The 117,989-nt window shown below is 44.5% G+C and overlaps 1 protein-coding gene and 1 pseudogene across 3 annotated transcripts; both read left to right on the forward strand.

Annotated features, from left to right (window-relative positions):
* The first annotated feature begins 23,623 nt into the window (after positions 1 to 23,623).
* Positions 23,624 to 25,143, forward strand: LOC120991102 (annotated as a pseudogene).
* A 21,150-nt stretch (positions 25,144 to 46,293) lies between these two features.
* Positions 46,294 to 115,707, forward strand: LOC120990540 (PC-esterase domain-containing protein 1A-like). 3 transcript variants are annotated; one of them, XM_040419417.1, is made up of 11 exons: positions 46,295 to 46,376; positions 62,667 to 62,748; positions 95,707 to 95,802; positions 95,895 to 95,974; positions 103,018 to 103,250; positions 103,320 to 103,461; positions 103,859 to 104,099; positions 110,665 to 110,724; positions 112,370 to 112,420; positions 113,492 to 113,566; positions 114,983 to 115,707. In XM_040419417.1, exons 2-11 carry the CDS (start codon positions 62,679 to 62,681, stop codon positions 115,066 to 115,068), a joined length of 1,134 nt encoding a protein of 377 aa, XP_040275351.1. In that variant the 5' UTR covers positions 46,295 to 46,376; positions 62,667 to 62,678; the 3' UTR covers positions 115,069 to 115,707. The 3 variants fall into 3 exon arrangements, 2 of the variants coding, with proteins under 2 accessions (XP_040275351.1, XP_040275352.1); XR_005776435.1 differs by lacking the exon at positions 114,983 to 115,707 and having other exon boundaries at positions 46,294 to 46,376; positions 110,665 to 110,801; positions 112,367 to 112,420; positions 113,492 to 113,559; XM_040419418.1 differs by lacking the exon at positions 62,667 to 62,748 and having other exon boundaries at positions 46,359 to 46,376.
* The last annotated feature ends 2,282 nt before the right edge of the window (positions 115,708 to 117,989 follow it).

Here is a 117,989-nt window from a genome sequence, read left to right on the forward strand (position 1 = left end):
GGTACATATGATTTTTAATTGCTCTACATTACGTTTTTTGTGAGGCAAGGTGACCAAAAAATTCGTTGTTTTAGGCCTCTTTCACACTTGCGTTGTCCGGATCCGTCGTGTACTCCATTTGCCGGAGGTGCCCGCCGGATCCGGAAAAACGCAAGTGTACTGAAAGCATTTGAAGACGGAACCGTCTTCCAAATGCTTTCAGTGTTACTATGGCAGCCAGGACGCTATTAAAGTCCTGGTTGCCATAGTAGGAGCGGGGAGCGGGGGAGCGGTATACTTACAGTCCGTGCGGCTCCCGGGGCGCTCCAGAATGACGTCAGAGCGCCCCATGCGCATGGATGACGTGATCCATGTGATCACGTGATCCATGCGCTTGGGGCGCCCTGACGTCACTCTGGAGCACCTGGGGAGCCGCACAGACGGTAAGTATGCTGCTCCCCCGCTTCCCGCTACACGTTACCATGGCAAACAGGACTTTAGCGTCCCGGCAGCCATGGTAACCATTCAGAAAAAGCTAAATGTCGGCTCCGGCAATGCGCCGAAACGACGTTTAGCTTAATGCTGGATCCGGATCAATGCCTTTCAGTGGGCATTAATTCCGGATCCGGCCTTGCGGCAAGTGTTCCGGATTTTTGGCCGGAGCAAAAAGCGCAGCATGCTGCGGTATTTTCTCCGGCCAAAAAACGTTCCGTTCCGGAACTGAAGACATCCTGATGCATCCTGAACGGATTTCTCTCCATTCAGAATGCATTAGGATAAAACTGATCAGGATTCTTCCGGCATAGAGCCCCGACGACGGAACTCTATGCCGGAAGACAATAACGCAAGTGTGAAAGAGCCCTTAATATGCTATGGCTTCATTGTGCAAATGTAGTAAAATGTAAAAAAAAATAAAATTTAGTATCACTGTAATCATAAAACCTGGAGAATAAAGTGATCACTTATTATTTATACCGCATGGTGAGCGCTGTAAAAACAATGGCGGAGCAGCTGGGGATCTAACAGGTGAGTATCTTCCAGATTCACTGCTGATAGAAGAAACTCCCAGAGAACCCGTTTAAATAGCAACAAGGTAAATGCCGAAAATCTGACCAAAGATTTGAAGGGTGTTAGTGGAGGTCTCAAAATTTTTAAATTATTTTAAAGAATAGAGAAAAGGCAGGGACAATAGTCTGGAGAGGACAGAAAAGTGTGGAGGGGACAGAGGGGTCCGGAGGAGGACTGAGGAATCTGCATTGGATTCAATAGTCTGGTGAAAGACAGGAGTATATGAAGGGAACAGAGTGGTCATAAGGAGGACAGAGGAGTCTGGAGGGGACAAAGGTTTCTCAAACAAACACTGGGGTCTGGAGATGACAGAGGGGTCTTGGGAGGACAGAGGATTCTTGAGGGGACACAGGAGGCGTGTAGGGGACAGAAGTGTTGGAGGTGACATGAAGGGGGACACAGGTGTCTGTAAGGGGAAAGAGGAGCATGGTGATGGACAGATGAGTCTGTAAGGGACAAAGGAGTCATGAGGAGGACGAGCGAGACATTTTATACAAATACATGCACGTCAGGTTAAAACATTCAAAGCCTTTGCAATAGAGAGGGTTTTTGCACCTAGGAGGGGGGGGGGGATCATTGTAAAAAACCTCGCCTACGAGAAGCCTTCTGGATTGTCAGACTCAACACCAGAGTTCCCAATGGCTTGAATCTGAAAAGAGAACTAATGTATGTATATCAGTAATTATGTTAGATGCCAGAACCAGAATGACCAATGCTGCGAATGCAGTAATTTTCTGCTATCTAATATATGCCATCCCCTTATATATGGGGAGCGATGTGACCATCCTGGTTTTGCCATCTAGTAGTTTCCTCACTTAATATATATCATTTCATTTACATGCATGCTTCCAGTGCTGATGCGTAGTGCCTCATTCACACTGTGCCGTTACTCAGTCTGTTTTGCATATGCCTGGGAAGCCGGGAGCGCGGTTCCCAAGGACTTAATGTTGATGGAGTTCCCGCAGTGTGTATAACATATCAGGTATGCATTCAACCAACACACATCTACCAACCACGCAAAATTAAATTACCCAGACAAATCATTTTCATTTGTATTTTTATTTCATTTTATTTTATTTTGTTTTCTTGCGTAACAAACTGTGCATGTATGTAATCTTCAGGATCGCACTCCACGGCAGGGCATAGTGCCATATTGGTTTTGTTCATTCGTATGTTTTTACAAGTTGTTATATGGAGTATGCTGTTCACACTGTGCAGTTTTTTTGTCCTTTCCCTGTATGGGTTTGGAAGATGGGATTTGGTTCCAAAAGGGTTAACTCAGAAGGAACACTCCCGCACAGTGTGTAACCCATCTTATATGTGATTAGCAGGTTGTAAGAAAGGTGTGACACATAGTGGGACAACCAATGGAGCGGGTGCCTTGTCTCTCAGAATTTTGGAGGGTTGGACATCATGCTCCTTTAAATTGTGGGGTCACACTATGAAGCACCGTTACGACTAAGGGTCTAGCACCCGAAACGCGTCAACGTTTGTATTCCGTGTACCCAGTGGTCATGTCTGCTCTTTTGTATGTGCAATAAAAGAAGAAGCTTTTAAGAGGATTTTCAATGCTTCCGAGACCTTTCCTTCCAAATTACTTGCAGAGGACAGAAGAGTCTGAAAAGGACAGGGAAGTCTGGAGAATGACAGAAGGGGGACAGAGTCTGCAGAGAACAAAGTTTTTTTTAAAATAGAAACAGAGGGTTCTTGAGGGGGCAGAGGGGTCTGGAGAGGACAAATGTGTCTAGAGGGGACATTTTTTCAAAGAAACAGAAGGGTCAGAAAAGGCCAGATGTGTCTGAAGGGGACAGAGAAGTCTGGAGAGCACAGGGGAGTTTGTAGGAGACAGAGAAGTTTGGAATGTACTGAGGAGTTTGGAGGGGCGATGCAGTATCCCAGGGGGTCAGTAGCCGCTTTGGGTATGCGGGGAGTCGTAGTGCAGGGCAACCCACTAACCTGGGATTCACTGTCGTCTTCAATCAGGGCGATACTGGAACAGGCAGTTGATAAATGTCGTGACGCCAGTGCCAATTGAACGGTGACACACCGTGTAGTGATAGGAGGAATAATGGAGCAATCCGGATATTCATATAACAGGTTAACTTTACTGGATGAAGTTATAGTAGGATGAACCGCCAGTGAATACAGTTCCAGAGTTATTCCACACTTCACCATACAGTTAACAGCAGTGGTTCAGGCTTTTACTTACAAAAAGACTAACTTCAAGACAGGCCTCCTAGGTTCAGGGATTCCCTCTTATGCTACTTGCAGCAATACCCTCAAGGTCCAGACACCTAAATCCTGGTGATAACCCTTGAGCAAGGACTTGGTAGAGGTCTTCTTCCCTCCTGATGGCAGGCTCTATCTTTGGAGTACCTCCGGTATAATTAACCTGGAGAACTGGGTGGGAATGACCCTCCACACCAGTAGTGCAATCTCTGCACTCTTGACGGAGCCCTGAATCTCTCAGAACTGACTCTAGAAGCTTCTAACTAACTTCCTAGGCTAGGCCCTAGCCTATTTATACTGAACTGGGGGCTCCCTCTGCTGGCTGGAATAAGGATTGCCTGCAACAGGCCTAACTCTCTTAAAGGGAGATACACGTTATGATATAGCAGTGTCGGGTAACCTACCCGTATGCTGCACACCCCCAGACTTTAACGTGAGTAAGGCCTCGTACTCACACACACGCCTTCCTGAACCGGCATAAAAGGGTACATAATGTAAGCATTACATTATAAATACGATAAACAATTATTTCACACAGAAGATATAACATTTGTAACTCACTGAACAAATGACACAAGGGAAAGGGGCGTCTTCTTGCTTCTTAGACACGGCCGCTGACCTGGCACAGCGGACTTAAGGTGAACCAGGTTAGTCCATTTTTCTTGGTTGCAGGATAATACCAGAACTACCCAGGGGTCTCCTGTGGGTGTATCACAGGCAAGGGCTCACGTGGAGGAGTCCATTCTTGCGCATAAACGTCAAGCAAGCTATTTCCAGTAGCAACTGCTCGGGAGGAGACACCACCAGCATAGTCAAAGTCCCCTAAACGGACTGGCGGACGTCACCTGTTCATCCGGGTGGACCTTCTCAACACAGGGGTCTCCTCTTCCCTTAGCATCGAGGTAGAAGAGAGAGGAGCAAAAGGATGGTCTCCATCAGTGAGACCCTGGTCAGGAACAACAGGCACAACAGGAACAACTAGATCCCCTAGAAGGGGGACTGGATCCGGGGCATCTGGAACCGGCTCTTCTGGAGATGAAGATACATTAGGCGCCGGAGCGGGCACCAACAAGTTCAACCATGGTGTCAGAAGCCAATGCATGGGATCAGCGTCATACCTTAGATTACTGACAGCCTGCATAGGATCCTCGGGCGGTATTGATGACTCTGACACAGGGGATTCAGATCTAGAACTCTCGGCACTAGGTTTTGGTGTCAGGCAGAGCTTTAACCGGTTCCTGTGCACAATTTGGGATCACCTGCCTTCCCGGGTGATCTCATAAGTGTGGGTCCCAACATTTGGGATTGCAGTGACAACATAGGGATTTTGCTCCCATTAACTGTCCAGTTTACTGGTACGGCGGTTATTTTTCAACCATACCACAGCCCCTATTGTCAAGGATTCTGCATGGGCTGCTTGATCATAGTCTCTCTGCTGTCGGTCTCTAGCATAATCCATACGTTCCTGAACAATGGCTTTGGCTGTATTCAATCGCCTTTGATGCTCAGCAACCCAGTCGGTGTTAGGTAATGGGTTGATGCAATCAGGTACGTGTATGTCCAAGGAGTGATCAGCAGGCAATGTCCCTTGGCGCCCAAACATCAAGTAAAAAGGGGTATACCCAGTGGAACAATGTATGGTATGATTGTACGTGAACATGAGCTGTGGCAACAGACTGGGCCAATCTCCTCTGGTTTCAGGAGGTACGGCCCTCAGCATCTCTATCAAGGTCTGATTCATTTTTTCACATAATCCATTACCTTGAGGATGGTAGGCCGTTGTCCGGATCTTCTTACAGTTGTGTAAGCGGCACAGTTCATGGAACAGATGGGACTCAAAAGCAGGTCCTTGATCGGTGAGGATCTTTTCTGGACATCCGTAGGGCAGGAGGAAATGCTTCCAGAACATTTTGGCTGTAGTCTTGGCCGTCTGGTCTCTCACAGGCACTGCTACAACAAACTTAGTGAAGTGGTCAATAATAGTCATGGCATAAGCATACCCTGAGCGACTAGGCTCCAGCTTCACATGGTCGATGGCGACAAGTTCAAGAGGACGGGTACTTACAATGGGTCTCAGTGGTGCCCTCTGGTCGTGGTGCTCACTTCGTTTCAAGGCACAGGCTACACACTCTCGACACCACTTCTCCATGTCTTCTCTCATGCCCACCCAGTAAAACCGCTGGCGGATAGTAGCTCCAGTCTTTTGGACCCCAAAGTGACCGGATTGATTGTGGTACATCTCCAACACCATACCTGCATCTCGTCGGGGTATGAGAATCTGGTGCACTCTCTCGTTGGACACTGGGTCTAGGCTTCTCCGTAGCAATAGGCCCTTTTGTATGAAGAGTTGATGGCGCTGTCTCCACAGTTTGATGAGCTCAGGATCTGCACTCTTACGCCGAATCCTCTCAGGGGCTCTGCCACTAGTAATGAAGTCCAACAACTCCCCCAGCACTCTACTTTCAGACTGTAATTTCACCCACCTTTCCTCTTTAGGTTCAGGCCTACTGGAGGGTGAAGGAACTGCAGCTCTGTCATGGGTAGCTCGAGCCTGATCCTGTTGAGCAAATTTGTTATAGAAGGCCGGCATCTCTACATCTTCCCAAGCATCTCGCACATCATCAGGAGCTGTCTCTGTGGGAAGCCTGGATAAAGCATCAGCATTGTCATTAGTACGCCCAGCACGGTATTTTACAGAGAAATCATAGTTGGCAAGGCGAGAGGCCCATCTCTGCTCCAAGGCCCCCAATTTAGCTGTATTTAGATGCGCCAGAGGGTTATTGTCAGTGAATGCAATGAACGTGGTGGCGGCTAGATAATCTTTGAATTTCTCCGTCACTGCCCACACTAATGCCAGGAACTCTAGTTTGAAGGAACTATAATTCTGGTCATTTTTGCTCAGCTCCTTTCAGGGAGCGGCTTGCATATGCTATCACTCTCTCTTTTCCCTCTTGGATTTGGGCTAACACAGCTCCCAGGCCTCGCTTGCTAGCATCAGTATAGAGATGGAAGGGCTCGCTATAATCTGGATAACCTAACACTGGAGGCTCGGTCAGTTTCTTTTTTAACAATTGGAACGCTATCTCTCTTTCCTCATTCCACTCAATGGGCACAGGAGTTCTAGGACTTTTCTTGGGTTGCCCCCTCAAGAGCTCCTGGATAGGATCAGCTATTTGAGCAAAATGGGGGATAAAACGTCTATAGTAGCCGGCAAAACCAAGGAAACCCCTCACTTCCTTGACGGTAGTAGGAACCGGCCAATTACGGACAGCTGCTAACTTATCAGGGTCAGGTTGCACGCCCTCTCCGCTTACCACATGCCCCAGGTATCTTACTGCAGGTTTGAGCAAGTGACACTTGGATGGCTTTACCTTCAAGCCATATTTGATAAGGATTTCAAATACTTCTGCTAAATGTTTCAGATGGTCCTCATAGGTTTTTGAGTACACAATGACATCATCTAGATACAGCAGCACTGTTTCAAAGTTTTTGTGACCCAAACACCGCTCCATTAGTCTCTGGAAAGTCCCTGGGGCATTACATAGCCCGAACGGCATACAATTGAATTCGAACAGGCCCATGGGAGTGGTGAAAGCAGTCTTTTCCCTATCTGCAGGGGCCATGGGTACTTGCCAGTAGCCACTGGTCAAGTCCAATGTGGAGAAATAGGCAGAGGAGCCCAGAGCAGTTAGTGACTCCTCAATGCGGGGCAGTGGGTATGCATCTTTGTGGGTTATTTGGTTAATTTTCCTATAATCCACACAGAAACGGATACCACCATCCTTCTTCTTTACAAGGACCAGGGGGGCAGCCCACGGGCTACGGCTGTCCCGGATTACATTAGAGTCTTTCATCTCTTGGATCATTTCTTTTACAGTCTGATATGAAGTAGGCGGTAAAGGTCTGTATCTCTTCTTGATAGGAGGATGAGAGCCAGTAGGTATGGTGTGTTGTATGGCACTCACCTCTCCATAATCAGTAGCATGCTTACTGAAGGCCTGGTGGTGCTACTTGACAAGCTGTAGGATCCCTTCTTGTTGATGTTGGGGGGTAGTCTCGTCCCCGACATGGAGCTCTTCCCACCAGGGCACTTGTGGCTGGGTCACCGGCGGACATCCGCTGTCTGCAGCTGGCGGCTTTTCTGTCACTGGAAGACGAATGACGTCTTGGAAGGACACCTGGGAAAGCTGGGCAACACGGCAATGCTTAGTAAGCGCAACAGGATGATCACTCAGGTTAATCAGACGGACAGGTACTTTACCTTGGGAGACGTTCACCAGGCACTTGGCAGCTCTCACATAAGGGTAGTTCTCCATCTGGATTGGTTCCACCAGGGCTGGATAATCTTGGCCTTGGACTCCCAGGACAGCACGACACCATAAGAGAGTTTGAGAATTAGGAGGCAAAGTCACAGGCTTAATATCACTAATCCTGGCAGTACAAATTTCTCCTTTCCCATTAGCAAACCTCTGCTGGGCACTTAACACAGTAATAGTCTTTTGAATCACCCTCCTGGATGCAGAGGAAGCAGTGGGCAAAGTCTGGTGTAATACGGCAAGTATTTCTGAATAACAGTTTTTGAAGACATTGGTGCCTAGAATGACAGGATGTCCTCCTCTGTCGCCGGTTTGGACTACTATCACCCCCTGTTGGGGCAAGGTTACTTCTCCCACCTGCAGGGTGGGTTCCCAGTATCCATGAATCTTTACCGGTTTGCCATTGCTGGCGATAATCTCCACCCAGGATTCAGGCGGCTGGGTTAACTGGTTGGTGTCCCAGAACTTTTCAAATGTGGGCAGCTGAATGGTAGTGACCTGGGACCCAGTATCCAATAGGGCTTCAAAGGGGACCCCGTTGATCTCTACATTGATTTTAGGATGGGATCCTATATACCGGGGCATCCAACTTGGATCTTTTGGACCTCATGTTCTACCTCTCATGGATTCTGTGTGTCCCACCTTTTTACAGTATTTACACACGGGCCGTTTGCGGTCCTTGGAACGGTCTCTATTACGCCTCCCAGGATCCCTGGGGTGAGTCTCTTGGTATGGAAGTGAGAATGGCTTAGGAGGTGACAGGAACTCTTCCTCTGACATTATGGGTTTTTCCCATTCCTCTATCTTTCTGCACACTCTCTCTAGACTTTTAGTGAGGTGATTTACTTGCTCTGTCAGCATGGCGATAGTATCGGTAGCTGACACTTGAACGGCTTGACCGGCCTCAGCTTGGTTAGTGATAAGCGGTTTTGGCCTGCAGGCTGATGACTCAGGTGGGGTGCTCAACTCAGTAGATACTGCTGACCCCAGAATTCTTATAGCCAGCTCCTTAAAGTCCAGAAAGGTACTGTTAGGGTGCTGGGCGGACAGCATCTTTAGTTGGCTTCGGCAGCATTCCGCAATATCAAAAATACTTTAATCGTACCTGCAGACACAGATGGCAACGAACGTTTCGACTGTGCAACAGTCTTTGTCAAGCCTAGTGACACAAAATCTGATAGGCATATATATACCCCCCTCATATAAAATACACACCCCGTTACATCATTAGTGCAGATCACTACACAATAAGATACACATGTTCATACTTTAACTCACAGCTAACGACATGTCCAACGAACTCGTGTAGTTCTCCTCGGCGTTCCCTTATCCGTAATGCGCAGTCGCGTCTCAACCCATCTAAAACCCGGAAGTATCATACGTCGCCATGGCACCCGGAGGCGCACGTGTCTCTAGCCAATGAGCTGCCAGAGGGCCTCACTGACGTCACAGACTGCGCGTCAACCCCGTAACACTCACCCAAGAGCGCACATCCGTGCGTCGATGGCGTGGGTCACATGAGGTACGCAGCCAGTAACAACATCGCGCAGGTACCGGCGCCATGACAACGATGACGCCACGATCAACGCTGCTTACTGTGAAGTAAATATGTGCTATCCGTATCCAAAATGAACTGGTCTGTGCACCATATAGACAACACAGATAATAGCCTGATTACAGAGGGACATCAAACCGGACTGTACATATTCATGATCATGACAGGTATAGAGCAAAAACATATCATAGCAAGTATAGATAGCAATACAAACAGTGTATCCCATGTATACATCACATATGGATCATCATCATTGCACTTTGACATATAAATTTGGGGACCAATCCCCCGGGGATGCGCTACATATAGGTTAAAATCATAATGTCCCTATACTAAGAGGACAAAACAATGACACACATCAATCGATGGATGAGACATTGAACTCTAGATTCAAACCAAATGGTTGAAGGGACCTAAGGGTATGGATCCATTTAAGTTCCTTTTTCCTCAGGATTCCCTTTCGGATTTCACAGGGCATTTTTTACAGAATTTGATTTCAAACTCCTTACCACACATTTGGGCCCATAGAATGCCAGGGCAGTATAACTACCCCACAAGTGACCCCATTTTGGAAAGAAGAGACCCCAAGGTATTCGCTGATGGGCATAGTGAGTTCATGGAAGTTTTTATTTTTTGTCACAAGTTAGTGGAATATGAGACTTTGTAAGAAAAAAAAATCAAAAAAAAAATCATCATTTTCCACTAACTTGTGACAAAAAATATAAAATTCTATGAACTCGCTATGCCCAACAGCGAATACCTTGGGGTGTCTTCTTTCCAAAATGGGGTCACTTGTGGGGTAGTTATACTGCCCTGGCATTCTAGGGGCCCAAATGTGTGGTAAGTAGGTAAATGACCTGTGAAATCCGAAAGGTGCTCTTTGGAATGTGGGCCCCTTTGCCCACCTAGGCTGCAAAAAAGTGTCACACATGTGGTATCGCCGTATTCAGGAGAAGTTGGGGAATGTGTTTTGGGGTGTCATTTTACATATACCCATGCTGGGTGAGAGAAATATCTTGGCAAAAGACAACTTTTCCCTTTTTTTTATACAAAGTTGGCATTTGACCAAGATATTTATCTCACCCAGCATGGGTATATGTAAAATGACAGCCCAAAACACATTCCCCAACTTCTCCTGAATACGGAGATACCACATGTGTGACACTTTTTTGCAGCCTAGGTGGGCAAAGGGGCCCAAATTCCTTTTAGGAGGGCATTTTTAGACATTTGGATACCAGACTTCTTCTCACGCTTTGGGGCCCCTAAAATGCCAGGGCAGTATAAATACCCCACATGTGACCCCCATTTTGGAAAGAAGACACCCCAAGGTATTCAATGAGGGGCATGGCGAGTTCATAGGAAAAAAAAAAATTTTGGCACAAGTTAGCGGAAATTGATTTTTTTTGATTTTTTTCTCACAAAGTCTCCCTTTCCGCTAACTTGGGACAAAAATTTCAATCTTTCATGGACTCAATAAGCCCCTCAGCGAATACCTTGGGGTGTCTTCTTTCCAAAATGGGGTCATTTGTGGGGTGTTTGCACTGCCCTGGCATTTGAGGGTCTCCGCAATCATTACATGTATGGCCAGCATTAGGAGTTTCTGCTATTCTCCTTATATTGAGCATACGGGTAATGAGATTTTTTTTTCCGTTCAGCCTCTGGGCTGAAAGAAAAAAATGAACGGCACAGATTTCTTCATTCGCATTGATCAATGTGGATGAAAAAATCTCTGCCAAAAAAAGAAAAAGGAGGGGAAAGGCGTCTGCCAGGACATAGGAGCTCCGCCCAACATCCATACCCACTTAGCTCGTATGCCCTGGCAAACCCGATTTCTCCATTCACATCAATCGAGGTGGATAAATAAATCATTGCCGGGATTTTTTTTTTTATATATACAAAGTGTTTGCCAAAGTATATGAACACCGCCACCTCCTCAGCTCATATGCCTCGGCAAACGTATCTTTTACTGCAGAGGAGAAATCTCGTCTTGCAGCGCCGCATACACCGACTTGCGTGTAATCTGACAGCAGCGCAATGCTTCTGTCCGAATGCACATCAGTGCTGCAGCTAGTCGATCGGTTGGTCCACCTGGAAGGTAAAAAAAACAAAACAAAAAAGAAAAAACCAGGCCGCAACGCAATAAATTTATTAACTTTTGAACAGAACATATAAACTTTTTTTAACTTTTTTAACTGAACGTTAACTTTTTTACTTACCGGTATTTTTTTTTTTGTTTCGTTTTTTTTACCTTTATAGAACAAACCTCTCCTTCCCCATGGGTCAATGTGCAAAGCGCAAATCAAAGATGTGGCGAAGTACGTTATGCACTTTATCCCAGGTGAAAGGAGAGGTTTGCAGCAGCTGTGAGTAAAAGGGCCCTAATAGCCCTGGGTTCCTGTCCTGTGAGATGCAATCCCTATACTAGGTGTACCTGTGTGTGGTACTTCCGGAAACACTCTCCTAAGCATAGGGCAGGGTGGTCAGGACAGTCAGGACAGAAATAGCGGGTGTCACGCCTTATTCCACTCCTGCTACAGACACGACATCTTTTTCGGGGTGACGGTTGGGTTGAGGTACCAGGAACGACACTGGGGAAATGTCGCTCGTGTAGACGGCTAACTACACTGGTGGATGGGGCCACGGAACCTCCTGGATACAGGAGGTTCTCGATGATCTCTTCCTGGAATTTGAGGAAGGATCCCGTTCTCCCAGCCTTACTGTAGAGAACAAAACTATTATATGCAGCCAATTGAATCAAATATACAGACACCTTCTTATACCAGCGTCTGGTTCTGCGGGAAACTAAATACGGAGACAACATCTGGTCATTGAAGTCCACCCCTCCCATGAGCGCATTATAGTCGTGGACACGGGTTGCTCGCTCAATTTGTATTGTCGTGTCTGCGTGAATGGAGGAGAGCATGTAAACGTCACGCTTGTCTCTCCATTTCACCGCGAGCAGTTCTTCGTTACACAAGGCAGCCCTCTCCCCCCTTGCAAGACGGGTGGTTACAAGCCGTTGGGGGAAGCCCACGCGACTAGTTCGCGTGGTGCCACAGGCGCAAATCCGTTCTAGAAACAAATGCCTAAAGAGGGCCACACTTGTGTAGAAATTGTCCACATAAAGATGGTACCCCTTGCCGAATAAGGGTGACACTAAGTCCCAGACTGTCTTCCCACTGCTCCCCAGGTAGTCAGGGCAACCGACCGTCTCCAGGGTCTGATTTTTTCCCTCATAGATCCGAAATTTGTGGGTATAGCCTGTGGCCCTTTCACAGAGCTTATACAATTTGACCCCATACCGGGCACGCTTGCTTGGGATGTATTGTTTGAAGCCAAGGCGCCCGGTAAAATGTATTAGGGACTCGTCTACGCAGATGTTTTGCTCGGGGGTATACAAATCTGCAAATTTCTGGTTGAAGTGGTCTATGAGGGGCCGAATTTTGTGGAGCCGGTCAAAAGCTGGGTGGCCTCTGGGACGGGAGGTGGTGTTGTCGCTAAAATGCAGGAAACGGAGGATGGCCTCAAATCGTGCCCTGGACATAGCAGCAGAGAACATGGGCATGTGATGAATCGGGTTCGTGGACCAATATGACCGCAATTCATGCTTTTTAGTTAGACCCATGTTGAGGAGAAGGCCCAAAAAAAATTTAATTTCGGAAACTTGGACTGGTTTCCACCGGAAAGGCTGGGCATAAAAGCTTCCCGGGTTGGCGAATATAAATTGTGTGGCATACCGGTTTGTCTCTGCCACGACTAAGTCCAAGAGCTCCGCAGTCAAGAACAGCTCAAAAAATCCCAGGGCCGAACCGATCTGAGCTGTCTCAACCCGAACTCCAGACTGGGCGGTGAAAGGGGGAACTACAGGTGCGGCTGAAGTTGGTGACTGCCAATCGGGGTTTGCCAGCACCTCAGGGATTCTAGGGGCTCTACGGGCCTGTCTGTGCGGTGGCTGCGACGGGGTAACTACTGCACGTGCCACCGTACCAGCTTCAACTGCCCTTCTGGTGCTCGCCACGTCACCATGTTGTACGGCAGTGCTGGTACTAGGTCCAGGAAGGGCTGCGCTGCTGGTGTATGCCTCACCACGTAATCCGACATCGCCAGCCCTACTCTGCTGCTCTTGAAGCGGATCCTGCGCAACCTGTGGTCTAGCGACACGGGGCCGGGTACGCCTGGTGCTATCAGGGACCTCCACCTCCTCGTCCGAACTTTGGGTCAGAGAGCCACTGCTTTCTACAGGTTCATATTCTACCCGCTAGATTCGTCAGATGAGGGTTCCCACTCCTCATCCGACTGGGTCAGAATCCTGTAGGCCTCTTCAGAAGAATGCCCCCTGTTTGACATTTTGGACTAATAAATTTAGGGGTGTTCCCTGAGACTACCCAAGAAAAAAAGCAAGCCTGTCTTACAAAGGGGAGGCTAGCGAAGTACCGGAGGCCGCTGCGGTTGATAAAAAATATCAAAACTGATTTTTTTATCGCCGCAGAGCGTGTAAAGTGAATGTGCAGTGATCAAAAAATATTTTTTTTTTGTCACTGCGGTGGGCGGGCGTGGGTGAACGCACGTGTGGGCGACCGATCAGGCCTGATCGGGCAAACACTGCGTTTTGGGTGGAGGGCGAGCTAAGGTGACACTAATACTATTATAGATCTGACCGTGATCAGTTTTGATCACTTACAGATACTATAAAAGTACAAATGCTGATTAGCGATACGCTAAACAGCGAATAAGTGACTGCGGTGCGGTGGGCTGGGCGCTAACTGACGCTAACTACCTAACCAAGGGGCCTAAACTATCCCTAAAACCTAACAGTCAATACCAGTGAAAACAAAAAAGTGACAGTTTACACTGATTACTTTTTTTCCTTTCACTAGTGATTGACAGGGGCGATCAAAGGGGTGATCAAAGGGTTAATTGGGGTGCAGGGGGGTGATCTGGGGCTAAGGTGTAGTGTTGGTGCTACTCACAGTTCAGTCTGCTCCTGTGCTGGATCCAACCGACGAAAAGGACCAGCAGAGGAGCAGAGAAGCCATATAACAGATCATATTTACTAATATGATCTGTTATATGACTTGTGATTGGATTTTTTGAAAATCGCCAGCCTGCCAGCCAATGATCGTTGCTGGCAGGCTGGTGACGAACTTGTTCTTTAACTTTTGCCGGCACGCGATGCGCGGGCCGGCTTTGAGTGAAATCTCGCGTCTCGCGAGATGACGCGTATATGCGTGACTGTGCGCAGCGCTGCCACCTCCGGAACGCGAATCTGCGTTAGGCGGTCCGGAGGTGGTTAAATAGGCAGCTGGGCTCAGAAGCCATGTATCTGTGTTGGGATCTGGGAGCCTTGTGTCTGGATGAAGACTTGCTACCTGTTTGGCGTGAAAACAAGTTGGTGCTGCTATGGTCAAGGACTATTTGAGGCAGAATTGCCGCATGGTGTGAATTACCACCAACACCGCAAGGTGACTTTTTGCTTGATTATGACGCTTGTTTTGTCACTTGCCTAAAGTGTGAATAAAACACTGAACTGTTTGATCCAAAGAACCTGTTGTTGCCTCTATACTGCGTCCGCTAATCCTGTCTACCAGAGCGAAACCCCACACAACCTATGCAGGGCTTCTGGCTCACAGGTAATGTCTGAGCTGTATGCACTACACAGGCTATAGCACAAAAGAGCAACATCCAGGTGGAGAGCCTGACGAAACGATGGGACTTAAGCTGGTGGTCCGTAGTCACTGTACGTAGTACAGATACTTCAGGTCGGACTTCTTCATCGGCATCTAGGTCTACCAATTCGAACATGTCGGATCTGATACTGCAAGACGTCGAACGATACAGGAATGCAGGACCCATAAACCATGTAGTGTCTTTAAAGTGGCTTGCTGCGATGGATCTAGTCGCATGGTCCGCAGGATTATGCTGTGTGGGTACGTATTGCCACTGTTTAGGACAAGTGGAGCTCCTGATCCTTAGCACCCGATTGCAGACGTAGACGTAAAAACGCCTGGTTTTGTTGTACTGTAAATGTATCCTTGGACTACCTTGCTGTCCATATAAAACTCGACTTCTTTGATTTCTAGGTTCATTCCTGATGTTATAAGTTCAGCCAACTCCACTGCATGCACAGCAGAGCTCCAGTCTGGGAATCGTGTGTTCGCGGAGTGGCGCCAGTTTGGTCTGGCTCATGACGAATCCTATATGGTATTGTTATTTGACAGCAATGGTCTTTAGGTATGCTACGGCAGCAATTGCCTTGACTGAAGCCTCACAGAAGATATACAGTCTTTGCATCTTGACTTCAGTTGATGGCACGGAAGCATATGGTCATGCCACATGAAGGCTGGTCAAAGCTTCAAGAGACTTCTTCCAACCTGTCCACAGGTCCTTTTTCTCCGTGGGAAGCGGATCATTCCAATCAGATGTCTCTGTAGTGAAGTGCCTTAGCATCATTTTGCCTTGGATGGTAACAGGCGCTACGAATCCCAGAGGATCATATAAGCTGTTTATGGTGGACAAAACTCCTCTGCGTGTGAAGGGCTTATCTTCCTTGCTGATTTGGAAGGTGAATGTGTCTGCCTTTAAGTTCCACATCAAACTGAGGCTCCGCTGCATGGGAAGGGAGTCGGTGCTGAAGTCTTTAGATCACTTGAATGGTCTTGGGGTGAGAAGGCCTCCATTAACGCATGGCTGTTGGAGGTGATTTTGTGCAACTTCAGATTAGATAGAGAGAGCATCTCTTGAGCCCTTTTTAGGAGACTGATTGCGGTCTCGTTTGTGGGTGTGGATTTCAAACATTCGTCCACGTAGAAATCTTTTTCCACAAAAGATCTGACATCTGACCCATACTTTGCTTCACCCTCTCGGGCTGAATGCCTGAGACCATAGATAGCGACTGCAGGGGAAGGACTGTTTCCCAATGTCTTCATTGGGGTCATTGTTGCGATACCAGAAGAACTTCAAGTAGTTTCTGTGTTCTTCCTTAACAAGGAAGCAGTGGAACATCTGTTGTATGTCGGCCATAAATGCTACAGAATCTCTGCGGAAGCGGAGAAGTTTTTTTAGGATGATACACTCCGAATATGGGTAAGTACCAACACTCCTCTGAGTCTTGGAGCGTGGGTGCCATTTCTGCATGGTTGTTCTGAGATATTCTTTCCATGAAGGTAAAGAAATGTTCTTTCATCTCTGGTGTCCTCTGAAGTTTGTGTTTGAGGGAGATAAATCGACTGTAGACAAGTTCTTTGTTGTTAGGTAAGCGTCCTCTCCGGGGTTTAAACGGTAAAGGTGCGACCCAACTTTTTGACTTGTCTTTTACTATTCCTTGATCCATGATATCCAAGAACAGCCTGTCTTCTATGGAGATTGCGACCCTATTGTCTTCTCTGGTCCTGTGGAAAACTGTGCACCCTAAGTGATCTTGCTCACCATCGCAGGCGTGGTCTTCACAGGAGGGATCCAAGAAAGGACAAGGCACAGGAGCTCTATGTGGCAATTCTTTTATCAGGAAACTGTTGATGGCTGGAATAGGGAAGGACATTGCTGGAATAGGGAAGGACGTCCATTTTCCAGTGTGTTGGTGAGTGAGGAAGGGTTGAGACGTATGCATATATATCCATGCATGCCTGCAAACACGTGCGGGCATGTATGGTATATATATGCATACATTAACCACCGCATCATGGGGTGATGTGCGCAGATGTGCCAAGCATCTGCGCACGTCTGCCCGTGGTGATCCCCAGGGGCTCATGGTGGCCCCTGTGGGAAATATGTGGTCCCTGGAAGCTGTGCCCCCTTATAATCCCCCTTATATTAGTATATATGTGCCCCCTTATATGTGTCCCCTTATAGTTAGTATATATTTCCTGTATGGCAAGTGGGGACATATGTATGTTCCCTGTATGTGATGCCCCAGATATATGCGAGGGTGTGTGTATATATAGATATGTGTGTATGTATTTGCACACGTGTCTATGTATATACACTTATGTCAGCATGACAGTATGTATGTGGGGTTATTGCTGCCCATTCATACCCCCGGTTCAATTCCAACTGTTATCAACAGAGTTGTTTAGAGAAAAACTTGTGCTGATAGCCTGTAGGATAACAGCTGATTAGCATCTAGTCCCCTTTTGTTCAGGCCCAAAGCAATCAGACTCTTTGGCACCATTTGTGAGGGGACCTTCTAACCAGAGACATCAAAAACCACACTATGATGTCACATGCCTGAGGAAGGAGGAGAGGGCTGTTTTGGGGCTATAATAACCCAAACCGAACAGAGGTGGGCCCTCTTGCAACCAGACTAGATCAGAGACGCATGGGAGAGAGGAGCTCCATGATGACCACCTGGATAAGGCCTAAGTATCACCCCTGGTCCTGTAACCCCTATATTTCCCTGATGTGCACCTTGGGCCCTGATTCAACCCCTATCCCACCAACGATTAACCCTTTCCCTGCCAGGCATTCACCCTGGCTACCCTTGCCCCTGAAACCCCTGATATACCCTTTCCCTACCCTGATTAACCCCTGGTGGTAACCCCTGCTTAAACCCTGCCACACACCCCTCCCCTCACTGTACACTTGCAGGGTATTTAGCCCCTGCATTGCTGTACAGTTCTGATATTATCCCCATTGTTAACCCTTTGTGTTTGTGGTCGGCTTACACCCCTGTAAGGCCACCGTTAACCCTCGGCGTACCCCATAGGGATAGTATAGAACTAGATGGGTGGGCTGTTAATATTGTATGTGTGAATTGTCTAGTTAGTTTATGGGTGGAATTGGGAATGTGTAGTGTAGTTTAGGATTGTATATTGTAGTGCTGTATTGTTAGTATTGCGTGCGTAGTGTATTGTTAGTAATAAATACTGTTACTTATGACTATCTGTGTGGCGTGTGGTTATTGGCGATAGTTAGTTTAGTAAGGCGCATGCAGCTAGCATTAGCGATCAGTGTAGAGCATAGCGAAAGTATTGTTATTATATAAAGGCATAAATAGGCGGAGTTATCAATAGACGGCTCCTCCCATTTATGAATATTAATTATTGATATTTGCATAAATATTGGTGATTAATATTCCCCCTTTACAGTGAGCATACTGTTGACTAAGGTCGGCTTGTGTGCTCCTCCTAGACAGACGTCTCCTATGATGACCCATCCTATGTCAAGTCTCTGGGCGTATGGAGCGTTTTGGGGACCATCAGTCCTCTAACCTTATGAACTCGCAGTATGTCTCTTCCCAAGAGTAAGACTATCTGGGCTTCTGGATCCAGTTCTGGTATCAGGTGAGCTATATGCTTCAGGTGGGGGTGTTATGCTGCTGCCTCTGGTGTAGGTATCTCAGACCAGTTGTCAGGAATGTGGTTGCACTCCAGTATGGTTGGCAGTGACAAGCACGTATGACCATCTATGGACTCTACCTTGTATCCAGCTGCCTTCCTCCCTGCCGTCTCAACGGTACCTGCAAATGTTCTTAAAAAGTAGGGAGAACTGGGCCCTATGCTGTTAAAGGTGTCGAAGAAGGTGGATTTAGCTAAAGACCTATTGCTTTGATCATCCAAGATTGCATATATTTTGATCGCCTTATCTCGGTGACTGACCAGGTAAACTCTGACAAGGCAGATTTTTGAGCAGGACTTCCCTCCTGCGAGTCTTTTACAGATCTCCGTACACCGAGAAGTGACTACCTGGGTATCTATGTCAGTGTCTATCGGCTTTCTGTCATGTTCCTCTGCTTGGGATGATACCTGATAGGGTGGTCCAGGGTGTAAAGCTGTGTTGTGTTCTGTGCTACCGCATTCTGTGCATGTCACACTGACCTTACAGTTCCTAGAGAAGTGCGATGTTGTAGTGCAGCATCTGAAGCAGACGTTGTTTTCTTTGAGGAACTCTTTGTGATCCTCTAAAGACTTCTCCCTAAAGGCTCTGCATTTTAGTAGAGAATGTGGTTTCTTGTGCAGAGGGCGCTCTTTGGTAAGATCTTTGTGTTTGTTTTCGTTGAGAAGACATAAACGGCCTGTAAGGGGAACCTGTGGAGGCAACGTTAGTTTTGTGGACTGCCACTGGTGTTTTATGAGGTTTGATACCAAGGGTAGTGGGACATGACAATGTAAAGTCAAAACTGGGATCATTTCTGATCCTTGCCTGTTGAGTAACAAAGTCTACAAACACCACGAAAGGGGTAAATGGTACATTATGAACCTGTTTATAATGAGAACCATGCATGGATCCACCTCTCCTGTAGGTTATAAGGGAGTTTTTGGACAATCAGATTGACACCTCTGGCAGTGTCCAGGAATGCTAGCCCTGGTAGATCTCCTTCTGCCTGAGCAACCTGTACCTCTATTAACAAGTCGCTGAGTTCCCTGAGCTTCTGGTGACCCCTACCCACTATTCTGGGAATGTGACGGACCGCCAGTACTCGTGAAGTTTATGTCCACCTCTGTATTCTTCCTTACTCAGGAGATATTGCAAACCTCTGATCTGTAGCTCCCAGTTTCCCCAGTCACTGGTCGAGACTCATTGTAGGTGAAACAAAAAACTGCTTTATTGAACAACTGCACAAACTTATATACGGAAATTGTGATCAGATAAAACTAAAATCCCATCACATCCCCCTTCCCCTCCCCAGACATTCTGTCTGCACCACACCACAGTTGTCCACCTGCTACTAGCTCCAGACAGCTCTAGCAAGAGCCTGGCAAGAATGGCATTGTTCTAAGCTCCTCCAGAGTACAATGGGGGATAACGAGAGGGAGGGGGAGAAAGAGGGGTGCTGACAGTCTTTTCATAACCAGGTCACACAACATAACATAATTAGACCCAACACCAATACACATATAACTCTTCTCCATGTCGTCACAGGGAAAATTATCAATTCTCTTAAACAAAGCATTTTCTATCGCTTCTATTGACCCATAACACTCACTGAGTCTTTTCCACACCATCTTTAGGCCTTTGCCCGGATAGTTTATGTTAATGTCTGATTCTTTTGGCGTGTTCAGCAGACTCGCTTCCAAGCCACTTTACCAAGAGATCTAACTCCTCACTACAGGAAAGATCTAAGTCTCTTATGGCATTCTGGAAGGAGGCTCGCTATGCCCTGTAGTTCTCGGGGCGATCGGTGAACTTTGTAAGTCCTTTAGTAACCAGCTCCCATTTAGCAAAGAAGTTAGCGAAGTCCATGGCGGCCTGGTTAGGGCCAGTACTACCCGGTGTGTTGTTGTTATGCTGCGTGTGTGGTGTATCACCATACCTTTTAGGGGTTTCTGGCTTAGGGCAGTCTGTATAATACCGCTCTGACTGGAAAGGTGTCCCTTTAAGTCGAAGTGAAGGTTGCAGCTTTTGTTCTGCAGGGCGGTAGTTGTGGTCAGCATCGTTTTGTTGCATACCGTCCTGCTTGAGGTACTGTGGTTCAAAGTAGGATCTTTGGCACACTGTATAAGCTCCCCAAAAAAGAAAAGTATCCTCCAACCCATGGTATAAAAGTAAACTTTATTTAAATATATCAATATCCAAGAATAATCACGGAAAATCATACAATGAGCAGCAGCAGATAGATACCCCAAAGAGAGGATGTAGAGGGCGCTGCAGAGTCAGCCACAACAGTTAATGCCTTCAATATTAGTGTCAGTAACATAAAGAGGCTGAAAGCCCCAGTATTAACAAGTAAATAACAAAGGACCATGCCAGCAAAGAATAAGTACTAACATGAGTGACAGACCGGCCCTGCAACGTCCTCCTCCCAACGCCGTTTCGCCACACCTGGCTGATATACTGGATCATAGTCGTCATCTGTCTTGGGATGCTGATGGACGTATTCTGAGACGCGCTGTGCTGGATTTTGTTGATCTAGGTCTGGCCCAAGTACTTGGCTGTGTCTCTCCTATTCTAGTAACGCTCTCTCTCTTTCCTTTGACGCTTGCAGGCGTGCTGTCTCTTCTTCCAGTGACGCTTGCAGGCGTGCTGTCTCTTCTTCCAGTGACGCTTGCAGGCGTGCTGTCTCTTCTTCCAGTGACGCTTGCAGGCGTGCTGTCTCTTCTTCCAGTGATGCTTGCAGGCGTGCTGTCTTTTCTTCCAGTGACGCTTGCAGGTGTGCTCTTTCTGTTTCTTGATCTGCTTGTCTTAGGTTTAGTTACATCTCTTGTGCGGCAAAGGAAGACCTTACTTTTGCAGCTTCAGCTTCTGCGCCGGCGAGAGCAGCCTTTTCTCTTATTGAGGACTTGCTAGAGCAGCTTGCTCGTGACCTGGTCCTGTATGATGATGCCTGGCTAGCGGACATTGTGTGCCTGTTTGCTGGCTGCTTAATGTCTCTGTGCGGACTCAGTCTAAGTAGAAACGGACTTCAGCCTGGTCTGGATCGTGCTGTGCTTGCTGGGGGCTGCACGCTCACTTCTTGTGACTGGATGGCAGCCGCTGCAATCGTGTACAGAGGACCGCGTGTGTGATGGCGGCTCCGTGTAGTCAGATCCACTATCGCTGGTGACTAGCATCTGTTTTACTGTTCTGTCTTCATACACGTTCACATAGTGTGCCGTCTGACATTCAGCCTAAACCATTTCTGTCTTCCAAATAAGAGGACTGTTTTCTGTAGTCTAACTTGTTTATTGGTCAACAGGATTGTGAATTTGTAAAACTACAAGAATACAAATGACATGTATAAGTATAAGGCATATAAGATAGCATGTACAGCATAAAGTATAGAACAACATGTACTACACCATTACATTAACTCTGAGCATATGTCCCAAAATGGCAGCCTGTACATAGGATTGCATATCTAATATCTAACAGCTACAACATGTTCCCAGAGTAATACTACAGCTAACTAAACATTACTGCATAACATAATATCCCTGAGACAAGGTAGATCTCACTAACCAGATATACTTGCACAAAGATGCTATATACTGTAATGTTGGTATATATTACTATACTCTATGTACTGCTATATACTGTTATATACTGCTATATACTGTAATGTTGGTATATAATACTATACACTATGTACTGCTATACACTGCTATACACTGTTATATACTGCTATATACTGTTATGTTGGTATATATTGTGGCACACTGAGCATGAGTGCTTGACCTGTGTTCTGGGGACTCGGAGCGCCCCTTTATCCAAACAAATAACTGTCCCTTCACTGACTCGGAGCTCCCCTTTATCCAAACAAATAACTGTCCCTTCTCTCCCTCTCCATCTTCCCCCACATCCAATACCAGACCACCGCCATAAACTTCTTAGTCCCTGACCCAGAGGTGACGACGATCACTGGCCTCCACGACACTTTATATAAACATGCCTGTATAGTGGACAGCTTCAGAGCGGTTTATTACTTTATGATAGGGGCACGCTTCCGGAGGGTGGGGGCAGCTGCTCTCCATGCCTCGCTGTCAGTGGGAAAACCCAAAAATCTTACTCCGGTCATAACTCAAAAATACAACTCAATAGCGATTATTGAGGTACGCCATTTTAACGGTCAGGAGGTGACGGTGCCACACATACCAAAATCCAACCACTTATGTTAAATCCTGGATCAGGAAATCAGTTCTTCTGATTGGGGTCACGTGGACACCCCGTGTTTGGTACCCCTGTGACCCCAATACTAAGGGCTGAAAAATGAGCCCACAATTATCGGGCGGGCATTCTCCTGTGTAGAGGTATGGGCAGAAATCCATTTTAGAGCAGATTTCAGCATGAAAGTCACCGCCAACCCATATGTCACGCCCTAAAGGTGGGTTTACAGACGGCCTGGACCAACTCTTATAAATTGGACAGAGCAGATCGTACAGTGTCCCCCATTTTGAGGCCAATCTGATTGAATGAGGGTCTGTGTCTTCCTGTCTTGCCTCAGGACCTGATAGCTGCAAGTCTCTGTGTGAGGAAAGTAGGCCTCAGTTTTATTTCATCCTTTTTATTTTAATAACTGTTCGGTGTATATTTCTATGCTTCTGTTTTTACATCTTTAAATTTTTATTAAAACCAATTATTTAACCTAGCACGGGCAATATTTTTTAAGGCAATTAGAGTTCCTAATTTTCAGCTCCCTGTTTGCTTTAAAATGCGAATCTCAGAAGTTTATTAGTTAGAAGGGACCGGCAACAATTTGATCTCCCGTGGAATCTGGTAGATTGTAGGAAGCGGAGTGATCGATAGTGTGTGTAGTGTCAGTACTTGTCCCGATTGACCGCTGATACCGGATCCCGGTCTGATCAGGGACTGCGACCTGAGGAATCGGGCAAGATCCTGGCAGATTGGTGGCAGCAGGTGGGATTTAATTTAAAGCATTAGTACTGGGTTTAAGCAATTAAACCTTCCACTAACAGCTGGCAGTACGGTGCCAGGGTACAGGTGAGCTGACCGCGCTGAGGTTATTTTTTGGGGGTTTTGAAGCAGAACATATACATACAGGACAGTTTCCCCTACCCCCTCTTGTTTTTCTTTTCTATCTTTTATTTGGGAGAAGTGCAGCATCATGTCCACTTCATACCAGAGGATGACGAAGGAAGCGCTAGTCAATCTCTGTCAGCTCAGAGGGATTGATGGAGCGGACTGGACAAAGGACTTCCTTGTACGTGCGCTCAAGGGAGGACAGGCATGACAACCAGATAGCAGCCCTCCCCAGCTGGTCTGTGAGATAAACCCAAGGCCTGCCTCTCCTGCCGGTGAGAACTCTGAGCAGAGTACCACCTCAGAAGGACTGCCCTCATCCATACAGGCTGCGCTCGCCTGCCTAGGTGACTCGGACGCCGAACTTCGTTTGCAACTCATCCTAGAGTACCAGAAAGCCGCCGAGCGCCAAGCTGAGAGGGCAGCCGCAGAGCGCCAAGCTGAGAGGGCAGCCGCAGAGCGCCAAGCTGAACGCCAACTGATGCTGGAGTTAGCGCGGCTTGACCGGGGCATTGCATCATCAGCCCCCACAGAAACCAGAGAGGTACGTCAGCCAATGCCATCTTTTGACAAGTTCCCTGTGATGGATGAGAGGTCAGGGGTTGATGGTTTCTTCGGGAGCTTCGAAAAGGTGTGCCGCCAGTATCAGCTCCCCGACACCCAGTGGGCAAAATATCTCACTCCAGGCCTGAGAGGGAAGGCACTGGATGTTTTGCTGACCTGCCTATGGACTGTGATGGGGACTATGCTAAAATCAAAGCGGCCATAATCAAAAGCTACAACCTCACCCCTGACATGCACCGGAAACGGTTCAGGACTCTGCAGCTTGGCCCCACTGACAGCTACACTGATGTCCTGGCTGGCCTGAGATCCGCCTTTAACCAGTGAGTCAAGGGCCTGGACATTACCACCTTTGAGGGTCTTGCTGACCTCACCATCCAGGACCAGCTACTTCACATCTGCCCCCCTGAGGTCAAGCAATTTGTCCTAACGCGACAGCCCAAAACAGCAGAGGAAACCGCCGAGCTTGCTGACCTGTATGTGACAAGCAGGGTGCCCGACCACCGCAAGCCGAGTCCTAGTTGGAAGAGCCCCAAGTCCAGCTTTCCTCCCCTGCCTGCCACCAACAGAATGCCCGCTGGGGCAAACACCCACCCCTCTGGCGGGAAACCCGCAACCACAGATGTCCGGCACTGCTATGTGTGCAACAAGACCGGCCATATCAGCCTCACCTGCCCGGACAAGAAGAAATCCGGGCCGCTGGGGAAACCCTCCAGTTCACCCCCTGCCGTGTATTGTGTGGCCACCCAGCCAAATCCCCATGCTGATAACCTGCAACCTGTTAAAATCGGAAAAAAGGTTACAGTGGGGCTGCGGGATACCGGTGCACAGCTGACCCTTGTGCGTCCCGAACTGGTGGACCCCCAAGACATCCTTCCCGGAAAGACTATGATGGTCACAGGGATTGGGGGAGTCAGCCCTACTGTCCCCATGGCTTGTGTGTACCTAGACTGGGGTGCAGGGTGCGGCCTGAGAGAAGTGGGGTTGTCAGACTCCATCCCTGCTAACGTGCTGCTGGGCACTGACTTGAGCCGCATGACTTAAACATAGAAACATAGAATGTGTCGGCAGATAAGAACCATTTGGCCCATCTAGTCTGCCCAATATACTGAATACTATGGATAGCCCCTGGCCCTATCTTATATAAAGGATGGCCTTATGCCTATCCCATGCATGCTTAAACCCCTTCACTGTATTTGCAGCTACCACTTCTGCAGGAAGGCTATTCCATGCATCCACTACTCTCTCAGTAAAGTAATACTTCCTTATATTACTTTTAAACCTTTGCCCCTCTAATTTAAAACTGTGTCCTCTTGTGGTAGTTTTTCTTCTTTTAAATATGCTCTCTTCCTTTACCGAGTTGATTCCCTTTATGTATTTAAAAGTTTCTATCATATCCCCTCTGTCTCTTCTTTCTTCCAAGCTATACATATTAAGGTCCTTTAACCTTTCCTGGTAAGTTTTATCCTGCAATCCATGTACTAGTTTAGTAGCTCTTCTCTGAACTCTCTCTAGAGTATCTATATCCTTCTGGAGATATGGCCTCCAGTACTGCGCACAATACTCCAAGTGAGGTCTCACCAGTGTTCTGTACAGCGGCATAAGCACTTCACTCTTTCTACTGCTTATACCTCTCCCTATACATCCAAGCATTCTGCTGGCATTTCGTGCTGCTCTATTACATTGTCTTCCCACCTTTAAGTCTTCTGAAATAATTACTCCTAAATCCCTTTCCTCAGATACTGAGGTCAGGACTGTGTCAAATATTCTATATTCTGCCCTTGGGTTTTTACGCCCCAGGTGCATTATCTTGCACTTATCCACATTAAATTTCAGTTTCCAGAGTTCTGACCATTCTTCTAGTTTTCCTAAATCCTTTTCCATTTGGCGTTTCCCTCCAGGAACATCAACCCTGTTACATATCTTTGTGTCATCAGCAAAAAGACAAACCTTACCAGCGAGGCCTTTTGCAATATCACTTATGAAGATATTAAACAAAATCGGTCCCAGTACAGATCCCTGTGGAACCCCACTGGTAACATTACCTTGTTTTGAATGTTCTCCATTGACTACAACCCTCTGTTGTCTGTCACTCAGCCACTGCCTAATCCACTCAACAATATGGGAGTCCATGCTCAATGACTGCAGTTTATTGATAAGTCTTCTATGTGGGACAGTGTCAAAAGCCTTACAGAAATCTAGATATGCGATGTCTACTGCACCTCCACCGTCTATTATTTTATTCACCCAGTCAAAAAAATCTATAAGATTTGTTTGACATGATCTCCCTGAAGTAAACCCATGTTGTTTTTCATCTTGCAATCCATGGGATTTTAGATGTTCCACAATCCTATCCTTTAATAGGGTTTCCATTAATTTGCCTACTATTGATGTCAGACTCACTGGTCTATAGTTGCTCGATTCCTCCCTACTACCTTTCTTGTGAATGGGCACGACATTTGCCAATTTCCAATCTTCCGGGACGACTCCTGTTACTAATGATTGGTTAAATAAATCTGTTAACGGTTTTGCCAGCTCACCACTAAGCTCTTTTAATAATTTTGGGTGTATCTCATCAGGCCCCTGTGACTTATCTGTCTTCACCTTAGACAGCAAACTTAGAACATCTTCCTCTGTAAAGATACATGCATCAAACGATTTAATAGTCATTCTTTCTAGTGGAGGTCCTTCTCCTTTTTCTTTTGTAAAAACTGAACAGAAGTATTCATTAAGGCAGTCGGCTAGCCCTTTATTCTCTTCTACATACCTTCCGTCCTTTGTTTTTAATTTAGTTATTCCTTGTTTTAATTTCCTTTTTTCATTTATATATCTGAAGAATGTCTTATCCCCTTTTTTCATAGACTGAGCTAGTTTTTCTTCTGCCTGCGCTTTAGAAGTTCTTATAACTTGCTTGGCCTCTCTCTGCCTAATCTTGTAGATTTCCTTATCTTCATTGCTCTGGTTTTTTTTATAATTACAAAATGCTAGCTTTTTATTTTTAATGATTTGGGCCACTTCTGCTGAGTACCACATTGGTCTCCTCCTTTTTTTGCTTTTACTGACGAGTCTAATGCAATTTTCTGTTGCCTTCAATAATGCACCTTTTAAGTAGTCCCATTTCTCCTGGACTCCATGTAATCCGTTCCAGTCTGATAAGGACTCATTTATGACTAATTTCATTTTTGAAAAGTCTGTTTTTCTAAAATCTAAAACTTTTGTTTTTGTGTGGTGGGACTCTTTCACAGTTCTTATATTAAACCACACTGACTGGTGATCACTAGATCCCAAGGTTTCGCCTACAATGACATCATATACCGAATCCCTGTTTGTGAATACCAAATCCAAAATGGCCTCCCTCCGGGTTGGCTCCTCAACCACTTGTTGTAGAGATAACCCCAGTAGGGAATTTAAAATATCTGTACTCCTGGTAGAACTTGCTATTTTGGTTTTCCAGTTTATATCTGGAAGATTGAAATCTCCCATAATGATAACTTCTCCTTTCATTGTCATTTTAGCTATTTCTTCAACTAGTAGATCATCTAGTTCTTTAACTTGACCAGGTGGTCTATATATCACACCTACACGAGTTACTGCATGGTTAGCAAACTGCAACGTAACCCAAACTGACTCTATGTTGGCCTCACCAACTTGTATTAGGTTAGATTTAATGCTATCTTTCACATACAGGGCCACTCCTCCTCCTTTCTTGCCTTCTCTGTCTCTTCTGTATAAAGAGTACCCTGGTATGGTTATGTCCCAGTCATTTCTTTCATTAAACCATGTCTCCGTAACAGCCACTAAATCTACATTCTCAGATGCCATTATTGACCCAAGTTCATTGATTTTTTTACCTAAACTGCGAGCATTTGTAGACAGGACTCTGAGCTTATCATTTCTTAACCTCTGTGCTTCTGACCTGTTCTGGCATTGTTTCGGGGGGCAATTGGACTCTTTTATTTTCACTCTTTTGCCCCCCACTTCCCAGTATGAACCTGCTTCTACCCCCACCGACCCTGCCTCACCCCCTCTGCCAGTGGACCAGGGACCCTTTGAAGAGGACTTTGGGCAAGGATTGGGGGTGAACCATTGTGTTTTGCCTAACCATGTTTTTTCCACAGAGGGGAACGCCGGACAGACACCTGTCTGTCCCCCAATGGCTTCCCAGATGAATGATGATGGTGATATACTTGAGTTAAAAGGTACCATTGACCGGGGCACCCCTGTACCCTCCATAGCAGTTGTGACTCGACAGAAGAGTGCCCAGAATGCTGCTGAGGAGGATACGGGGAACTTGATTGCCCAGGTGGAGTATCTGGGGGATACCGCTCCCCCATCTCCTCTCCCTGAAATTACCTGGGCGGTGTAGCAGGCACCCACCACAAACTTGGAGTTCGAGGAGGCCCTGGCTACAGATGCCACTTTGGAAGATCTAAGGGCCTCTGCCGCCAGGCCCCCTGGAGAGTCTGACAAGGTAAAATTTTACTGGGAACAGGGGAAACTATATAGAGAGCCGGTTTTCCCTGACCCCAGCCAATCATAGGTTGCTGAGAGGGTGTTCATTGTACCCCAAAGGTACCGGGCTCAGCTACTCAGAGTAGCTCATGAAGTCCCCTGGTCTGGGCATTTGGGGGTACGGAAAACTAAAGCCAGGCTGTCCTGCCGGTTCTATTGGCCTAACATGGGAACGGACATTGCCAACTATTGTCGTTCCTGTGTTACTTGCCAACGAGTCGGAAAATATGGGGATGTAAGTAAGGCTCCGCTGATCCCTCTGCCCATCATTGATGAGCCCTTCCAGAGGGTGGCAGTGGATATCATCAGACCCTTGGCCATTCCCAGCTCGTCTGGCAAAAGGTTTATACTCACTGTGGTAGACTATGCCACCCGATACCCAGAGTCTGTTGCTTTGTCTTCCATCCGCACAGACAAAGTGGCAGATGCTCTGTTAGGTATATTTTCTCGCGTAGGGTTCCCACAGGAGATACTCACTGATCATGGGGGACAATTCATGTCTAACTTGATGCAGTGCTTGTGCAAGAAAATGCAGGTGGAGCATATAGTTGCCAGCCCCTACCATCCGCAAACAAACGGTCTCTGTGAACGCTTTAACGGAACCCTAAAGCAGGTGCTTAAGATGTTTGTTGAGACCCAAGGCCGGGACTGGGAAAGCTATCTCCCTTACCTGTTGTTTGCATACTGGGAGGTACCCCAGGCATCCACAGGCTTCTCCCTCTTTGAGCTTCTGTATGGGAGACGGGTCCGTGGACCCCTGGATCTCATTCGTGAGGCCTGGGAGGGAGAGACTGCGGGTGCCGGGACATCCGTGGTGGACTACGTGTTAACCCTCCGTGAGAAAATGGAGACTCTGGTTGGTCAGGTCCGGGAGAATCTTACCAAGGCCCAGGCCAACCAGAAAAGATGGTATGACCGGCATGCCCAAGAACGAGCTTATGAAATTGGGCAGAAGGTGTGGGCCCTGATTCCCATGATCCAGAATAAACTCCAGGCAGCCTGGGAAGGGCCATATACTGTTACAAAACGGGTGAATGAAGTGACCCTGAATGACGGGGGAAAGGACCTTCCATGTGAATATGCTTAAAGCCCACCAGGACAGGGCTACATGGGCCCTGCCAGTGTGTAGCCTACCCGAGAATGGAGAAGAGGATCTCCTGATTGATCTGCTGGCAGCCAGCAAGGGCTGCGGATCTATGCAAGCTTGACAAATCAACCCTCAGCTTACTGGAGAGCAACAAAGTGAACTTGCAGCAGTCCTTTCTGTGCAGCAGGATCTTTTTACGGGGAAACCAGGTAGGACACACTGGGCAGAGCACCATGTAGATACCGGCAGTCACCGCCCGATTCGGCAGTTGGCCTACCGGATTACCTGGAAAGTCCTAGAGAATATGAAGCGAGAGGTAGGGGAGATGTTAGGCTTAAACATTATTCAAAAATCCCACAGTGCCTGGGCTGCTCCTGTCGTCCTTGTCCCAAAAAAGCACCGGACAACCCGGTTCTGTGTAGATTACCGGAAGTTAAATACTGTGACGGTCTTTGATGCCTATCCAATGCCCAGGATTGATGAACTGTTAGACAAACTGGCAGCAGCCCAGTTTATAACAGTCATGGATATGAGCCCAGGGTACTGGCAGATACCCCTAACCCCGGAAGCTCGTGAAAGGTCGGCCTTCATCACCCCCTTTGGGCTTTTTGAGTTTCTGGTGATGCCCTTTGGCATGAAAAATGCCCCAGCCACCTTTCAGCGAGTGGTGAATGACTTGTTGGGGGGGTTGGAACATTGTGCGGTGGCTTATCTCGATGACATCGCTGTCTTCAGCAACACGTGTGAGGAGCATCTCACCCACCTGACCCAGGTCCTCGAGAAAATCTGCTTTGCCAGGCTGACTATCAAACCCGAAAAGTGCCAGTTGGGCATGACTGAAGTCTGCTACCTGGGACACCTGGTAGGCGGAGGCACCATTAAACCTGAGACTGGCAAGGTGGAAGCTATTACTACCTGGCCCACGCCGCAGACCAAAAAACAAGTCATGTCTTATCTGGGTACGTGCGGATATTATCGGAAATTTGTGCCCAATTACAGTGCCTTGGCAAAGCCCCTGACAGACCTCAGTAAGAAAAAACTCCCCAAGCTGGTGACTTGGACCCCTGACTGCGAGACGTCTTTCAATGCCTTGAAATACGCTCTAGCCCACTCCCCCGTTCTTCAGGCCCCTGATTTCACCCACAGGTTTGTGGTACAAACGGGTGCCTCTACCTATGGCCTAGGAGCTGTCCTCAGCCAGGTGGACCTGGCTGGGGAGGAGCACCCGGTTCTGTACCTCAGCCGGAAGTTGCTGCCCCGGGAAAATGGCATATGCCACCATTGAGAAGGAGTGTCTTGCCATAGTTTGGTCTCTTAAGAAATTAGAGCCATACTTCTATGGGCGCAACTTTACGGTGATCACTGACCATAACCCCTTGAGCTGGCTGACCCGTGTAGCCGGTGACAACTGAAAACTGCTGCGATGGAGTTTGGCTCTGCAGCAGTACGATTTCACCATCCAGCACAAGAAGGGGAGCGACCATGAGAATGCGGATGGGCTGTCTAGGGCTGCTGAACCCACAGTGACAGGTGGCATGGAGAATGACCTGTGAGTCATCCTCCCCAGGCACCTTCTAAAAGGGGGAGGTGTGGCACCCCGAGCATCGGTGCTTGACCTGTGTTCTGGGGACTCGGAGCTCCCCTTTATCCAAACAAATAACTGTCCCTTCTCTGACTCGGAGCTCCCCCTTATTCAAACAAATAACTGTCCCTTCTCTCCCTCTCCATCTTCCCCCACATCCAATACCAGACCACCGCCATAAACTTCTTAGACCCTTACCCAGAGGTGACGACGATCACTGGCCTCCACGACACTTTATATAAACATGCCTGTATAGTGGACAGCTTCAGAGGGGTTTATTACTTTATGATAGGGGCACGCTTCCGGAGGGTGGGGGCAGCTGCTCTCCAGGCCTCGCTGTCAGTGGGAAAACCCAAAAATCTTACTCCGGTCATAACTCAAAAATACAACTCAATAGAGATTATTGAGGTACGCCATTTTAACGGTCAGGAGGTGACGGTGCCACACATACCAAAATCCAACCACTTATGTTAAATCCTGGATCAGGAAATCAGTTCTTCTGATCGGGGTCACGTGGACACCCCGTGTTTGGTACCCCTGTGACCCCAATACTGAGGGCTGAAAAATGAGCCCACAATTATCGGGCGGGCATTCTCCTGTGTAGAGGTATGGGCAGAAATCCATTTTAGAGCAGATTTCAGCATGAAAGTCACCGCCAACCCATATGTCACGCCCTAAAGGTGGGTTTACAGACGGCCTGGACCAACTCTTATAAATTGGACAGAGCAGATCGTACAGTGCCCCCCATTTTGAGGCCAATCTGATTGAATGAGGGTCTGTGTCTTCCTGTCTTGCCTCAGGACCTGAAAGCTGCAGGTCTCTGTGTGAGGAAAGTAGGCCTCAGTTTTATTTCATCCTTTTTATTTTAATAACTGTTCGGTGTATATTTCTATGCTTCTGTTTTTACATCTTTCAATTTTTATTAAAACCAATTATTTAACCTAGCACGGGCAATATTATTTAAGGCAATTAGAGTTCCTAATTTTCAGCTCCCTGTTTGCTTTAAAATGCGAATCTCAGAAGTTTATTAGTTAGAAGGGACCGGCAACAATTTGATCTCCCGTGGAATCTGGTAGATTGTAGGAAGCGGAGTGATCGATAGTGTGTGTAGTGTCAGTACTTGTCCCGATTGACCGCTGATACCGGATCCCGGTCTGATCAGGGACTGCGACCTGAGGAATCGGGCAAGATCCTGGCAGATATTACTATAGACTATATACTGTCATATACTACTGTTAGAGCAGTTTAATTGTCAGGCAGAGAGTAATTAATTAAATAAATTAATCGGCCGATAACAAGGACACAGACAACGCTTGCTGTGTCAGAAATATTGGGCAGAAAGGAATTAATCTTCTAAAGGCCTATACATCTTGCTGTACAGATTAGTATATATATATTAGAGGTGGGACGAACCCAATTTTTTTCGAATCCGAATAGGTTCTTGAATATATTGAATCTTTCGAATCTCGAATCCTACGAATCCTGTACATAATTGTGTGAACGGTGTAAGAAACAAAGTCAGACCGCGTCAGTTTGTCTGACCCTCCACCTCCCAGTCACGGTCGCACCCTATATGACCGCGATGACCCCTGCTATGATCCCTGCTCCTATCACTACAGAACATACAGGGTAATACAGCGCCTCATACCTCTTACATCCAGAGACGTCTCCTTTGATGTAGATGTTCTCTTTCCTCATCTTCTCCTTTCAGACCTTCAGACCAGACACCAGTTTTCAGCCATTTTTCGTCTCTGCAGTTTGACAAAAAAATAATAATCTTAGTTTACTACTTTTCCATCATCCTCGCATCTTCTGGACAAATCATCCTAACACCCCCAATACTGTTCCGCTGTGCTCCCCAATACTATACTGCAGAAACAGATAATACCCCTGATAATACTAGTACCACACAGAGCCCCCCATATAAAATACCCCTTCTTTGTGGCCTCAGTAGATGCCCCCATAGTGCCCCCCAATAATGTGCCAATAAGAAGTGGCCCCACAGTGCCACCCAATAATGTGCCAGTAAGTGTCCCCATAGATGCCCCCCTAATCATGTGCCAGTATCAAGTGCGGAGTGCCTCTCTCCTCCCCCCCCAATGTGCCAGTATCATAGTGCCTCTCACCTCTCCCCCTGGCATCCACAGATCCCCCATCCTATAACGGTGCCATCCACAGACCCCCCCACCCCATAACAGTGCCATCCACAGACCCCCCCACCCCATAACAGTGCCATCCACAGACCCCCCCCCACCCCATAACAGTGCCATCCACAGACCCCCCCCCATCCTATAACAGTGCCATCCACAGACCCCCCCCCACCCCATAACAGTGCCATCCACAGACCCCCCCACCCCATAACAGTGCCACCCACAGACCCCCCCACCCCATAACAGTGCCATCCACAGACCCCCCCACCCCATAACAGTGCCACCCACAGACCCCCCCACCCCATAACAGTGCTATCCACAGACCCCCCACCCCATAACAGTGCAATCCACAGACCCCCCCACCCCATAACAGTGCCACCCACAGACCCCCCCCCCCATCCTATAACAGTGCCATCCACAGACCCCCCCCACCCCCTAACAGTGCCATCCACAGACCCCCCATCCTATAACAGTGCCATCCACAGACCCCCCCATCCTATAACAGTGCCATCCACAGACCCCCCACCCCATAACAGTGCCATCCACAGACCCCCCACCCCATAACAGTGCCATCCACAGACCCCCCACCCCATAACAGTGACATCCACAGACCCCCCCATCCTATAACAGTGCCATCCACAGACCCCCCAGCCCATAACAGTGCCATCCACAGACCCCCCCAGCCCATAACAGTGCCATCCACAGACCCCCCCAGCCCATAACAGTGCCATCCACAGACCCCCCCACCCCATAACAGTGCCACCCAAAGACCCCCCCCCACCCCATAACGGTGCCATCCACAGACCCCCCTCCACCCCATAACAGTGCCATCCACAGACCCCCCCACCCCATAACGGTGCCATCCACAGACCCCCCTCCACCCCATAACAGTGCCATCCACAGACCCCCCCCACCCTATAACAGTGCCATTCACAGACCCCCCCACCCTATAACAGTGCCATCCACAGACCCCCCCACCCTATAACAGTGCCATCCACAGACCCCCCCATCCTATAACAGTGCCATCCACAGACCCCCCCCACCCCCTAACAGTGCCATCCACAGACCCCCCCATCCTATAACAGTGCCATCCACAGACCCCCCCACCCCATAACAGTGCCATCCACAGACCCCCCACCCCATAACAGTGCCATCCACAGACCCCCCACCCCATAACAGTGCCATCCACAGACCCGCCCCCCCACCCCATAACAGTGCTATCCACAGACCCCCCCACCCCATAACAGTGCCATCCACAGACCCCCCCCACCCCATAACAGTGCCATCCACAGACCCCCCCCCCACCCTATAACAGTGCCATCCACAGACCCCCCCACCCTATAACAGTGCCATCCACAGACCCCCCCACCCTATAACAGTGCCATCCACAGACCCCCCCATCCTATAACAGTGCCATCCACAGACCCCCCCCCACCCCTTAACAGTGTCATTCACAGACCCCCCATTGCCGCTCCAGTAGTTATAAAATGTGTAATTCTGATTAATAATCATGCTGCCCCTCTGTCTGTAGTATAACATTCAATGAATCTTACTCACAGGGCTACTGCTATCGTAATGCAGGCCGGCCGGGCAGACGAGCGGCAGCGTCACTGACTGACGTCACCTGCCTGAGCCGCCTGCTTTATGAATGAAGCAGGCGGCGCAGGCAGGTGACGTCAGTCAGTCACTCTGCTGCTCGTCTGCCCGGCCGGCCTGCATTACGATAGCAGTAGCCCTGTGAGTAAGATTCATTGAATGTTATACTACAGACAGAGGGGGCAGCATGATTATTAATCAGAATTACACATTTTATAACTGTACTGGAGCGGAGGGGCCGGAGCACAGTGAACGTACCGGCCCCCAGCTCCGCCTCCCAGTCCCTCCCACCGGGATTCGTATCATGTAAATTACGTCGAGATTCGAGTCCACGAATCCCACGAGTCCAGCAAGATTTGAGGGATTCGTGGATTCGACGAATCCCCGGTCCCATCTCTAATATATATATATATATATAAAATGTTTCATGGTAGCCATTTTGTCTGCCTGCTAGAAGGTCAATGTGAGTTTATTCTTTTTGGACAAAGACTTACAGAGAAGAGTCAATAATATCAACATAAACATTCTCATGTCATAAATTGTGGGGGGTCTCAGACTGGTACCATAAAGATCCTTCAGGCCTCTACAAAAGACAATGGACAAAAGACGGAGTGTTCTAAAGATTTTTTTTTTCTTATCTCAATGAATAGAAAAAGGGCTTATTTAAGGGTTACCTGATGTAACTTTACTATTCATAGCAGTGATAAGATCAGCGATAATGTTATTATACACTGCTCAAAAAAATAAAGGGAACACAAAAATAACACATCCTAGATCTGAGTTAATTAAATATTCTTCTGAAATACTTTGTTCTTTACATAGTTGAATGTGCTGACAACAAAATCACACAAAAATTAAAAAATAGAAATCAAATTTTTCAACCCTTGGAGGTCTGAAATTAAAGTGGAAAAACACACTACAGGCGGATTCAACTTTGATGTAATGTCCTTAAAACAAGTCAAAATGAGGCTCAGTAGTGTGTGTGGCCTCCACGTGCCTGTATGACCTCCCTACAACGCCTGTGCATGCTCCTGATGAGGTGGCGGACGGTCTCCTGAGGGATCTCCTCCCAGACCTGGACTAAAGCATCTGCAACTCCTGGACAGTCTGTGGTGCAACGGGACGTTGGTGGATAGAGCGAGACATGATGTCCCAGATGTGCTCAATTGGATTCAGGTCTGGGGAACGGGCCGGCCAGTCCATAGCATCAATGCCTTCGTCTTGCAGGAACTGCTGACACACTCCAGCCACATGAGGTCTAGCATTGTCTTGCATTAGGAGGAACCCAGGGCCAACCGCACCAGCATATGGTCTCACAAGGGGTCTGAGGATCTCATCTCGGTACCTAATGGCAGTCAGGCTACCTCTGGCGAGCACATGGAGGGCTGTGCGGCCCTCCAAAGAAATGCCACCCCACACCATTACTGACCCAATGCCAAACCAGTCATGCTTAGAAGATGTTGCAGGCAGCAGAACGTTCTCCACGGCGTCTCCAGACTCTGTCACGTCTGTCACATGTGCTCAGTGTGAACCTGCTTTCATCTGTGAAGAGCACAGGGCGCCAGTGGCGAATTTGCCAATCTTGGTGTTCTCTGGCAAATGCCAAACGTCCTGCACGGTGTTGGGCTGTAAGCACAACCCCCACCTGTGGACGTCGTCCCCTCATATCACCCTCATGGAGTCTGTTTCTGACCGTTTGAGCAGACACATGCACATTTGTGGCCTGCTGGAGGTCATTTTGCAGGGCTCTGGCCGTGCTCCTCCTGTTCCTCCTTGCACAAAGGCGGAGGTAGCGGTCCTGCTGCTGGGTTGTTGCCCTCCTACGGCCTCCTCCACGTCTCCTGATGTACTGGCCTGTCTCCTGGTAGCTCCTCCATGCTCTGGACACTACGCTGCCAGACACAGCAAACCTTCTTGCCACAGCTCGCATTGATGTGCCATCCTGGATAAGCTGCACTACCTGAGCCACTTGTGTGGGTTGTAGACTCCGTCTCATGCTACCACTAGAGTGAAAGCACCGCCAGCATTCAAAAGTGACCAAAACATCAGCAAGGAAGCATAGGAACCGTGAAGTGGTCTGTGGTCACCACCTGCAGAACCACTCCTTTATTGGGGGTGTCTTGCTAATTGCCTATAATTTCCACCTGTTGTCTATCCCATTTGCACAACAGCATGTGAAATTGATTGTCACTCAGTGTTGCTTCCTAAGTGGACAGTTTGATTTCACAGAAGTGTGATTGACTTGGAGTTACATTGTGTTGTTTAAGTGTTCCCTTTATTTTTTTGAGTAGTGTATTATATTATAGGCAACATCTATATGCTTATTTTATTGACTAATTGGGAGTAAAATATAAACCTGTACTTTGATCATATCCAAACTATATTCATTATATATTGTTTAAGTGTATCCATGGAAATGTATTATTATGTCTTTTTACCTGGAGGTTTTATATTTTTGAAATACATAGAATTAGGTGGTATATACAATGAATATTTTGTTAAGTGTAAAAAGCTAGTGTGTGAACTAATTACCTCACTTTCAAAGTATGTGGAGAAAAAATATTAAGTGATTTGGTAAATTATCTTAAAGTAGTTAATCTATAAGCAGACTATATGTCTGACAGTTGATATCCATTAATGTCAGTTTTCCCCATATTTAGGGCTTTGTCCAGAGCTAAGGTCAAAGGTAAACTTTCTACCAGATTTTTAGATAATATTAGAATTAAGTGTAATTACACAAAGTGTTACATAGAACACTAGTTTCCACTTGTGGTGGTGGTGAGTGAGTGATACGTAGTAAATTAATGCACTATGAAGTCATTAGTCACGTGAAAGACCAAACCAAGCCCAGCTTCCAGGGGGAGATAAAAGTTAGCAGGAGCCAGCAAGGGGGATCAATCCATCAAAGAGGAGGCAGGAAGAAGATTGAACTAAAGAGAACTTGACCATCCCTTGTTTCTGGACTGTGACTTTTTTTCAAACAACTACATTTTACATTTCTGGTAACGTATAAATATCTATCTTTATATTAGGCAATTGATTAGCCATATATATATTAGGAGGGACCATATTGTTCTTAGGATCTAGATTGATTTGAGATAATTTTAACTGCAGTATAAATTATATCATTCAATCTTGGGAGATAAATATATACATTTGATATAAACATTTGTATAATCTCCATAAAACTGATCTTAGTTTTAGTTAATGGTCTGATATATACAGTATATATATATATATATTCAAAGAATGAAGAGGCAGCACTTCCAGTTGTTTGGTGATAGGGTGACGACCCCAAACTTTATTCCAGCTACGTTTCTGCCTTCTCAATGAGGCCTTTGTCAAGCTACAACAGTGCTACACTGTGGGGTTTATATACCCACAATCCAATACAAATTGGTGCAATTAGTGAAACCACATGCTGACAATAAAATCACATGATCATCAAAACGTCACATTATCACATGACTATTTGTGTAAACATATTCTACATGTCAAAAATCTTTATACAAAAGTTCTAACATCATTCAACAGTGAAGAACCTACATAATAGGTTTTATATATCTTATACATAGTGTTCCAATGTGCTGTATCGATATCCCTCGTGTCCAGCTTCTAATTACACATATGTAAACATAAAAGTGCTCCATCCATTAAGGGTTAAAATCAAATTCTCGATGCAGCTGCATCATATTAAACTTTAAAAACTTTTTGGGACTAACCGTCATTGATCAGCCAGGCGCGCCAGCATCAGCGTCCCTCCGTCCGCCAGGCGCATGCGCCGCATCATGCGTCATCAGTCCACCTCCCCACGTCGCCGCGTCATCACGCACGCACCCTGGAACGCAACTTTGCCCAGTGGAGCGCACAGTGAGCATAGCGGCGGCGGGGGGAGGGAAAGAAAAGACACATGACCCGACACACAGCCGGGGCGTCGAGGGGGCGTGTTTGTGGCCATGGTAACACAGTGGAAATCAATACAAAACAAGAAGAGAGGAACATCGAGGCAGTCACAAGCGCACAAATACCTAGCCAACCTGCATCTTGAAGTGCAAATGGACCCAGGAGTGGCGGCCACTACAGCATCAGTATAGTGACCTGACGCAGTGCGCCCCCTAGGTTAATATGCACATCCAGAGTGAAAAATCTGTGCAGTTACAATGGGAGGGATCCATCCCATCTCCATGCACTAAAACTTGGTATACATACAGCCAACTTCTAGCTTATAGATTCCCGGTCAAAGCTGGCATCTAATACCATTTTGTAAAGATTGATGCAGGTCGGATTATCCTAACGTGCTATGCGTGACTTGTCATCGACGCCCCTCTTCAGCTTAAGCCACTGGTCACCATTATGTCAGCGCGCCGGGGTGGTCCATGCCCGGAGTCGTCCAATCATAAGACAAAGGTTCATTAAATTCTTCAAAACTTCCATCTGTAAATAAACCAAAGGTATATGAGTGTATTTATCATACAATAGATTACAAATAGCACTGTTGTATACCCTCCCCACTCGACTTAACGAATAATATCTCCTCCACGTCTGATGAGCAAGTGACACATTACCTATCCACATAACTCCCATCTGCATTCAGCATTAAGACCATCAGGTCTAAGTGTACGCAATTTGTGTATCCACATGATCTCACGTTGTTTCAACTTTTTCTCCCTGTTACCTCCCCTTTTAAGTGGGGGAATATAATCTATCACCCTGAACTTGAGATCCTTTTCCCTGTGTCCAGCTTCTACAAAGTGTTTGGACACCGGGAGGTCTCTCCGTTTCTGACGGATGGAGTACCTGTGATAGTTCATTCGCGTCTTCACGTCACAAGTCGTCTCCCCAACATATAGGAGACTACAGGGGCATGTCAGCAAATAGATAACGAATGAACTATCACAGGTCAAGAAATGTCTGATCTCAAACACTCTTTTGGTCACTGGGTGTGTAAATGTTTCTCCCTTCAACATATAGTTGCAGTTTACACAGTTCAAACATGGATAGCTCCCAAGTTTTTTCCGACCCATATATGTCTGAACTGCGGTTTTATCACCTGCCACCTCTGCTCTAACCAATTTGTCCCTCAGACTGTCAGTTCTCCTGTAAGACATCAAGGGGGGTGTAGTGAATTCTTTCACATGGCCAAAATTGCTACTCAGTATAGGCCAGTGTTTCCTAACAACCTTTGCTACCTGATCACTGCCTTCAGTATAGGTGGAAATGAATGGTATTCTAGCTTGTTCGGTCACTCTCTTGGGGCTCCTAGGTTTCAGATCATCCAGATGTTTCTGTATTAGTCTCTTGGGGTACCCTCTGTTTAGGAATTTATCGGCCATCTCAGATAGTCTTTTATTTTTTAAATTAGGATCTTTTACAATGCGCTGGATACGGAGGAACTGGCTCCGTGGTAAAGACTTGACCATAGGCCGCGGGTGGCAGCTCTCAAATCTCAAGAGCTTATTGCAATCCGTCGGTTTAATGTACAAGTCAGTTACCAACCTCTTGTCTTGTTTCCTCACCATAGTATCCAGAAACTGTACCTGCTCGGTGGAGTACGTCAGAGTGAACCGGATTTCAGGATCCATGTTGTTCAAAAATTCATGGAACTGGGTCAATTCACCCTCAGTGCCCTCCCAGATGACAAACACGTCATCTATGTATCTCCACCACCCCAGCACATGGCTGAAGTGGTGGGACACATAGACGTGCCCAGCCTCCAGGTCTGACATGAAAATGTTGGCATAAGTTGGCGCCATATTTGACCCCATTGCGGTTCCGCGTAATTGGAGGTAGTGGCCATTCTGAAAAGCAAAATAATTGTATCTGAGCACTACACCGAGCAGGTCAGTTATGAACTCCTTGCATTCATCAGTATAATGTGTTGAGACCAGACATTTCCTGACAGCCTCTACACCCCTATCATGATTGATAGAGGTGTAGAGGCTGACCACATCAAAAGATGCTAGTATGGTCATAGGTGTCACTTCAACTCCAGCTATTCTGTCTAGGAAATCACCTGTGTCCTGTATGTACGATCTAGCTGAACTGGCAAACCGCCGAAGAATCTTGTCCAGAAAGATCGCCAAATTCGAGAACACAGACTCCCTCCCGGAAACTATGGGTCTCCCCGGGGGGTTACACATGCTCTTATGAATCTTTGGTAGCACGTACATTAATGGTGTCTTGGGGTGTGTAACCAATAAAAAAATTGTACAAAGACTCATCAATCAGACCTCCTAGTTTGGCTCCATCAAGAACCCTGGTGATGATTTTAATCACCTCAAACTTGGGGTCATGATTCAGCCGTTTGTAAACCAGAACATCACCCAGTTGTCTCTGTATCTCAGAGATATACCATGCGGTGTCCATTACAACAACGGCTCCCCCCTTATCAGCGGGTTTCACTGTGAGGTAGCCGTTGTTGCACAGCTCACCCAGGGCCCGTATCTCAGCAGATGTCATGTTCGGGTGTTTGAGACCACTGGTTTGTAAAGAATCTTTTAACCCTTCTATCTCAACCTTTACTGCATTAATGTACGTGTCTATAGCTGGACTTCTAATCTGTGGCGTGAAGTCGCTCTTCACGTGTAATCCAACACTGTGAAGGGAGAGTTCACAACCTCGTGCATCAGTATTTAAAATTGACTGCTTCTCAGAAAACCAGACCTTCAACTTAATATTCCTAAAAAACTTTTGTAAGTCGACCTCAAGCTGAAACCAGTCAATACCAACTGAAGGACAGTATGATAGGCCCTTGGCCAAAAGTTCAGTCTGTGCAACTGTTAAGACTTGGGAAGATATATTTACCACCACTGATGATTTCTCTTCCTCGTGGGCCGATTCTTTGCTGTGCGCTGATCTTTTTCTCCATCTGTATTGTCTTTGTCCCCCACGTCTGGTCCTTTTGGATTTGGAGTAGGGCCTAAAAAACGATCATCACGCCGCTGTTCCATTTGCATGGATCCCACTTCTGTAGCTGCTTTCATTCTCTGGGTAGGATTACTGCTGTTGTCCGGGAGGGAGTCTGTGTTCTCGAATTTGGCGATCTTTCTGGACAAGATTCTTCGGCGGTTTGCCAGTTCAGCTAGATCGTACATACAGGACACAGGTGATTTCCTAGACAGAATAGCTGGAGTTGAAGTGACACCTATGACCATACTAGCATCTTTTGATGTGGTCAGCCTCTACACCTCTATCAATCATGATAGGGGTGTCGAGGCTGTCAGGAAATGTCTGGTCTCAACACATTATACTGATGAATGCAAGGAGTTCATAACTGACCTGCTCGGTGTAGTGCTCAGATACAATTATTTTGCTTTTCAGAATGGCCACTACCTCCAATTACGCGGAACCGCAATGGGGTCAAATATGGCGCCAACTTATGCCAACATTTTCATGTCAGACCTGGAGGCTGGGCACGTCTATGTGTCCCACCACTTCAGCCATGTGCTGGGGTGGTGGAGATACATAGATGACGTGTTTGTCATCTGGGAGGGCACTGAGGGTGAATTGACCCAGTTCCATGAATTTTTGAACAACATGGATCCTGAAATCCGGTTCACTCTGACGTACTCCACCGAGCAGGTCCAGTTTCTGGATACTATGGTGAGGAAACAAGACAAGAGGTTGGTAACTGACTTGTACATTAAACCGACGGATTGCAATAAGCTCTTGAGATTTGAGAGCTGCCACACCGCGGCCTATGGTCAAGTCTTTACCACGGAGCCAGTTCCTCCGTATCCAGACCATTGTAAAAGATCCTAATTTAAAAAATAAAAGACTATCTGAGATGGCCGATAAATTCCTAAACAGAGGGTACCCCAAGAGACTAATACAACAACATCTGGATGATCTGAAACCTAGGAGCCCCAAGAGAGTGACCGAACAAGCTAGAATACCATTCATTTCCACCTACACTGAAGGCAGTGATCAGGTAGCAAAGGTTGTTAGGAAACACTGGCCTATACTGAGTAGCAATTTTGGCCATGTGAAAGAATTCACTACACCCCCCTTGATGTCTTACAGGAGAACTGACAGTCTGAGGGACAAATTGGTTAGAGCAGAGGTGGCAGGTGATAAAACCGCAGTTCAGACATATATGGGTCGGAAAAAACTTGGGAGCTATCCATGTTTGAACTGTGTAAACTGCAACTATATGTTGAAGGGAGAAACATTTACACACCCAGTGACCAAAAGAGTGTTTGAGATCAGACATTTCTTGACCTGTGATAGTTCATTCGTTATCTATTTGCTGACATGCCCCTGTAGTCTCCTATATGTTGGGGAGACGACTTGTGACGTGAAGACGCGAATGAACTATCACAGGTACTCCATCCGTCAGAAACGGAGAGACCTCCCGGTGTCCAAACACTTTGTAGAAGCTGGACACAGGGAAAAGGATCTCAAGTTCAGGGTGATAGATTATATTCCCCCACTTAAAAGGGGAGGCAACAGGGAGAAAAAGTTGAAACAACGTGAGATCATGTGGATACACAAATTGCGTACACTTAGACCTGATGGTCTTAATGCTGAATGCAGATGGGAGTTATGTGGATAGGTAATGTGTCACTTGCTCATCAGACGTGGAGGAGATATTATTCGTTAAGTCGAGTGGGGAGGGTATACAACAGTGCTATTTGTAATCTATTGTATGATAAATACACTCATATACCTTTGGTTTATTTACAGATGGAAGTTTTGAAGAATTTAATGACCCTTTGTCTTATGATTGGACGACTCCGGGCATGGACCACCCCGGCGCGCTGACATAATGGTGACCAGTGGCTTAAGCTGAAGAGGGGCGTCGATGACAAGTCACGCATAGCACGTTAGGATAATCCGACCTGCATCAATCTTTACAAAATGGTATTAGATGCCAACTTTGACCGGGAATCTATAAGCTAGAAGTTGGCTGTATGTATACCAAGTTTTAGTGCATGGAGATGGGATGGATCCCTCCCATTGTAACTGCACAGATTTTTCACTCTGGATGTGCATATTAACCTAGGGGGCGCACTGCGTCAGGTCACTATACTGATGCTGTAGTGGCCGCCACTCCTGGGTCCATTTGCACTTCAAGATGCAGGTTGGCTAGGTATTTGTGCGCTTGTGACTGCCTCGATGTTCCTCTCTTCTTGTTTTGAATTGATTTCCACTGTGTTACCATGGTTACAGGCACGCCCCCTCGACGCCCCGGCTGTGTGTCCGGTCATGTGTCTTTTCTTTCCCTCCCCCCGCCGCCGCTATGCTCACTGTGCGCTCCACTGGGCAAAGTTGCGTTCCAGGGTGCGTGCGTGATGACGCGGCGACGTGGGGAGGTGGACTGATGACGCATGACGCGGCGCATGCGCCTGGCGGACGGAGGGACGCTGATGCTGGCGCGCCTGGCTGATCAATGACGGTTAGTCCCAAAAAGTTTTTAAAGTTTAATATGATGCAGCTGCATCGAGAATTTGATTTTAACCCTTAATGGATGGAGCACTTTTATGTTCACATATGTGTAATTAGAAGCTGGACACGAGGGATATCGATACAGCACATTGGAACACTATGTATAAGATATATAAAACCTATTATGTAGGTTCTTCACTGTTGAATGATGTTAGAACTTTTGTATAAAGATTTTTGACATGTAGAATATGTTTACACAAATAGTCATGTGATAATGTGACGTTTTGATGATCATGTGATTTTATTGTCAGCATGTGGTTTCACTAATTGCACCAATTTGTATTGGATTGTGGGTATATAAACCCCACAGTGTAGCACTGTTGTAGCTTGACAAAGGCCTCATTGAGAAGGCAGAAACGTAGCTGGAATAAAGTTTGGGGTCGTAACCCTATCACCAAACAACTGGAAGTGCTGCCTCTTCATTCTTTGAATATATATCCTGGAGGATAAGCCAGCCTCTGTGAGGATTCCTTGCACCCAGAGCTCCACATCCGACTGTGCTGCTGCAATATTTGTGGTACAGTATATATATATATATATTGATTGAGATTGATGGAAGTTTATCTTTGATTTGAATAATATCTGTTGGCTGGGAGAAGTCACCTGTCAATTCTGAGCCTTTGTTTCCTTAGGCTACTTTCACACTAGCGTTTTTTGCAGATCCGTCATGTATCTGCAAAAACGCTTCCGTTACAATAATACAGCTGCCTGCATCCGTCATCAACGGATCCGGTTGTGTTATGTCTTTTATAGCCATGACGGATCCGTCTTGAACGCCATTGAAAGTCAATAGAGGACGGATCTGTTTTCTATTGTGTCAGAGAAAACGTATCTGTCCCCATTGACTTACATTGTGTGCCAGGCAGCGTTTTGATGTCCGCCTCCAGAGCGGAATGGAGATGGAACGGAGGCAAACTGATGCATTCTGAGCGGATCCTTTTCCATTCAGAATGCATTAGGGACAAACTGATCCGTTTTGGACCGCTGAGCCCTGAACGGATCTCACAAACGGAAACCAAAACGCCAGTGTGAGAGTAGCCTTAGTCTGTGGACCACTGATAAGCTGCCCATTGTATTTGAAAAGATATTTTATTGGTTGCATTTCTATCTTACCAGTTACATATTTTTACTATTGATTGAACCTAATTGATCATTATTCTTTGTTTGTCACCAATTTTATATTTTATTATTTTGCACTGAATTTGTTTATAAGTAAAGATATATATTTTGTATACAATTGTTTCCCTCTGGTCTTCAACTCAGCGCAAATAACAAACTCATGATCATTTCTGATCTGTGGGAATAAGTTGGGAATCTCCTTCATTACCGATCCTTGCTTGTTTTCAGAGATAGAGAACTGCTTCTCGGAGCAGTATAAGCTGTATCTGAGGAGGTCTGGAAGACCCGGCCCAAATACCTTTATTAATATGCCTTCTGATAGTGGGAGTAACTGGGAGTTTCTGAGGTGGGTACAATACATAAAATTAGACGTGGCAGATTACATACCGGTAATTAATTACACGTGATAGCATAATAACAATATCTTTGACACATATGGCGACATCTTGTACTTTGGAAATCTGTCACTGGACCTGAATTGGACGGGGTGCCAACCATCTGGATCCTTTCTTCCCTGAAAGACAGTAAATATTTCCTGAAACCCCAGAAACATTGGTTCACGTCCATCTTCCCAATCTTCACTATTGTGTTCTGGATGAAGTCCTCCCCCGTCCCTGGCCTACAGGCCTTTATTTCCTAACACAATTAGAGATGACGTTCGGAATGTATTCTGGGGCCAGAATGTTGTGAAACAGCGGAACAGACGAGACGTCCGCAGAAAGAAGAACCAGACAAAATGGAGATTCATCTGTACTGACGCTTAGATAAACTATAGTCCTGTAGGGTTAGCATTGACCATTACTGTCACACTGCTATACACTGTTATATACTGCTATATACTGCTATACACTGCTATACACTGTTATACACTGTTATATACTGCTATACACTGTTATATACTGTTATATACTGCTATACACTGCTATACACTGCTATATACTGCTATATACTGTTATACACTGCTATATACTGTTATATACTGCTATATACTGCTATACACTGCTATATACTGTTATACACTGTTATATACTGCTATACACTGCTATACACTGCTATATACTGCTATATACTGTTATACACTGCTATATACTGTTATATACTGCTATATACTGCTATACACTGCTATATACTGTTATACACTGTTATATACTGCTATATACTGTTATATACTGCTATATACTGCTATACACTGTTATGTACTGCTATATACTGCTATATACTGTTATACACTGTTATATACTGTTATATACTGCTATACACTGTTATACACTGCTATATACTGCTATACACTGTTATGTACTGCTATATACTGCTATATACTGTTATACACTGTTATATACTGTTATATACTGCTATACACTGATATATACTGCTATACACTGTTATATACTGTTATATACTGCTATACACTGCTATACACTGTTATACACTGTTATATACTGCTATACACTGTTATATACTGTTATATACTGCTATATACTGTTATATACTGCTATATACTGCTATACACTGTTATGTACTGCTATATACTGCTATATACTGTTATACACTGTTATATACTGTTATATACTGCTATACACTGTTATACACTGCTATATACTGCTATACACTGATATATACTGCTATACACTGTTATATACTGCTATATACTGCTATACACTGCTATACACTGTTATACACTGTTATATACTGCTATACACTGTTATATACTGTTATATACTGCTATACACTGCTATACACTGCTATATACTGCTATATACTGTTATACACTGCTATATACTGTTATATACTGCTATATACTGCTATACACTGCTATATACTGTTATACACTGTTATATACTGCTATACACTGCTATACACTGCTATATACTGCTATATACTGTTATACACTGCTATATACTGTTATATACTGCTATATACTGCTATACACTGCTATATACTGTTATACACTGTTATATACTGCTATATACTGTTATATACTGCTATATACTGCTATACACTGTTATGTACTGCTATATACTGCTATATACTGTTATACACTGTTATATACTGTTATATACTGCTATACACTGTTATACACTGCTATATACTGCTATACACTGATATATACTGCTATACACTGTTATATACTGTTATACACTGCTATACACTGATATATACTGCTATACACTGTTATATACTGTTATACACTGTTATACACTGTTATATACTGTTATATACTGTTATATACTGTTATACACTGCTATATACTGCTATACACTGATATATACTGCTATACACTGTTATATACTGTTATACACTGTTATATACTGTTATATACTGTTATATACTGCTATATACTGCTATACACTGTTATACACTGTTATATACTGCTATACACTGTTATATACTGCTATATACTGTTATATACTGCTATATACTGCTATACACTGTTATATACTGCTATACACTGTTATACACTGTTATATACTGCTATACACTGTTATACACTGTTATATACTGCTATACACTGTTATACACTGTTATATACTGCTATACACTGTTATATACTGCTATATACTGTTATACACTGCTATATACTGCTATACACTGCTATATACTGCTATACACTGTTATATACTGCTATACACTGTTATGTACTGCTATATACTGTTATATACTGTTATACACTGTTATACACTGTTATATACTGTTATACACTGTTATATACTGCTATATACTGTTATATACTGTTATATACTGTTATACACTGCTATATACTGTTATACACTGTTATATACTGCTATATACTGTTATACACTGTTATATACTGTTATACACTGCTATATACTGTTATACACTGTTATATACTGCTATATACTGTTATATACTGTTATATACGGCTATATACTGTTATACACTGTTATACACTGCTATATACTGCTATACACTGTTATATACTGCTATACACTGATATGTAATACTATACACTGATATGTACTGTTATATACTGTTATACACTGTTATATACTGCTATATACTGTTATATACTGTTATATACGGCTATATACTGTTATACACTGTTATATACTGTTTACACTGCTATACACTGTTATACACTGTTATATACTGTTATATACTGCTATACACTGTTATATACTGCTATATACTGTTATATACCGCTATACACTGTTATATACTGTTATACACTGTTATATACTGTTATACACTGTTATATACTGTTATATACTGCTATACACTGTTATATACTGCTATATACTGTTATATACTGTTATACACTGCTATATACTGTTATACACTGCTATATACTGTTATATACTGCTATACACTGTTATATACTACTATACACTGTTATATACTGCTATACACTGTTATATACTGTTATATACTACTATACACTGTTATATACTACTATACACTGTTATATACTGTTATATACTACTATACACTGTTATATACTGCTATACACTGTTATATACTGTTATATACTGCTATACACTGTTATATACTACTATACACTGTTATATACTGCTATACACTGTTATATACTGTTATACACTGTTATATACTGTTATACACTGTTATATACTGTTATATACTGCTATACACTGTTATATACTGTTATATACTGTTATACACTGTTATATACTGTTATATACTACTATACACTGTTATACACTGTTATGTACTGTTATACACTGTTATATACTGTTATACACTACTATACACTGCTATATACTGTTATATACTGTTATATACTACTATACACTGTTATATACTACTATACACTGTTATATACTGCTATACACTACTATACACTGTTATATACTGTTATATACTACTATACACTGTTATACACTGTTATGTACTGTTATACACTGTTATATACTACTATACACTGTTATATACTGTTATATACTGTTATACACTGTTATATACTGTTATATACTGCTATACACTGTTATATACTACTATACACTGTTATATACTGCTATACACTACTATACACTGTTATATACTGTTATATACTACTATACACTGTTATACACTGTTATGTACTGTTATACACTGTTATATACTGCTATACACTGTTATATACTACTATACACTGTTATATACTGTTATATACTGTTATACACTGTTTTCCCATTTCGTCCTACGGCAGCACAGAATGGGTTAACTTTGTTCTCATCCGATCCTAGGACCGCCCACCTAGATAATAGGTACAGATTAAAACAATTAACTCATTAGTAGTGACCTATAAAGGCTGCTCCCTCCAGAACCTCCTTGTGTTTTTTTATTGTCCTCATCAGAGGATGAAGCCCACCTATGGATCCACCTTGGAGATGGCCGTTGTACCTTGTTTTTCCAGGTCCAGGCCGGAGAGTGGTTACAGCCATGTATGGTTCCCTGGCTCCACTCTCGTCCCGCTTACCTCCCACCTGCGTCCCTTCAGCGTCCGGCCATTGGTTTGGCTGTTAAGCGCTGTGCCGCTCGGTTATTGCCGGCTATCTTCTACTTCCGGTTTCGCAGGTGGAACGCATCGTGGAACGCAGACGCGACGGCGTCTGACGTCATAGGCGCACGCCCATTCTTTTGGGCGCCAAATTCAAATCTCAGGTATAAAAAGCGGGACTATGCAGAGCTCAGATGCCCTGGTGCCTAGGCAGCTGAGCTCTAGCGATTTGAAGGTATTTGCCTGTCCTATTGTCAGGCAGTTAACCCCTCATTGCCCTGCTGTTATTTTGAATGATTTATACCTTCATTTTTTATTGCAGATGTCCTCCACATCCAGCAAGAGGGCTCGCAAAAGCAGACACAGATTGTGTCAGGGTTGTGACCAACCCCTTCCTGATGATTTCCTGCAGGATCTCTGCCTCAGGTGTTTCCAGGACGCACAGGGAACTGCACCTGCTAAAAAGAAACAGAGAGCTGAACCTGCACTCTGCATCTCCTGTCTGCAGCCCTTACTGGAAGACCATACCTCTAACATCTGTGAGCAGTGCTCCCATACAGATGAAACATCAGATGACGACACCACCAAGATGATGTCTCTGTTCAGGGCTTTCCTCAAATAAACTAAATCTAAAAAGTCATCAAAAAAGAGGAGACGTCGGTCTCCATCTTCCTCTTCTGTGGATTCACGGTCAGAAGGCGAAGTCTCCTCTAGTTCGGAGTCGCAGGTTCTAGAAGATAACTTTCTTTTTAATAAATCTGATACGAATCATCTTATTAAAGAGGTAAAGAGTATCATGGAGACCAGTAAGGAAAAGGCCTGTAGCCATGACGAGGATAATCTCTTCTACTTTCCGAAGAAGAAGGCGTCGGTGTTTCCAGGTCACCCTGTTCTTGATGCAGTTTTGCGTAAAGAGTGGGAACATCCAGTGGCAAGGCTGAACTTAGGCTCCAGATTTAGAGCAGTTTATAAAACAGATCCAGCGGAATCCTCGAGCTGGGAAGGCCCTGCTAGGGTAGACCCAGCAGTGACGAGATTAGCCAGAAAATCATTCTTTCCATCAGATGACTCGGCTTTATTGAAGGACCCTATGGAGAGGAAGGCGGATGGCCTCCTTAAGAGGTCTCACACCTATCTAGCGTCTCTTAATAAAGCGGCCATGGCGTCAGTCCCAGTGGCGCGGGCTCTTAGAGTATGGTTAAGCCATCTTGGCAGGGACATTGAAGACGGTGTCCCCAGAGAAGACCTCCTGAAGCAAATACCTAACCTGAAGCTGGCGACGGAATTCCTCTGTGATTTCCCAGTAGACACGATAAGGTTTACGGCGAAGAACATGGTTCTCACGAACTCCATACGAAGATCACTCTGGTTGAAGCTCTGGTCTGGGGATCCATCTTCTAAGAACAATTTATGTTCCCTCCCTTTTGAGCCAGGAGAATTGTTCGGGTCTCACCTGGATAAACTCTTGAAGGCGAATATGGAGGATAAAGTACTAAGTTTTCCTCAAGCCAAGCGGAAGGAGAAACCCAGGAGTTTTTCGTTCCTACAGACAGGATCCCAGAAGATCAGGCTATAGAGGTCTCTCAAGCCGAGGAAGAACTGACCGTAGAACTTGGGGTTCGTCGGAGAAACCTAAAAGGAAAACGGAAGAGAATAGGCCTCAGAAGCAGGAATTCTGACGCCATAATTGTAAGGGTAGGAGGTCGATTATCCCTTTTTCACCGGAGCTGGCTTCAAATTACATCAGACAGCTGGGCTCTGGACATCATACAAAATGGCTACAATCTGGAGTTCAGTTGCGCACCGAAAGACAGGTTTACTGTGAACAAACCAAGAGATCCACAGATCTTTCTTTTGTTAAGGGAGTTCATAGAAAAGGGAGCTTTGGAACCAGTTCCAAACGATTCAAAAACTCCGGAATCTACTCCAGAATTTTCTGCGTACCCAAAGGGAATGGGAAGAGTCGGCTGATCATAGACCTGCGCTACTTAAACCATCATCTAAAGAAAATCCATTTCAAAATGGAGACGATGAGATCCATTGCTGCTGTCCTTAGGAAGAACCTGTTCATGGCTTCTTTAGATCTCAAAGACGCCTATCTGCATGTTCCTATAAATCCACAGTCAAGAAGATTCCTGAGAGTTGCCATCAAAAGAGGAAGAGAAGTTTTGCATTACCAGTTCAGAGCTCTTCCCTTCGGGTTATGTTCAGCCCCGAGGATCTTCACAAAGAATCGTCGAACTACAAAGAGCTGAAGGCGGTTCTGTTGGCTCTTCGCCACTTCAAGTCCGATATAGTAGGGAGATCCGTTCTGATCCATTTGGACAACTTTACTACCGTATTCTACCTGAACAAACAGGGAGGTACGAGGAGCGGACCTCTTCTGGAGCTGTGCAAAACTATTTTCAGCTGGGCGGAATCACACCTGCTGGAACTAAAAGCAGCGCATATCAGGGGCTGCTGCAATACGCAAGCGGATCATCTGAGCAGGAAGACTGTGAACCAAGCCGAATGGGAGCTCAATCAGTCCGTTTTTCACCAAATTACAGAGAAGTGGGGCTCTCCTGCATGGGATCTGATGGCGACAGCAGAGAACAGAAAACTGAGCAGGTTTTGTTCGCTGAACAGCTTCGACAGTCCAACAGTGGTGGACGCCTTCTCCATGAGCTGGGAACGCCTATTCGTCTATATATTTCCCCCAGTACCTCTCATCCCGAGAGTTCTTCGGAAGATAGCAGAGGAGAAGCCTCAGGCCATTATGATCACGCCATTTTGGCCGAGAAGGTCATGGTTTCCCCTTCTTCTTCACTTGTCCAAGGGGAACTTCTGGAAACTCCCCCTGTAGCCAGATCTCCTGTTGCAGAACAACCTGTATCATCAAAATCTACAACGTCTACACCTTACGGCCTGGAGGCTGAGAGAAGTAGACTAGAGAGAATGGGCTTGTCACAATCGGTAATCAACACCCTGCTGGCATCTAGGAAAGACTCTACCAACAGAAAATATGCTAAAGTCTGGAGAAAATTTCTATCCTGGATGTCACAGACCAGCCATGAAACCATCAATATTTCTGACATCCTGCAGTTCCTCCAAGATGGGTTCCAGAAAGGGCTCAAGCCAAATACGCTAAGATCCCACATGACGGCAATAAACTCTGTAACAGAGAATGAATTCCTTCATCATCCTTTGATATTCCGGTTTTTCAAGGCAATCAAGAGGCTCAAACCTGTTCATAGAGACCCAGTACCCATCTGGGATCTTTCTCTGGTACTAAAAAGGCTTGCAGCTCCCCCGTTTGAGCCATTACAAGAAGTGGACTACAAATGGCTCTCCTGCAAGACTCTATTCCTCACAGCAATTACGTCTGCCAAAAGACTGGGGGAACTTCAGGCATTGTCTTCAAAATTCCCATACTTACGTTTCCTGCCAGATGGGGTTCTACTTCGTACTATGCCAGCCTTTTTGCCTAAAGTCCCTTCAACAGCAAACAAAAATAGAGAGTCGTTCCTCCCAGTATTTTTTCCTGAGCCTATGGACGAGAACCAGATACTCTTACATACATTGGATGTTAAAAGAGCTCTACTTATCTATTTACAAAGAACAAGAGAATTCAGAGCAGTAGAAAATCTTTTTGTCCTCTTCTCTGGGCCAAGAAAGGGTTCTTCTCCTTCTAAAGATACTTTGGCAAGATGGATCAAAGCCACAATAATGGAAGCCTATTCTCTGGAAAAGATATCACCTCCATTTCCAGTAAGAGCACATTCCACCAGGGCCACGGCTACTTCTTGGGCAGAGGTCGCACAGGTCTCGATTGAAGAAATCTGCAATGCAGCATCCTGGTCTTCCTCCCTGACCTTCGTCAAGCATTATAGTTTGGATGTTAACGCTAGGAGCTCAGCCTTTGGTACCGGGGTTCTGTCTGCAGCTCTGAGTGAGGATACCCCCCCTTGTGATCTATGAAAATCCCATTCTGTGCTGCCGTAGGACGAAATGGGAAAGGAAAAATTCTTACCTGGGATTTTACTTTCCTTGAGTCCGTAGGCAGCACAAGTATACCCTCCCTAATAAATTTCTTATATTGTTTTTTGGCATAATTCTTGGTCTGAGTCTATTTGTATTAACACAAGGAGGTTCTGGCTGGAGCAGCCTTTATAGGTCACTACTAATGAGTTAATTGTTTTAATCTGTACCTATTATCTAGGTGGGCGGTCCAAGGATCGGATGAGAACAAAGTTAACCCATTCTGTGCTGCCTACGGACTCAAGGAAAGTAAAATCCCAGGTAAGAATTTTTCCTATACACTGCTATATACTGTTATATACTGTTATACACTGATATATACTGTTATATACTGCTATACACTGCTATATACTGTTATACACTGCTATATACTGTTATATACTGTTATACACTGTTATATACTGTTATATACTGTTATACACTGTTATGTACTGTTATATACTACTATACACTGTTATGTACTGTTATATACTGTTATACACTGCTATATACTGTTATACACTGCTATACACTGCTATACACTGTTATGTACTGCTATACACTGTTATACACTGCTATATACTGTTATATACTGTTATACACTGATATATACTGTTATATACTGCTATACACTGATATATACTGTTATATACTGTTATACACTGATATATACTGTTATATACTGCTATACACTGATATATACTGTTATATACTGTTATACACTGCTATATACTGTTATACACTGCTATATACTGTTATACACTGTTATACACTGCTATATACTGTTATATACTGTTATACACTGATATATACTGCTATACACTGTTATACACTGCTATATACTGTTATATACTGTTATACACTGCTATATACTGTTATACACTGCTATACACTGTTATATACGGCTATATACTGTTATATACTGTTATACACTGCTATATACTGTTATACACTGCTATACACTGTTATACACTGCTATATACTGTTATATACTGTTATACACTGATATATACTGTTATACACTGCTATACACTGTTATATACTGCTATACACTGTTATACACTGCTATATACTGTTATATACTGCTATACACTGTTATATACGGCTATATACTGTTATATACTGTTATACACTGCTATATACTGTTATACACTGCTATACACTGTTATATACGGCTATATACTGTTATATACTGTTATACACTGCTATATACTGTTATACACTGCTATACACTGTTATACACTGCTATATACTGTTATATACTGTTATACACTGATATATACTGTTATACACTGCTATACACTGTTATATACTGCTATACACTGTTATACACTGCTATATACTGTTATATACTGTTATATACTGTTATATACTGTTATACACTGCTATATACTGTTATACACTGCTATATACTGCTATATACTGTTATACACTGTTATATACTGCTATACACTGCTATACACTGTTATACACTGCTATATACTGTTATAACTGTTATACACTGCTATATACTGTTATATACTGTTATACACTGCTATATACTGTTATACACTGTTATACACTGCTATATACTAATATATACTGCTATATACTGTTATATACTACTATACACTGTTATACACTGCTATATACTGTTATATACTGTTATACACTTTTATATACTGTTATACACTGCTATATACTGCTATACACTGTTATATACTGCTATATACTGCTATACACTGTTATATACTGCTATACACTGTTATATACTGTTATACACTGCTATATACTACTATACACTGTTATATACTGCTATATACTGTTATATACTGTTATACACTGTTATATACTGTTATACACTGCTATATACTGCTATACACTGTTATATACTGCTATATACTGTTATATACTGTTATACACTGTTATATACTGTTATACACTGCTATATACTGCTATACACTGTTATATAGTGCTATACACTGTTATATACTGTTATACACTGTTATACACTGATATATACTGTTATACACTGCTATACACTGTTATATACTGCTATACACTGTTATACACTGCTATATACTGTTATATACTGTTATACACTGTTATATACTGTTATACACTGCTATATACTGCTATACACTGTTATATAGTGCTATACACTGTTATATACTGTTATACACTGTTATACACTGATATATACTGTTATACACTGCTATACACTGTTATATACTGCTATACACTGTTATACACTGCTATATACTGTTATATACTGTTATATACTGTTATATACTGTTATACACTGCTATATACTGTTATACACTGCTATATACTGCTATATACTGTTATACACTGTTATATACTGCTATACACTGCTATAAACTGCTATATACTGTTATAACTGTTATACACTGCTATATACTGTTATATACTGTTATACACTGCTATATACTGTTATACACTGTTATACACTGCTATATACTAATATATACTGCTATATACTGTTATATACTACTATACACTGTTATACACTGCTATATACTGTTATATACTGTTATACACTTTTATATACTGTTATACACTGCTATATACTGCTATACACTGTTATATACTGCTATATACTGCTATACACTGTTATATACTGCTATACACTGTTATATACTGTTATACACTGCTATATACTACTATACACTGTTATATACTGCTATATACTGTTATATACTGTTATACACTGTTATATACTGTTATACACTGCTATATACTGCTATACACTGTTATATACTGCTATATACTGCTATACACTGTTATATACTGCTATACACTGTTATATACTGTTATACACTGCTATATACTACTATATACTGTTATACACTGCTATATACTGTTATATACTGTTATACACTGCTATATACTGTTATCTACTGTTATACACTGCTATATACTGTTATACACTGTTATACACTGTTATATACTGTTATACACTGCTATATACTGTTATACACTGCTATACACTGCTATGTACTGCTATACACTGCTATACACTGTTATACACTGCTATATACTGTTATAACTGTTATACACTGCTATATACTGTTATATACTGTTATACACTGCTATATACTGTTATACACTGCTATATACTGTTATCTACTGTTATACACTGCTATATACTGTTATACACTGTTATACACTGTTATATACTGTTATACACTGCTATATACTGTTATACACTGCTATACACTGCTATGTACTGCTATACACTGCTATACACTGTTATACACTGCTATATACTGTTATAACTGTTATACACTGCTATATACTGTTATATACTGTTATACACTGCTATATACTGTTATACACTGTTATACACTGCTATATACTAATATATACTGCTATATACTGTTATATACTGTTTTCCCTTATCGTCCTCGGCAGCACAGAATGGGTTAACGTTGACCTCTTTAGTTTCATAGGACCGCCCACCTAGATTTAAACAATCAAACAATTAGTCAATCACATAATTAGTACACCTATAAGGTCTGGTGAATTGCAACTGCCCCTTGTATTTTTTTTATGTCTTCATTTCTGAGGAATCTGCCCACCTGTCTGGTGTGGTGAAGATCGGCCACCTATGCCGTGGGGTGTGTCCCAGGCTCCAGGCTAAGTGTCCAGCAGTGCCACGGGTGTGTCCTTGGCGCTGGCACTATGCCGCATCCACGATGTGCGCACCGGCAGGAGGGATCCATTGCGGTCTGATAGCCGCTGCCCTGCCGATGGTTCGCGCAGTGTGCGCCCGACGCTCCCGGCATTTGACATCCCCAGCATGCCTCTCCTAGGATCGGAGGCCGCCGCACTTCCGGGTTCGGGCAGCGTCTGACGTCATCAGTCAGCGCGCCCTTTGGGGCCAATGGGAAGCCGCAGGAGCGGCTGACGTCACCAGGCGGCGTCCAGGGCGCCAAATTCAAATATTTAAAGGTGGATGCAGGCTGGAGCAAGCTGCCATAAGTGCCTGGCAGCCGAGCTCCTGTGAATTTAAGGTATTGTGTCAGCTGGGGCCCTTCTGACAGAGATCCTTGCTGGTTTTGCTCATTGTATGTCTTTTTTCTCTGTTCCAGATGTCTGGGCTTCCTGGTTCTGTGAGAAAGAGGTCTAAGAAGCACAGACACAGATATTGCCTGTCATGTGAGCAGCCCCTACCTGATGAACAGCGAGAGGACTACTGTGACAACTGTATGGCAGCGGATTCTGTCCATTCTCATAGATCTTCTGCTGGTTCAAAAAAGTCTAGGAAGAAGCAATCCCGCTGCATCTCCTGTATTCAGCCCTTACCGGAGGATTCACACTCCAATATCTGCGCTTCCTGTACTCAGCCTGAAGATGAGTCTGACGCAGAGTCCAGAAAACTGATGAGCCTCTTTAAGTCCTTTCTGACAAAGCAGAAACAGAAAGCCAAAAAGAGAAAGCGCGATCCTATCTCCTCATCCTCTGACGAGTCTCTGACGTCTGAGAGCGAAGACTCAGGCTCGGATTGGGAAGTCTCTAATATGGAGGAGAATTTCCTTTTTGATAGGAAAAATGCGAATCGCTTAATCAAGGACGTAAAGGGAATAATGGAGACTAAGGAAGACCCTGTTGCCGCACAGGACAAGGAGAGTCTCTTCTATTTCCCAAAGAAAAAAGCTTCAGTCCTTCCAAGCCATCCAGTTCTGGACTCCATATTCCAGAAGGAATGTAAATGTCCCCTGAGGAAAATAGATCCGGGCTCAAGATTCCGTTCCATTTATAAGATTGACTCCGCTGAGTCCTCAAGCTAGGAAGTCCCCGCTAGAGTTGATCCTGCGGTAACAAGGCTGGCTAAAAGGTCCTTCTTTCCCGCAGATGACTCCGCGCTGCTGAGGGACCCGATGGACAGAAAGGCAGATAACTTGCTAAAGAGACTGCATTCTTACTTGGCCACGTTAAGTAAGGCAGCCATGGCAGCAGTACCAGTGGCTCGAGCCCTCAGAATCTGGCTAAGTCACCTAGGAAGGGACATCGAGGACGGAGTCTCCAGAGAAGACCTGCTCCTTCAACTGCCGTCCCTTAAAATGGCCGCTGAGTTTTTGTGCGACTTTCCAGTGGATTCGCTGAGATTCCTGGCTAAAGATATGGCCCTCTCAAATTCAATAAGAAGGACCTTGTGGCTCAAGCTATGGGCAGGAGATGTTGCCTCAAAGACCAACCTCTGCGCTCTACCCTTTGAGCCTGGGAGACTGTTCGGCTCTCAGCTAGACAAGCTGTTAGAAGCCAATTCGGATGAAAAATCTCTGAAGTTCCCTCAGTTTAAAACCAAGAACCGTCCCAGGAATTTTCGTCCCTTTGGTAGGCAGCCTTACCGCAGAACAGGCTATCGTGGGCGATCTAGCAGAGGCCGGTCAGACAGAAGAGTCCTTCCCAGTTCTGCTGAAAAAGCAAGAGGAAAGGAAGACATCAGTAAAAACTCCAAGGCTGATTTCTGACGTCGAAAGCCAGTCTGTAGGAGGTCGCTTATCCCACTTCTACAACAACTGGGAGAGAATCACTACAGACAAATGGGTTCTGGATCTAATAAGGGACGGATACTCGCTAGAGTTTCTTCATCAGCCAAGAAGCAGATTTCTGTTTCAAAGAGAAGACCCTCGTATAGATCACCTGGTGGACCAATTTCTAAAGAAAGGAGCTTTAGAACGGGTACCAAGAGGTCAAGAAAAAAAGGGAGTCTACTTCAGGTTGTTTTTAGTCCCAAAAGCAAGCGGGGATTGGCGTCTCGTTATAGACCTCAGATACTTAAATCATTTTCTGAGAAAAATCCATTTCAAGATGGAAACATTAAGATCGGTGGTGTCCACTCTTCAGCGAGATCAGTTCATGGCCTCCCTGGACTTGGAGGACGCCTACCTGCATGTGCCCATAAGATCTTCCTCAAGGAAGTTCCTAAGAGTGGCCGTCAGAAGAGCAGGGAGAATCCTGCACTTTCAATTCAGAGCGTTGCCCTTCGGGCTGACGTCCGCACCCAGGATTTTTACCAAAATATCAGTGGTGGCAGCAGTGCATCTACGCTTACAGGCCATTCAAGTCTACCCTTACCTCGACGACTGGCTAGTGGCAGCAGCAACGGAGGAACAGTTACAACTTCATCTCCGTACAGTCATCTCGCTTCTCCAGTCCCTCGGTTTCATAATGAGTTGGAAGAAATCTCAGCTCTCCCCAACGACGTCGAAAAGATTCTTGGGGATGGTGATAGACACCCGCTGCATGAAAGTGTTCCTTCCTTCAGACAAGGGTCAGAAGATCAGAGAGGAAGTGAGAACCTTGAGATCCATTCACAAGCCATCCGTACGCAGAGTGATGAAGACCTTGGGTCATCTGACTTCTACCATAGATGCGGTCCCCTGGGCGAAGATCCATATGCGAGACCTTCAATGGAATATGATACAGGCAAGACGCACCAGTCATTGCGATTTGGAAAGAAGAATCAGCCTGAGGCCTTCCGTTATTCAGAGTCTGAACTGGTGGTTACAGACAGAGAAGCTCACAGTAGGGAAATCATTTCAGTATCTGTCACCGATAATAATGACCACGGATGCCTCAGCCAGAGGCTGGGGAGCTCACGTGCAGAACAGATGGATCCAAGGGAAATGGTCTCCCCAGGATATGCGACAGTCCTCGAACTTCAAGGAAATGAAGGCTGTTCTGGAATCACTAGTCCATTTTCAAACCCTCCTGGAAGGAAAATCGGTGGTGGTTCGCTCAGACAACCTCTCCACGGTGTTCTATCTGAACAAACAAGGAGGAACGAGGAGCCCGTCCTTGATGAAATTATGCAAACGGATTTTCACCTGGGCAGAATCACATCTTTCGCAATTAAGAGCGATTCATATAAGAGGCTGTTACAATATACAAGCAGATCGTCTGAGTCGGATGACAGTCAGTCCGAGCGAGTGGGGTTTGAATCCGATTTACTTCAAGCAAATCATAGCCAGATGGGGTTGTCCAACCTGGGATCTGATGGCCTCCAGACAAAATCGGAAACTCCAGAAGTTCTGTTCCCTGAGCAAACACGACGGGCCAACAGTGGTAGATGCCTTCTCGATGTCTTGGAGTCGCCTATTTGTCTACCTATTTCCACCAGTACCCCTCATACCGAGGGTTCTACAGAAGATTGCGGTAGAAAGACCCAAAGTAATACTAATAGCACCATTTTGGCCCCGGAGGTCATGGTTTCCTCTTCTTCTCCAACTGTCCGAAGGGAACTATTGGAAGCTTCCATGTGCCCCCGACCTTCTCCTCCAGCAGGGTCTATTCCATCAGAACCTAGACAGGTTGCACCTCACGGCCTGGATGTTGAGAGAAGCAGATTAGAGGAAGAGGGCCTACCAGCTTCGGTCATTGACACATTAATGAATTCCCGCAAGCGTTCTACCAATGTGGAATATGCCAAAGTATTAGGAAAATTCCGGTCTTGGTTGTCGGGAAAGGGATATACGGAAATAAACATCTCCAGTATTCTTCAGTTCCTTCAAGAAGGATTTGATATGGGCTTGAAGCCGAATACCTTAAAATCCCAGATGACTGCCATTAATATCTTGACAGAGAATAAATATCTGTTCCATCCTCTGATAGTCAGATTCTTCAAGGCCTTGAAGAGGCTAAGACCGGTGATTCACGAACCCTTTCCTGTGTGGGACTTATCCCTAGTACTAAGGGGACTCACAAGACCACCCTTTGAACCGCTGGAACAAGTGGACATCAGATATCTCTCCTGCAAAGTTCTGTTTCTTGTAGCCATTACTTCGGCGAAAAGATTGGGGGAACTACGAGCATTATCTTCCAGACATCCATATATACGAATCCTTCCTGATGGGATATTGATTAGAACCATACCTTCCTTTCAACCAAAGGTTCCTTCCACTATGAATATTAATAGGGAAACCTTCTTGCCTACATTCTTCCCAAATCCGGCGGATGAAGAACAGGAGCAATTACATATGCTGGATGTGAAAAGAGCAGTAGAAACATATTTGCGAAGAACGGAAGAGTTCCGTTTAGACGAAAGTCTTTTTTTTGCTTTATTCTGGACCTAGAAGAGGGCGAACGCCATCCAAGGATTCACTCGCCCGGTGGATAAAGAACACCATCACAGAAACCTACTTGTTAGAGGGGGAAACTCCACCACTTTCCATCAAGGCTCATTCCACGAGGTCGACAGCAGCCTCTTGGGCGGAATATGGGCAGGTGTCTATACAAGAAATCTGCAGCGCAGCCTCCTGGTCCACTCCTTCCACCTTCGCAAAGCATTATCGCCTTGACATCGAGTCCAGGAGCTCAGCCTTTGGCACAGGCATTCTAAGTTCAGCTTCAGTATAATCCCCCCCTTTGGAATCTATAAAAATCCCATTCTGTGCTGCCGAGGACGATAAGGGAAAGTAGAAAATTGGTACCTGGAATTTTACTTTCCTTGAGTCCGAAGGCAGCACAGGCTTACCCTCCCTAAATAAATTATATTTTTTGTTCTGCAACTGTGTGGATCTATTTTTTAATACAAGGGGCAGTTGCAATTCACCAGACCTTATAGGCGTATTGATTATGTGATTAACTAATTGTTTGATTGTTTAAATCTAGGTGGGCGGTCCTATGAAACTAAAGAGGTCAACGTTAACCCCATTCTGTGCTGCCTTCGGACTCAAGGAAAGTAAAATTCCAGGTACCAATTTTCTACTATACACTGTTATATACTGTTATACACTGCTATATACTACTATACACTGTTATATACTACTATACACTGTTATACACTCTTATACACTGTTATATACTGTTATACACTGTTAGGCCTCATGCACACAAACGTATTTTTTTGCGGTCCGCAAAAACGGGTCCCGTTTTTCCGTGATTCGTGACCGTTTTTTCGTCCGTGGGTCTTCCTTGATTTTTGGAGGATCCACGGACATGAAAAAAAAGTCGTTTTGGTGTCCGCCTGGCCGTGCGGAGCCAAACGGATCCGTCCTGAATTACAATGCAAGTCAATGGGGACGGATCCGTTTGACGTTGACACAATATGGTGCCATTTCAAACGGATCCTTCCCCATTGACTTTCAATGTAAAGTCTGGAGTCCCTTTTATACCATCGGATCGGAGTTTTCTCCAATCCGATGGTATATTTTAACTTGAAGCGTCCCCATCACCATGGGAACGCCTCTATATTAGAATATACTGTCGGATATGAGTTAGATCGTGAAACCTCATTTCCGACAGTATATTCTAACACAGAAGCGTTCCCATGGTGATGAGGACGCTTCTAGTTAGAATACACTACAAACTGTGTACATGACTGCCCCCTGCTGCCTGGCAGCACCTGATCTCTTACAGGGGGCCGTGATCAGCACAATTAACCCCTTAGGTGCCGCACCTGAAGGGGTTAATTGTACTATCATATCCCCCTGTAAGAGATCAGGGCTGCCAGGCAGCAGGGGGCAGACCCCCCCCTCCCAGTTTGAATATCATTGGTGGCCAGTGCGGCCCCCCCCCCCCTTTCTCCCTCTATTGTAATAAATCGTTGGTGGCACAGTGTGCGGCCCCCCCCCCCCTTTCTCCCTCTATTGTAATAATTCATTGGTGGCACAGTGTGCGCCCCCCCCCTTCCTCCCTCTATTGTAATAAATCGTTGGTGGTACAGTGTGCGGCCTCCCATCTCCCCCCCCCCCCCCCCGATCATTGGTGGCAGCGGGTTACTAGCAATAGTACAATAGTAAAAGATTCATACTTACCTGGGAGCTGCGATGTCTGCTTCCGGCCGGGAGCTCCTCCTACTGGTAAGTGACAGTTCATTTAGCAATGCGCCGCACAGACCTGTCACTTACCAGTAGGTGGAGCTCCCGGCCGGACACGAACATCGCAGCAGCCGGTAAGTATGAATCTTCTACTATTGTACTATTGCTAGTAACCCGCTGCCACCAATGATCGGGGGGGGGGGGGGGGGATGGGATGCTAAGTAACTATGGCAACCAGGACTGTAGTAGCGTCCTGGTTGCCATGGTTACCGATCGGAGCCCCAGCGATTAAACTGGGACTCCGATCGGAACTCCGCTGCCACCAATGATGGGGGGGGGGGGAGATGGGAGGCCGCACACTGGCCACCAATGTTGTTAATGCTATAGAGGGAGGGGGGGGGGCCGATGGGGGGCGCACACTGTGCCACCAACGAATTATTACAATAGAGGGAGGGGGGGGGCGCACACTGTGCCACCAACGAATTATTACAATAGAGGGGGGGAGGAGGCCGCACTGGCCACCAATGATATTCAAACTGGGGAGGGGGGAGGGTCTGCCCCCTGCTGCCTGGCAGCCCTGATCTCTTACAGGGGGCCGTGATCAGCACAATTAACCCCTTCAGGTGCCGCACCTGAAGGGGTTAATTGTGCTGATCACGGCCCCCTGTAAGAGATCGGGTGCTGCCAGGCAGCAGGGGGCAGTCTTGTACACAGTTTGTAGTGTATTCTAACTAGAAGCGTCCCCATCACCATGGGAACGCTTCTGTGTTAGAATATACTGTCGGTTCTGAGTTTTCACGAAGTGAAAACTCAGCTTTGAAAAAGCTTTTATGCAGATGGATCTTCGGATCCGTCTGTATAAAAACTAACCTACGGCCACGGATCACGGACACGGATGCCAATCTTGTGTGCATCCGTGTTCTTTCACGGACCCATTGACTTGAATGGGTCCGTGAACCGTTGGCCGTGAAAAAAATAGGACAGGTCATATTTTTTTCACGGCCAGGAAACACGGATCACGGATGCGGCTGCAAAACGGTGCATTTTCCGATTTTTCCACGGACCCATTGAAAGTCAATGGGTCCGCGAAAAAAAATGGAAAACGGCACATCGGCCACGGGTGCACACAACGGTCGTGTGCATGAGGCCTTATATACTACTATACACTGTTATATACTACTATACACTGTTATACACTGATATATACTGTTATACACTCTTATATACTGCTATACACTGATATATACTGCTATACACTGATATATACTACTATACACTGTTATATACTGCTATACACTGTTATATACTGCTATATACTACTATACACTGTTATATACTACTATACACTGTTATATACCACTATACACTGTTATATGCTGTTATACACTGTTATATACTACTATACACTGTTATATACTACTATACACTGTTATACACTGCTATACACTGTTATATACTACTATACACTGTTATATACTGCTATACACTGTTATATACTGCTATACACTGTTATATACTGCTATACACTGTTATATACTGTTATATACTACTATACACTGTTATACACTCTTATACACTGTTATATACTGTTATACACTCTTATACACTGTTATATACTACTATACACTGTTATATACTACTATACACTGTTATATACTGTTATATACTACTATACACTGTTATATACTGCTATACACTGTTATATACTGTTATATACTACTATACACTGTTATATACTGCTATACACTGTTATATACTGCTATATACTACTACACACTGTTATATACCGCTATACACTGTTATATACTACTATACACTGTTATATACTACTATACACTGTTATATACTGTTATACACTGTTATATACTGTTATACACTGCTATATACTGTTATATACTGTTATATACTACTATACACTGATATATACTGTTATACACTGTTATATACTGTTATATACTGTTATACACTGTTATATACTGTTATATACTGTTATATACTGCTATACACTGCTATATACTGTTATATACTACTATACACTGTTATATACTGTTATACACTGTTATATACTACTATACACTGTTATATACTGTTATACACTGTTATATACTACTATACACTGTTATATACTACTATACACTGTTATATACTGTTATACACTGTTATATACTGTTATACACTGCTATATACTGTTATATACTGTTATATACTACTATACACTGATATATACTGTTATACACTGCTATATACTGTTATATACTACTATACACTGTTATACACTGTTATACACTGTTATATACTGCTATACACTGCTATATACTGTTATATACTGCTATACACTGTTATATACTACTATACACTGCTATATACTGTTATACGCTATACACTGTTATATACTGCTATACACTGATATATACTGCTATACACTGTTATATACTACTATACACTGTTATACACTGTTATACACTGTTATATACTGTTATACACTGTTATATACTACTATACACTGCTATATACTGTTATATACTGTTATATACTACTATACACTGCTATATACTGCTATACACTGTTATAGATTGTGTGTCGGCAGATAAGAACCATGTGGCCCATCTAGTCTGCCCAATATACTAAATACTATGGATAGCCCCTGGCCCTATCTTATATGAAGGATGGCCTTATGCCTATCCCATGCATGCTTAAACCCCTTCACTGTATTTGCAGCTACCACTTCTGCAGGAAGGCTATTCCATGCATCCACTACTCTCTCAGTAAAGTAATACTTCCTGATATTACTCTTAACCCTTTGCCCCTCTAATTTAACACTATGTCCTCTTGTAGCAGTTTTTCTTCTTGTAAATCTTCTCTCCTCTTTTACCTTGTTCATTCCCTTTATGTATTTAGCAGTTTCTCTCATCTCTCCTCTTTCTCGTCTTTCTTCCAAGCTCTACATGTTAAGGTCCTTTAATCTTTCCTGGTAAGTTTTATCCTGAAATCCATGGACTAGTTTAGTAGCTCTTCTCTGAACTCTCTCCAAAGTATCAGTATCCTTCTGGAGATATGGCCTCCAGTACTGAGCACAATACTCCAGATGAGGTCTCACTAGTGCTCTGTAGAGCGGCATGAGCGCCCCCCTCTGTCTACTGGTAATGCCTCTCCCTATAAACCCAAGCATTCTGCTAGCATCTCCTGCTGCTCTATGACATGGTCTGCCTACCTTTAAGTCTTCTGAAATAATGACCCCTAAATCCCTTTCCTCAGATACTGAGGTTAGGACTGTATCACTGATTGTATATTCTGCTCTTGGGTTTTTACGGCCCAGGTGCATTATCTTGCACTTATCAACATTAAATTTTAGTTGCCAGATTTTTGACCATTCCTCTAGTTTTCCTAAGTCCTTTTCCATTTGGTGTATTCCTCCAGGAACATCAACCCTGTTACAAATCTTTGTGTCATCAGCAAAAAGACACACCTTACCATCGAGGACTTCTGCAATTTCGCTGATAAAGATATTAAACAATATGGGTCCCAGAACAGATCCCTGAGGTACCCCACTGGTAACAAGACCTTGGTCTGAATATACTCCATTGACTACAACCCTCTGTTGCCTGTCCCTCAGCCACTGCCTAATCCATTCAACAATATGGGAGTCCAAGCCCAAAGACTGCAATTTATTGATAAGCCTTCTATGTGGGACAGTATCAAAAGCCTTACTAAAGTCCAGATAAGCGATGTCTACTGCACCTCTGCCATCTATTATTTTAGTCACCCAATCAAAAAAAATCAATAAGATTAGTTTGACATGATCTCCCTGAAGTAAACCCATGCTGTTTTTCATCTTTCAATCCATGGGATTTTAGATGTTCCCCAATCCTCTCCTTAAGTATGGTTTCCATTAATTTCCCCACTATTGATGTCAGGCTAACTGGCCTATAGTTGCCCGATTCCTCCCTACTACCTTTCTTGTTAATGGGCACAACATTTGCTAATTTCCAATCTTCTGGGATGACTCCTGTTGCCAGTGATTGGTTAAATAAATCTGTTAATGGTTTTGCTAGTTCACCGCTGAGCTCTTTTAATAGCTTTGGGTGTATCCCATCAGGCCCCTGTGACTTATTTGTATTAATTTAAGACAGTTGACTTAGAACCTCTTCCTCTGTAAAGACACATGCATCAAAAGATTCATTAGTCTTCTTTCCTAACTGAGGTCCTTTTCCTTCATTTTCCTTTGTAAAAACTGAACAGAAGTATTCATTGAGGCCGTCAGCTAGTTCTTTATCTTCTTCCATATATCTTCCTTCTTTAGTTTTTATTTTGGTAATTCCTTGTTTTAGTTTCCTTTTTTCATTTATGTATCTGAAGAATGCCTTATCGCCTTTTTTTCCTGACTGAGCTAATTTCTCTTCTGCCTGTGCTTTGGAAGCTCTTATAACTTGTTTGGACTCTCTCTGCCTAATCTTATAAATTTGTCTGTCATCCTCGTTTTTTTTTTTTTTTATAATTCCTAAATGCTATCTTTTTGTTTTTAATGATTTTGGCCACTTCTGCTGAGTACCACAGTGGTCTCTTCCTTTTTTTGCTTTTACTGACAAGCCTAATGCAATTTTCTGTTGCCTTCAATAGTGCCACTTTTAAGTAGTTCCATTTCTCCTGGACTCCAATGAAACTGTTCCAATTTGATAGGGACTCGTATACCACTAATCTAATTTTAGAAAAGTCAGTTTTTCTAAAATCTAAAACTTTTGTTTTTGTGTGGTGTGACTCAGTCACTGTACTTATAGTAAACCACACTGACTGGTGATCACTAGATCCCAAGCTTTCCCTTACAGTAATATCAGATACCAAATTCCCATTTGTGAATACTAAATCTAAAATGGCCTCCTTCCGGGTTGGCTCCTCAACTACTTGCTGTAGAGATAATCCCAGTAGGGAATTTAGAATATCTGTACTCCTGGCAGAACTAGCTATTTTGGTTTTCCAGTTTACATCTGGAAGATTGAAGTCTCCCATAATGATAACTTCCCCCTTCAATGTCATTTTAGCTATTTCCTCAAATAGTAGATCATCTAATTCTTTGACTTGGCTAGGTGGTCTATATATCACACCTACACGAGTTACCTTATGATTATCAAGCTGCAAGGTAACCCAAACTGACTCTAAATTGTTCTCGCTAACTTGTATCAAATTAGATTTTATGCTGTCTTTCACATACAGGGCCACCCCTCCCCCTTCTTGCCTTCTCTGTCTTTCCTGTATAGAGAGAACCCTGGTATTGATATATCCCAGTTATTACTCCCCTTGAACCACGTCTCAGTAACAGCCACTACATCTATATTCTCAGATGCCATTATAGCCTCAAGTTCATTGATCTTATTCCCTAAACTGCGAGCATTTGTAGATAAGAATCTTACATAGTTACATAGTTACATAGTACATAAGGCCGAAAAAAGACATTTGTCCATCCAGTTCAGCCTGTTATCCTGCAAGTTGATCCAGAGGAAGGCAAAAAAAACCTGTGAGGTAGAAGCCAATTTTCCTCACTTTAGGGGAATAAAAAATTCCTTCCCGACTCCAATCAGGCAATCAGAATAACTCCCTGGATCAACGACCCCTCTTTAGTAGCTATATCCTGTAATATTATTACACTCCAGAAATACATCCAGGCCCCTCTTGAATTCCTTACCGTAAAGAGCAGTGAGACTATGGAACTCTCTGCCTGAGGAGGTGGTGATGGTGAGTACAATAAAGGAATTCAAGAGGGGCCTGAGCTTGTCATTTCTTAACCTTTGTGCTACTGGCCTCTTCTGGCAGTGTTCCGGGGGGCAGTCGGACTGCTAGATTATCACTCTTTTGCCCCCCTTTCCTAGTTTAAATGCTCCTTAGCAAATACTTGGAACTGTTCACCGAGGACATTCGTTCCTTTGAGAGAAAGATGCAAACCATCTTTCTTGTACAGTTCTTTTCCATTCCAACAAGAGCTAACATGAGACACGAAGCCAAACCCTTGGTTCCGACACCATTCACCAAGCCATACATTGAATTCCTTAATGCGCATTGTGGCGAAACCAACCTCGCCACTGGGTTTTGGAGAGGCCTGTTTACCAGCCTCTTGCCCTACGACTATGGCCCCGGGACATATTACCCTTCAAGAACAGTGTAACAGAACTATGCCGCATGTCTGGACTGTTAATAGGACCGAAAGCGGTCAGCGGTATATACTAAAGATTCTGTGGAACTAAAATCGGATGCGCAAATACACGAATACCGCTGACCCTTACCTTCTTCCATACGGAACTTTCAGCTCCAGAGACTAAGTCCCGTTCGAAGATGGGACTTAGTCGTTTTTCTGCATGAAATTGACCGACCGCACAGCCCAAATCTATGGAACTGTTTTGGGCAGGAAATTGTGCTTGCGGTCGGTCATAAAGGACTTCCACTTAACTTTTGATCCGCTGGAGGGATTTGTGTGATTTTTGGAAGTGGTTATATTTGATGTATGCTGAGTTTAAATATGTAATTTTTATGGAGATGGAATGTATGGTTTTAAAGTTATAGAGTATGTTTAAAAACTGTATTTTTACTGTCTGTGATAGTTATGTTAATCCATAATTATATCACAGACAGAAGGGAGGATTTTGTGTGTTTGGGTGGGGATTCCTGTCCTGTTGTTCCACATGTGTATTGGCGATTTCCCTTTGTCCGGAGAGATAATTGGATTACTCCCCGGTTGTCTCCAGGACAGAGAGGAGGAAACCATGATGCATTGTGGGGATGTGTTGTAATATATTGATTGGTTGTATTTCAAAACCCTGTGGGCAGTACTATGTTTTTTGTTTGTGAATAAAAGAGGCTGTACGTGAAGTACAGTCAGTTCCTGTTTTATACCTTCATGAAGTCTTGGCTCATGTTTGGCTCATGGGATAACTACACTCTTGGGGATTGCTATATCATAATACTCCCCTGAGTATAAGCTCTTGTAAGAGCTTGCTCCTGGTTCCTGTCTCTGGATTTAGGAGAGGTTCACCCACTGGAGCCTGGAGCCTTGTCGTAGGTCCAGGGTGGGTAGGAGACGGCGAGACCTCCACCAAGCTTCGGCGGTTCGTGGGGTCTGCAGTGCTGACGGTGTCGAGTGGAGTGCTTGGAGTCCTCTGGAAGCACTAGGAGCACCTATCGACGGAGGTACCCGGTCGGGGTGCTAGGCGTTCCGTTACACGCATCTTCCTGTCATGCTGAAGGTTATGCACAGGCAAAACTGCAGAGAATGAAACAGTTGATGCAACCTCCCGTATATCCTTTCCAAGTGTGTGAAAAGCTTCTTTCACCTTTGAAACCTCATTGCAAGCCAGATCGTTTGTCCCCAGATGGACAATAACATCCACTTCCCTTATACTGCTACACACTGTGTAGGAGAGTCCCCGGGATAATAATGGACGGACGATACGTTCCACCAGAGGTCCTGGCCTCGGTGGAGTAAGAACCGAATCATTGCGGTAACAGCGGCGAATGCTGCTGGTGCAGCGTGTCCGGGCCGGTTCTTACTGGGAACAGGTAAAGAGCCGGGTGGGTGCCTGTTCCCCACAGCCAGCCTAGGTTTTTGGTGGAGCTGGGCCTTTAAAGAACCCAGCCTGCTGAAGATGGGGGTGGGGTGTGTCTTGCTGTGCTGGAGATTTCCACAGACAGAGTCAGTGCTGGTGAAGGAGAGTCTGTGCGCAGCACACATTGAAGGATAGCCCTGGGACTAGCTGAAGGGACTCTGGCCTGAGGGAAACAAAGGTAGGTAGTCTAGAAGCCTGCAGGACCACTGTGGTCTGTCCAAAAACAAGGTGACTCAAACCTGCTGTTCATTTTCTATGGAAGGACTTTTGTTCTATGCACTATGTGGATATGCACCTGTGTGGTCTGCACATTGCCTGTTATGCCTTTGGTGTGAATAAAGTCACGGTGTATCACAAAGACTGTCTGTGATTGCCTCAATACTGCCCCTGCTACTGTAGCCTACCACGAGCACATCCCCACAATTGGTGGAGGATGCGGGCATTCCTGCAGTGAGGCAGGTTTGAGGCAAAAGTTGTGTTGGACTGCATGTCATATATCAGACCTGCAAGTTTTATGGTTCCTGACAAGATGGAGGAGGCCATTAAGCACCTGATTCAGAGTAATTTACAGCAGCAACAGGCTTTGCAGGCTCAGAGGGAAAGTAATGAGCTACAGCAAAAAAGACATGAGGAGGCTATTTGTGCACAGCAGCAGACGAACAATCTCCTAATGCAGCAGCTGGTAGCCATGCAAGAGTCGGTGCGAACATCCCTGCAAGAAGTTTCAACTGCGACAACCCCGACTGTGTCTACCGCCAGGGACAAAGTCCGATCCGCCCTGAGGAAAATGGGTCCGGAAGATGATATAGAGGCATTCCTGATGGTGTTCAAAAGAACTGCGGAGCAAGAGAGGCTGCCATTGGAGCAGTGGGCTGAGGTGGTGGCGCCTTTTCTGGTGGGGGACGCACAAAAGGCATATTTTGACCTCAGCCGCGATGAGGCCAAGGACTATGAGAGGCTAAAAGGTGAGGTGTTGGCCAAGTTGGGGGTAAACACCTATGTGCGACCCGCCCGGTCACAAGCCTATGACTTACTTCACCTAGTAAAAAAATGGCTTCAGCCTGAAATATTGAGCCCTTCTCAGATGGTTGAAAGGGTCGTGGTCGACAGGTTCGTGGGTACCCTCCCGAGAGCCATACAGCGCTGGGAGGGACAAGGCGATCCAGGCAACCTGGAACAACTGGTTAGCCTGGTGGAGAGGTATATGGCCACTCTGGATTTGGTGCAGGACTCAGCGGTACTACCGAAGTCACGTCAGCCCCCGTTGCCGACCCGGGATCCTGAAAAAGGGATCCTACCTCATAAGGGGGAAAGTGGATCTCCAGTCCGTCCGAGGAATACCCTGGGGAGGAGGGAGGCTGCGGGGATCAGATGTTGGCATTGTCAGGACTGGGGACATGTGGCAGCCAACTGCCCTAGGGCATCCGAACCCATGGACTGCGGGTTCGCTCGCCGGTCCTCTTTTTATGCCCAACCGGTGTATACAGGGAGTGCAGAATTATTAGGCAAGTTGTATTTTTGAGGATTAATTTTATTATTGAACAACAACCATGTTCTCAATGAACCCCAAAAACTCATTAATATCAAAGCTGAATATTTTTGGAAGTAGTTTTTAGTTTGTTTTTAGTTTTAGCTATTTTAGGGGGATATCTGTGTGTGCAGGTGACTATTACTGTGCATAATTATTAGGCAACTTAACAAAAAACAAATATATACCCATTTCAATTATTTATTTTTACCAGTGAAACCAATATAACATCTCAACATTCACAAATATACATTTCTGACATTCAAAAACAAAACAAAAACAAATCAGTGACCAATATAGCCACCTTTCTTTGCAAGGACACTCAAAAGCCTGCCATCCATGGATTCTGTCAGTGTTTTGATCTGTTCACCATCAACATTGCGTGCAGCAGCAACCACAGCCTCCCAGACACTGTTCAGAGAGGTGTACTGTTTTCCCTCCTTGTAAATCTCACATTTGATGATGGACCACAGGTTCTCAATGGGGTTCAGATCAGGTGAACAAGGAGGCCATGTCATTAGATTTTCTTCTTTTATACCCTTTCTTGCCAGCCACGCTGTGGAGTACTTGGACGCGTGTGATGGAGCATTGTCCTGCATGAAAATCATGTTTTTCTTGAAGGATGCAGACTTCTTCCTGTACCACTGCTTGAAGAAGGTGTCTTCCAGAAACTGGCAGTAGGACTGGGAGTTGAGCTTGACTCCATCCTCAACCCGAAAAGGCCCCACAAGCTCATCTTTGATGATACCAGCCCAAACCAGTACTCCACCTCCACCTTGCTGGCGTCTGAGTCGGACTAGAGCTCTCTGCCCTTTACTAATCCAGCCACGGGCACATCCATTTGGCCCATCAAGACTCACTCTCATTTCATCAGTCCATAAAACCTTAGAAAAATCAGTCTTGACGTTTCAGCTTGTGTGTCTTGTTCAGTGGTGGTCGTCTTTCAGCCTTTCTTACCTTGGCCATGTCTCTGAGTATTGCACACCTTGTGCTTTTGGGCACTCCAGTGATGTTGCAGCTCTGAAATATGGCCAAACTGGTGGCAAGTGGCATCTTGGCAGCTGCACACTTGACTTTTCTCAGTTCATGGGCAGTTATTTTGCGCCTTGGTTTTTCCACACGCTTTTTGCGACCCTGTTGACTATTTTGAATGAAGCGCTTGATTGTTCGATGATCACGCTTCAGAAGCTTTGCAATTTTAAGAGTGCTGCATCCCTCTGCAAGATATCTCACTATTTTTTTGACTTTTCTGAGCCTGTCAAGTCCTTCTTTTGACCCATTTTGCCAAAGGAAAGGAAGTTGCCTAATAATTATGCACACCTAATATAGGGTGTTGATGTCATTAGACCACACCCCTTCTCATTACAGAGATGCACATCACCTAATATGCTTAATTGGTAGTAGGCTTTCGAGCCTATACAGCTTGGAGTAAGACAACATGCATAAAGAGGATGATGTGGTCAAAATACTCATTTGCCTAATAATTCTGCACGCAGTGTATAGCTGACCCCCTGCTGGCCGGGGACACCTCTCCGATGTGTGATGTCATTGTTAATGGACACTCCGTGCAGGCCCTGCTGGACTCTGGGAGCCTGGTAACTCTGGTCCATGAGTCGCTGGTAACGGAAAAACTCCCAGAAAGGCGCACCCTTAGCATTGTCTGTATACATGGGGATCGCCGGGAGTATCCCACCACTAAGGTTACCCTGGCGGTGTGTGGGAAGGAGGTACCACATGTCGTCGGAGTGGGGAGACGGCTCCCTTATGCCGCAATATTGGGGAGGGACTTTCCCCTGTTCTGGACTTTGTGGAGGAACGGGTTGCCTACCTGTGGGGAAGAAAAATGTCCGGGTCCCGAGCCCGAGGACCCAGAGGCAGGGGCCCCAGCTGTAGGGGTCACCGTAGGGGAGGTAGAGTGTAAGCCTGACCGTTTTCCCCTAGAAGTATTGGCGGGTGAGAAAGTAGAAAGTTCGTCCATCCTGGATCTGGAGGTACCCCGAGAAACCTTCGGGACTGCACAGCTCCAGGATTCAACGTTATTGCGGGCTAGAGAAGGTGTGTCAGTGATTAATGGCGTTGCCCAGCGTCGATACCGTATTTCCTCACCTGGTCTATAACCAGGACCTGTTATACAGGGTAGACAAGGTGAGGCAGGAGGTGGTGGAACAACTGGTAGTGCCCCAGCCTTACCGGCAAATGGTCTTGGATTTAGCGCATGCGCATGTGTTGGGTGGTCATCTGGGGGTTAAGAAAACGCTGGAGCGAATTCTACAACGGTTCTATTGGCCTGGGATATAAGAGGAAGCTCGCTATTTGGGGTATGTGATTGGACGCGGAGTCATTAGGCCCTAAGTGAATAAAGTTGAAGCAATCCGGAATTGGCCCAGGCCTCGTACGTCCAAGCAAGTACGGTCATTTTTGGGCCTGTTTGGGTACTACATGAGGTTCATTCCCCATTTTGCCACCTTTGCAGCCCCATTAACCGGACTCTTGAAGGGTAGAAAGTCGGTGATGGTTCGCTGGGGGGAGCAGGAGGAGGAGGCGTTCTCCCGTTTGAAGTTCAAACAGATGCTTTGGGAGTAGGACTAGGGGCTGTGCTTTCCCAGGAGCTCAATGGGGAAGAGCACCCCGTGGTTTTTCTAAGCCGCAAGCTTACCCCAGCAGAAACCCGCTATAGCATTGTGGAGAGAGAGTGCCTCGCGATCAAGTGGGCACTCGAGTCTCTCAGATATTACCTTTTAGAGAGAAGGTTCTGTCTGGTGACCGACCACTCCCCTCTCCAGTGGATGATTCGGGCTAAGGAGGGGAGCGCTCGGGTTACCAGGTGGTTCTTGTCCCTCCAGAACTTTAAGTTCACTGTTGAGCACAGGGCCGGCCGCTTACAGGGGAACGCAGATGCCCTGTCCCGGGTACACTGCTGAGCATGTGTTCACCCCCTCAGGCTTGAACAGTATGTTCAAACCCTCAGGGGTGAACAAAGGGGGGGGGGATATGTAGGAAAGTCCCCGGGATAATAATGGACAGACGATACGTGCCACCAGAGGTCCTGGCCTCGGTGGAGTAAGAATCGGATCATTGCGGTTACAACGGCAAATGCTGCTGGCGCAGCGTGTCCGGGCCGGTTCTTACTGGGAACAGGTAAAGAGCCGGGTGGGTGCCTGTTACCCACAGCCAGCCCAGGTTTTTGGTGGAGCTGGGCCTTTAAAGAACCCAGCCTGCTGAAGATGGGTGTGGGGTGTGTCTTGCTGTGTTGGAGATTGCAGCAGACAGAGTCAGTGCTGGTGAAAGAGAGTCTGGGCGCAGCACACATTGAAGGATAGCCCTGGGACTAGCCGAAGGGGCTCTGGCCTGAGGGAGACAAAGGCAGGTAGCTTACAAGCCTGCAGGACCGCTGTGGTCTGTCCAAAAACAAGGTGACTCAAACCTGCTGTTTATTTTCTATGGAAGGACTTTTGTTCTATGCACTATGTGGATATGCACCTGTGTGGTCTGCACATTGCCTGTTATGCCTTTGGTGTGAATAAAGTCACGGCGTATGACTGTCTGTGATTGCCTCAATACTGCTTCCGCTACTGTAGTTTACCACGAGCACATCCCCACAACTGTTATATACTGCTATATACTGTTATATACAGTTATATACTACTATGCACCGTTATATACTGCTATACACTGATATGTACTGTTATACACTGTTATATACTGCTATACACTGTTATGTACTGTTATACACTCTTATATACTGCTATACACTGCTATATACTGCTATACACTGATATGTACTGTTATATACTGCTATACACTGCTATATACTGCTATACACTGATATGTACTGTTATATAATGCTATACACTGTTATATACTGCTAATCACTGTTATACACTGTTATATACTGCTAATGACTGTTATACACTGTTATACACTGCTATACACTGTTATACACTGTTATACACTGCTATACACTGTTATGTACTGCTATACACTGTTATATACTGTTATACACTCTTATATACTGCTATACACTGTTATATACCGCTATACACTGTTATATACCGCTATACACTGTTATATACCGCTATACACTGTTATGTACCGCTATACACTGTTATGTACCGCTATACACTGTTATATACCGCTATACACTGTTATGTACTACTATACACTGTTATATACCGCTATACACTGTTATGTACTGCTATACACTGTTATATACTACTATACACTGTTATATACTGCTATACACTGATATGTACTGTTATACACTGTTATATACTGCTATACACTGTTATATACCGCTATACACTGTTATATACTGTTATACACTCTTATATACTGTTATACACTCTTATATACTGTTATACACTCTTATATACTGCTATACACTGTTATATACCGCTATACATTGTTATATACCGCTATACACTGTTATATACCGCTATACACTGTTATGTACCGCTATACACTGTTATGTACCGCTATACACTGTTATATACCGCTATACACTGTTATGTACCGCTATACACTGTTATGTACCGCAATACACTGTTATATACCGCTATACACTGTTATGTACTGCTATACACTGTTATATACTGCTATACACTGTTATGTACTGCTATACACTGTTATATACTACTATACACTGTTATATACTACTATACACTGTTATATACTACTATACACTGTTATATACTGCTATACACTGTTATGTACTGCTATACACTGTTATATACTACTATACACTGTTATATACTACTATACACTGTTATGTACTGCTATACACTGTTATATACTACTATACACTGTTATATACTGCTATACACTGATATGTACTGTTATACACTGTTATATACTGCTATACACTGTTATATACCGCTATACACTGTTATATACTGTTATACACTCTTATATACTGTTATACACTCTTATATACCGCTATACACTGTTATGTACCGCTATACACTGTTATGTACCGCTATACACTGTTATATACCGCTATACACTGTTATGTACCGCTATACACTGTTATGTACCGCTATACACTGTTATGTACCGCTATACACTGTTATGTACTGCTATACACTGTTATGTACCGCTATACACTGTTATATACTACTAATCACTGTTATACACTGTTATATACTGCTATATACTGTTATATACTGCTATACACTGTTATACACTGCTATACACTGTTATATACTGTTATACACTCTTATATACTGCTATACACTGTTATATACCGCTATACACTGTTATATACCGCTATACACTGTTATATACCGCTATACACTGTTATGTACCGCTATACACTGTTATGTACCGCTATACACTGTTATATACCGCTATACACTGTTATGTACCGCTATACACTGTTATGTACCGCTATACACTGTTATATACCGCTATACACTGTTATGTACTGCTATACACTGTTATATACCGCTATACACTGTTATGTACTGCTATACACTGTTATGTACCGCTATACACTGTTATGTACCGCTATACACTGTTATATACCGCTATACACTGTTATGTACCGTTATACACTCTTATATACTGTTATACACTCTTATATACCGCTATACACTGTTATATACCGCTATACACTGTTATGTACCGCTATACACTGTTATGTACCGCTATACACTGTTATGTACCGCAATACACTGTTATATACCGCTATACACTGTTATGTACTGCTATACACTGTTATGTACTGCTATACACTATTATATACCGCTATACACTGTTATGTACTGCTATACACTGTTATATACTGCTATACACTGTTATGTACCGCTATACACTGTTATGTACCGCTATACACTGTTATGTACCGCTATACACTGTTATATACCGCTATACACTGTTATATACCGCTATACACTGTTATATACTGTTATACACTCTTATATACTGTTATACACTCTTATATACCGCTATACACTGTTATATACCGCTATACACTGTTATGTACCGCTATACACTGTTATGTACCGCTATACACTGTTATGTACCGCTATACACTGTTATATACCGCTATACACTGTTATGTACCGCTATACACTGTTATGTACCGCAATACACTGTTATATACCGCTATACACTGTTATGTACTGCTATACACTGTTATGTACTGCTATACACTGTTATATACCGCTATACACTGTTATGTACTGCTATACACTGTTATATACTGCTATACACTGATATGTACTGTTATACACTGTTATATACTGCTATACACTGTTATATACCGCTATACACTGTTATATACTGTTATACACTCTTATATACCGTTATACACTCTTATATACCGCTATACACTGTTATATACCGCTATACACTGTTATGTACCGCTATACACTGTTATGTACCGCTATACACTGTTATGTACCGCTATACACTGTTATATACCGCTATACACTGTTATGTACCGCTATACACTGTTATGTACCGCTATACACTGTTATGTACCGCTATACACTGTTATGTACTGCTATACACTGTTATGTACTGCTATACACTGTTATGTACTGCTATACACTGTTATATACTGTTATACACTGCTATACACTGTTATATACCGCTATACACTGTTATATACTGTTATACACTCTTATATACTGTTATACACTCTTATATACTGCTATACACTGTTATATACCGCTATACACTGTTATATACCGCTATACACTGTTATATACCGCTATACACTGTTATGTACCGCTATACACTGTTATGTACCGCTATACACTGTTATATACCGCTATACACTGTTATGTACTGCTATACACTGTTATATACCGCTATACACTGTTATGTACTGCTATACACTGTTATGTACCGCTATACACTGTTATGTACCGCTATACACTGTTATGTACCGCTATACACTGTTATATACCGCTATACACTGTTATGTACCGCTAAACACTGTTATGTACCGCTATACACTGTTATATACTGCTATACACTGTTATGTACCGCTATACACTGTTATGTACCGCTATACACTGTTATGTACCGCTATACACTGTTATGTACCGCTATACACTGTTATGTACCGCTATACACTGTTATGTACCGCTATACACTGTTATGTACTGCTATACACTGTTATGTACTGCTATACACTGTTATATACTGTTATACACTGCTATACACTGTTATATACCGCTATACACTGTTATATACTGTTATACACTCTTATATACTGTTATACACTCTTATATACTGCTATACACTGTTATATACCGCTATACACTGTTATATACCGCTATACACTGTTATGTACCGCTATACACTGTTATGTACTGCTATACACTGTTATATACCGCTATACACTGTTATGTACTGCTATACACTGTTATATACTACTATACACTGTTATATACTGCTATACACTGATATGTACTGTTATACACTGTTATATACTGTTATACCGCTATACACTGTTATATACTGTTATACACTCTTATATACTGTTATACACTCTTATATACTGCTATACACTGTTATATACCGCTATACACTGTTATATACCGCTATACACTGTTATATACCGCTATACACTGTTATATACCGCTATACACTGTTATGTACCGCTATACACTGTTATGTACCGCTATACACTGTTATATACCGCTATACACTGTTATGTACCGCTATACACTGTTATGTACCGCAATACACTGTTATATACCGCTATACACTGTTATGTACCGCTATACACTGTTATGTACTGCTATACACTGTTATATACCGCTATACACTGTTATGTACTGCTATACACTGTTATATACTACTATACACTGTTATATACTGCTATACACTGATATGTACTGTTATACACTGTTATATACCGCTATACACTGTTATATACCGCTATACACTGTTATATACTGTTATACACTCTTATATACTGTTATACACTCTTATATACCGCTATACACTGTTATATACCGCTATACACTGTTATGTACCGCTATACACTGTTATGTACCGCTATACACTGTTATGTACCGCTATACACTGTTATGTACCGCTATACACTGTTATGTACCGCTATACACTGTTATGTACCGCTATACACTGTTATGTACCGCTATACACTGTTATGTACCGCTATACACTGTTATGTACAGCTATACACTGTTATATACTACTAATCACTGTTATACACTGCTATACACTGTTATACACTGCTATACACTGTTATATACTGTTATACACTCTTATATACTGCTATACACTGGTATATACCGCTATACACTGTTATATACCGCTATACACTGTTATATACCGCTATACACTGTTATATACCGCTATACACTGTTATGTACCGCTATACACTGTTATGTACCGCTATACACTGTTATGTACCGCTATACACTGTTATATACCGCTATACACTGTTATGTACTGCTATACACTGTTATGTACCGCTATACACTGTTATGTACCGCTATACACTGTTATGTACCGCTATACACTGTTATGTACCGCTATACACTGTTATATACCGCTATACACTGTTATGTACCGCTATACACTGTTATATACCGTTATACACTCTTATATACTGTTATACAGTCTTATATACCGCTATACACTGTTATATACCGCTATACACTGTTATGTACCGCTATACACTGTTATGTACTGTTATACACTGTTATATACCGCTATACACTGTTATGTACCGCTATGTACTGCTATACACTGTTATGTACCGCTATACACTGTTATGTACTGCTATACACTGTTATGTACTGCTATACACTGTTATATACTGCTATATACTGTTATGTACTGCTTTACACTGTTATACACTGCTATACACTGTTATATACCGCTATACACTGTTATGTACCGCTATACACTGTTATATACCGCTATACACTGTTATGTACCGCTATACACTGTTATGTACCGCTATACACTGTTATATACCGCTATACACTGTTATGTACCGCTATACACTGTTATGTACCGCTATACACTGTTATATACCGCTATACACTGTTATGTACTGCTATACACTGTTATGTACCGCTATACACTGTTATGTACCGCTATACACTGTTATGTACCGCTATACACTGTTATGTACCGCTATACACTGTTATGTACCGCTATACACTGTTATATACCGTTATACACTCTTATATACTGTTATACAGTCTTATATACCGCTATACACTGTTATATACCGCTATACACTGTTATGTACCGCTATACACTGTTATGTACTGCTATACACTGTTATATACCGCTATACACTGTTATGTACCGCTATGTACTGCTATACACTGTTATGTACCGCTATACACTGTTATGTACTGCTATACACTGTTATGTACTGCTATACACTGTTATATACTGCTATATACTGTTATGTACTGCTTTACACTGTTATACACTGCTATACACTGTTATATACCGCTATACACTGTTATGTACCGCTATACACTGTTATATACCGCTATACACTGTTATGTACCGCTATACACTGTTATGTACCGCTATACACTGTTATATACCGCTATACACTGTTATGTACCGCTATACACTGTTATGTACTGCTATACACTGTTATGTACTGCTATACACTTATATACTGCTATACACTGTTATGTACCGCTATACACTGTTATGTACCGCTATACACTGTTATACACTGTTATATACCGCTATACACTGTTATGTACCGCTATACACTGTTATATACCGCTATACACTGTTATGTACCGCTATACACTGTTATGTACCGCTATACACTGTTATGTACTGCTATACACTGTTATGTACTGCTATACACTGTTATATACTGCTATATACTGTTATGTACTGCTTTACACTGTTATACACTGTTATGTACTGCTATACACAGTTATATACTGCTGTATATACTATTAGGAGGCACATAGCCTTCATGCTGCCTAAAAATTTAGACGACGACGCCCCCCCCCATCCCCCCTTCCCCCACCACCATACCAAATTCTTGACCTAACCCCTTCCCTCCAGCCAGTGGTGTAACTTGACCTGCTTGCACTTTCTAAATTACCGGTGTCTTCTTATGTAGCACAGGGGTCTTTGGGCCCCTCAGGTTCCTGGGCACGGTAGCGACTGCTACCTCTGCACCCCCTATAGCTAGGCCCCTGCATGGGATATTTATACCCTATTGTACTCCATTTAGCATCTGCCTGTCAGGTGCCACCTCCCGGTGGTGAGTCCTAGTGGCCTCTGGAAGTGTTAATGAGATGTGTCCTACTCTCAAGCCCCTAGAGATCCCATTATGTATCATTTCTGATGTCTGTACGATCGGTATGATGGAACATGAATTATGAAAACATCGGTCCCTGCCCTTCCTTTGGTACTTCATATCTGGCAGCTGGTTGGGGAGGGGTGGTGAACATGAGTAATGAGGGGACTTTGGGCTGGGCCAGAATGGAGGGAGTCATCCCCTCGGCACACCCCTATTACTGAGGGGGCATAATAATGTGTGACCAGTGTAAGGAAAATTTACTCTCTTCCCTAACGGTGTGTCCCTGACACATGATTTCAGTGGCCAGCTTGAATTAAGTCTTACCGGTACCGGGAGAATGAAGAAGATAGACCACATGAACACATGTCTATTTCCAATCCATTCTGGTTTATTCACAGCTGGCAAACAGTTTTAATAGAGGGGGTTGAGCTTCCTTTACATCCAATCATATGTTAGCATTAGTATTTGACCAATAGTATGGTCACACATAAGCTCTGCATTAACATCATAGCTGACTCCTAGTAACAGCATTTGACCAATCAGGTATATACACATAGGCTAGCATACACTTGAACGAGATGTCCTTTTATGGCTAGAAGGCTGTTCATACTTTCAACATGTATGGATTTCCTGAAACAGTTTAAGGAAGTGTCTCACATTCCATAGGGGGAAGGGAGGTTTTGTAGTGCACTAACCAAATGTAATACACGTGGCTAAATGAGACAAAATGGAGTCACATATATCCCATCAAATCCCCTCTTAGAACCTTATATATATACCTTATACTATATGGTTCTTTCTCTGCTCTTCCTTGGTTTGCTTATAAGCCTTTAGGTATTCCATATACCCTTCAGCAGTATAATCCTCAGGCTTTGTTGAGGTTGGGTTTACCTCTTCTACCTCTACCGGAGTATAGAGGAATGTTGAGTGTACCCCTCTTTCGGCCACATTTTTGACATATGGCTAGAAGGGAGGGCACACACTACAGACAACAGCAGAGACCCACTATTGCAGCGACCACGGCGAGTGCCACTCCTAAAACATATCTTATTTGACCAAAGTCAGGTATTCAGCCAAAAAGCCAGTCCCACCAACCTTGGTCAACATCCTGTTTTATATGTTTTCTCATCTCCTCTAATTGGCCTATTTTATCTTTTATTCCACGGGAGTGATCTAATAAATTGAAACAACACATCCCTGCGAACGCTGAGCATCCTGTACCATGTTGGAGCAATAAATAGTCAATAGTTGCCCTATTCTGCAGGATAGCCTTTTCATACGATTGTATATCAGCAGCATATCTTGCAGAACTGCACTAGTGACATTTATCTGTTTTATCATAAAACAGGCAAGTTTTGATATTGTCCTGTGGTTATATATGGCCAACCCTGGTACTCCTATCAAAGATACCCCTAAACTCATATATTCTGCTCTAGAGAGGAGATTCACATTATAATCACAATTTTCCGGTAACTGTAGAGAAGTGTCTCTCGTGTGTCGTGTCTGCATTGCTGGAAATAGTGGTATCATTGCTAATGTCAGCCTGGCTATTGTACAGGGTCCCTCTGTTATATTGGCCGGTATGTATGTGTAACTAGTATTCCCACAGGCCAATACCCATCCTGCTGGTAGAGGTACATGTTTGTCTAGGGATGGTACTGTTTTTGTAATATTACATTGCATATTCTTTCCTGATATTATCTTTTTACAACTACCTAAATCTCTATCACAAATATTTGGCTTAATCTTATTCTGCATTTTTGCTTGTATGCAGGGAGGCAATAGTGTCTCATCACAGGTGAAGTTATAACATATTTCTGCTGCTGTGACAAGACCTGTAATTACTTCTATCATATTACTCTGCAGATTCTCATATGTAGGACAGTCATAACAAGCATGATAAGGATCTACATATCCATATTTAACATCATGATCCTCCAAGTCTGTGTCGTTCCATTGGGAACGTAGGAGCTCCGTCCATACGTCTAGTGGGGTGGGGACTGCTACCAGACATGTCTCCAAAATGTTAGATGCCGATAAAGTGGTTTGGAGACAAAAGTCAGTTAAGTTCAGAGTTTTGGCCAGGTACAGCCATAAGTTCTCCTTTGTCTTGCATAGACTGTCTTCCCCTCTGCATTCTGTTTCCAGGTATATCTGTCTGTTCCACAGCCATGGGACAGTAAGTAGGAGACACAAAATTACAATTATTAAGGCACTACATCTCAGCCATCTCGAGGAATTTCCCGACTGCGTCATCTTGTTGGGGGTCAAGGCTGTCTGCCTCCGTTAGTACCCCTTCTGTATCTTCTTCGAGGTCAAGGCTGTCTGCCTCCGTTAGTACCTCTGGGCCTCGTTGGAGGTCAGGGCTGTCTGCCCCCGTTAGTACCTCTCTTTTCTTCACCAACTTAATCCTTGTGGCGTGGATCCACGTGAGCGATTGTTCAGTGAGGACCGCTGTTCTGGTGATCGCGACTACCTCGGTGGGTTGTCCGTAGGTGAAACTTCCTGGTTCCTTTCCCTTCTTTAAGATCTTGATCATCACCTGGTTGCCTATCCGGAATGGACGGGTTGATTCCTGTGAAAGAGAAGGAGACTTACAAGCCACTTTTTCTTCAGTTTTACTGAGGACTTTGATCAGATTAGTACTTCTCTCTGATCAGGTCCAAGTCCCCTTCCTGCACCACCAGGGGGCGTCTTGCCCATGGTGTGGGGAAAGGCCTACCCATGAGTATCTCAATGCTGTTTATGTCCTACTCTGTGGAATGTCCTACTCTGTGGAAATGTGCTACTTAAGATGGAAGCACTGTGTTGGGGAATGCATAACTTCCCCTCTTCGCAGACTAATCCTATCTCAGGATTTTTCTGCAATACTGGATAACACCAGTCCTGCTGTTCCTGTTCAGTGACATACCACTGAAGATCAGTAAGTATTTGCAGCATCTCAGGGGTTGGAGATGCCAAACATGGCATCTCCTAATGGTTATACAAACCTGTGAGGTTGCTTTTGGCAACTCATTTCGCCATCTTAACTGCCAGCGCATTGCCCTGTGAGACATGATCCTTACCATCTGCTGCCGTGAATCCTCTCCTCTGCCAGATCATACCATGGTCCCCCACTACCCCATGTGTGTACCTACTCTCAGTATGAATGGTGACAGGTCTATCAGCATGTAGAATACATGTCCTAGTGAGTGCAATAAGCTCAGCTGCCTGCTGTGTTGAGTGCGGATGTCCTTGAGTAGGCCTACAACATCATGAGTGGTGTGCAAAATGGTGTAATGTCACATTGTGAAAGAATTTGCCGACTCTACCATCATAGCACAGGCTGCAAGAGAACGCAGACATGCCGGCATCCCCTGGACAGAGGTGGGCATTACCTTTGAGAAAAACACACAAGGACGCAACTTGCCTCCGTTTTCTTGTGTCAGTACACCCGCCATGGTTTTACAATTTTGGCGTGCAAACATGTGGAAGGGCATATTATAGTCAGGGAGGCCCAGCCCTGGACTCGACATGAGCGAACATTTCAGATAATCAAATGCATTGTACATTTCAGAAGACCATTTAATCAAATCTGGATTTCCATCCAGAGTGGCTTGCCTCAAAACATTGTCAATAGTAAAAGCAATCAAGAATCCATTGTCTACAGTAATTTATCATACCAAGGAAAGATAACATTTCTTTCTTGGTGTGCGGGGCGACCAAACCCGCAATAGACTGGACTCTTTCTGTGCTGATTCTCCGTTCACCTTTTGTGAGGACAAAGCCCAAGTATTCAACCTGCATTTTACACCATTGCATTTGCTTAAGTGTCACTTTGTGACCACATCCTGACAACCATTATAACAGTGATAAACCATCCTGAATGCTGGCCTCCGCTGACATGCTACACAGTAATAAATCATCGACATATTGCAGCAGCACAGAACCTTGGGGGGATGTACCATGACTCTAACATCGCTCGGAGGACTATGCTGTACACTACAGGTGAATCAGCATATCCCTGGGGCATCTCTGCACCAGGTCAGTTGGCGTCTGTCAAAGGAAAAAGCAAAAAGTAGTCTGGTTATCTTATCAACTGGGATAGAAAAGAAAGCATTTTTCAGATCTATCACACTGAACCAAACAGCGTCTGCTGGAATGGCAGATAATAATTAAGTGACATCAGGTACAACAGGGGCTATAGGCACAATGATGTTGTTGATGGCCCTTAAATCCTGTACAAAGCGGGCAGCACCATCTGCCTTTGTCACTGGATTCACGGGCGTGCTGTAGGGTGAAATCACCTCTTCCAGGATTCCCTTTTGTAGGAATTCTTCTATCATTGGCCTAAGCCCATCAAGTTTCTCTTTTAACAGCAGGTATTGTTTCTGGAACACTGAGATGACACCTGGTTTCACAGTAGCTGTGTAATGTGTGCAATCTATGAATCCTGTGTCATATTCATTTGAGGACCATAATGCAGGGTTAATGTTATTCTGGGTGGTCCTGTATGTTTGCAAGAATCAGTGGCACTGGTGTAGAGACTGGAATGAGACCTGAGTGTACTCTTATGTCCTGATTCTTTGCTGATACCTGCAAGTTAAGCCTAATGAACAAATCTCTCCCTAATAGGCTGACTGGGCAATCTAGTATAATGCTAAATACATGACATGATGTATTCCCTGTCCATGGTTTCTACTGGTAAGGAATCTGTTCTGTATGTCCTTGTCAGTACCCCATTTATTCCCATAGAGGGCTCACATTTCCTTCCTGACACTCTGAGTCACCTAAGTCCGCCCCTTTTGGTGGACGCTTTGGTCTGTCTTCTGTTCTGCCATTAGTATCTTAGCTGTCCATACGAGCAGAGCTCTGATGTTAAGCACAACACTGAACATGTAACATGTAACTGCAAACATTGAAACAAACAGATCTGACAATACAGACATGAACACACAAAGGGCCCATAAAAACTTTTCATTGAAATAAAAATGTACAGCTTGATCAATGCTGTTGGTACCAATAAAAAACCCAAAAACTTCCAATAAAATAAAATAAAATTCTTAATGCGCATATTTAAAAACAAATACCGTATTCCATACGCATTCATATACATTTTCATGTACTCATCTTCACAAACCAGCTCATAACCACGCCCTTATACATAAAATATGAATTGCACACACACAGCTCTGCTACGTACATACAACTCAGAGCCACACCCATTCACATTCCACTGAATCATGTATCTTTCACCCAATCACACAATCTCTTTGTTACATCCCAAAACTTGCAGCACAGACAAACACAGCAATTGCTGATGGTCTGTCACTGTAAAACAATATACATGTTAATCATACAGTCATTTTGTTAAAATTAACAAATCATCTTATATGCCATGTCGTTTTTTTGGTTTAGTGTTACACACATCGTTACTTATTCTATATAACTAACACTTCCCCCATTTCCTCTGCCTTGCGTCTCTTATTTCAGGAGTGTTCAAACAGGGGAAGTAAAGCAATACATGAAGACGTTCAGCTGTACCACATGTTCCTCAAACTTTTATTCACATCTGAATAAGAACTTATTGGGTGCAACCTTAGATTGATACGAGTGGACACTTCTAATTAGCATCATCACTGCAGGCACATTTTAAACCATCGGAACATGCAATTTGGAAAGATACAATTAATACTGGAGCCCTGTCTGGAATATCTTATAGATAACACAGGTTAGTATCTTCACATTGCTGCTTATGCATTACCAATTAGCAGCCCCCCTCCCCCCTCAACCCCCATATGAAATTCCTGAGCAGAGAAGGGGGGTGAGATGGGAGGGGGCTCTCTCTGAAAACACATCTCAGACAGAACAGGAAGACATTTTTTTTTTTTTTTTTTTTTGTGGGACTACAAGTGACATTTTGGAATGTGGTGGGGGGGAGGGATGCCTCATGGCAACCTTTGTTCTCTATAGGATTCAAAATCCTCCATCTTGAAATAAGAAATGCTGCTCATTTCATTTCTCTAACTTCAAGTTCTCTCAGTCACTTCCATATACACTTTTTCACCATTACTCAGCTTGCACCAGGCTATTATTATCCTTCAACAACTTCTCTCTTCAACTATCAATACACTTATGCATTAACTGTCCATCTTTTAGTGCTGTAATCTCTAATTCCAGGAACTATAAATCGTCACTATTTAAACACACACAGATCATTAGGGCAACAAAACTTAACCAGTTCATTTCTGAACGTTTAACACAAGCCCTTTCTAATTGCAAACACTGAGACACTTTTTCCCTTGCCATGAATTAACTTCCTGACTCTGCTGTGTCTTGTCACTCACTATAGCCCCCCTTCACAATCACAGGAGCTCTGATGTACACTGTCTGTAAGCTTCTAACAGATTTTTTGCAGCCTTTCATCCCTGCCAGCCTGGCATAACATTCTGTTTCACATTTTAACTGTCAATTCTCACATCTTGCCCAATTGTCTACTCATGTGTTAACTAGAAAATAATTTGTGGGACTAGACCGTGCAACAAAGTTTACATGTTGACAGTGATAGAAACAGAATGATTTCAAAGCGGGATGCGACCGTAAACTTACCACCCGGCCAACATCTCACACAGACAGATAATCTTAATACTTCTAAAATACTTATACTATATATACATAAGAGTTAATTCAAGCTTGTATCCTTCTGTTCCCGGAACAGATATCCTTATATAGTGCACTATCTCTTAACGATACGGACTCAAATGAGCCTCTTACAATCAACATTTTATAACGATATGGACTCAATGATATGAGCCGCTTACAATCAACATTTTATAACGATATGGACTCAATGATATGAGCCGCTTAAAATCAACAAGCTCCCTGAGCTTTTGCGCGTGTCCCAGACATCGCAATTCACCGAAATCATAAATAGATGGTTCGACTTACTTGGATGAGATTTTGGTCATTGCTCCCAGGTCCAAGGCGAACAAAAATTGATGTCTTTCACGGTAGACCTGAAGAGTTGACCCTCCCAATCCCGGAAACTGAGCCCCCAAATCTGTAAGGAAAATTTACTCTCTTCCCTAACGGTGTGTCCCTGACACATGATTTCAGTGGCCAGCTTGAATTAAGTCTTACCGGTACCGGGAGAATGAAGAAGATAGACCACATGAACACATGTCTATTTCCAATCCATTCTGGTTTATTCACAGCTGGCAAACAGTTTTAATAGAGGGGGTTGAGCTTCCTTTACATCCAATCATATGTTAGCATTAGTATTTGACCAATAGTATGGTCACACATAAGCTCTGCATTAACATCATTGCTGACTCATAGTAACAGCATTTGACCAATCAGGTATATACACATAGGCTAGCATACAGTTGAGCCAGATGTCCTTTTATGGCTAGAAGGCTGTTCATACTTTCAACATGTATGGATTTCATGAAACAGTTTAAGGAAGTGTCTCACATTCCATAGGGGGAAGGGAGGTTTTGTAGTGCACTAACCAAATGTAATACACGTGGCTAAATGAGACAAAATGGAGTCACATATATCCCATCAACCAGGAATATTCTAGTTGACACATTGGGGACCCAATTCACAACAGACATCTTCTCCCCGTCTCCGTGAACAGCAAAAGACTTTTACAAAGCCACTCGCTAAGTATCAGACTTTCTGTATTTCTTCTTTTTATTTTCATCACAGTTTTAGCCATGTTTCATATCACTGCTTCCGTATGCCTCAAAGCTACTTGAACAACATGTCCATTCAGAACTGTCCTCTCACCTCTCCTCCTGCTCCCTCTCTGACCGGCTCCAATCTGGCTTCCGACCCCACCACTCGACTGAGGCTGCCCTTACCAAAGTCACCAATTACCTACTAACAGCCAAAACCAAGAAACAATACTCCTTCTTCTCCTTGACCTGTCCTCTGCCTTCGACACTGTCGACCACTCCCTTCTGTTACAAACTCTCTCATCTCTTGGCATCACTGACCTGGCCCTCTCCTGGATCACATCATACCTCACAGACCGGACGTTTAGCGTCTCCCACTCTCACACCACCTTCTTGTCTCATTCCCTCTCTGTTGGTGTCCCGCAAGGCTCTGTCCTAGGACCCCTGCTCTTCTCTATCTACACCTTCGGCCTGAGACATCTCATAGAGTCCCATGGCTTTCAGTATCACTCTTATGCTGATGACACACAAATCTACCTCTCTGGTCCAGACACCACCACCTTTATTATCCAGAATCCCACAATCTTCAATATCCTCCTTCTTCTACTCTCGCTTTCTAAAACTTAACATGGATAAAACAGAATTCATCATCTTTCCCCCATCTTGCTCACCCCCTCCATCAGACCTTTCTATCACCATCAATGGCTGCACACTATCCCCGGTCAACCAAGTCCGCTGTCATGGAGTGACCTTGGATTCTGCAATCTCCTTCCGACCGCACATCCAAGCCCTTTCCACCACCGACCACCTCCAACTCAGAAACATCTCTGCTTATACCTACCCTCATCATCTCCCGCCTAGACTACTGCAACATTCTCCTCTGTGGCCTTCCATCTAGCATTCTCGCGCCCCTCCAATCTATTCTCAACTCTGCTGCCCGACTGTGACAAACTCCCTTCTTTTGAGGTTGCCACGGGTGCTAGGAGAGGACTACTTGCCAGCCTCTTACCCTGTGATTACGGTCCCATGTTGTATGCACCGGTTTTATGCAATAGCTGCATAGTTATATAAGTTCATGTATTTTGCTGTCTTTTGCTACCATGTGGCTAATGGAGCCTCTGTCCTTGGGAGATAAGTGGATCACTTCTCAATTGTCTCCAGGACAAAAGACTGTGTAGAACCGGTTTTGGACAGAAAACCCCTGAGTACATCCAGGCTAAAGAGACTTTTACTAACTTTTGAACTCCTGGTCTAATTCGTGCCATTTTGGGATGTGTTACATGTCTATGTGTATTGTAAAGGGTGGGACATTGTATACGTTGAGTAGTGAGGTCTGTTCCATTGTCTCTCTGTGTGTATTGGCGATTGCCCTCTGTCCTGATAGATAATTGAATTACACCTCGGTTGTCTCCAGGACAGAGGACAATGTGTATTCTCCTGCCTGGGTTGATTATGTTAACCATGGTGTACCATGATTATATCACAGGCAGAGGGGAGGAGTCTATGTGGGTTGTCACCTTTGTGTTATGGGTTAATGTATGTTTGTTGTGGGTGTCTCCCTTGCATGGGAGCAGGGGATAAAAGCAATTGTATTTTTTGAATGTGAGGCCTTCCAGTAAAGTATTTCTAGCATTCAGCTTTGGCTCATGTATAGACTTATTTGGCGATACTGGCGATACCAGCGATACTAGCGATAATAGCGATCTATTTCTCTGTGGATTATTTGGCGGTGCTATTTCATGGGAAGAAGGGAATACTAGACGGTGACACGGATGATACTGTCACACCGACTAATCCACCTCTCACCCTGTTACTCCTTTGGCTCTCCCCTCAGCCCATACCTTCACTGCCTTCCCATTGCCCAGCGAATTCAGTTCAAAATACTAACAAATACATACAAGGCTGTCCACAACCTGTCCCCTTCCTACATCTCTGAGCTACTTTCCCTATACACCCCCACACGCAATCTCCGATCCTCACAAGACCTCCTTCTCTCCTCTTATCACCTCTTCCCACAATCGACTCCAAGATTTCTCCCGTGCATCCCCCACAGTCTGGAACTCGCTACCCCAACATATCAGACTCTCACCGACAGTGGAAGAAACCTAGAAACCCACCTCTTCAGACAAGCCTCCTTCTCCCATACCATGTAGATTGTAAGCCTCGCAGGCAGGGCCCTCTCTCCTTCTGTACCAGTCTGTAACTCGTCTTGTTCATGCTTAGTGCAATTGTCTGTATTATGTATGTGCACCGCTTATCATATGTACAGCGCTATGGAATGAATGGTGCTTTAATAATAATAATAATAATAATGTTTCTACATCTGTTCATGTCTCTATTTTTGTAACAAAATTCTGAGCCTTTTTGCACATTACAGTCTAAAACTGTAACTGCATTATACAGGAGACACTGTCCTGGATCCTGCAGGAGGTTGTACTGTGCGATACTCCATTATACTGGATCCTGCAGGAGGTTGTACTGTGTGATACTCCATTATACTGGATCCTGCAGGAGGTTGTACTGTGCGATACTCCATTATACTGGATCCTGCAGGAGGTTGTACTGTGCGATACTCCATTATACTGGATCCTGCAGGAGGTTGTACTGTGTGATACTCCATTATACTGGATCCTGCAGGAGGTTGTACTGTGCGATACTCCATTATACTGGATCCTGCAGGAGGTTGTACTGTGCGATACGCCATTATACTGGATCCTGCAGGAGGTTGTACTGTGTGATATTCCATTATACTGGATTCTGCAGGAGGTTGTACTGTGTGATACTACATTATACTGGATCCTGCAGGAGGTTGTACTGTGTGATACTCTTTTATACTGGATCCTGCAGAGGTTGTACTGTGCGATACGCCATTATACTGGATCCTGCAGGAGGTTGTACTGTGTGATACTCTTTTATACTGGATCCTGCAGGAGGTTGTACTGTGTGATACTCCATTATACTGGATCCTGCAGGAGGTTGTACTGTGCGATACGCCATTATACTGGATCCTGCAGGAGGTTGTACTGTGTGATATTCCATTATACTGGATTCTGCAGGAGGTTGTACTGTGTGATACTACATTATACTGGATCCTGCAGGAGGTTGTACTGTGTGATACTCTTTTATACTGGATCCTGCAGAGGTTGTACTGTGCGATACGCCATTATACTGGATCCTGCAGGAGGTTGTACTGTGTGATATTCCATTATACTGGATTCTGCAGGAGGTTGTACTGTGTGATACTACATTATACTGGATCCTGCAGGAGGTTGTACTGTGTGATACTCTTTTATACTGGATCCTGCAGAGGTTGTACTGTGCGATACGCCATTATACTGGATCCTGCAGGAGGTTGTACTGTGTGATACTCCATTATACTGGATCCTGCAGGAGGTTGTACTGTGCGATACGCCATTATACTGGATCCTGCAGGAGGTTGTACTGTGTGATACTCCATTATACTGGATCCTGCAGGAGGTTGTACTGTGTGATACTCCATTATACTGGATCCTGCAGGAGGTTGTACTGTGCGATACGCCATTATACTGGATCCTGCAGGAGGTTGTACTGTGTGATATTCCATTATACTGGATTCTGCAGGAGGTTGTACTGTGTGATACTACATTATACTGGATCCTGCAGGAGGTTGTACTGTGTGATACTCTTTTATACTGGATCCTGCAGAGGTTGTACTGTGCGATACGCCATTATACTGGATCCTGCAGGAGGTTGTACTGTGTGATACTCCATTATACTGGATCCTGCAGGAGGTTGTACTGTGCGATACGCCATTATACTGGATCCTGCAGGAGGTTGTACTGTGTGATACTCCATTATACTGGATCCTGCAGGAGGTTGTACTGTGTGATACTCCATTATACTGGATCCTGCAGGAGGTTGTACTGTGCGATACGCCATTATACTGGATCCTGCAGGAGGTTGTACTGTGTGATACTCTTTTATACTGGATCCTGCAGATGTTGTACTGTGCGATACTCCATTATACTGGATCCTGCACGAGGTTGTACTGTGCGATACTCCATTATACTGGATCCTGTAGGAGGTTGTACTGTGCGATACTCCATTATACTGGATCCTGCAGGAGGTTGTACTGTGTAATACTCCTTTATACTGGATCCTGCAGGAGGTTGTACTGTGTGATACTCCATTATACTGGATCCTGCAGGAGGTTGTACTGTGCGATACTCCATTATACTGGATCCTGCAGGAGGTTGTACTGTGCGATACTACATTATACTGGATCCTGCAGGAGGTTGTACTGTGTGATACTCTTTTATACTGGATCCTGCAGAGGTTGTACTGTGCGATACTCCATTATACTGGATCCTGCAGGAGGTTGTACTGTGCAATACTCCATTATACTGGATCCTGCAGGAGGTTGTACTGTGCGATACTCCATTATACTGGATCCTGCAGGAGGTTGTACTGTGCGATACTCAATTATACTGGATCCTGCAGGAGGTTGTACTGTGCGATACTCCATTATACTGGATCCTGCAGGAGGTTGTACTGTGCGATACTCCATTATACTGGATCCTGCAGGAGGTTGTACTGTGCGATACTCCATTATACTGCATATTGCAGGAGGTTGTACTGTGCGATACTCCATTATACTGCATATTGCAGGAGGTTGTACTGTGCGATACTCCATTATACTGCATATTGCAGGAGGTTGTACTGTGCGATACTCCATTATACTGGATCCTGCAGGAGGTTGTACTGTGCGATACTCCATTATACTGGATCCTGCAGGAGGTTGCACTGTGCGATGCTGTAGATGTGCACTGTCAGTGACGGCCATGTCTCTGTGTCTATTGCAGGTCCTGGATATTGGGGTCCGGTCATGGAGTGGTTCGGCTCAGCAGATGTGCGCCAGTTACTGCACAACAAGTTTGTCGCTGTCCTTGGAGACTCCAGTAAGTGACCACGTCCAGTAGGTACTGTGTACGGTCCTGTACCCCTCCTCTCCCAGTATCAGGGCTGATGGCTCCGGGCTCGTGTCTTTCAGTTCAGAGATCCGTCTACAAAGACCTGGTGAAGATGCTGCAGGACGACGCGTTTCTCTCTGAAGCCCAGCTGAAACGCAAGGTAAGCTTTGTGGAGATAAGAGTGGTAAATAGTCAAAGCAGAGGTGAACCATTGAAAGGATCTTCAAATCCAATAGAGTATATAGAACATATCTACCACTTCTGTGGCTCTCTTGTTTTCATTGTCACTGCTCCATGGTCTTCATGAAGGTCCTATGCTTTGTGATGCCACTCCTTTACTTTTGTGGTGTTGTGGCCATTCCATACTTGAGGAACAGTATGACCCAAGTCGGCCGACCGAGAAAGTCTCTCGATTTCCCTGGACAACTTGTCTTGCTTTGGTTGCATTATCATGCCTGAGACTTCCCTCTTCCCCTCATAATCCTAATCTTTCTGGGCATGTGTTTTGACACAGCTGAGATAGGATGTCTCTCCCTCCAACAGCGTATCTGATCTCTACAGGGTCAGTCAAATATTAAACCGTCACAGCATGAAGATGTTAGTTCTAATTGTCTCCTTCATGGAGGCAATTCCCTTGCCAAGTTCTTTATGCTGCCCTTTTTGCTCCAGACCCGCTATTCTAACTTGGTGGAACAAATCCATTGCGTCTTAGAGACGTTATGCTGGGTGCCTCGGACACCATCGAGGTGTCACCACGTGTTGCTGCTCTCTGGAAGGGATGGTAAGGCGTGGTGCACCCTAATGGGAAATAAGTCCAGAGAGTCAGGGTCTGCAGTAACCAGGGGGCTTCTTTACTGGAGGGATTCAGGTGCAAAACAGAAGAAGGGTTTGATGCTGAGGAAAGGCTTGATCTAGCTGTCCCTTTCTCTCTCAGAAGGCTGGTACCCTGTTCAAAGGCTGGTGGCCCACGGTATGTGGCTCAGTAATCCGAGTGGCTTCTTGGTCACAGGGCTGGTTCACTTCATATACAAGCTGGGGTGTCGCTGTAGATGCCACTGGCTGTCTGGATCCATGATGACTTGCTCTGCTGGCGCTGGAACATCTACTGTTTGTGACGGCAAATTGCAGTGGCCAGGTTTGAGGTGGCCCCAACGCTATGCTTGGTCCCCTGGACACCGCCGATGTGTCACCATGTACATATTGCTGCTCTCCGGAAGGGATGCTAATTCATGGTGCACCCCAATGGGAAATAAGTCCAGAGAGTCAGGATCTGCAGTAAACCAGTGTGCTTCTTTACTGGAGAAACTCAAGTGCAAAACAATACAGACGAGGCATAGTGCTTCTCCAGTCTCCTCCCTGGCCGAAGAAGGGTTTGATGCTGAAGAAAGGCCTGAGCTAGCTGTCCCTCTCTCATAAGGCTGGTACCCTGGTCAAAGTCTGGAGGCCCGCGGTCTGTGGCTTGGTAGTCCGGGTGGCTCCTTGGTCACAAGGCTAGTGACCCCATGGTCTATGGCTCAGTGTCCTCAATGTCTTTTTCTGGCCACTCATGCAGACTGGTAAAGTCTCCTCTTTTAAGCACTGGTCCCTAACTGCAGAACCCTAAGGGCTCTGTCTGCTTTGCTTATATACAGCTTCTAGATAGACTAGAACCTTCTAGTGGGAGGAGTGGAGTGGAGAAGCTCAGCACAAACAGATACAATGTTACACTTTCCGTCTCTCATAGACTTGCATTAGAGCTTCAATGATATTCAATGGCAATGACACAGCAGTGTATATATATTTATCTAGACACATACATGATGTTTTAGACTAAGAAGGCTAATTAACTGTCCATTTAATATTTTGTTAAAATCAGCAATTGATATGATACATACTGAGTATATGTTTTTAAGGATAAGTAGGAAGCCGTCTGTAACCACAGGTGGTGTTCAAGGCCATTAAAAGAAAGACTCGTTACTTTTAATAAGATAGGAGTTTCTCGTTATTTCTTGATGTGAAATTCTACAGAAGTGCCTTAACCCTAATCATGTAAGAAAAAACCTATATAAGCGATGTATTCAGACTGCGCTTCAGACAACTCTTGAGCAACTACTGCTATAATGACTTGTCTCCTTGTACAAGAAAATAAACAGCCTATGACTCCGACGAAAACTGCGCCTCAATTGAGAATTCTGTTAAAGGAGTTTTTCGGGTTGAGAACTGACCCTGGACATATCCCCATCTTCCCCCACTCAGCCCCTCTGACATGAGCATCGGAGCATTTCACTCTCCGATGCTCACCCTTGCCCTTTGCTGAATCGCACAGGGCAAGGGCTTTTTCTGGAGATCCAGCGATGCACCCCGCTCTAATGGATGGACTTTAGCGCTGCCCTAGCCAGTAAAATGCCTAGGGCAATGCTAAATCCCTCCCATCACTGCCGGTGACGTCACTGAGAACACTGCTAGGTGAGAAATGTAAACAAAAAATCCCTTGCCCTGCGCGATACAGCTGAATCCGGACAACCCCTTTAACAAGGTGGTTTGTAATGACAGTGGACACAGGTCTCAGCTGGAGGCATAAGGTCCTTTCAGGAGTCCAACCTCAGTGTGTTGTCACTGCAGGCATTACTTCTGTCCCTTCAACAGTAGACCTACTTCCCAGTTGGTCACCGGGTCAAAGTTTAGTTGTACAATGCCACAGCAATTACCCACGTAAACCAGCTAGGCTGAACCTGTGGCTTTGCAGCCGTGTGCAATGGGCACCTCCCCCTAAGGCCCTATATATAACGCATCCCAGTTGTAGGAAATGCAGCCTAAATGTCTCTATGTGTGTCACGGTGCTCCTACCTGGATCCCGCTGGACCCCAGGCTTTGGCTCCGAAACAATAAATAGCAAGAATAATTCAGGGATAAAAGAATAACTTCAGTCCAGACCTTGAGATGAAGTTCAATGGCAGCTTTACTTGAGTAAACGTTTTTCCAAAACAGATTTCAGGCTTTGTCTTGGTTCCAGCAGGCTTTAGCATTAAAATGGCAGGCAAACTCCACTGTGCCATATCTTTTTCTCTCTGACTCTGCTGTACTGACAGGCTGGCTGTATAACTCAGCTTCTTCTGTATGCTGCACTTCACTTTGTATGGTTATGCCAGGGAACTTTCCTCCTGGCTCCTGAGGCTTCAAGCTTTGGCCTCCATGGCCAGCAGAGCTTAAGGTGCTCTGGCTGGTGTGGGCACGTCCAGCAGAGACGTGCCCCTGCACACCTGTCCCCTAGCAGGGAGTCAGCTAGACTGACTAGAACTCCTGCCCCACCCTTCCTGCAGGAAGTAGGACTCACTTCTCTCCAGAGGGGGTTTAAAATGGAATGGACAGTGTGGAGGACCTAGACAGAAATACCCAAGATGACATAAAGGTTAGTCCATTAGAGATAGTAGCAGGGTGAAGAAGTGGTAACACCACTCTGGGGTGTTGCACATGTCAGAGACGACCTTCATCCTAAGTTGGGCATACATGCATGTTTCAACTCATTGAAGAGGTGGCAAACTGGATCATTGACTTTTTAAGCCATGTGTGGATAAACCCAGGAGAGTGGGCCCTTTGTCCTGAAGTCTTCAGTGAGATCTGTTTAGGATGGTTCCAGATGGATATAGGAGGCATCTTGTGGCGGATGCACTAGCAGGGGTGGATTTGCCATAGACCTTACAGGAAAATTTCCAGGTGGGCCAATGCCCAGGGGGCTGCCCAAGCCCCCATCTCTGCTGCTGGCTGGGTACATAATATGCTATCAGTGGTAATTAACTCTGTGAGAATCAGGTACTCATGTACCCGGCCAGCGACATGTACTCCTGAATTCAACTATGTCCCGCAGAAAATGGCTTCTATTGATGGCCACCACAGTGGGACAGCTTTGGGGGCAACATATTGTGTGGCACTGTGTTATGTGGTTGTGGCGAAACCAACCTCGCCACTGGGCTTTGGAGAGGACTGGCTGCTGGCCTCTTGCCCCTGGATTATGGGCCATATACTAACTTTTGAACCCCTGGTCTGATTCATGCCATTTTTTAATATGTTGTTCCCCTGAATGGATTGATTGCGAATATGTAATTTTTATGTGAATGTGATGTATGGTTTTAGAGTTATGAAAGTGGGGTAGAAAGTATGTTTAACTGTATGTATAATTGAGTCTCCTCTCAGGATAAGGGGAGGGAATATTCTGGGTGTGTTTCTATTGTCCCATTGTGTGTTTAAAATGGTGATGTCTGTTCTGTTGTCCTCACATGTGTATTGGCGATCTCCCTTTGTCCTCGGAGATAATTGGATTGCTCCTCAGGTCGTCTCCGGGACAGAGGAGGAGACCATGATGCATTGTGGGGATATGTTGTCCTATGTCACAGTCTTCATTCTGGTCCTCTGGGGGGCGTGAACGATTGGTTGCTGTAGTTACATTGTATGTCTTGTAATATACTGATTGGTTGTATTTCAAACCCCTGTGGGCAGTACTATGTTTGTTTTTTGTGAATAAAAGAGGCTGTACTTCAAGTACAGTCAGACCACCGTTTGACCCTCAACACGGAGCCTTGTCTCGTTATTGGGGGGATTCACTGTATGCTGTTAGAAGACTGATTGCCAGGATTGTATGCTTTTCCTGTTCGTCTGCTAGCAGCTATTCGTGAGGTTCCAGTTTGGAGTGCTACTTTGTATCCAGTTCGGTCGTTTGGTGTCCTGCAAGTAGCTGTGCCTGTCTCTCCGAAAGGGGCTTATCGCCTAAACGGATTTTAACCCCTTGTCTGCTGAAACGGTCCGTTACAGTGGTATTTTGCGCTATGGTATTCTGACCCTCCCCCTACTTTTGTTGTCCCACCTCCTGTCAATTTAGACGCTCTTACAATATGGGGCCAATTTTAGGTATTTTTTTTCCAGGGCCACTTTAGGTTCCCAATCCGCCCCTGGGCACTAGTCATCCCATGGAATCAGTCTGCCTTTCACTGCAGGTATATGAACCTGGTTGTGTTACTGTCTGACGTTTCTTGAGGTCTCACTGTTGGAGAAGACCTTCTCTCTCACAGTCCAATTTTGCTGCCAACTTTAACTATTCTTTGTTAATTGGTATCAACAAGTCATCCAAACAATGCATTAGAGTAGAATAGCCATCATCTTCTCAGATTTACCATGAAACATAGAAGTCTTTTTTCCGATGGTGCCATGCAATATTTCCATCTGTTGTACGATTCTCTCTCTCACTTTCCTTCAGGGAGGTCGCATATGGTGCTTGGCTTTATCTCCCTCAGCGGTCAGCACTGTCCCATTTCTTTACAGTGCCAGTGACCTTTTGCAACCAAGTCCGCTTTCCATACATTTTTCAAGGAGTGGCCCATGCTGTGCCTCTCTATAGTCACCCCTCAGTGAGCCAATCCGCTTTCAGCTTGGTGTCCATTACAAGAGTCAGTTAGGGGATTTAAGACCGTAATTTAGTGTTTGTTATCGCCTGTGATTTATATGTACCTAGCTCAATGTTTGCTCTGTGTTCAGTCTGCATTGCATTCCAGTTTAGTTCTTCCTGTGAATTGACCTCGGCTTGTTCCTGGATTAATCTCTCATCTACTGTCTTGGTTTCTACTGACTCTCCAGGCTTCGACTCTGTGGCTCGTTTCTGGATTAACCCCTCATCTACTGTTTTGGTTTCTACGGACTTCCCAGGCTTTGACTTTGTGGTTAGTTTCTGGATTAACCCTTCCTCTACTGTTTTGGTTTCTACTGACTCTCCAGTCTTTGACTCTGTGGCTTGTTCCTGGATTAATCCCTCATCTACTGTTTTGGTTTCTACTGACTCTTCAGGCTTTGACTCTGTGGTTAGTTTCTGGATTAACCCTTCCTCTACTGACTCTCCAGGCTTTGACTCTGTGGCTTGTTCCTGGATTAATCCCTCATCTACTGTTTTGGTTTCTACTGACTCTCCAGGCTTTGACTCTGTGGCTTGTTCCTGGATTAATCCCTCATCTACTGTTTTGGTTTCTACTCACTTTCCAGGCTTTGACTCTGTGGCTAGTTTCTGGATTAACCCCTCATTTACTGTTTTGGTTTCTACGGACTCCCCAGGCTTTGACTCTGTGGTTAGTTTCTGGATTAACCCTTCCTCTACTGACTCTCCAGGCTTTGACTCTGTGGCTTGTTCCTGGATTAATCCCTCATCTACTGTTTTGGTTTCTACTCACTTTCCAGGCTTTGACTCTGTGGCTTGTTCCTGGATTAATCCCTCATCTACTGTTTTGGTTTCTACTCACTTTCCAGGCTTTGACTCTGTGGCTAGTTTCTGGATTAACCCCTCATTTACTGTTTTGGTTTCTACGGACTCCCCAGGCTTTGACTCTGTGGTTAGTTTCTGGATTAACCCTTCCTCTACTGACTCTCCAGGCTTTGACTCTGTGGCTTGTTCCTGGATTAATCCCTCATCTACTGTTTTGGTTTCTACTGACTCCCCAGGCTTTGACTCTGTGGTTAGTTTCTGGATTAACCCTTCCTCTACTGACTCTCCAGGCTTTGACTCTGTGGCTTGTTCCTGGATTAATCCCTCATCTACTGTTTTGGTTTCTACTGACTCTCCAGGCTTTGACTCTGTGGCTAGTTTCTGGATTAACCCCTCATCTACTGTTTTGGTTTCTACTGACTCTCCAGGCTTTGACTCTGTGGCTAGTTTCTGGATTAACCCCTCATCTACTGTTTTGGTTTCTACTGACTCTCCAGGATTTGACTCTGTGGCTAGTTTCTGGATTAACATCTGCCTTTCTCCACTGATTTGGCTTCACTTGACTCTCCTGGCTCAGACTCTAGCTTGTTTTACTCTCCTGCAACTCCTTGGCATCTGATAGGTCTGCTACCTATGTGTGGAATGATGGTAAATGTGCACAGATTAGATATTAGTAGTCACCAGCCAGATTGTTTAGCAGTGTGTACATCTCCTGTGCCATTTATTAGCCTTAATCACCATATACTGGAATGAACCCTGCTGGATTCTGAGTTATAAATGTCTAGGGCAGCGTGAATTTGTATCCTGTCCTACCTGATGTTTAAATTTTACATCTCTCAATTTCTGAGCTCCTCAGTAATGAGCGGACCTCTCTTGAAACTCTCTGTGCTGCTGTGGACCCTGATCGTTCCTGTTTGTGACCTAGCACAAGAGCCCATATCCTCCAGCACTTGGTTAATCCATAGTATGTGTTTTCTCTGCAGGGGGAGCTATCTTTTGAGAATGACGCTCTGGTGGAGGGCGGCGAGCTGGATGGACTGCACAATGAAACCACCTTCCGAGAAGTGCGGCAGTACCGGAGCTGCCACCATCTTGTACGCTTCTACTTTCTGACCCGCGTCTACTCTACTTACCTGGAGAGCGTACTATCGGATTTCCAAAGTGGACCCCAGCCCGATGTGCTGATAGCAAACTCCTGCGTCTGGGATGTCAATAGGTGACCGCCGCATTTCAGTGTAGCCGCCATTTTGATAAAATAGATCCTCACCGTCCTCATTTCCTGCAGGTACAACGACAAACATCTGGAGGCTTACAAGACCAACCTGGACACGATGTTCCAGCGCCTCAAGGAGGTGCTGAGCCCCGAATGCCTCATCATATGGAACACGACCATGCCGGTCGGGTACAAGGATAGCGAAATCCTAGGGGTAACTGCGCCAATGTCTGTGTCAGGGAAGACAGTCCACCCGTAAAGTGATGTGAGTGTTGCTGTCCATATAGATAAAGCAGATGCCATGTTGACGCCTGCTCCGTCCTGTCACCATGATGAGACTGACCATGTGGCACAGACTAAATTGTACATCTGATAAGCAGTCACACCCTGTAAGTCCCTGTTTACATTATGATATTGGCCTCAGTTTGAGATAAACACAGAGGAAAGCCCCGGACATACACCTGGGATGAAGGCCTGCTACAGAGAAGTATAGTGGGATTAGTCTCCCGTAGAGTCACATCATTGGGCCTTGGTGGTCCGGTTGTGCGGGGAAGGGGGGGGGTTACTTACCCCCATGTAACCCCTTTGCTGTTCTGGGTTTCTGTCTCCAGTACATGGTACACAACCTAAGGATGGACGTCGTGGAGGGGAACTTCTTCAGCGCCACTTTGGCGGATTTGCACAAGCTGGACGTGCTGGACATGCACTATCACTTTCGCTGTGACCTGCGTCTCAGATGCCGGGACGCCATCCATTGGAACCAGGTGGCTCATCGGAAGTACACCCAGATCCTTCTGACCCATATCGCACAGGCGTGGGGGGTGGAGGTGCCGAAGGGCAAGATGCTGGAAGGTGAGGGACACAACTCCTCTCTTAAAGGGGTTGTCTGAGTTATTTTTTTGTTCTTTGTATGTTTCTAACTAATCAAATGTGAAGTCTTTACCATGCACTTACTGCATCTACAGTTGCTGCTTTCTCAGATTTCACTGAGGGTCACATGATCTATGATGTCAGCTTCTCTCCCTGCTCTGATGATGTTTCGTGTACAAGCCTGAGAGAGCTGATCTGTGTCTGTACACGAGACGTCATTGTGCTGGCCACGCCCCCTGCACTACATCACTGTGCTGACCATGCCCCCTGCACTGCCCTCACTGTGCTGACCACGCTCCCTGCACTTCCATCACTGTGCTGGTCACGCCCCTGCTCTGCTGTCTGCTCTCTCCCTGGATTCTTCAGAAAAAAACTTTAACCCCTTCAGTAGCACAGACTCAGGGCTGAAGGCTTTACTGAATAGCTGCAGGCAGTAAGGAGACAAATGCTGGGCACAGGAGCTGACAGACTGGAGGAGTTCTGTAGAGCATTGCAAAAGTACAGGTAGGGGGAATATCCTGTGTGTATCAGAAGTGTCATTGTACAGCTGGGACTTGTAGTCCCACACATATAACATGCTGCTGAGTCTCCCAGCAGGCAGACATGTCACTCAGGGAAGCTCTTGTATCCACTCCCTTAGCAGTGTCATTATACAGCTGGGACTTGTAGTCCTACACATACAACATGCTGCTGATTCTCCCAGCAGGCAGACATGTCACTCAGGGCAGCTCTTGTATCCACTCCCTTTGCAGAGTGGGGGAGGCACAAATATTTATGAGGAAAACCTCAGAGATTGTTGTTATTGCAGGTAAACAAAGGGCCAGAAGAGAACCAGGGAAATTAGGAAATAGATATTTTTTTTTGCCTAAAAATTGCTTAGCTTAGTTATATATTGCTGACCATCAGATGTACAGGGCTATATTTTTTTTCATAACCTGGACAACCTCTTTAAGGCAGGTTTACCCTGCACAATGTTACAGCTGATTGTCTGATCGTTCCTTCCCGACAGGAAAGGAGACGCATTTACATGCAGCGATCTCCTTCACAGTATGAGGACGAGCAGTCGCTATTGCGATCTCTCGTCCTTATACAGAATCATGGTTTATGGGCAGCAGATCACAGTTTAGACTGCACGATCTGCTGCCCAGAAATAATCATTGGTGGTGCCCGCACGAACGACAGGATCACCCAATGGACGATCGTTCCCCTAGTTTTGGCAGCACATTTAGATGGGCAGATTGTCCAGGAACGGTTGTTCCCGAAAATCGGCGGTGTGAATCCACCTTTACAGCATGTCATCTGTACCGCACCCGCGCTGCCTCCTGTCATCTGAGGAGCACACGGTCTAGTCTGTTATAATCTGATGTTGTGCTATGTAACATAATGAGCTGTCTGCTCACAACCTGTCCTGCTCCTTCTACCCCGCCGAGCCTCCGGACTCCATTGCATTGAGGAAAGTTCCCTATCCCAAGTTGCCCCCATAATCCATGAGCAGGAGCGCTGCAGTCAGAACTATTGCTGCCTCCTCCCAAGTTATGGGACCACAATACACCGGAGGCTGGGGTGCGCTTGGGACACCGCGCGGGGGCAGCGGCTCATGGTCTCATCACCTCTCTGTCTGCAGAGACTGCGTATAGAAGTCGGTAATAAGTGATCTGGATTGTTTTATACTTAACTTTTACTTTTTAATATATAAAATAGGTGGGATATATCCCTCAAAATAACACAAACTGAATACACAAAACCGTTTCCAAAGCCCCACAATCAAGAAGGGGTGCTTGATGAAAACGGCAGCGACTGTGTCCACACCTATTCAGGTAGTGTCGGACACAGGAGGTAACAAGTGCTGGTATGCACTAATACCCAATCAATTGGACGGGGCGGCAATAACCGATATATGCCGGCACCACATGTGCGTAAACAAGCTGAATACACAATACCGTTTTCCACTTCCCCAAGATGAGAAGGGGCTGTGAGAGAACGGCAACAGCTGTGTCCTCACTTATTCATGGAGTGTGGGACACTGTGGGTAACAAGAACAGGTGTGTACTGGTACCTAAGCCGCACAATAGTTGAGGTATCAGCAATGGTGTATGCTGACCCCCCGGACACTGATGGCAAACATATAATGCAGACAGGTATTTCACAGCGTGAACAAAAATGCACAATGACACACAACGAACCAACAGAAAACATACAATGATATGGGTACAAAGGAAACCGTGCGACACGGTATACGCAGTTACACCCAAAACCAAATGGTGCACGGCGGCACCGCTGAATAACCAGGTGTCCTACCCTACAGATGGTGGATACTCCGATGTTTCTGGTCAGGGTGGTCCACTTGGGCGGTTGGAGAGTCAGCACACTGTAAAAGGGATCACAGGAAGATATTCCTTACTATCCCTAGTCGACCCTCGGTCCCTACGATAACCCTTTGGTCTAACCACGGGGTATCCCACTAATTGGGTCCCCGTCCGGAACCTAACCCTGGAATTGCGGTCCCTGTTTGGCCCTGAGAAGATCCCTACATGCACGTTTCTGAGGCAAAGAAAAAAACAATCCTCTCATCAGGGGAGTATATACGGAGTGGGCGAGATGATATTGTCACCAGCAAATGCAGGAGCAATGGCTCCCAGGTGAGGTGGAGTGCACAGATAGGGAAAGGGGAACAGGTGAAGAAAGCCCCCTCCCTATTTGAGGCCACAGGCATGGATGTTACCTGGTCTTTACAGGAGCGCGCCTCTTTTAAAGCATCGCGTCGGCATATCCGCACGACGCGCGCAGTAGTGACGTCAGCCGTCGCCCGGTATGGCGGCGGCCACTGATGACGTCTGCCCTCACATGGTGTGATCATGGCAGACATCATACCCTCACGCCATACAAACATGGCGCATTGCGCGATGTGATGACGTGACTAGGCGGCGCATGCGTGAAGTGATTACCAGGGTCCAAGGTCCAGCTTGTGCGGGGCGGTGCTTGTGCCTGCGTCATAACTGAAATGAAACGCTGCGCAGGCGCCTCGTCCTCACTAGTGGTAATCGGACCCCCCACCCAAAAGAGCAGCGTTAATGCAGCAAAAACGCACAGATACCGCTGTGACCTAAGGTGCATTTTTTATACACTAAGGGAAAGATCATACAGGAGACTACGACTGTACGGACGGAAACACAGATGAAAGATTGAAAATAATGAAACATTGTGTCCGACACTTGACACATAAAAAGGTGAATAGTGAAATATATACAAGAAACAGAAACACTGATACTATTTCCGGTATGGAATCCATGCCGTGTTTTGTTTTTCACAACATGACCATATAAAAGAGTCTTTTGGGGGGAGGGGGTCCGATTACCACTGAGGAAGGGGATATTTTAACCCCGAAACGCGTCTGGTCAGATCCCCCACTTCTTGAAAGGTAGTGCACTACAAGAACAAGGAAAGACCGGTGCCAAATATTCGTTTGTAGTTCCGTGTGAAAGGTGGCACTATACGGAGTCCGGTGCCAAACCGGCGGGCTCATGCGCAGAGATCCCGCAACTTTTATGGATTGAATTTTTATATACCATGGTTTATCATTGAGCTGATTTCTTGTTTTTTTTATAGGTGCCTTTTTGATTATATCTATTATTGATTGTTGCACAATAGTGAGCATCTTTTAGCCGTATGCGATTTTATATTTGTCCTATCATTGTACTATATCCTATTAAAACATAAGGCCCAATATTCTTAGGTGTGCCCGGTCTTTTATATACCGACCAGCACACACCTGTTCTTGTTACACTCCATGAATAAGTGAGGACACAGCTGTCGCCGTTCTCTCACAGCCCCTTCTTATCTTGAGGAAGTGGAAAACGGTATTGTGTATTCAGCCTTTTTACGCTGTAAAATAACATGCTAACACTTTTTAGTAGGATAGGGTATTTCTAAGGACCATGAAAGGTCAGCACTTGTGTGAAGTGTCAATTTTGAAAGTTCTTGAGACGACAATAGTACTTGGAAAGGTTAGGAATCCTCCTCCTCAGCATATCATTATTAGCTTTACAAATAAGGATCACTTAGAAAATCCTGATGTAAGGGGTTTTACTTGTTAACCATATATGTCTGTTAGAATGGTAAATTTAGGATACAATGTAACTCTATGGAGAGTCAACCTATAAAAAGGCTTTGTTTCATGACATTGGCAGAGCATTCTTTGACAAGACACCTGTTGCTCTCCACACACACAGATTCACACATACACGTTACTTTAAGGGAATTACAAACCGGATTCCCAAAAAGTTGGGACACTAAACAAATAGTGAATAAAAACTGAATGCAATGATGTGGAGATGGCAAATGTCAGTATTTTATTTGTAATAGAACGTAGATGACGGATCAAACGTTTAATCCGAGTAAATGTATCATTTTAAAGGAAAAATACGTTGATTCTAATTTTCACGGTGTCAACAAATCCCAAAAAAGTTGGGACAAGTAGCAATAAGAGGCTGGAAAAAGTAAATTTGAGCCTAACGAAGAGCTGGAAGACCAATTAACACTAATTAGGTCAATTGGCAACATGATTGGGTATAAAAAGAGCTTCTCAGAGTGGCAGTGTCTCTCAGAAGCCAAGATGGGTAGAGGATCACCAATTCCCACAATGTTGCGCAGAAAGATAGTGGAGCAATATCAGAAAGGTGTTACCCAGCGAAACATTGCAAAGACTTTGCATCTATCATCATCAACTGTGTATAACATCATCCGAAGATTCAGAAAATCTGGAACAATCTCTGTGCGTAAGGGTCAAGGCCGTAAAACCATACTGGATGCCCGTGATCTCCGGGCCCTTAAACGACACTGCACCACAAACAGGAATGCTACTCTAAAGGAAATCCCAGAATGGGCTCAGGAATACTTCCAGAAACCATTGTCAGTGAACACAATCCACCGGGCCATCTGCCGCTGCCAGCTGAAACTCTACAGTGCAAAGAAGAAGCCATTTCTAAGCAAGATCCACAAGCTCAGGCGTTTTCACTGGGCCAGGGATCATTTAAAATGGAGTGTGGCAAAATGGAAGACGGTTCTGTGGTCAGACGAGTCACGATTCGAAGTTCTTTTTGGAAATCTGGGACGCCATGTCATCCGGACCAAAGAGGACAAGGACAACCCAAGTTGTTATCAACGCTCAATTCAGAAGCCTGCATCTCTGATGGTATGGGGTTGCATGAGTGCGTGTGGCATGGGCAGCTTGCATGTCTGGAAAGGCACCATCAATGCAGAAAAATATATTCAGGTTCTAGAACAACATCTGCTCCCATCCAGACGTCATCTCTTTCAGGGAAGACCCTGCATTTTTCAACAAGATAATGCCAGACCACATTCTGCATCAATCACAACATCATGGCTGCGTAGGAGAAGGATCCGGGTACTGAAATGGCCAGTCTGCAGTCCAGATCTTTCACCTATAGAGAACATTTGGCGCATCATAAAGAGGAAGGTGCAACAAAGAAGGCCCAAGACGATTGAACAGTTAGAGGCCTGTATTAGACAAGAATGGGAGAGCATTCCTATTTCTAAACTGGAGAAACTGGTCTCCTCGGTCCCCAGACGTCTGTTGAGTGTTGTAAGAAGAAGGGGAGATGCCACACAGTGGTGAAAATGGCCTTGTCCCAACTTTTTGGGGATTTGTTGACACCATGAAATTCTGATTCAACATATTTTCCCTTAAAATGGTACATTTTCTCAGTTTAAACTTTTGTTCCGTGATTTATGTTCTATTCTGAATAAAATATTAGAAGTTGGCATCTCCACATCATTGCATTCAGTTTTTATTCACGATTTGTATAGTGTCCCAACTTTTTTGGAATCCGGTTTGTACTTTTTCACTCATTTTAAATTGATTTATTGCTTGCTTGTTACCTGTTGTACTTTATTTTTTGTAACCGTTTCTTTTTATGCAAATTAAATCCTTTTAACTTTTATCTTTCATCAAGAACTCTCCATATTTTGTTGGCTCCTTCTGAAGCATTTCTTACAAAATTAAGAAATGCTGGACGATATTTAACATACGCACAGGTGGAACTATTGTGCGGCTTAGGTACCAGCACACACCTGTTCTTGTTACCCACAGTGTCCCACACTCCAAGAATAAGTGAGGACACAGCTGTTGCCGTTCTCTCACAGCCCCTTCTCATCTTGGGGAAGTGGAAAACGGTATTGTGTATTCAGCTGGTTTACGGACATGTGGTGCCGGCATATATCGGTTATTGCCGCCCCGTTCAATTGATTGGGTATTAGTGCATACCAGCACTTGTTACCTCCTGTGTCCGACACTACCTGAACAGGTGTGGACACAGTCGCTGCCGTTTTCATCAAGCACCCCTTCTTGATTGTGGGGCTTTGGAAACGGTTTTGTGTATTCAGCGTGTGTTATTTTGAGGGATATATCCCACCTATTTTATATATTAAAAAGTAAAAGTTAAGTATTAAACAATCCAGATCACTTATTACCGATTTTCTATGATTTACGCGAGTGATTATACATGAATATCAATTTTCTTTGATTCAGAGACTGCGTATATCCCAGGATACACATCCTTCGATGAGAGTGGTATTAACGACATGCCCGGTGAGTGTCACTGTATTCTCCTGCTCCTCTGTGTGCGTATCAACTAACAGTATGTGTAACCTGTCTCCTCTGCCTTCTACACTGCGTGCAGAATTATTAGGCAAATGAGTATTTTGACCACATCATCCTCTTTATGCATGTTGTCTTACTCCAAGCTGTATAGGCTCGAAAGCCTACTACCAATTAAGCATATTAGGTGATGTGCATCTCTGTAATGAGAAGGGGTGTGGTCTAATGACATCAACACCCTATATCAGGTGTGCATAATTATTAGGCAACTTCCTTTCCTTTGGCAAAATGGGTCAAAAGAAGGACTTGACAGGCTCAGAAAAGTCAAAAATAGTGAGATATCTTGCAGAGGGATGCAGCACTATTAAAATTGCAAAGCTTCTGAAGCGTGATCATCGAACAATCAAGCGTTTCATTCAAAATAGTCAACAGGGTCGCAAGAAGCGTGTGGAAAAACCAAGGCGCAAAATAACTGCCCATGAACTGAGAAAAGTCAAGCGTGCAGCTGCCAAGATGCCACTTGCCACCAGTTTGGCCATATTTCAGAGCTTCAACATCACTGGAGTGCCCAAAAGCACAAGGTGTGCAATACTCAGAGACATGGCCAAGGTAAGAAAGGCTGAAAGACGACCACCACTGAACAAGACACACAAGCTGAAACGTCAAGACTGGGCCAAGAAATATCTCAAGACTGATTTTTCTAAGGTTTTATGGACTGATGAAATGAGAGTGAGTCTTGATGGGCCAGATGGATGGGCCCGTGGCTGGATTGGTAAAGGGCAGAGAGCTCCAGTCCGACTCAGACGCCAGCAAGGTGGAGGTGAAGTACTGGTTTGGGCTGGTATCATCAAAGATAAGCTTGTGGGGCCTTTTCGGGTTGAGGATGGAGTCAAGCTCAACTCCCAGTCCTACTGCCAGTTTCTGGAAGACACCTTCTTCAAGCAGTGGTACAGGAAGAAGTCTGCATCCTTCAAGAAAAACATGATTTTCATGCAGGACAATGCTCCATCACACGCGTCCAAGTACTCCACAGCGTGGCTGGCAAGAAAGGGTATAAAAGGAGAAAATCTAATGACATGGCCTCCTTGTTCACCTGATCTGAACCCCATTGAGAACCTGTGGTCCATCATCAAATGTGAGATTTACAAGGAGGGAAAACAGTACACCTCTCTGAACAGTGTCTGGGAGGCTGTGGTTGCTGCTGCACGCAATGTTGATGGTGAACAGATCAAAACACTGACAGAATCCATGGATGGCAGGCTTTTGAGTGTCCTTGCAAAGAAAGGTGGCTATATTGGTCACTGATTTGTTTTTGTTTTGTTTTTGAATGTCAGAAATGTATATTTGTGAATGTTGAGATGTTATATTGGTTTCACTGGTAAAAATAAATAATTGAAATGGGTATATATTTGTTTTTTGTTAAGTTGCCTAATAATTATGCACAGTAATAGTCACCTGCACACACAGATATCCCCCTAAAATAGCTAAAACTAAAAACAAACTAAAAACTACTTCCAAAAATATTCAGCTTTGATATTAATGAGTTTTTTGGGTTCATTGAGAACATGGTTGTTGTTCAATAATAAAATTAATCCTCAAAAATACAACTTGCCTAATAATTCTGCACTCCCTGTAGATCTCCTCTCTCTTGGATACTGCACTGATGAAAAGATAATCAACTCAGATGGTGAGAACCAGACACAAAGTGTCTCCCTGCCTTCTCAACAACATCTCTTTCTGCACATGTCATTGGCACCTTCTCCTTCTCTACCGTGTCATCTCCTCCTTCTCCTCCATGTCTTCTTCTCCTCCTCTAGCACCATGTCTTCTTCTCCTTCTCCTCCTCCTGTACCATATACTTTCTTCCTCCTCCTCTTGCACCATGTTCTCTCTTCCTCCATCTCCTCCTCTTGCACCATGTTCTCTCTTTCTCCTCCTCCTGCACAATGTCTTCTTCATCTCCTCCTGTACTATATACTTTCTTCCTCCTCCTGCATCATCTCCTTCTATTGCACCATGCCCTCTCTTCCTACAGATCCTACTCTTGCATCATGTCCTCTCTTCTTCCTTCTCCTGCACCATCTCCTCCTCTTGCACCATGTCCTCTATTGATTCTCCTCCTGCACCATCTCCTCCTCTTGCACTATATCCTCCTCTTGCACCATGTCCTTTCCTCCTCCTGTACCATCTCCTCCTCTTGCACCATGTCCTCTATTGGTTCTCCTCCTGCACCATCTCCTCCTCTTGCACCATGTCCTCTCCTCCTCATATACCATCTCCTCCTCTTGCACCACGTCCTCTCCTCTTCATGTACCATCTCCTTCTCTTGCACCATGTCCTCTCCTCATGTACCATCTCCTCCTTTTACACCACATCCTCTCCTCCTCATGTACCATCTCCTCCTCTTGCACCATCTCCTCCTATTGCACCATGTCTTCTCCTCCTCCTGTACCATCTCCTCCTCTTGCACCATGTTCTCTCTTTCTCCTCCTCCTGCACAATGTCTTCTTCTTCTCCTCCTGTACTATATACTTTCTTCCTCCTCCTGCATCATCTCCTTATATTGCACCATGCCCTCTCCTCCTCATGTACCATCTCCTCCTCTTGCACCATTTCTTATCTTTTCTCCTCCTCATCCTGTACCATGTCTTCTCCTCCTCCCCTAACACCATCTCCACCCTTGCACCGTATATATGTGTGTGTATATAGAGTATATCTGTATATGGTTTACATTGATGGTGTTTTTTTCTGTGTTTAGCTGCTTCGCCCTTTGTGACTGACAGCCCTCTACTGACTGCTAACATAACCCCTGGATACTTCACCTCTTCTCCAGGTAATGACCCCAGTGTCCGGGGTTGAGGGCGGGGGAATCTACCTGAGCTCTGAACTCTGAGCTTCATCACCCTGCTATTTTGGGGTAAAGACAGCACCACAGAATGACCCTCACAACTGTTGTCACGTTTAGCTCCTCCTATAATCCACCCTGTTAAATCAAAACACCCTAATAGAGGCAGCAGGGTCATTGTGACTGAACTGTATGAAGATGTGACGGTGACATGAGCTCGGGTTATTCCTGTGCATCGTTTAAACAGTATGGCATTAGTTTCTACCACTGCTCCTAGCAGGATTAGACTTGAAAGCAGAAGCAGCACCCCCTGTACTATTACTACTATCCCCACCAGCAATACCACCAGTATTATTAGCAACACCAGCAATATTACCACCACCAGCAGTACCACTATCCTGACCAGTACTATTACCACTACCACCAGCTGCACTAGTACTATAACCACCACCAGTACTATTATGATCACCAGTCTTACCACCAGCAGTACTTTATTTATTTTTTAGTAACAATAACTTAGCAGAAAATTGTAACTTCATCATAATAGAAAAAAAATGGAAAGTAAAAATGTTATTTATCTGCACTAACTTTTACTATAGAGATTATTCCACAGGTCTTTGAACCCCAAACCTTCTGTATGGTAAACAGCAGCCCTACCCACTAGTCTATAGCAAAACCCTGGGGTCAAGAGGATTTGTTATGCCTCGTAGTATTACTGTTTTCTTCATAAGCAGAATACAGTTGTGCTGTACCTTTGTAAGCACAGAAAACTATGGGGGTCATTTACTAATATAAAATAATCCTAAATTAGCCCGTCTCATTCATCATTTGGTCTAAATGAAAGGCAGCTCTGAAGCCGTCTTACATTTAGAACTGGTGCTGGATGCGCAGAAGCTATGGAGAGGCTTACACCTCTTCATAACTTCATGGGATCCTCCGCTAGCTATGGGGCTTCATTAAGACCGGCGTCTAAAACGTTGGTCTCAGTAAATGTGCCCCTATGTCCTTACAATAGAGCAGTCCTATAGACTAGTGGTAAGTCTGTTGCCTGCTGTACTGAAGGTCTGGGCTTCAAATTCTACCAAGACCTGTAGAGTAACCTTTATGGTAAAAGTTATGGCAGAAATTAGAATCTGTACTTTTCTCCATTTTTATGGGGAAAGTTAACATTTTCTGCAAAGTTATTGTTACTAACAAAAACAATGAAGCAAATCAGGGCTTTACTCTATTGCTGTAGTCACATCCAGAGCTGCAGTCACACGTCTGCTCTTCCTTAACACTCAGTAGAACTAGGGGCAGTTTTGGAGGTGACTAGAGTAAGACATGATGTAACTCAGGCTCCGCAGCTTTCAGATGTTGTGTGGGTTTCCCTAAAGTCAATAATAAGACTATTCCTTCCTGCAGGTCCTATGCTCACTCGTCCTCCATTTGCCCGAAGGAAAATGAAGATCACGTCGTGGAGGGGTGGCCGAATGCATCCGTACTGCTGAGCGCCATTTTAACTGCCTGGTATCTTCTGACCTGAACCTAATGGACATCCTCCACAGTCCTGTCTAGTACAGTGCATATCCCATGACTACTTCTGGATCTGTTTCATCATTGACTCTCTCTGCCCGTCTTTGGATCATCACTCACTTACATTAGACTGGATGAAGGCGGCCATCGCATCTAGCCTGTGGGAACACAAACTGTATTGATGAGTGCTAATGAGACACAGATCGGTGGTGTATGGCAATAAAGTTGTTAGGGTTAGCATTCCTATTGATCCAGGTTACTGAAAGGGTTAATGTCAATATCCCTGGTGGTCTAGGACAGGAAATGGGTTAATGTCTATACCTAGTGGTCTATGGCAATAAATCTGTTATGGTCAGTATCCTTAATGATCCAGGTTAGTGAAAGGGTTAATGTCAATGTTCCTGGTGGTCTACTCTAGGCCAGTGAAGGGGATAAAGTCAGTATTACTGGTGGTCTAGGGCAGTGATAAAGTTAATATCAATATCCATGGTCATCAAGGCTGGTGAAGGGGTTAATGTCTGCATCGCTGGTGGTGTAGGACAGTGAACTAGTTGGCCTCCATATACCTGGGGTGCAAGTGGGTAAACTACAGTATCCATGGTAGTCTAGGGCAGTGAAGGGGTTCATGTAAAAATAAAAATGGATGTCTTTGTAGCATCCATTAAAAGGATATGTCTCAGGCTTTTCATGAGGAGATTCACCTGATCGAGACCTTGGACAGACACTGAATAAAGTAGTGTGAAAAGAGCCCAACTCCGTAGTGATGGCATTGTTGTGATCCCGAGCAGCCTGCTGAGCCCAGGGCCAGGATTGTATAGCTTGTCAGTATTAATCAGAAGCCTGACACATTTTAAATGAAATACATGTTCTTTCTATGTGTATTTAGCTTCTGCTGCACATTTACATGCACCTTTTATTACGGTGTTTGGTGTGGATTTATCTGCGTCCATTGTGTCCTGATGAAGGGGTCAAACCGACGCTAGAACGCTTTGTCCACTGTGAATAAAGTCACCGATACTTATATCTTGTACCATTGTTTGTGCCTCGATTTAGGGGGTCTCGCCAGGAGTCTATTTAGGGGTTCTGGCCTGACATCTGAATTCATTTAGGAAGTCTGGTCTGGAGTGTTAATTAATTTAGGGGCCTACATTTATTTGTGCTGTGATTTATATGTCTGCAGAAGTGAGGAGCCAAACATTAGGAGAAGTCATCATGGTGGTCGGAAGAAGAAAAGAGAATATCTATGATCAGAGATGATGTCACCTGTGAGTCACTGGGTTTATAGAGAAGCTAGGAGCATTTCTTTCCTGTACTTGTCTGGTGCTCATTATGGCGATTTCTCTAAATTTCTAACTTTCTTTGATACTTGAGCTCCAATTTTGACCAAGGATTCTGAGCAGGTTTTAGCGGATAGTTTGACCGTTCATTTCAGACCACTGTCTGGATTTTTTTTCTCTCCACCACACGGTTGTAATTCTGTGCATCCTGCTGTTTTCTGACTCTGCGTGTCTTGGGTATAATTTTACCTCCTGATTGCCATATTAATGGGTAGATTGTGTGGCACACTGAACACCAGTGGTTCCCAAGAGCGCCATGGCTTCCCAAAGGGCCCATCATGTAAACTTCTACTATGTAGTTCACTTGAATGGGACTGAGCAAGCCTAGGCCATATGACAGATGAACATGTCTTCGATGACCTAGAAAGAGGCCTAAGTGCTCATGGAGCTTGGTCCCTGAGGATAGGTCACCAATATCTAATTCCCAGAAAACCCCTTTTAGGAAGTCTTATTTGTGGTGCTATAGAGGTTGGAGATGGCTGCAGAAGCTAGGAGCCAAACATGTCCCTGCAGTAAACTCTGAAATTATCAGGAGAAATCATCATGGTGGTCTGAAGAAGAAAAGAGAATGTCTACGATTAGAGAAGATGTCCCTGGGTTTATAGAGAAGTTAGGAGCTGGCATTTCTTCCCTTCCCTGTACTGGTCTGGTGCTCATTATGGTGATTTTTCTTAATTTCTTAAATACTTGAGCTTTTATCTTGATCTTTGATTCTGAGCTATTTTTTTAATTTTTTATCCGTTTGTCATTGTAGACTACTGTTCACCGCAGGATTCTCACCCTGTGTGTCCCACTGTTTTCTGACGCTGCATGTCCTTAGTGTAACTTTACCTCCTGCTTTCTCATTCCCTATATGACTGCTAAGGACCAATAATATGGACGTTTTGTATGGTCAACACAAGGTGCAAGACTCCCAGGAGGCCCAATGGGTGCACAAGGTGCTCATCATATAAACTGCATTACCTTATTGTCCACAATCCAATCTTCATCCAACCTGTAAGCTGCACATTGGAGGAAGGGGTCCAGTCTGCCACGTGCTATGCAGCTGTCTGGTCAGTTCCCATCCACCTCATTAAAGCACGGACAGGTGAGAACCCTTCCGATTCATCTTCTACTAGGGATATACCAGAAACCCAAAGGATTCACACACCACAAATCTGTGGCAAAATTTCTAAGGACAGGGGCTACATGGTGATCTGGGAACAAAGATGGCTGTGTAGCAGTGCAGCCACTGACCTGAATGAGGTCACAGCACGTCTCGTAGGTTCCAGAGACCCCAAAAGTCACTCTACGATCTCATTTATAGTGGCTGCACCGCTAAACACCAATCTCTAGAAACATAACGGGCGTCATCGCCAAGGTCACCATGAAGCCCCAGCCCGAGCAGGTGCACAGATATTACAGGAGCTCTGCAAACATCATGGGGTCCCAGCACCAACATATGGCTGGGGAGTAAAGTAATGTATGTACACAGTGACTGCACCAGCAGAATAGTGAGTGCAGCTCTGGAGTATAATATAGGATGTAACTCAGGATCAGTACAGGATAAGTAATGTATG

Source organism: Bufo bufo, chromosome 2 (genome assembly GCF_905171765.1).
Source record: "Bufo bufo chromosome 2, aBufBuf1.1, whole genome shotgun sequence".
Classification (NCBI taxonomy): Eukaryota; Metazoa; Chordata; class Amphibia; order Anura; family Bufonidae; genus Bufo; species Bufo bufo.

Excerpts from the sequence above, each read along its gene's own strand:
- LOC120990540 (XM_040419417.1), top strand. The coding sequence starts at position 62,679 with ATGAAACTAAAGAGGTCAACGTTAACCCCATTCTGTGCTGCCTTCGGA. Across the intron at positions 95,803-95,894 it reads CGCTGTCCTTGGAGACTCCA|TTCAGAGATCCGTCTACAAA; the intron begins GTAAGTGACCAC and ends CGTGTCTTTCAG. Across the intron at positions 112,421-113,491 it reads AAAGATAATCAACTCAGATG|CTGCTTCGCCCTTTGTGACT; the intron begins GTGAGAACCAGA and ends TTCTGTGTTTAG.